The sequence below is a fragment of the Manihot esculenta genome, chromosome 18 (assembly GCF_001659605.2).
Source record: "Manihot esculenta cultivar AM560-2 chromosome 18, M.esculenta_v8, whole genome shotgun sequence".
Taxonomy (NCBI): Eukaryota; Viridiplantae; Streptophyta; class Magnoliopsida; order Malpighiales; family Euphorbiaceae; genus Manihot; species Manihot esculenta.
The window spans coordinates 1,719,213-1,861,008 of record NC_035178.2 but is presented as its reverse complement, the minus strand read 5'-3'; the positions used below and the strand labels follow the sequence as shown (position 1 = coordinate 1,861,008).

Here is a 141,796-nt window from a genome sequence, read left to right as displayed (position 1 = left end):
AATTGGAATGATCACTTGAACCAATTGCATAGACTCCGATCGTAGCAGATCCATCGTCGGCCAACACCTTTCCACCGCCATTTTTCATCAACTTCTGTAGATCAATAGACACAATGTGTGCCTCTGCGCGTTTACGTAGACGGAGCCAATACGGATGGTAGGGAAGTCGCCGGACGATCAATTTTCAGGCACCGACAAGACTAATCCAATTTAGTTTTTATAGTTGTTTCTTCTTTTTTTTTTTTTTTTTCGTCAAATTTATAGTTGTTACTTGTTAGGAATACCAACCCGTCGTTCTTGCTTCACTTTCACCGTCGGTTTCACGCGAATAAAATTGGAATTTTCTAAATTAGAAGAACGGCATCACCGCTAGTCCACTACGCGCCTGGGCTGAATTCTTTGACGCCTAAGGCACCCGTCTAAACGCACCGGTTCGGAAATTGTCTCTAGTCAACACTCTACAGCGTTGAAATTAAAAGGCCGCTTAAGCCTTACAAATTCTTGGGCTTATGAATTGAGCCCATAGCTAGCCTTGCTATATACCGTTATATGCTTAAAACCCTAGCCATCTTCTACATGATTTGCCGGGAGGTTTTTGTCAAATATGAGTTATAGAATTTTTTATTTGTGAATTTAGAATTTGAAAAAAATTATTTGAAATTTTAAGATTTGATTGTTGGATGATAGTGACAAAGTGTGTTGGCACTAAATCTTGATGCCTATTAAACAAGCGCAAGAACATGACGCTTCTCAAAAAAGCGTATAGATTTAATGCTTCTCAAAGAGGTTTGAGTAGTTGAAATTTTATTTTTTTAATATTAAATTTTTTATAAAAATAAAAATTTATTAAATTAGAATAATTTTCTACTTAAGATTTTATCCAACTAGTATCTGGACTTTTAAAATAACATAATCAAATTATCCCCATCAAAATATCAATCATTTATATATTCTGCATATTATAATCAGAATAAATTATTTTTTACAAATAATAATTGAACCATACAACTTGTTGAAATAAATTATTCTCACAATCTATTTTTAATTTATAGATTTCTTCATACAATTTTTTCACTCTATTTTTAATTAACTTATCTCTTAAAATATTTCGAACAACGTATGTATCATAAATATAAAATAACTTGCGTAGATTTTTGAAGGAAAAGAGAAAAAAAAATATAAAGACAGAAGCTAGAGTGGAAATGCTGGGACTGGATTTAAATAGCCAAACCTGACGCTTCTTTGATCCGCGATTCTAAATAATTTTCTCCACTCTAAATTCATAAATAAAAAATCCAATAGCCTCTATTGAACAAAAAGCCCTTATTTGCCCTTTTCACGTCCATCTATATCTGTTTTAAAATTTACACAGCAATCCCAAATTCTCAGTTCTTTCACTAGCAGAAGTATACACCATAATCAATTATTATTATTATTATTATTTACCATAAATGTTAATTTAAAAAATTTAAATCAAATTTAACTTAATTTATTGGTTAATGATGTATGTGATTTGCACTCAAACGTTGAATGCGGTGGTAAGTGTATCTGAATAATTTTTAAAATTTCAATCATACTTCTTTTATTTTTAATTTCCATTTCAAAAAAACAATATAAATATGTGATTCAATTTTAAACATAAATTTGAATGTCCATCCTATTATTTCTGATTTAAAAAAAAAAAAAAAAAAAAAAACCTTAAACTTGCAATTGTGAACTCTTCCTTTATCGCTGCGCTATCGTATTTGAAGTATAACTCAAATAAAAAGCCTATTTCTAATCTGTGTTAAAATATATATTTAATAAATTTGATTGGTAATTATTAAAATTTTAGATTATTAGACACGAGAAATTTTAGTATTACGTCAATAAATCACTCAATTTCAAAAATTAAGGTTAAATATGAAATCTAATACAATAAAAGAAAAACAGTGAAGAAAACAAATAATTTTATTTTTCACTATATCATGTTGTATTGATGATCAACAAGTTGATTATCATTTTGATAAGAATAAAGAGATTAAGGGATTTGATTTTACAGAAATAGTAAAAATAATGATTTAAAATGTACAATATAGTGCTAATATTGGAAAAGGAAATATATGTTTAAACTAATTGAAAAATTGAATTCTATCTAATAAAAACGAGAATTTTCATTATTATTAACATGATTTGAAAAAAAAAAAAAAGGACAGCTCAGAAGACGTTTAAATGGAAGCGAAAAACCTGGAAAGGAAAGATGGAAAAGGAGAGTAGCCTTCACCTTTTTCTTAATTTGTGGGTCTATGTTTTACATATAATAGAAGTAGAAATGTCTCATCAATCACCAAATTAGGTATCCACATTCTCTGAATGCATTTAACTTGGGGATGCCTATCTTGACCACGACTGCAATGGAATCCAATAAAATTACTTCTAACCTATTTTTATATCCTAAACTAAATATATTTTTTTATATAGTAAACAATTCAAATTTTATTAAAAAAATTATTTTCATATACATCAAAAATATTATACTCCATTTTCCATTACTATAGAATTACAAGTAAGAACCATTCTATTAATTATATATTTAAGTTTCTCATTTTCTTAGTATTTTAATTTAATTTAATTATCTATGGTAAGTTTAACCTTTGTTATCAATAAGAAACGATTGATATTTAAATTATATAATTTATAAAAAAACTAGAAATATAAGTTTATTCACCTTAACCTATTCATAACCACAAGCATTTAATTTTTTTATTAAACTTAGTTCAAAATTATAACTACAATCTTAAAAGTAACTAACATATCACTATTGTTAAATCAAAACTCATTGGTTTCAGAAATTTACATTAGAGTCCCAAAATAAAAGTAGACTCAAGTTAAGTGTGGCAATCCTTGAACCTATAAAAATTTATTTTTAAATAAAATAAATCATACTAAATGGAAAATTATTTTAGTGCAATTAATAATAATAATAATAATAACAATGCACTGTAAGTTCATATGATCTAATCAATGCACGGAAAACACATGCATGCTTGAGGAGGAAAGTCAAGCACACACCTCAAGTAATAAAAATGCGTTTGCCAATTCAAGTCCGTCTGGCAAGCATGCAATGCAATGCAATGCAAGTTTGAAGTTTGAATTGAAACAGATTAAAAGACCACTTTTATTTCTATTGCAATAGAACTTGCATTACAGCATTTACATGCGCTTGAGACGAAGACCAAGTCATGATCAAATGAACACCATCTACCTGACACGCATTCTTATATATGACTCAACTGTATCTTCATTCGCAGCTGTAAGCTGTTTGAATATCATGTTTTATAAAAACTGTCAATAAACCATTCCGAACCGAACATACAAGATTTGGGCTCTTGAGTCTTCTGATTTAAGACATTTTGATGTCATATCGAAAAAGAAAAATTCAGTTTAAATGTTCAAATTTATAAGTGAATATTAATAGTCTAATTCCATCTTTCACGCATTCTTCAGCGGCAAAGCCTGAAATAATAAATTATCTTTGAGACCAAAAAGTTTAAATAGTAAAATTTAAATATAATTAGGATTCAAGATATATTTCTCCCTGATATAATATAGGTTATTATATAGAAATCATTCTTGAATCTGATGGATAATGTTCTCCTGCTCAACCATCTTCGCTGCATGCGTAAACGATTGTATGCATTTTGCTTAGTGGCGGTAAGAGAGTTTACAGCTTTTGTTTTTTTTTTTTTTTCGGTTACTTTATATTAGCTCAGCAAGGAAACTAATTATATTTAATGTGTATAAAAAAGTTAAAAAGAAAAATAAATAGACCAAAACTGAATTTGCCATGTCTCATACAACAAAAATAGTCTAGTTGATCAAGAATGTAAACTCTCATTCTCATTCTTTATCGATTAGGGTTTGATTCCGTTAAGAACAATTCAATATCATGAATGAAAGGGCCAAATATACATTCAGAACTTAATCTCTAAAGCTTCATAAACCCTAACCATTGGCTATTTCTCGGTTTTCTTCTGTCAATTTAGTGTCATAAGCAAAAGAAACCTGTGAAACTCATTTCAGTTGCAAGATAAATTAAGCCAAAAATGCATTAGCTAAGAGATGAATTCAACTGCATTTAGATTATTATCATCTAGTAATGTCATTGTCTTTTTCAAATAAACAATGAACGCTCACGCATGGTTGGAAAAGAAATTCGAGACATTTCTACTTCTTGAACAAAGTATAATAAGCAGCAACAATTTTACACAAATATCAAAGATGTCCGGTCAACGGTTCTATAATAATTACTTACAGTAATAATAATTCTGTATAATATCGATAAATCCAACGAAAGATAAATCAAAGAAAACAATCTCATAAGGGAATATTAGAGTATACTTAATTATCTACTATTGTCGAGTGCAGGAGTCTTAATCCACAGGCCAATGAAAGCACATGTGATGTCAGATTAACATAAGTAGGGAAAATTTAAGACCCTTCTGTTTTATATTCTCATGTACCATATACGTAGAAAAGCTACAGAAACAAACAATAGTCCTATTTTATTAGTAGGGTATATAACTTAGTGGCCATATCATTTGCTAATAGCGTTTGCATTTGCATGCATCACATGCATATTCTTGCAGGAGCATTAATCCTTGTGATTCCTCAGCTAATAAGCAAACACACCATTAGGTCACAATTCATGCACGTCTTTTCTGCTAACTACTTGCATATAAGCATCTGTCTTACAGAGACAATGAAAGGGCTTTGGTTTCGCTTTTGAGTTTGGATAATTGACAAACTCTTATGATTTGCAATGAACGAAAGGCTTTTTTCCGAAGGTCGCCATTTATTGTTTTAATATTTTGTGCTCTGACTTGGAAAATATATGCATGTATATATAAAGGGTTTTAAACTCTTTGTTAAATCAAACACGAAACCTAATCCTTCCTATTCCCATTTTAAGCCGGCAAGCAAACTGATAAACGGGAAAAAAAGCAGCTTCGAGTTCATCACCAGCCAGAAAGCAAACTCAAGATCAACCACTTAAGCAATCTTAAATACGAAATTTCTTTTCTTTTTTCTTTTTCTTAAAAATAAAGAAGAGAAAGAAAGCACACACCGCACGCATCCATATGCTCCACAACTACACTTAAAACGAAAAAATGTGTCATCGATAAGCACAAAATACATATATAAACCATGAAAATCTGAATGGAAACTCGAAACAAAATCCAACACCCACATTTCTAATTCCTATGCTCGATCTTACTCCTCTTCAACTTCATTGGGTGCATGTTAAACTTGAAAAAAACTACAAGAATAACCCACAATAACAGTAGATAAAAAACCCAACATTTATAAACTAGGACAAATTGTTGACAAATGAAGGTTTGTTAAGATAATGCAAATACATAGAGCTTAGAGAGACCTTTTTAAACTAGCTAGGACCTTGGGGGTGGGAAGAATTGCGTACCAGCAATAAAAGCATTGAGTGGAGCTGGATATAGAGATGGGTCGAGCAAAGCTCCAGTACCTGGGTTGCTAGCGTTTGTTGTAGTTGCTGCAGGGCTAGTTGTGGCTGCTGTGATGAGATTTAGCTGCTGGACTCCTCCGGAGGAGCTCTCTCCTCCACTGGTGTAACGGCCATCAGGACCTTGATCATAGAGAACTCCCCTGAATACATGACCTCCAATGTTGACAGCCGTTTGATATGCATACTGCTCATCTGGTTCATCCATTGCGCTTACTCTAACGCAACGAAACACTGCTGTGGAATTCACTTCCGGAGGAAAATGCGCAACTTCTAAACCTAATTTGTCTCCAAATTTTAGAGAATCAGTGTGAACCAAGTAAGGGTGCATATACAAATGCAACTATGTATATATATATATATGCAAGTGAAAATAATAAGAAAAAAGAAAAGAATTATTGCAAACTCTTCTGAGTGATCTTTTTTCTTCGTCAGTTTTACTAACGAACAGTGATAAAATAGAAAGAAAAAAGAAAGAAAAAAGAGAAAGAAAAGCATGTGGTGGGTGGCTGACTATGGAGGTGGACTTGATGCTAACACACGCAAATGATACGGTCCATGTTGGGTACTAAGAACTGGGGATTCTAGAAATTCTTCAAGATCTAATCATTTTTCATAAGCACACAACTTTTCTGTAGCATTACAGTTTCTTGAAAATTCCATTGAAAGATTTGTCATTAAGGAAAAAAAAATAAAGAAAAAGAAATAATTCTGGGATGGTTATTTTGGTTTTATAACTACACCTTTACCTGAGGTGGTAGTGGCTAAACGAGTGCAGGCAAGAGAGGAAGCACCACCTTGATTCTCTCTCAGCCTTTTTGGATTCTCTCCTCGAAACTGTAGTTGCTGTTGTTCTTGATTGTGCTGCTGCTGCTGCTGTTCTTGTTGCAAAGCAGCTAGCTGTTGTTGCCTCTCACGCCTTTTAGCAGCAGGGACCCAAGTGCTCTTGACGTGGGTTTGGCACTGAAACCCTCGGCTTTTACAACAAGTTCTACATCTCAAATGGGCACAATCTTTTTTTGCTTGGTTCCCACAATCTTGACAGTTCATTCCTCCTCCTCCTATTCCACCTTGCCTCATCACCGTAAAGCCTGATCTCGACGACTCATCAGAGAAACTTCTTCGACTAGGACCCACTCCAAACGAGGAGTAGCTGTTCATGTTTTGCTGTTGCTGATAATACTGCGGCCATATCTCAAATCCTTTGTTGTAGATCTCCTCGTTTGATCTGTATAAAAAAAGGTTGTTATGTTGGTCTTTCTCTTCCTCTTGTTTACTTGTTGCTCCTTCTCTCCCGCTTAGATAGAACCACCCAGCCATATCTTGCACCCACAAGCTAAAACCAACCCCAATTTAGACCAAAAATCCATAGCAAAACTAAATACCGAGAAGTAGCTATTGAAATCTGCAAGATCAGTGGGCTTTGATTTCTGGGTTTATGTTGGGAGTTGAAAATTGGTGGCTGGGTTTATAACAGAGATTTTTAAGTGAGTGTTCACTGTGAGTCTGTGACTTGATCTTCCTCTTCTTCTTCTCTTTCTTCTGATTCTGACTCTCCCTGAATATCTGATCTTGCTGTTTGGGTTGCTTTTGCAGCTTTTTGAGGTAATTAAGAAAAAAAAAAAGAAATCGAAATTGAAATAATTTTGTTTAGGGTAAGAGACTATAGAAGATGGGTTTCCCTGACTAGGAGAGAGCCAGCTTTCTCCACTTCTCTTTCGTTGTTTAAAGCAATAATGGCACGGAATTAGACTTCTGCAACGCCGCCATGGTAACTGCACCCACTCTCTGCAACACTCTCCTCATTTAAGACAAACCTACTTTCTCCTTCTTCCTCTCTCTCTCTTTTCAATTACTCTCACTCACTGCTTCCAGCTTCTCTCTCCGTGGCGACTTTCTCTGAGAAGTGAGAAGGAGAGAGAGAGATTAATGTTTAAAAATAAAAAATAAAAGAGTGAGGAGAAGGAGGGAAAAAAAAAAAAAGTAAACAATAAAATCTCTCTCTGGGCACTTCTCTACAGTTCTCTTCCAGTTTCAATGAATTTAATCAAAGATGTCTTAAATCCTAGCCGTTTCCGCCTTTATCCTACGGTTCTTATTGTTCACACGTGGCAAAGCACCAGCTTTTCCTTATTCGTCCTTGCACCGGAAAACCCGCTTAGTACTTTTTCTGACCCTTGCCAGTAATTAAGATCGATCTTTCCTTCAATTTTTAATCTCCCTAAGCAATCTACCCAATATAGAACCTCTATCTGCGTGACAGCACTCCACTTTTTATTATCCATCACAGACGCGTCTTTGGCGATAAATATTTAAAATAGTCTCTATAATTTAATAAAATTATTTATTTAATTTATATATTTTTAAAATACATTAATTAGTAATTTTCTGTCAAAATGTTGACCATTTAATCTCTTTTTTAACTGCAATAGTAAACCAATTGTAATTTTAAAATTATAATGAATAAATATTTGAGAAAATGCTGTTAAAAAATATTTATGAGAAAATTAAACAGTTGTCATTTCAAAATTATACAGATTAAATAATTATTTTAAAATCGTATAATTAATTATAAAATACAACGCTTTAGTTTGTCTACATTAGTAACTGCTTAGATAAAAAAATATACTAAATAATTAATATTTTATAGATACGTATACTAAATGATTCATGATTTGAAAATATATTAATTAGATATATTTTTGAAAATACGCATGTTAAGTAATTAATTTTATCAAATTAAATATTTTTATCGTTCTATAATTTTATTTATTTATTATTTAAAATTATTATAATTTTTTATATTATAATTAATATATACATTGATTATTATTATTTTATTTTATTTTATTTTTAAAATAATTTCTCATTAAATATTAATTTTTTAAATAAAAACTAAATAAAATTTTAGTTAAAATATTTTTTTAATTTTTAGATAGTAATTTATTGGTTATTTTTTTGATATACTTTTATTTAGTATATATTTAAAAAATAAAATTTAATATCAATAATAATTTAATAATTAGGCAACATAAGTGATGATATATTAATAAAAAAAACAATGTAAAAATTGTATTATTTTTAACTATGTTAACCTTTGTTAATTTATGTGAAAAATAAATAGTAAATTTATTCTTCTATGATAAAGAGAATAGTAATTTAATCTTAATTTTTTTCAGATTGTCCGTGCGGAACGTCACTGTTGTGTTTAGTTATTTTAGAGACTGTATAGTTAAAATAAAATTCCGCTGATCATTCCATTGGTAATGATTTAAAGATTGACCAACCAATAAATAAATTATTTTGCAAATAATTGAATAATATGAATTGAGAAACGGGTTAATGTTTATAGGTCAACACCTTTGATTTGGAAGCCTAAGCAAGACTATGGGTAAATAAGGAAAATTATTTCAATACATATGTAGCACAGGTAGGGGTGAGGGTGAGCCGTATTCGGTTCAAATCGAAAAAATTGACCGAATCAAATTGATTTAAAAATTTGGTTTGATTTTTTATATATTTCGGTTCGGTTCGGTTTTTAATTTCAAAAATTTTGGTTATTTCGATTCGGTTCGTTTTGATAAAAAAAAACTGAAAAAACCGAACCGAATTGATTAGCGATAATAATATGTTTTTTCAATAATATAGAAAAATTAAATCATATTAAAATTAAAATATTTTAATTAAATTTTAAAATATTAAAAATAAAATGTAAAAAATAAAAAAATTATTAAAAATCGAAACCGATCAAATCGAACCGAATCGAACCGAATCAGACCGGTTCGATTCGGTTTCTGACCAAAATCGGTTCGGTTTTTATAAACATTAAAATTTCAGTTTTCGGTTTATTCGATTTGGTTTAATTTTAAACCGAACCGACCGAATGCTCACCCCTAAGCACAGGAGACTTAAAAGATGAAATTTTAAATTAGACTGTATAATCTAGTTTAAAGAATATTTAAATTTCAATTAAATTCTTAGTAAATTTCTCTTATAATAATAATAATAATAATTTATTTTATTAAATGTGTTATAGTCTATTTTTTATTACTGTACAAAAGAAAATTACAATTCTAATTAATAAATTTAAATAATTGAAATAAACATAAATAAATGAAATTGAAAAAAAATAATATTATTAAATTGGTACTAAGTTTTGATATCCTAAATTAATTTTTAGAAAAAAAAATTATTTTTCAATATTAAAAATAATTCCCAGACAGACTATAAGTGGTTGAATATATATTCTAATAATGGATTGATTGAATAATAAGAAATGCTGTAGTGACAGAGATTTCAAATCATACAGTGTGGCATGAAATTGGTGGTTATGTTATGTCTTCATCTGTGGTATGCCAAATCTCTAATTTTGACATTAATTTATGGTTATTCACTTAATATTCTTTGCCAATTTTGTGGTATACCGTAATTATACTTCCGTGCAAATCACTAGATTTTAATTTAATTAACAATTTTTCTATTTATATCTAATTAATTAATTAATATCAAACTAATGAACTATCTTATATTACGAACCCATTTATTATCTAAATTTTATCCACTTAAATTCATATCTTTTGGTTAATAATTTATTGTAAAGTACTTTTTATTAACAATTTACATTTAACATTTTAATATTGTAAGATGTTTTGATAATAATTATTTAATAAAATAAAAATTAAAACTAAATTATTTATTATTAAAATATATAAATTAAATTATGAATTTTGCTATATTGCATGAACTATACTGTAAAAATAGTAAAAAAATAATAGGAAAATCATAGACGGTGTCATTTGGATGCAAAATATTAGGAGAGAGTAAAAATTGACTTTATAAAAAAATTTGAATATTTAAAAGAACCACGTGTCCATTAATGTGTATAAAATATGGTAAGCAGCTTGACAACTGTGCACTAGAGGACTAATAAAGGAAGAAAACAGGGATCATCGGCGTAGACTTATCCGCAAAACCTTGTATAAGCTTTCTCTATCAAACAATCACGTGAACCGCAGAATGATTACCATCCTCTAATAATTGGATTTTGGTAAATAATTATATAATTCAATGTATAGGGGAGTAGGTACGGAGTCCGGCGGCCTTGCTTGTCCCCGCCGCACACGATCGGTCTCCCCCTCGGCCATCCCAATGTAACATCATCAAACTTCACTTTGATTCCTTTTTCTTTAAAAAAGAAAAGATTTTACTCAAATTTCATTTTAAATTAGTTTGATTCATAATTGATTCGAAGTTAGATTTTTGCTGTTTGAATTGCAGTAAAGAAAAATATAAATTTTAAATAAATTAATTAAATGGTATTAATCCCAACTCTTATTATCTTAGCGTGATTCAAGGTGGAATCAAGCTGCAGTAATGGCCTTTGTTTCTAGAAAAGTATTACATTCACCTTTCGAGGTACGATGATGAATTCTGTGTTCATCACTAAGTCGACAATTTCATATTATTTATAGCTGTAGCTACTTATTTAGGAATAGAAAATGTTTTTTTATGAAAAGTATTCTATATGAAAATTGCACTTCATAAAATTTTTTTTGACAAAATAATTTATTTTTTATTATTTAATTTTAATTTAAAAATTAAAATATATTAATAATTTTATATAGAAATATTAATAAGACTTTAAAATATATAAAAAAATTGATTTAAAAAACATTTTCTTTAAATTTTTTATTAAAAAATATTTTATCTTTACTAACATTCATGAGTGTTTTAAATGTTAAAAAAAATATTTTTAATAAAATAAAAGTTTAATATAAATAGAAAGTAAATAAGCGTTTTAATTAGGTAACTAAGAGTAGTTAACTAGGAATCAAACATATATGATCCAAAGATGTGGCTAACTAGGTTATACACAAAACAAACTCAGCACAAACACTTGCTTGTCGTTTTATCTGAATAAACCTAGGGATTGCTCTGATCGCTTCTCGAGCAATTCGTCTCTTTGCCTTCAAAACAATGGAAAACAAAAAGAAAATCATTCCGAAATATTTTTAAACAAAAAAAAAAAAAAGAGATTGGGACAAATAAGAAATGACAAGGTAACAACTTGAATCGATGTCGTATAATGATTAGCTGTGAGGTATATTTCTTAACAAAATAAATGGGGTCAAATTAAGAATATTATAATTAGGTTTAACTATTTCCCTTAATTACTGTTAAAAATTATAAATAAATTAATTAAAAATTATAAAACAGAATTTTTTAAAACTTGTTTAACTCAAAACCTTAGTACAAGAGGAGAGCCACCTTCTAAAATTTAGTGAAATCGAAAAAACTACAAAATAATTTTTAACGCGGCTAAATTAAAAACCTTTTTCTTTTCTTTTCTTTTTTAATTTTTTATTTTCGGCTGTGAAAAGTAAAATCTACGTTAAATGTTAGAGAGAGAGAGAGAGAGAGAGAGAGAGGGAGTGATGTGTGGGAGTCTCAATAATTGTGTCGCTGTCTTTCACTCTCGAGCCTTGTGCGTTTCTTTCTTTCTTTCTTTCTTTCTTTATTTCATACGGTTGATTCTTCCTCCTTTTACTCTCTGCTGTTCTTTGTTATTGTTCTTGCCTCTGCATTTTCATTCATAGAGCTGCCTGTATGTCCACAGTCTCTCCACTTCAACACCCAGGTTATAAGCTGAACTGAAGTGACCTTCAAGTGTCCATCATCATAATCATCATCATCATCAAAATCTTCTATTCAAATCTCAAATTTTGGACCTCCTTCTATTATCATACCAAATTCTCTTTCGGAAATCAAATCAAATCAAATCCTTCTTTATAAAAAGTTAAAATTAGCCAACTTTTAGTTTTGGCTTAATCACTTGAAATCATCTTAATATTATGCCCTAATTAATCACGATTTTCATGTGTAAATTATGGCATGAGTTGTATTGTTATAACCCATCATACATACATCGGCCAATGATCATTCATGCATCCGACAAAATAATATTATAACTGTGATCTGCCTACATCTTTTATCCGATCCACTTTTTTTTCTTTAAAAAAAAAAAGAAAAATCTCCATTTTTTTCTTGCTCTAAAGGAAAAATGATTGAAGTGCGTGCAAATGGCTGAAAAGTTACTAGAGCAAACATTGACTATTTTGTAAGGAAGGCTTGATTCGTTGTGAAGGAAGAAAGAAGAAAAATGTTGGTTTGTAATTTAAATATGTTCTTTTATGGATTTAATTTATGATATAATTTTAAAAAATTTTCGTTGTGATTTAAATAAAATTATTTATGTGAAAATAAAGTTCAAAGAGTTTTCATCTATTCTAAGTTGTTTTCTTTATTTAATTACAAAATTTCTCTCATATTTTGTCAATAAATAGAAGTTTTCCAGTCACATTAATCTGATATATATATTATCTTTTGCATGATTTCTTGTGTATTCTAACAACTTCAAAATATGTAAATATTCAAGTTTGCAAATTTCATATTCCCCTTATATTTCACAAGAATTAAATTAATTTTCTTATTTAAAATAAAAAAATCATTTTTTCAACTTATAAAATTTTCATATTTAAAAAAATAAAATTATACATAATTTTATAATAATTCATTTAAATTTTTTTATTATAAAATAAATCATATCAAATAGAGAGATTATAAATATTATATTAAATAAGAACCATCTTAAATTTTAAATTTACTGAGTACTAAAATGAAATATATATTTCACATGTGAATGGAAAAATTATTTTTCATAATATATATTAAAATTAAATCACTATTTCATCAAAAAATAAAAATAAAAATTTTTATGAAAAATAATGAAAATAAGACAAGATTTACCATAATGAGAATTATGATATTTAATAGAGGTCTTTCAAAAACCAGGGGAAAAATTAGTGTATAGCAGCAGCTTGTCAATATCTGAGTATTGGCAAGTCTCCTAAAAAGCCGAAACTTCTCATGCCAAGTGAAGGAATGGAAAACTTGGAGGTGTCCTATGGCATTAAAGATTTTTGTAGGGCTAAGGTCCTTCATTCCTTGTAAGGTCCAACATGAGCTTTTCAGGCAACTAAGGTTCTTTATTTTTGTCTAGTTAGGGCAGGGCCATACAAGTAGTTGGCTTTCTTATATGTTTCTTCAAATTTCACTAAGCTTTGTTATTTAACTCTTGTCACTTTGGGGCATATGCATATAGCATACTGTTTGTATAAAGCTCTTCAAAGACATATTCCAAAACACAAACATTATACTACTCTTCTCTGCAAAGTTGTAAGAAATCCTAACCCAACCCCACTTGCCCTAATTAACTCTCCCCAAACAATGGGAGAGTACAAGAGAATCCATATTAATTTATATATGTAAATTAAGTGATTTTTTAAAATTGACAGTCGAATAGAATAAATATTTACTATAATCAATTTACATCTTAATAAACAATTCAGTGTAAATAAAATAATACTTGTATTTATAAAAAAAGAAAAATCAATATAAAAACTATTCATAAAAATACACAATGATAAATCTTTATATATATATATATATTAAAAAACATCAATAAGATTTTTTTTTATTATTATTATATCTGATAGCATTTAAAGCTCATATAAACATGTTTCATCGGAGGAAAAACGAGAGCTCAATTAGAAAAAACTCGAAATCAAACATAATATTATTGGCTACCAAATTACGAGTCGGTGGGCCTTCTAAGGAAAATACATTTTGACGCTACAATTTGCAAGTAGTTAGTGAGCATAGGTGGAGCCCCATGAGGATAGAAGATATAATTAGGGCAAAATAGTGATGGTCCCCACAGATTCCGAATTGGGTATAATATAGAGTGGGTCCAAATGAAGAATAGAGTGGGGGCCCAGTGGGCTTGCATGTGAGGCGACATGATGAGGCGATATAGTTTTTCCTTTGATAGACTGAATTTATAGAGGCGTTAGGTTCCCCTTTAAGCATATTATTGGTGCATTGGCCGTTACATGTATATAATGTCTCAGGAAAGGTTACAGGACTTGGTGTCACGTGCCTACCTTCCACTTTTGACGACCCTATGGACTACCCAAGCAACAAGAGAGTACCTGTTTCATGATATTGAAGGCTTGGGTTCTGGACCCCTTGTCACTCTCCACCAATCCAAAGCTCGTATATTAATTTACTACTGCTACTTGATTTCTTTGTGAAAGGTCTCAAAAGTAAGCAATTGACGTTACAATTTGCTTGGGAGAAAGATACTAACACTTGACCAACAATGATTAAGAGTTGCACTCTCTGCTAATTACGATATTTAGGTCAATTAATACTATATTATAGATGTATTAAAAATGCTTCGTAGATAATGAGTTGGGTGTCCTTTGAAAGTTCAAATCTATCTGCTTAAGCTTTAAAGAAATTTTTGCAAAAAGGAAGCCCTTAAAGTCTAGGCTTAAACTATAGTCTTCCACTATTCCCTTTTGAGGTAGTAACACTTGTCTGAAAAATAGATTTAAGATAACTGGCCACTTCAGTTATTGGCTATGTCTAGGGTTGAATAAGCTGGTTGTTGAAATTTATAGTATAGCCCAGGCCCAGATCTCCCATGAAAAAGAGATGCACAAGTGTTAATGTAGCATTTAAAAAGAGAGGGGCACCTCACTGTCAATAATGTTAAGTTGATAAATAAAAGTGAGTCTGATGAATTTTAATCAAATATTTATTATAAAATTTATGTATTTAAGAGACATTGGATTTGTTTTTATATAAAATGGTAACGAAAATGAAAATGAAGAGTTTGTAGTTAAAAATAAGGTGTTTTTTTTATGCAAAATGCAAGTGGTGATCATTTATTTACTTGGGCATGATGAGCGGCGGAGCTTATATTACTGAATCCTGAGACTCTGAGAGAGAGCATTTACTTGCTGCTAATGGCTTATAAAATTTATCAAAATAACAACTGCAACTCTCAATTCAAGACTCGACTAGGGACAGTTACACGTGCATGCATGAAACCCATTATATATTAGTACTTTCTGATACAAAGAAAGGACAAATAATCCTGCCCAGCTAATTCAAAATTTCAAATAAATACATACTTTGGAATTAGTTTACCATCAGAACCTAAATTCTCCAGCTCACAAGTCATAAAAGTAGCCTAGGCCAAAATTCTCCCGTGGTTTATTACAGTGAAAAATCATAACCGTAACAATACAAATGGCGAAATCCGGCAATAAAACTAAAAAGAAATAGAGCAAACCTTGGTAGAATCCACTCTTGAAATGGAACTAGCAATCCTGCTATTGGAGAAAAGAATAAACAAGCACAAGCAAATTATGTTGCCAACAGTTGAATGCTGCTCCTAATTGCATAGCTCTTTATCTTATCTGGGAAGGAGAACAAAGCAACCCAGATGCATCTGATCCAACTATAGCAAGATCACAAACAGTACAAAGTTGCCCTTCCTGGGATGGAACAAAACGTGAACTGCAGTATGGGCATGATACATCCTTTTGTCCCCTGTATATAGGCACATAAGTTGCCCCACAAACTACAAATGGATTTCTAAAATCATAATTAAGCTGGGATTTGTCTGTCATATTCTTCTCAGCAGCTTGCAAGACTTGGCGTGCAGTTTTAGCTTGACTTTCAATGGTAGGATTGGTTTCCAGCAGTCGCCTAGCAAAGTTAGCAGCTGTGTTGAGATTGCCAGCTTTATAACAAACCGTCATTGCATTCAATAATGCAAGTCTCATGTGTGGTAGTTGAAGGTTACAGTGAGTGAAGTACGCAGCTAGCTCCTGCTGGTGAACTGGATTGCCTTTAATATCCCTCCTCTTGAGCTCCATCTGCAGACCTAGAACATACTCCTTTACAATCACAACTAGTTCCTTCACTTCATCAACCTCCCTCCTTGTCTCAACAACAATCAGAGGAATGGTATGAAGTATACTGAGGAAATGCCGTAAAGCCTCTGTAAATTTTCCTGCAGTTGTGGCTTTGTAGCCTGCCTTAAGCTTCTCTTCCAGCTGGGAGAAATCGAACACAAGAGCTGGTGGATGCCTCACATTAGGGCTGGCAGATTCATTCCATCCTCTCTCAATTGCAAGCTGAATCACAGGGGCCGAAGAGAAAGCACGGAGATAACTATGGCTGCCCATCTGCAAGTCAAGGAATAATGGTCTCAATGGAGCAAAGTTCCTTATTCCAAGCTGCCGGCTCAACAAGCGCATTGCCGTATCAAAATTGCCAGCTGCAGCATGCTCAGCAGCCAGAGATGACTTCTGGATCCAAATTTGATTAACAGGCATACCAGGAGTTGGGGCAACAAATACAGAAGAACGAGAGTTGTTTGCAGTTTTCAGAGTATCATTCTCAGGTGGAAGATCAAGATCCTCAAGATCCCATCCTCCCTCCTCATATTCTTCATGCTCGTCTCCACCCTCCAGTACTATGCTGGTATCTCCATTGGGCATATTTTCAACATCAACAATATCCGAATCATCACCCCAACCAGCATCCGCAGCATCTTCATACTCTTCCTGCACATGTTTGTCTGCATTATCAAGACCACCCCCAAAAATTCCTCTCATGACCCTCAGCAAGGGCCAATCTCCACCACATAAAATTGGACTTGGAGGCATCAAAAGAGATGGTGATTTCCCCTCGGGCAAGGAGGGGACATCATCCCCTAGTTCTGCAGCAAGACGTTCAGCAATATCATGGAGCCCGTGGGTAGCAGCTGTGGTGTATGCAAGGGGGAGATGTCCAGCATTCTCCAATATCTTTACACGTTCCCTAATGTCACCCAAATAAAGAGCGTTATGGAACTGACCCATCACATTATCCTTTACTTCAGCGATTTTTAGCATTTTGGACAACTTATCCATGTTTCCAGTTATAAGATAAAGGAATGACAGCCTCTCAAAATTCTTGGTTCTCTGGTATGCATATTCTACAATGCCTGCATTACCCTGACGAAGAGCCTCCACCCCCAACCTATACCAGTGATCTTTTTCATCAATTTCCTTAGCAGAAGCCACCGCAATCTGGATATTGCCACTCTCTAATGCCAAATTAAAACGTGTCCGCTCATCTTTCACAAAATGAAGGGCAACTTCTGGGAAACCTTTCTGCTGCAAATATGCAATCACTGCCTCCCCACAGAGCTCTGAGCTTCTAATCATGCTCATAACTTGGTCATATCTCTTCCTCAGGAGAGATAATTTGAAAATATATTCAGTCGCATCAATGACAATAGCACAGCTTTTTGCGTCTCGGTCCAGGAAATAAACGGTGTTTCCAGCCACTTTTGTGATGTACAGTGGGACATCAAGAGTCTTGATGATCCCATTGTCACCATTAGGAAGGCAGTACTTCATGTGGTTCAGGGTCGTATATATGAAAACACCATTGTCATCCCAAGCTCCACTCTTTATTCGGATCGTCTCATGAAGAGAACATTGATGCACAAGCTTCTTGTCGGCGATTATAATTGAATGTTTGCTCAGAAGTGCCACACTCTCCATGTCATTTGACCAAACAACATACCTAACAAAAGGAGTTTGGAGCTCCCCAAAAATAAGCCTCTGCTGGATATCAAAAATAAAGACTCTATCCTCTGCTCTGCACAACAAGTTTCCTGTTCCAGCATAAAATATTGCATCAGCAAGAAGAGGTAGGGCAGTTCTCTTGACAATCTCATTTTTAAGGTTCTTCACCAACACTTGGTTGCTGCTCTTTTCCAGCACAGCAAACCTATTTCTAGCCACAAAAACTGCTGACCCTCCAACACCTCTTTTTGCCTCCTGAACAGTCTCACCCCTGCCGCTGCTGCCTTTAGGTATAATGTAAAGTTCATGAGATCCTCCATCCAAATCTGAACAAATCAAAACAGCATTTTCTGTAGGGCTATAAGAAAGCGTTCTTGCTCCTTGATTCAAGCTGGAAGAACCAGGTCTTCGAATTGGCATCACCTGAGCTTCCTTTTGACTTGGGAACTCATAAAATCGCAGAAAACGATCTTTGACATAATACATTGTATTGCCACTCACAGAGAAAGCAGGGCGCTCTCTCTCTAATTTGAAAACAATCATGCCACTATCATGCCCAGCAGCCAAAAGATTCATCACAGGATGTGCTGCAAGAATCCAGAACCGGTCATGCTCCCTTCGAAATGTCTGAAGACCAGTCCGCTTTGTGGCATCCCACACACGAATGCTCCTATCCTCTGAATTGGAAACAATAGCATCCTGTCTTGCATGAAACAGAACACAGGACACATTATTCATGTGCCCCCTCAAAGTGTCCACCTCCCATGCTTTTGTATCTGAAATTAGAAGTGTGAGTACTTAATGTTAGATATTTCAACCCTTCAAGAGTTCAAAAACTATTATAAGCATAAGTTTAGCAAATTAGTAATTCATTTTCTCGGTTGAAATTGTGGGGAAAAAAATTTTATGCTGATATCTTGTTTGATATCAAAATAATATAAAATTTCACAATCAGAGTAGCTGAAGAAGTAAACCTTTGCTTGCCTTGTATACGTGTCTATTCTATATTGATCAACATATTTTGAAACTCCTGTGTTAATTGCTTGCCAAATAACCTCTGGTAAATTGTTTAAATGTCCATCAATCTATAGAGAAAGGTCACATAATCTTCCGCTACATGGTTTTCCCTTATCATGGTTTTACTTTAACATTAGTGGTTCATCCTTATCCAAACAATCAACCCTAGTGAACTTTCGCATAGGAAAGCATGAACTTATTTCTAGGTTTTTAATTGCAAACTTCAAACTTTAAAGTTAAGTGTTTTATTACTGAAAGAGCTCCATTTGGGTAATCAAAAGCCTAATAATTGGTAGCTAGAACTATGATATTACATAAACCATGTTTGCCAATATTCAGCTGTCATTTGAAAAAATATACATATAATATAAGAATAAATATATAAATTTTATACCAGAAAACAGAAACTCGAAAATTAATTTATCTGTTTTTCCTTTATGACACATTAGAGATCAAGAGGCCATGAAAAAACTAAAGAAGGTGAACATAGAAATACCATTCATCCGCCAAATTTTCACTTGCCGATCATCAGCTCCTGAGACAATAAGAGGTAGATTGGGATGGAATGAAGCCCAGTTAACGCCACGGTCATGACCCTCTAGAACATACTTAACGACAACATCAACTCCACCAAAAAAATCTGAGTTCACCTGACTAAACCGTAGGTTCTCATCTGCAGGGGCAACTGATTTCTTCTTCAAGGCACCAATATCCCATACACGGACAGTTTGATCCAAGGATGCCGACACAACCAGATCTTCCTTAGGATGGAAGGAGGCACACATGACATAATGGTTGTGTCCTGTTAATACTGAAATGCAAGTTCGTGATTGCCAATTCCAAATTCTAATAGTCTGGTCATCGCTAGCACTAACAATCCATGGATATTCATCATGGAACTGAACAGTACGGATATAATCAAGGTGCCCAAGAAGGGTAAACAGACACCTATGCAACTTGTAATTCCATACCTTGATCTTGTAATCATCCCCTGCAAAAATTCAGCATCCCCATAAACCAAAACTGTCTTCCTGTAGAATCCCCACATGGCCTATAATACATTCATAATTTTAAGATAAAAACATAGTTTCAAATATTCCAAGCATTGAAAATGGGCCGGCGATAACTTGATTTTTATGAAACCAGAAACAAAAAAAAAAAAAAACAAGACAATCTTATTAATTGGACAGCGCCAGAGAAATGAGCTGCACCAACCAATTCCACAATGAAATGCAACACGTATTTAATTTAAATACCAATCCTAGTACCTTATCCCAAAAAACCAAGCATTACTTACAATATTTCAAGGGGAAGATATTTTAAAACAGTAACGAATACTCGAGACGAATATAGTACTAAGCAATATACGGAAGTGGTGGCATTATACCTCCTGAGACAAAAAGCGGCTGAGACCCGTGAAAATGAACGCCACGGACGGGTCCATCATGCTCATCAAATCGATCAATGAGAGTCCCCATCCTGTAATCCCAAAGCTGGATTACACCACTATGTAGACTGGCCAAGATCCATGGTCTCCTGCTGTGAAAGCTCAGTCCCTTAACTCTATTACTTTTCGTCTCAAATTTCGTCAGCATCTTTCCCCGCTCAATATCCAAAACCTACCAAATAACCAAACATCAAATCATCCGAATCCAAATCGTGCATTGATACCAAAAAAAAAAAAAAACTGAATAAAACAATCGAATTCGTAGCTTTCGGGATATAGAAATTACCTAATTGAAGAAATAGTAATTGAGAGTAAGATCGTCCTGAAATCTAAGAGTGTGAATAGCAGATCAAGAACAAGCCCGCATTGAAGCAAACAAAAATAGACGAGTGAAGAGAATTAGAAGAAAAGAATTTGCCGCGTAGATCTGAACTGTTTGGTGTAAAGAACAGAAACAGGGAGATCTGATGTGAGTCTAACCACCGAGAGAAGCTTTTCTTGTGCTGTCCTCGCTCTAGATTGGATTGGACGCGCCTTTTTTCTGGGTAATTCTTTTAATACTTTTAAATTTTTCATATAGCTTCAAAGTAAAATGATAATAGTATTGAGATTAAAAAAATATTAATAACATTAATAAAAATATAAATTATTTTATTATTTGAAATTCATGATTTCAATATATAAAAAATAATATTTATAATTATAAAAATGAAATTCTTTGTATCAATTCTTTTAAAATTACACCATATAAAATATAATACAATTTAAATGCAATTAAATGTAAAAAGAATTGTAATACTACTCTCTCAATTTTTTAATAAATTAAGGTAATGATTAAAATAAATTAATAAAACTAATATTTTATTAAAATATTCTTTATAAAATGCTAAAAATTATGTAATTTATTAATTATATTAACTAATATTAATAAGTGTAATATTTTTTATAAAAATACTTTAATTTCATAAATAAACACTTAATTGGGAAAAAAATATCAAAACCAATACTCATTAAGGAATGGAGTAAATATGTAATGAAATTACTATTCAGTCAAATGTCAATACATGAGCACCCCTTCGCGACACGTAGCAAGCAAAAGTTCCTCACTTCCCTCCCCTGAAGAAAATCGCAGCAAGAGCGAAATTCCTTTTTAGTATGAATAATTCGCTATTAAGGAACTAATTATTTTATCTTTATATTTTGTAAAAGTATTAATTAATTTTCATCAATTTGTACGGTTAGCTATTTATTTTTGTTTTTTAAATTGATATTAAATAAAAATGATTTATTTCTAGTTAATCAGTAGAATTTCAATATATACCACTTTAATTTTAAAATTATAGTTATTTAATTTATATAGTTTTTAAAATCACACATTGATTAGGAGTTGTAAGTCATGAAAAAATGATATTAATTAATTAATTTTTAAAAAATAAATAATTAAGTAGTTAATTTACATTAAAATAGAAGGACTAAATAGTAATTTTGGTATCGCTTGAACTACGTGCCCTATCTCGGCAACGATTTCATAAAAAATCCGTGAAATCACCGGTCATGTCATCTTACCTTCTCGCCAGAGACGCCACCGAATCCTTCCTTGTCCACGTTTCACTCCAAACGGCTTCTCCTTCTCGGTGCGTGTCGCGCTATGTTTTTTCGCCCTTTCAGTATTTTGCTCTTAGTTAAACCCCACTTTTCTTCGAAACAGAGAACATTAGAACAATCATTCTGAGACTTTCACAAAGGGCAACTAGAGGGACTGAAGTTTGCTGGGTTAGTAGTCATGGGAGCTCTAGCTCCTGTCTCCCCTTGGATGCCAGAGGATGATCTTTTGTTGAAGAATGCTGTGGAGGTAAATTTCATTCGCAATTATTTATGTTTACTTTATCGTTCTTTTGTTAATTGCTTCTTCAATTTTAGTGCCTTGTTTAAATATTGGGGTTGTTTGTTATGGGACTGTAGTTTTACTCTCTTTTTTTTAGAAAAATATTTTTTTTCTAAAAAATTTTAATGTGGATAGATTTTTGGCGCATTCTTGGACTGATTCTGTCTTTCTGTGAGGCTAAATGAAGGGGGGTTTATTTTGTTAATTGTTACTTTTACTGCATTTCGTTCGCATTTGAATTTTTGGACATGCATACTATAATTATGTATTTATGCTTGCTCTATTTGTTTCTTTCGTTGTCTTGGTTATGGTGTTATAATGGGTTTCCTGTGTTGAAGCATCAGTCTTTGGATGTAGCATGTCCACAGCTTTTGCTTTACACAATGCATGAGAATGGGTTAGGAGGTTAAAGAGTGGAGCCTCTTAATGGAGTTAAAAGTTTACATCCGTTAATCCGCTAGCATCCATTGTCCTTATTCGAAAATGGGAGTTGAAGGGTGGAATTTATGTTTTAAAATGCTATTCCATCATTGTCCTCAAACTCCTTTTGAAATTCCCAGATAAGGTGAAGTTAATTAATGTTTCTTTACATTTAATTTCCTTCTTAATTTCTCTTTCCGCTTGTGCTTTAACTTCCATGCCTAAGTATATATACATCAGCTATGGCACGTTGCCTTGTAACTTCAGTCATATGATGATTGCTTCTGGAATTAAAGTCCTTCCTATTTAGGTTTCAAATGAAGGAACTTGATGCATGCTAGAGAGGTTTGTGTTGCTACCAATTGGTCAGTATATAACACATGCCAGTAAAAGATTCCTTACTAGTAGGTTTGGAATCTAGGAATTTTGACCCATTTTAGATACTTTGTGGCTAAGTGCAATATTATGTTTTGGCAATGTCAAAACTCAAAAAGGCATGGGATTTGGACAGCTGGTGTTGACTGATGGGCCTCTGTTATAAGGCATACTTGCATCACATCTTTTTTGCTGGGTTGGACAATGTGGATTTATGTGTGATTGTCGGGATACGGTGTCTAGTAAGTGTCAACTTCGTAATACACCCAGTTCAGGAGTGTCCATGATAATTATATTCACATATTTCTTTTTGCTACCTGTGCCCCTCTGACCTGGGAATATGACATAGCAGGGTGGTTTAGTCAAGGATCACAAAAATGAACATGGAGGTTAAGAGTTGAAGTCTTAATTTGGCATTAGAATCTGGAGAAATCTGATTGCTTGCATTTCTTTCAAGAAACATGGATACAGGCTAGGCATGTGCTTATATATCAACAATGTTGAGAAAAGATGTGTTGATCTATGTGTATTGTTCTGCACAAATTTGGGAATCCATTGGCTCAAGCTATCAGCACATTTTTTGAAAGATTTATTTATTTATTTATAATTATTATTATTATTATTATTACTATTATTATTATTATTTGTAGAAATCACATTATTCTGAAGAATTTATTATCTAATCGATAAGGTATATGTATTCGAGTTTTACAGTTTTCCTAATGCAGAGAAAGGGTCGAAATCCATTTTGTTCAGTTATGCCATAAAAATTAACATCGCAGGCTAATTGGAAAGTTTTTGAATTTAGTCATTAAAGCTGTGGAAACATGCACTACTTGTTATATTCTTTTTTCTTCTCTAGTTTGTTCAGGAAGCTTTAGTGTCCTGGATATCCTGTTAAGATAAGTGAAAAATCTATGATGAGGGGCATTGATAATCTTAGTACATAAAGCATCAGCTCTGAAAGTTGATAAGCTCTTTATGGTATGTGTGTCTTTTTATCTTATTATGCTAGTTTCTAATGTTATAATTTCTCATTGGCAAATAAAAAGCTAAAAAAGGTTGCAAAGGGTCACACGTATGACAAAATACAAATCCGTGGACAAAATAAGTGATGAGGTTCCCTTCAGCGATGTATTTTGTGTGAACTTGAGAAATTTGCTCCCATTATGATGTGGACAGTATGAAGGTTGAGATTGCTTGCTTATGGATATTTAAGTAGTTTTTATATGGCAATATTTGCTGTGGATCTGATTACCCACTTTTATGATATTTATTTATTGATTTAATATATGTTATGACTGGATTATTTGGGATAGTAACAAATGGGTTTTAACCTGTTTCCATACGTTATGCCATTGAGACTGAATTAGAAATCACAAATGACAGGAGACAGGGACATGCCAAATAGCTGCAAAATGTGTTTTCTCATATTTTGCTTTCCTTTTCTTTTAGTTGAGGGGTTGGAGATGGTTGCTTTCGTGATATTAAAATCAATTAATAAAGCTTGATCGCCATTCTGCATATCCTGTTAGTTTCTTTGGTATGCATGTTTTTTCCCTTCTTTTCTCTGTTGATTTCTTTCTTTCTTCTGTTTCAGGCTGGTGCTTCCTTGGAATCATTGGCTAAAGGTGCAGTGCAGTTTTCTCAGAAGTTCACTGTTCGAGAAATACAAGAACGGTGGCATTCTCTCCTTTATGATCCAATTGTTTCTGCGGAGGCAGCTTTTCACATGATTGAGTTTGAGCGTTCTGCATCAACTCTACCATCTAAATTCTGTAGAGTTGGGAATACAAAAAAAAGGAAGGCTGAAAGTGTTCGTAGTTGTTATTATGCTTTACGTAAAAGAATTCGCAATGAGCCATTTAACAGCATGGATCTTAGTTTTCTCATTGCACCCACAGATAGTAATTACATGGGAAATGAAGATGAGCCTTTCTCTGGGCATTGCATACTTGGAGATCCAGTTCCTAATCATTTTGTACTTCAGGAATCTAATTTGGATATCATGCAGCTTCCTTTTCCGCAAATTGTGGATGATACTGCCGCCCACAGTTTTCATGCGCAATTCCAGAACACAATCCAGGAAGATTTTCCAGTGGAGCAAGATAATGTGCATAAAGAGATTCCACAAATATGTGGAGAAAATATGTTGCACGCTAGAAATGGATCTGTGATTGAGGAATTTGGTGGACCAAAAGAATTGGCGGCAAACAGTGACCAGGTGCATGAATGCTCTAAGTTTGGTGGAGATCAAGCTTTTAGTTCTCCAATTCCAGAATGTGCTGTATCATTTCATAACTTGGATTACTCATCTCCTCTTCCTGAGATGCCAATATGGAAGACAGTTGAGGGAGGTTCTCCACCAAGTATTCCAGTCAGTATGCACACAGGAGACCCATTTTCACTTCCTGGTGATGATGATACAAAGAATACATGTCTATCAGAATACGGCTCCAACTTAAAACTGGAAATACCAAGTGAGGAAATGAAAAATGTAGCTGCCAGCACAGAAGGTTATCTGGCTGAACTTTCCAATTCCCTTTTGAATTTTACGAATGAGGAAGAACTTCTATTCACAGATGTTGATGGAAAAGATGCGATTGACAAGTCCTACTATGATGGTCTAAGTTCACTTTTGCTGAGTTCACCAAATGGTGCCAATCAAGATCACATGGCAAATATAACTGAACCAGAAGTGGCAAATGTAACTGAACTAGAATCTTCTGTAAATCCAGATTATCTTATAAATAAGTCTGGTGCAGGTCGTGAAGAACTGGATGAAGATAGAGGGTCTCACCACAGCAGTGATGCTGTTGGAGATTCAGATGTTCATTATCATACATCTGCATCTAGTTCAAACCCTCAATTTCCTGAAATGGGTATTGGAGTTATTATCTGCACATTGAACACTGAGGATCCAGATATCCCATGCAACGATGATGTTGTCTTCACCAAACACTTGCGTCCAAAATCATTTTCCTCTATAGCACGGCAGAACGTTCATGATGTTTATAAACCAAATCCTTCAACAAAGGAATTCTCAGTCAATACAAAAACTAGTGAAGGAGGTTCAGTATTGATTCAGGGAGATATAAAAAATCCTGGTCAATCTCATGCGTGTTCTCAGGTGATAAGATCACGGGTAGTGCCAGAAATCAGCTCTCTTCATCCAGTTGGTGATGGTGGTGTTAAGTTTGACTTGCCTAGTAGCAGTTCTACTCACAAGAATGTGAGTGTTGGTTATGGTGGTTCATCTCTAGTTCATTCAGCAAATGCTAGTGCAGAAACTGTTTTACCTGCTAAACTGAAGAAAGAAGCACCTGAAGCTGTTCCGGTGAAGCATTTTAGTCATGACACAGCTGATGCTTCAATGGAGAAGACAAATGCAAGTGATGTCAAACTGGACCTAGATGCCCCACCAAGATTTCAAACTCATCAGGCATCACATGCTAAATTGGGGTCCACAGAGATTGCACCCTTGGAACATGGAGTAAACCACACTCCAGATCCAGAAGAACCACCTATAGAAAGTGATGATGATGTGCCTTATTTTTCAGATATTGAAGCAATGGTAAACTTTATTCTATCCTTTCAAGTTTCAACAGATGAGCTTTTTTCTTTTTGTTAATTTGTTTCTTCAGTTTCTGTCATATGCTATTTTCTTCCTCCCTCCTTTAAGAGATTTTCCCACTTTCTACATTATCAGATACTTGGTATGGATTTAGATCCAGAAGAAAAGGATTTGTATTCCAGCGAGGAAGGTAATAGAAAATCTTCATATGTTCGTATATATCAATAAGAGAAGGAAAATACCTTAGTATGTTGGCATTTACGTACAAATTTAAGTCATTGTTCTGCAGTCTCGAGATATCAGCATGAGGACATGAAGAGGGTAATCATCAGGCTGGAGCAGGGTGCTCATTCTTACGTGCAAAGAGCCATTGCATCTCAAGGAGCAATTGCTGTTTTATATGGCCGCTATTCAAAGCACTATATTAAGAAACCTGAGGTATCCAAAAGAAATGACTTGCTTGATTGCTTGACTGTTTTGTTATTGGTTGTAAAGAATCATAATTTGTGTCCCTTCCAAATAATTATCTCCACCTGCAAGGCCATAAGCGGAGCCTGACTCATATTTGGATCTATCTAGCTGGAGGCCCACTAAAATTTTAAAAACAAAGTATTTGGATAATAATAACCATGTGTAGTGCATTTTCATTGTGTGATAATCTGTTTTCTGCAAGTTATATTTGATACTGCAACTTGAATATGGTGCCATTTTCTTTCCATTTCACCCTCCTCTTTTCTTTCCATGCTTAATTTCTGAAGTTACTTGTCTGGACTACACAGGTTTTACTTGGTAGAGCAACAGAAGATGTTATTGTTGATATCGACTTGGGGAGGGAAGGGCGTGCAAATAAAATATCTCGTCGGCAGGTGATATTTGCATTAGCTATGTTTCTTTGCTTGTAATTTGCTTTTATGACATGTATCATATTTGTGATTTTCTTCCCCCCAACATTCTCTCTCCTCTGGATGCTTTCATGATTCAGTAGTCATTTTCATATTTCTTTTTGTGTTTCCTATTTATATTCATCCTTTTTCTCCTTTTGGGACAAACTTCTGTACTTATTTTGTTGTGCTATAACAATATATAAATTCATCAGCGGTCATGCATGAAAAAACTATAACTCAGCAGTCACGCATGAAAAAGACTAAATCAGGAAGAAAGTTGGGAACTTTTTCCCTGGAGAGAAAGCTCCTGTTTACGGAATGTCCTATTAGTGATGTTTATCCTATGATCTATATTTTAAGGACGCAGCATTGTAAGCCAAAGTGCCTATGTTGATAGTGAACTAAGCGCCACATCTTGATTCAACTATGACATGACTGTGCTTATTGTTTTAATTTTCTTCTTCCTTCTTTTTCTAGGCAACTATATATTTGGACAAAGGTGGATCTTTTCATCTGAAAAATCTTGGCAAATGTTCTATCTCAGTAAATGACAAGGAAATAGCCCCTGGGCAGAGCCTAAACCTTACTTCCAGTTGTTTGATTGAGGTTTGTTGTTGTAGGCCTGTCTTAAGCAATATTATTCTTCAGCATGATGCATCAAGTAGAATCTCAAGTCAACTTCTATTCAATCTTCTTGTCATCGAACCATTTTCTGTTAAATATTGCTGTTCTGTAACCTTTTAGTATAATTGGTTCTCGAGAACAGGCCTTATCATGGTTGCTTTGTTTGAATTTTGGTGTGAAAAAAACCAACCAAGCTCCTTTTTCTTTTATTTAACCTAAAAATCTAAGGTTCTTAGGAATGCATGGCAAAGCACTACATCAGGAAGTGCTGTCACCTTTAGAAAAGGGGAAAATTTTTAATGTATTTTGTTTCACTAGCCTCGTACAATTAGCATGTTTGTCATATTGTCTTAATGGATAGGGAGTGTTTCTTCAAAATTTATTATTGCAGTAGACATCCATTTCTGAGCCAACTGTAATGGAATTGAATTGGTGAACATGCAGATAAGGGGTATGCCGTTCATATTTGAGACAAACCAAAGTTGTGTGAAGCAGTATCTGGATAGCGTAACCCAGAAGAACCAAAAAGAAGAGCACTGACTTTGACGCCGTCGATGAAATATCATTGAATCGGAGTGTCATCAGAAGGTGCTAATTTTTTTCCCCTGCACTTTCTGGGTCTTTTTTGCGAACTGTGTTCAACCTGTTGTATGTAGGAGTATGACTAGTGGCTAGCGCTGTTGAAAATGAAAAAGGACTGTCGTTTTCATGTGAGGGAGCATTTTCCATATACTTTAGGTACTCTCTCCTCCTCCTCTTCTTCTTCTTCTTCTTCTTCTTCCTTTCTATATTATATATATATTTTTATTAAATGGGCTTAATGGATGCAATTGCCTCATCATCCACGGCAACCGACGAATCTCTTGCCTCTTCATGGAATTCAATTGGACGAATAAATTATGAAGTTACTTACAAGGATAAGAAAAATATTTAAAATGACGAAATTATTGTATGATTAAAGAATTTTATATTAGTTTCTTATTTTTATATCTGTCCTTATTATATTATGCAATCTTCATTAAAGTTTGAGATAATAAATTCAATTTATATAAAATATAATAAAAGAGGATATGTGGTAGTTGCTAAAAATTAAAAAAATATTTATTTTTGTATATTAAAATTAAAAATTAAACACAAACTTTTTATTTATTAAAAAATTAAGAATAATTACTTAGTTTAAAATGGGAAGTTTCTTGTACGTATATGTATATATACATATATGTTGCACTTTTATAATATAATATAGTCTATAGAATATAACCTAATTAATTTTCTGAGTAGATAGTCGGATTGCTTTTCATCTGTAGATCAATTATCCAAGCCCACTGAACTTGAGTTGGCTGGCTTTGCCTTCGCTTTGATTAAACGCGGTATACAATTAATCCATTGGAGCAAAATGATAGATAAATATCTAATATTTATCATTTTAGTGACAAAAATATATAATAATTAATAATTAATTTTAATAAGATGGAAAAGTCTAATTATTTTAAAAGTGATTGTAGTTAATATTTTTCAAAATTCTTCTTTTTTCTTCCTTTCATGAACGATTAGCAGCGTCATCTTAGTTGTCTATTCATTAATGCAGAAAATATAGAACATAAAATTCATAAAACTGACATTTACGTGTCTTTCAATATAAAAAATAATAAAAAATGAAAGATAAAAGGAAAAAACATTGGCGTCGGTCCATTATTAGGGATTAGGAGTGAGTTGGAAATTGAAGCATATTGCACACAGCAAGCCCAAAGCAAAGGAACAAATGGTTATTAAATTTATATAAGAATTATATACATAAGTCTTAATATATATAGTTATTAAATTTGTTTCATTGCATATTTATATTAAATGCTTGTTAAAAAATTTCCAAACCTAAATTTATCAAAGTCCACAATTAAGGGAAAAAATGATTATAATTAGGGAAAGATCGTCATAACGTATATAAAACCACGAGTTTCTATAATGATTTGGTTTTTATAAAGTAAATATTTACTACATGAATTATTAAATTATGTAAAGTATAAATAAAATGAATTAAAACCAAAATAATCCGAGGAAATACATCGAAATTATTTAAATACTATTAAATAATTAAAAAATAAAGGGCCATTGTGTTAATTTTACATAATTAAGGGATTATCCATTCTTACTATAGATGTCACCATTTTGAATATGCAGCAGAGGATCTGCTGTAGCACAAAAGCTAAGGAATCAATGAGGATTGATAAAATTCCGGGTTCGATTCCCGGCAGCAGAAAATTATTTTTGGATTTTTTAAATAATGAATACATTAACCCAAATTAAAAAACCCATTATTTCCTCTCCCATCTCTTTGTTATTAACTGCTAAGATGGCAACTTCACCTTCAATGGTTTCAATTGATTTCTTAAAATTCAATTAAAGTGCCGAAGAAAATGGGATGGTATAGAGATTTCTTCAGCTCCAAGCTTCTTTAACGTTTCTACATGGTAGAAATGGGAAGTGAGATTTGCTAATCCAAGCAAAGTCAATTTGCTTCATTTCCAGACTCATATGCCGATTGCTCTATTTAAAACAAAATAAAATTATATCAAAAATAAGTGATAGCACAACAAATCAATAGAATCTTACTGTGGAGGTGCAATAGAAGTGGAATCTACATCTATAGCATGTGGAAACTGCTATTTCTAAATTAGTTTCAGCGGATAATCGGTTTTCAACACTCCCTCTTCAAATGTGCCCTACCATTTTAACTACACCTAACAATTTTGGTCTCTGCTTCAGTATCCTCACCACACAATTCATTCCTATTTGTAACATCTCTACCATTCCTCCCTTACCACAGAATGCATCCACCTCACTAAGTGATGAACAACCTCATCAAACACCTGTAGAATCGCTAGGGGATTTTCCAGTCAGAAGCTCTAGAACTGATATTTGCTAATACAAGCAGATTCAATTTGCTTCATCTCCAAATCCACATTCATTTCTCAAAGAATAAAGCAAAATGGTGGCAAATTTTATCCTACCAAAAGTGAGATAAGGAGTCGAATAAATATTTCAGAGGATTATCAATCAATATTCGGAGGATTATTATTGTTCATCTTTTAAATCTCTAAACCTTATTTTCAACTGAAAGTGGTTCCCTTGAATCGATCTCCAACCTCAAATAGATCACAAAGTGAAGAGTAAGAGAAAGACCATAGCAAAAGCCAAAGAGAGAATTATGTCAATTGGCAGTTTTTGTCTCAACTTTCCTTAGTTAACATAATCGACTCAGAATGCCTCTTGTTATATACTATAAGACTACTTCAAATGGAAGGAGAATAACATCTCTTTGATCTAATAAGGCTTGCGAGCTCTTTATTTTAGTTTTATGGTAGAGATCTCTTTTATGGTAAAGCTCTCTATTTTAGTTTTATGGTAGAGATCTCTTTTATGGTAGAGATCTCTCACACCAAAGAATCAAATCACAGTGAATTAAAATTAAATCTGAAAAGTTTACCCTTATTTAATGAATAACAAGTCGGTATAACATTATTTTTGTTTAATTATAAGCCCTAAGAAACTTGCCCCATCCTTACTTCTCTCTCTGGTTTCTTGCTAGAAAGAGAAGCTTCTTTTTTCTTTTTCTTCGGTCTTTATTTCTTCTTAGGACTCTTTGTTTCTTTCTAAGACTTTGCCACCTTTAGTTTGGACATTCTATGCTCCTTCTCAATGGAGGACAATGGAGGACACTCTTTACTAGTGAGTTTATTCCCCTTCACCTTTTTAAATTGAATTGTCTGAATAAAATTTTTTATTTTATTTAAAAATTTGTGATTTTTATGAGGGATTTTCTTTGATTTGCTAATCTTAAAGTATTTGTTGATTGCTTTATGCAGAGATATCTTTTGCATACAACAGAAAACGAAATATCACTCTTGTCATCTGTCATACTCCAACATATTATAAATTTATTTTGACTGTTAAAAATTATACTTTTAGTTTAGGCGGAGAATTTTGGAGTTTTAACGGTCAATTTTCATGACATGAGTTTTGCCGATAAGTTCTTTTCTACCTCCTTTTTGTAGCTTATGTGGCAATTTGGCCTTTAAAGTTTATTTTAGCTTATATTGCTTATGTGTATGCTTTAGAGTTTAATAGGCTTAATTGGCTTTGTTATCGAAAGTTTAATATTTCTATATGTTTTCTCTTCTTCCGCGACCTATCATTGGTCCATGTTCAATGCGATTTATGCGGCAGGGACAAATTAAATCTCATCTATCTCCAACAAGTTAGGATTTTTTGTGCTTGATTGGACTTGAGTTCTCATGGGCTTCAACTTTGCTTTTTTAATTTCTATGCAGTTTGAACTTTAGACTTATAAATAATTATTACGCTTGGACGTGTACTTTGAATTTAAAGCCTATTAATCTTTTGACCCCAAAAAAAAAGCTCGGTGAAAGCTATCTTTAATCGAGTGAGCGCTCATCTGTCTCTTACACTGGTAGAAGACAATATAAATGTTTTCTTGTAATAATTATTAAAAGCTCCGCTGTAGCACAAAGGCTAAGCAATCAAGAAACTGATAAAATCCGGGTTCGACTCCCGGCAGCGGAAAACAATTTTTATTTTTCATTTTCTTTTTGAAAAAACCATAACACCTTTATTAAAGCATTTAAGCCTGTAGCTAGGGGTGAGCATTCGGTCGGTTCGGTTCAAAATCGAACAGAACCGAATAAACTGAAAACCGAAATTTTAGTTTTTATGAAAACCGAACCGAACTGATTTTGGTCAGAAACCGAATCGAATCGAACCGGTCTGATTCGGTTCGGTTTAATCGGTTTCGATTTTTAATATTTTTTTAATTTTTTACACTTTATTTTTAGTATTTTAAAATTTAATTAAAATATTTTAATTTTAATATAATTTAATTTCTCTATATTATTGAAAAAACATATTATTATCCCTAATCGGTTCGGTTCGGTTTTTTCGGTTTTTTTTCTGATCAAAACCGAACCAAACCGAAATAACCAAAATTTTTGAAATTTAAAACCGAACCGAACCGAAATGTATAAAAAACCGAACCAAATTTTCAAATCGATTCAGTTCGGTCGGTTTTTTCGGTTTGAACCGGATTCTGCTCAGCCCTACCTGTAGCCCAACTCAGCAACCCCACTTTCAGCTCACATAACTAAGCAACCCCACTTTCAGCTCAAGGGATGTCAGGGGATTTTTACGGGTACCCGATCCGCTTAAACCCTATTAAGACGGATTTTGGTTTTTATAAAATGGATTTGGACGGATTCAGATTTAAAAAATTTTACCCATTTCGGATTCGGGTAACCCCACTTTCAGCTCACATCTAGGGATGTCAGGTGGGCGGGTTTTTATGGGTACCCAATCCACCCAAACCCTATTATGACAGATTTGGATTTTTATAAAACGGATTTGGGCGGATTCAGATTTAAAAAATTTTACCCGTTTCGGATTCGGGTAGGGTTCGAGGTTAGGTGATCGGATACCCGTTACCCGAACCCGATTTCTTATATTAACAAAACTAACCCTAATTTTCTTTTTCATTTTACTCTTTACTCTCTCAGTCGACGCCTCTCTCCCTCGCTTCCCTTTCCTCTCTTCGTCGACACCTCTCCCCCACTTCATGACGACTGCCGGCAGCCCAGTCGGCACCGGCGACGTCTCCTTTCTCTCCCCGATAAATCTTCTCTCTCCACAGTGCGATATCTCCTTCTCTCTCTCTAGTCAGCTACATCTCCCACTTCTCAGTCAAGGCCTCTCTCCCCCACTTCACTGAGGAGTGCCGACAGTCGGCACCGACGACGTATCATTTCTCTCCCCAGTCGACGACGACGATAAATCTTCTCTCTCCCCAGTTAGCGATATCTCCTTCTCTCTCTCCAGCGGCCGTATCTCCTACTTCCCAGTCGGAGACAACTCTTCCCTCTCCCCGGTCGGTATCGGCGATATCTCCTTCTCTCTTCCAGTCGGTGACATCTACTCTTCTCAATTGACGCTTCTCTTCCCCACTTCACTGATGCTGGACCCTTGCCTCTCCCCAATCGTTGTCGGCGACATTTCCTTTGACTGGAACTTTCTTCAGGTTTGCAATCAAATTTTTTGACTGGAACTTTCTACTGCTGGGTTTGCTGTTTCTTGTCATTGAACATTTCTCCTTCTAGTTTATTTTGTAATTTTTGTCATTGAATTGATTATTTAGATACTTTTAAAAAATTTAATTATTTGCTATTTGATTAATGTAACACTGTTGATTTTTAGAATTTATGAACAATTAATTTGATTATCTAGTTATAAATCATTATTTGCTGGGTTGCGGAGTTGCTGTTCTTGTTATTGAACATTTCTCCTTTTACTGCTGGGTTTGCTGGGTTGTGTAAATGTTAAGTAGTTTATTTGCTAGTTTTTGTCATTGAATTGAATTTAAAAAATCGGGTTCAGGTATTATACGGGTATTGTTAAACGGGTTTGGGAGGGGTTCGGATAATAAAATCAAAATATTAAACAGATTTAGGACGGATTCGGAAATTGTATATATAATCGGGTAGAAAACCGATTATAAATATTTTCTTGTAGTAACGATCAAAAGATCCGCTGTAGCACAAAGGCTAAGCAATCAAGAAACTGATAAAATCCGGGTTCGACTCCCGGCAGCGGAAAATAATTTTTATTTTTCATTTTTTTTGAAAAAAACCATAACGCCTTTATTAAAGCATTAAAGCCTGTAGCCCAACTCAGCAACCCACTTTCAGCTCACATCATTACACAGTAAAACAAATCCAAGCAAGTACACCCCGTATATCTATTTAGTTGTTTTTTACTTCATCATTGGTTTGCTTCGTTTTAAATATTTCATTATTTTTTAATCAGAATTCATACTCAACTCAATAAATTGATAATTTAACAAATATTTCCTCGCTTTTAAAGTATACTAAATGAACAACTATATTTTAAAATTATAAATACTAATTAAAAAAGGCATTTTAGTTATTTTATATATAAACAATTTACATAGATATAAAGATGAAATAGTTTATTATTTAAAATGAAATGGATTAAATAATAAATAACTTAGAAAAAGATTATTTAATTTTAAACTTTAATATTTGTTATATTACGTTATATTTAGCTATACTGTAATAAAAATATTAATATTTTATAATATTATTATTATTAGAATTGATTGAAAATTTTTCTTATTTAACATTAAAAATCACAACAAAAAAATTATACATAAAAAAAACAATTTAAAGAAATCAAACTATATAATTTAGCACCGAAAAAAAATCCTTCAATTTTACATTTATTTTCAAGAGAGAAGTCGAGTATTTGGACATTTTAATATTTTTATATTTACAGGCAAGTGATATGTTAAAGTAATTTTTTTTAAAAAATACTAGTTAAAACACCTTGTCACTTCTAATTAAATCAAGTTATCGGTGGTGTTTTTACGAGTACTTATGTAAAAAAAAGTACTCCTTTTTAAGTGAATGTTTCTTTAAAAATAATTCAGTCCCTATAATTTTAAAAGAATAATTATATAATCTTATAATTTTAAAATAATAATTATTTTGTCCCTATATTAAGAGTAACAATTATTTAATCCATATAATTAATTAGAAAACTGAATAATTAATAATTTGAAACAATATAGAGCGTTCAATGTATTTTTAATTATAAAAAAGTTGATGAATTAATTTTACTAAATTATATGAATTAAATAGTAATTTTTTTCGAATAGTATTTATTTTTGAAAATATCAGTTAAAGTGGCATGTTTTAAAAGTATTTGATTGCTTCTAAAACACCACTTTCATTAGCGTTTTTAGAAGTACTATATCACGTTAAGCCAAATCAAATCTAAAAATAATGGCGTTTTTAAGAGTGTTTAAGAGTATTGAATGGTGTTTTCAATACTAATTTTTTAAATTATTTTAAAATCATATTAATTTATAAAAATTTTTTAGTTCATATTATTTTAATAATAAACCCCAATAAAATCATCAAACCCTTAAACTGAAACCCTATAGGATTTGAAACAGTCATAAAAAATCTTCAAAAGTGAGGACTATACAACGGCAAATTGCGAGACAAAAATTTGAAGGCTTCACATTTCAAGACTGCAAGCTTGTCGATCACCATTTAGCGCATAAACCGAGTATACCACTAACATAAATTACGAGAATAAGAGCAACTATTAGAGGAGATAGTGACAGCGCCCATGACACTCTCTTAATCTTTTGGGAGTCAATTTGCTCACCATCGCAAATTCGAGTATTCACATGGATACCACTAGTAGCTGGTTCTCCCAACCAAAACACCCAAAGGAGCCATCATCACAATCCAGGTCTCAAGTGAAAACCTTCACTATTTTTCTGTAGACCTGCAAAACGTGTCGACACTAAAACATGATTGGAGATGACTCTTCTCACACTGGAGAAAAAAAGCGACTTCTTCTCCCTTAAAAGGAAAAATTAGACCGAGAGATAACCATGTCATGACTACTATGTCATAACCATGAAATTATTTTTTCCATTGAAATTTTTTAATGCATACACCTTCTTCGACGGAGATAACCATGACAATGGTATCTAATTGTCACTGGTAACGATCCTACTTCCATCTCCATCGATGCGCTTTGATCATTCTGACTGCGGCGGAGATGATAATGATAGAGCTTTCGGCAGTTTGACGAAGTTTGGGGAGGGATCTGGTGGAGCTTCCGTAGCGGAGAAAGGAAATTTTGGAGCTAGGGTTTCCTCCTGATGGCTATAATTATTTGCTTAAAGGAGATTAAGAACGCTGGTGGTGACTTATTTTTATCAAAATCCCAAAGCTACTGCTTATCAGCTTCCTCGCGATGTCAAGGCTGGTCATTTTTTTCCAGTTTTAAGAATGAAATATTTTCTTTTTTAAATTCTACTTATCTAGAGGAGTATACTGAAAAATGATTGCGCACTGTAACTTGTTTTGGAGTGCGAATATCCGAAGTGAAAACTGCAGCCTCTAAGACTAGTGGTGCCAGAGTACAGAAAGTATTTGATCATGAAGTAGCTGCATTACTTGATGACTCTGATTATCGAGGTTTGGTTCTGATGTTGAGAATATTGAGGAGGTTCTGTAGTTCGTCCAAATTTTCCTGATGGAGTGGATGAGCAATTTGATTTGGCAAGACTCTTCTCTTCGAGCAATTATTTTAATGGTTATTACTTTTCTTCACATGTATTAACCTCTTCTATATCCCAAAGTAAGAAGCTTATTTACATAACCTGTCATCTTTGGAGGTTTCCTTGACCTTTAGAGGATTTTTTGTCTGGAAGATGATTAGAATCAGGCCGTGGTATTCTTGCTAATTCTCCAATAGTAGATATTTCAGTTAGTTTGTGAAGCATGGTTAAGTCTGAAGCCTGTGGATATCTTGGGTGAAACATTGCATATATTCAATCGTGGGGAACTGGTGAGGCCTGGCCTCCGCCAGATGGAGGTGGAGGATCTACAGGGCTATAGTCTTCTACCACAACTATCGGGTGGACTGGACCTTGAGCGGCTTGAGGGAAAGAGAAGGTGATGATGATGGCGAAGATGCCAGTAATGACGATTCAGAGGCTAATATCACCACCAGTATCATTGGAACAGTAGATATCACGCAGGAAATGTGCACAACTGACCTCCTATTCAAGAAAAATTATAGAATAAAATTATAGCAGTTAGGATGCTTACATGCTTTTTTGACGGAAGGATGAAGTATCAGGGATTGGGAGATTGAATATGAAATTTTTCAGGGTTTAATTTAATACATATATCGTCCAATCAAATCGTGAATATATAACATTTATATATTATAATAAATAAATAAATGCGAGACATTTGTTAAAAAATAATTATATTTTTTTTAAAAAAAATGTACTGATTATTTATCATATTTTTAAAATTATCAATTCACTAATTATTTATTTATTTTATTATTTTTATTGATATATTATATCATGTAATTGATTCTACATAGTATAAGTTTCATTTTATAATTTCTACCATTTAAAACTTATTATGCTTGTCACACGCCTCATACATTTATATTCTTATACTTTGTATTCGTGCGCACATATATTACTTAAAAAAAATTAATAAATATAAAATTAATTAAAATTTTAATTATATGTTAAATTTTAAAAATAATTAATCCATAAAATGAAATTTAGTGTTAAATTTACTAAAATACATGAAACTATAAATGTTCTTAGTTCTTACTATTTTATTATCCACATTTTTTTTCATTAATTGTATTTTTATATTTTCTTACTCATATTTTCTACATATATATTTGAATTATTATATTTCGATGTCATATTTGTTTTGTTTCTATTTTAGTTGAAATTAATGGTATTTTAATTTGGAACAAATTGATAATTATTATTATTAATGTTGAATGTTAGCGTGGAAAATGATGACAACAGATGGAACAATGATGATTGCTATATCTTCTCGTTATTCACATATATAACGTTGTTAGCTAATAATTATATTCAAAGGTTGATGTTACAAGTTTTTTCTCAAACATTTTAGTTGCAATAATTCATGCAAAATCATCGTATACGATAAATGAAATATCTTAAAAAACCAAAAGAAATACCATAATCATAGATGTTAACAAGTAAACCAGACAATATGGCCGCTACTATTACCTCAGATTTTGCTTTTACAAAGAAACCAGGTAGACTTAATCCTTCCACTTATTTAAACAGCAATAACTATGAAAATTTATTAGTAAACTTTAGCATGATAATACAATTAAGATAATGAGAATTTAGGTTCCAGTGGTAGGAACTAATTCATGAAACTTCTCCATGGGGAATGGGTGAGTAGTTTCCTCCACCGGAGCCCGGTGAAGGATCCCAGGGACCGTAGTCTTCTACTACCTCTGCTGGGTGGTGGACGCCGTACTGTTTTCCATAGCCCTGCTTCTTCTGGACCTTGATTGGCTTGAAGTGAAGAGGAGGAGATTTAGGGGAAGACTCCAGTGATGAAGATTCAGAGGTTAATATCAGCAGCAGTGTCATTATAATAATAGTTATCATGTATGAAATATGCCTAACTGACCTCTTATTCAAGCTTGTCATATCCGTAATATGATCTTTTTGTTCTCCTTGAACCCTGTACTTTGAGTTTTGCAAAAATGCAGGAGATCCTAATTAGATCTGCTTTGTCTATGCTTCCCATGTCAACTAGTTGTTCAACTAAATGTAATTAATACCTGAATTTAGTGGTAAACTCTGGAGATAAAGCTGTGTTGCATTTGCTAGAAGTTGTACTTAAATTAAACTTGTACTTGGTTCACACTCAATGTATGACATGCACATATCTCTTGCATGCATTTCAATATAATGACGGAAAACCTGGTCACTAGTGTTGTAACAAAATGGAATAATTCCTTCATAGCAACCACTTATATCAAAGTTGATCCTACTGAATCTCAAAATAAAATATAACTATTTTACTTCTAATTGGTTAAACGTAGAGAATAATTAAGAATTTTTTAGCCAACTTCAACTAAATTTTATTGCATAATAATTAAGTCTTATTTTCGAACTAATTAAAGTTAATTATTATGAATATTTGAAATCTTTTATTATCCACGCAGTAAACGTAAGTCTCTCACATGATGATGTCAACGCCAAAGGCAAACAATTGATTTTCAATGTTGGTGTTGAAAATGATGGCATTGGAACAATGATGATCACTACTCTCTTCCATTATTCACCTATGTAATATTGACTCGAATTTCCAAACTTGTGTTAGTAGTTGATCAATGATGAAACCGTGAGTATCTTTTATTAAACTTTTTTTACTTTATATATTAAATGCATTACAATAATTAAATAATAAAAAAAAGTTTCCGTTGCCGGGAATCAAAAACCCGGAGCTCTCACAACACGAGTCTCTCGGGTTAGAGTAAGTATCCTGACCAACTAGACTACAATGGAAAGATGTTTGTGAAAACCGAATATAATATTATTGTGTTAGGCTCCGCAGAGAACAACCGACTAAAAAGTGGCCACCTGTTTAATGATATAATCCCAACTTTAACCAACTGAGCAAATCTTAAATGAGCATATCAAGATCCTACATGATTTTATTCTAAAACACTATACAAACAGACAATGACAGTTATAAGGCTAACCTCTATCACCATGAACAACACAATTACGAGTCCCATAAAGCAGAACGGCAACTTTAACTGCCGGAGGCTAACTTATAAAGATGTTATTCGTTTATTGCCCTGTATTCCACAGTACAGCAACTAAATATTCCACCCAAATTTTTTACCACCATAGTTTACAAGAAAAGTAAATCCTTTCCCGGCACTAAAATTCTATTCAATAAAAAGTGACATTTATTCATCTTTACTGTTATTGTTTGATAAATAATTCAATTGTAGCAGGAAAATTTTCAGAAACCTTTGAAATATTTTGCAATTTGCTGGCTTCAGTTTCGCCATTAAAATCCTTCAGGCAGGTTTTGTGAATTTCCTCCATTGCCTCAGTTTGGAAGTTCAATATTGAGAATGTTGTTTAAAATATCAGACACACTTCCCAGAGCTAAAGCTTACAAGCTATAGTAAGATCTAGTCGAAGTCACTACAGCAATTTCCGACCATCCACAGTCATCAATATAGTCTACTCAACCCACTACAACACAAAGTATACCTTTTACAGTAAAAGTTCCAATTTAGAGAACGTCAAAAACACTTCTGTATTTATACTACATAATGAAATCAAAGTCATTCTCCAGAAAATTGATACCGTTCAAAAATAAAAATAAAATAAAATAAAATAACAAGATCTGCACCTTCATAACTATAAACGCTTTTTCATATATCGGAATGTACGAAATTTCACTTCCAATCATCTGTGAGATTGGTCACTAGAAATTCATTCCTCCATTTGACAATGTTGGTTTCAATCACAGTTCAAGCTATTAACAAATGGGGCTGAGACTTGAGATACTAGGTCAGTATATAAGCAAAAACCACATGTTCATGCACACACCATTACATTTTCACAAGGACCATGCCAAAAGGTACCAATAAACAGAAAAGGTAATATACACAATTTCAGCAAATATATTTTGAAACAGTAGGCAAAGAAAAGAGAAAGATCTACAACCTAATGGGAATCAGGATCTTAGATATTACTCAAAATTACTTAATTGTACAAAGGGTGTGATGCCCACTGAACATGTTAACGAGCTATGTAATTCACAAGATACTAGAATATGGTGACAGAATAATACAAAATCAACAATAAAGATTTGAGTGAATGTGCTATCAATCACTATGCCCATGCAAAGTAAAACACATGCACTTATCTTTCATTGCTTCAGCCTCACTTCCATACTCTTTGAATTTGTATTCTTCCTGCTTAAAAGCAGGAGGCACCTTTCCTTCACTGTAGCACTGATTACATAGACTAAAAAGAGATTTGGACTCCTTGAAGCGGGACCCAATAATTGGGTAGCGGCAGACTGAGCAAACATATTTTCCATGGCGATTCCTATCTCCAGTTTCCAGCTTTACTAGAGTCGACATGATACCAAAACCCCAATCAGGATCATCAAACATCACAAGAAAATCATTGAAAGATACCATTGAAGAATCTGTTTCTCCATGAACTTCTAACATTTCACTAACTCCATGAGAAGGGATGTAAATAGCCCTCAGCAACTTTATATAGCCAACAGCATCTACTTTTCTGATCTGAGAACCACCTTCGCTCACAGGACGCCACAAAAGTGCATCAAAAGCAATTCGTTTTCGCTTGTTGGGGCTGCCACTGCAAATAGGGGCAAGAACAGCATAAAACATGCCCAAGTCCACCCTCCCTGAGCCTGTCTCATCCAAAAGAGACAGAATCCTCTCATTTATTGCCTTGACAGCCCCCTGAAATGTTTCAGGCTTCAGGAAATTAAGTAACCTCTGAAGGATTTCCTCCAAGTTAGGTTTGCGTATGGATTTCTCTGGAACACCACTGCCAGAATAAGACAATGGCACATCATTTTCAGTCATTTCCTTCTTCAAAAGCTCCACATCACAACGACCCAACCTGGTAATCCTTTGAAAAGCCCTAATTTGAAGAGCATTGGCTAAATCCAGCCTCAATGTAGTTTTTTCACCGATTGTCTTAAATTTTGAGGGTTCCACAATAATGAAAGCTCCCTCTCCATTTGCACCTCCGTTAGGCTTGACTTTTTTCTTCTGCAGCTGTTTTAAATGTGATATTGCATCATGCAATTCAACCCTATTAGTCATTTTCAACGCTTCCTTCAAAGCTTTCTTAGCTTCCTCAGTTTCACCAGCCCCCAACAATGAGACAGCCTTATTGAGCTGCGCCCGCCAATGGTTTGGCCACACAGCTAATACGCGGGTATACATCTCCGAAGCTCTCTGGAACCTACCCAAGTCCATATAAAGTCCACCCAAATTATACAAAGCATCCACATGACTGGGTTTTAAATCAATAGCCTTTTGAAACACCTCTATGGCCTTCTCATCCTCACCCATGGCATGCAAAGCAGAAGCCAGATCACAGTGGGCATCTGCATAATCTGGTTTCATAAAGATGGCCTCTTCCAAGGCCTTAACAGCCGCCATATATTCCCCTACCCCGAACAGAGCGCTACCCAGAAGTTTCAGAGCTCTAAAATGCGTAGGACAAAGAATAGCAGCTTCTCTATAATATTCACAGGCACTTAAAACCATACCTTCACCTTCCAACGCAATACCGAGATTGACATATATTTGAGGAAGCAAGTAAGCCCACTGATTCCCACCTGCCTCAGCTGCCTCCAGCGCCAACAAGAACTCCTCCTTAGATTCCTTATACCTCCCAAGAACATACAAGCAATTCCCGGCTCTAAAATGTGGCCTAACATCCACAGGCTGCAACTCACAAGCTCTCTTAAAACTCACCAATGCCTCCTTGAACAATTGGTGCTCATATAAAACCCTCCCAATCGCCATATGCCCATCAAACGCCTCTTCTCTGGATCTCGCCCCGTCAGCCCGGTTCCTCAAAACACCCAATTCTTTCACGAAAACAGCATAATCATGCCCCGACTCTTCCCAAAATATCCTCTTATCGGAGATCTCCGAGGATGGGCCCAATTCCCTCGACCACCCAGCATCAGAATAAGCATCAAAATTGTCTCCTTTCAATTTCCCATCTTTCGCTTGCTTGGCTTTTAATCTCTTGATCAAAATCTCCAAATCATCGACCATTTTCCATGTATCATCAAAAACAATCCCATGGTTAGGAGAAACCGCCCACGCAGCAGTCCTCTGCTTTTTGTGCGATTCCATAGCCCTCTCGTCCAAAATTGACGAGGATGACGCCTCAGATGCGATCGATATCCCTTTGTTATCGTCCAAATTGAGCTCGAGCTCAAGCGCATCGAAGTCTCGGTCGACATCACCAGCTCCGTCATCATAAGTACGCAATAAACCTTCGTAGGTCAAACCTTTCTCACCGTCGATGAACTCGCCGTAAGTACGAAACACTTCATCTAGAATGGCGTTGATTTGCTCGTCGCTGAATCTGACCCTAGGGTTCACGGAGACCACCAGAGCCGCCATTTCTTCTCGGTTGAGACCTCCATCGCGGTTGGAATCAAATTTCTGGAAAATTCGCTTCACCTTCTCTGATCTGCTCCCTCTGGTTGTCATTTTGCGGTATAGTTGTGCGGTTTGAGAGCTGGAGTATACAACGGGAATTCCAGAGCATAGCAACTCTGTTGAAGTCTCAATTCATTAAACTTAGGGTTAAATTTTGTGGATTATCGTTCTCCAATCTTCATTGCAAATTCCTGTAAGCAGGAAGGGAAAGGCGAAAAAGGGCAGGAGAAGCACAGGAGTTGAGTTGTTTTCTCTTTTCTTTGTTTAACACTCACTTTTGTTTAATTTTGTCCTTGTATATAGGGGTGGCTATCGGGTCCGGTTTTACTTCGCTAAAGTTAAATGGTTTTGAATATTATTTGTTTTACATTCAACGAAAAATTACTTGTTAGTTTATATGATGTGATAAAATGTATTAGTTATTTTTTTAATTTTAAAAATATATTAAAATATTTTTAGTATTTTTAAAAAAATTATTATTAATTTATTAAATATTTTATTATTTAATTTTTATAATTTTAAAAAATTTATTAATTAATCTCTTATAATTTTTTAAAATTTTATTAATTAGTTCATCTTTTTATTTTATATTTTTTGAAATTTTATTAATTAGCCCATTTATATATTTTAATTTTTTATTTTATATTTTTAAAATTTTATTAATTAATATATTCATATCAGGAATATTTTAAAATTTTTTTATAATAGTTAGTGAATTTATTGATATTATAAGAATTAATTTTTAAAATTTAATTTAATTCTATTTTATTTTTTATCTATTTTTTTCTGTTTTTAAAAATTAAATACTTTTATTTATATCCATAAATCTATTTTTAGTAAATAGTTAATATATTATTCTAGCATTTTCTTTTATTATAAATAACAGTCATTACTATAAATACCTTATTCAGCAATCCTCTAGCCACGTTATTAGCTCACAACCTTTCTCTTTGATTTGTCTTCTAAAATCTGTTTGGCAATAGACTTGAGTTCTTCCTGTTCAACCTAAAATCAAGTTTTTTATTTGACATTTACTATATAATACAATTTTTGTTTTACATAATTTAGTATTGCATGGGTTAAAGTTTCTCTCATGTGCTCATTTGCTTTGCATAAGTAGAAAATACTAAGCACATTGTCACACTACAAGACCTTTCAACTTGTCAACATGCGGTACTTGTGAGATTATTCTTTCCAAAACCCACAAATTCATAAAGCAATGAGCCGCAATGGACGAATTTGGAACAATCACACTTGTAAAGAAAAAGAGATTTTCTCAAAAAGAAAGTGTATTTCACTATAGTGACTGTACAGATTACAAGAACTCTCTTAAAGCCAATAAATTCTAATAATTTATCTATATCTTTACAAACTCGTGGGACTCCTATTTATAGACTAAGATAAGGCAGCATTTAATGCTTCTTGGAGACTCCCCTACCAATTATGGCATGTTGGTTCAACTTCCTTCAGGTCTAGATTCTTCCCCCCTGGCATGTTGGTTCAACTTCCTTCGGGTCTAGATTCTTCCTCCTTGCAGAATTTTTGTGGAGCGAAATTTGGAGGTTGACAATCTCCCCCACCAAAGTCCTTGACGCCCTCGTCAAGCTTCCTTTGCCTTGTAGGCATCGATCTTCTGCTTGAACTGCCACAATTCAGCCTCCTTCTCCCAACTCATTTCAGTTTCTGGTAGTTCTCTCCATTTGATTATAAATTCGGTGTAATTTGGAATCCCTCGTCGTCTAATTACCCGATCTGCCAGTATTTTCTCTACTTCACGATCAAATGAGGTTACCATCGTTGGTAGTGCTCTATGCGATTGACCCCTGATTGGATCCTCCTGGTCTTCATGGTAAGGTTTGAGAGAACTTACATGAAAAACTGGATGAATCTTTAGTTGTGGCGGCAATTCGACTTGATAGGACACATTCCCTACCTTTTTTGTGATAGGAAAAGGCCCCTCATACTTCCTTACCAACCCCTTGTGCACCTTTCTATAAGCCTTGAATTGTTGGGGTGGTAGTTTTACCATGACAAGATCACCAATTTGGAACTCTAATGGTCTCCTCTTCTTGTCTGCCCACTTTTTCATCTTCTTGGCAGCCTTGTCAAGATGTACCTTAGCGATGTCAAGTTGTTCCTGCCAACCTTTAGCCCATTTATAAGCTGAAGGACTTATCTTGGTGTAGCCCGAAGCAATAGCATTGGGAGTCAATGGTTGCTGCCCAGTAGCTAGTTCAAATGCACTTTGCTGTGTGGACTCACTCCTTTGTAAGTTATAGGAGAACTGAGCAACGTCCAACAGCTTTACCTAATTCTTCTGATTGGCACTCACAAAGTGTCTTAAATAGAGCTCCAGCAACGCATTTACCCGTTCAGTTTGCCCATCCGTCTGTGGATGAAAGGAGGTTGAAAAATGCAGATCTGAACCCATCATCTTAAACAGCTCCCGCCAGAATTTCCTTGTGAACCGTGGGTCTCGGTCACTGATGATGCTTCTAGGAAGGCCCCAATACTTCACTACATGCTTGAAGAACAAGCGGGCTGCCTCATCAGCTGTACAGTCTCGTGGGGCTGGAATGAAAGTTCCATATTTGGACAGCTTGTCTACGATCACAATGATGGAGCCGCACCCCTCAGACTTTGGCAAAGCTGAGATGAAGTCCATTGTGACACATTCCCATGGTCTCTCCAAAATAGGAAGGGGCTCCAGCAAACCCACAGGCTGTCTTTGCTCGATCTTGTCCTGTTGGCACACCAGACAGGTCCTCACGTATCCTTCTATGTCATCTTCCATCCTAGGCCAGTAGTATGATCTCTCTAGTAAGGCTAGAGTCCGCTGCATGCCAGGATGGCCAGCCCACAAGGAGTCGTGACACTCCTTCATCAACTCCCTCCGAAGATTTCCCCATCGAGGAATGAAAACTCGATTCCCAACAGTATAGATCAGCCCATCATGTTCCCAAAATCTTCTAGTTTTTCCTTCCTTAGCCAAAATAAGAAGGTGTTTGGCAAAAGCATCATGGGACATACCTTCTCTTATGCGCTCCAATAGGCTGCTCTCCATGCTGCTTATCGAGGAAAATTCTGCCTTTCGACTTAGTGCATCAGCCACTACGTTGGCCTTACTAGGTTTATACTCCAAGGCGTAATCAAATTCTGCCAAGAAGTCCTGCCACTTTGCTTGCTTGGAGGTCAGCTTCTTCTGCTTCTGGAAGTAGCTGGTTGCAACATTGTCGGTCAGGATCATGAACCGACTTCCCAGCAAGTAGTGCCTCCACACCCTTAGGCAGTGTATGATGGTAGTCATCTCTTTGTCATGCACCGGATATCGCCTTTCAGTCTCATTCAGCTTGCGACTTTCAAAGATAATGGGATGTCTTTCCTGCATCAACACCCCACCAATAGCAAAATCAGATGCATCAGTCTGTACCTCAAATGGCTTGGAGTAATCTGGCAGTGCCAACATGGGTTCCTCTGCCACAGCATGCTTGAGCTCATCAAATGCCTTTTGACGTTTCTCATCTCAGTCCCACGGGATGTTCTTTTTCAGCAAGTCAGTCAAGGGGGCTGCCCTCTTAGAATACCCTTGAATGAATCTGCGGTAGTAGTTCACCAACCCAAGGAATGACCGCAACCCAGACATAGTCATTGGTGGTTCCCACTCTATGATTGCCTTTACTTTAGACGAGTCCATGCTGATCTGGCCACCAGCAATCTTGTGCCCCAGAAACATTACTTTTGGTTGTGCAAATAAACATTTTTCCGGTTTCACATACAGTTCATTTTCTCGTAGGATTTGGAACACAAGCTTAAGATGCTGAATATGGTCTTGTAAAGACTCACTATAAACAACAATATCTACCAAGTAGACTACTACGAACTTATCCATATATGGGTGAAATATTTTATTCATTAATGTACAGAAAGTGGCTGGTGCGTTGGTTCGGCCAAACGACATTACAAGAAATTCATAAGAACCGTACCTTGTAACGCAAGTGGTCTTCTCCTCATCTCCTTCAGCAATCCGTACTTGCCAATATCCAGAACGCAAGTCCAGCTTAGAGAACCACTGAGCTTTGCCTAATTTGTCAAACAAATCATCCACCAATGGTATGGGATACTTGTTTTTTATTATTACCTTGTTTAAGGCCCGGTAATCAATGCACATGCGCAAGCTCCCATCATGCTTCTTTTAAAATAGTATCGGGGCACCATAGGGTACCTTTGATGGCCGAATGTACCCCGCATCCAGCAGCTCCTTTAGTTGTTTCTTCAATTCATCAAGCTCCGGGGGTGCCATTCGATAAGGGACCATGGCAGGAGGCTTAGCACCAGGCTCCAGTTCAATTGCATGGTCCACTCCTCTCCTTGGTGGTAACTTTTTGGGCAGCTCAGGTGGCATTACATCCATAAACTCATCCAAAATTGCCACAATTTCATTAGGGACAAAAAGTGAATTGGAAACCACACCTTCATCTTTGCAAGTCACAAGGTATGTCTCCTCCCCTCTCTTCACTCCTTTTGAAACTTGCATTGCCGACAGGATTCTTGCACCAACATGAATTCGTTCAACAGCAACTTCCTTCAGGTCTAGATTCTTCCCTCCTGGCATGTTGGTTCAACTTCCTTCGGGTCTAGATTCTTCTTCCTTGCAGAATTTTTGTGGAGCGAAATTTGGAGGTTGATAACATGCTCTTTTCTTTTGTCCTCATGCCAGTCACTTAGTTTCTTAACTCTAGCTCTTATAAGCCCAGCAATATTGGTTTTCCGAGCTTTGAAGTACAGTGGAGATCTCTCTGAGATTATTTTCAGCAATAATCTGACTGTGCATCTATTATGTAGTTTATTTCTCTTACTCTTTAAAATATATGGAAGGCACGTAATAAAAGGAGTATTTGAATTTATTCCTCATAATTCCTTTGCTACTTCATCTAGTATTTCTCTTAGTTATATGAAACTTTTGCAATATAGTGTTTTTATTGCTCTTTCCTCATGTAGTCATCGACGTCAATCTAGACAGGAGGTATAGTTAACTCTTTTTTATGGAACTTTGAAATTCAACATTGATGCTGCTTGGAAGGATTAGTGTTCTCTAACTATTGTTGCTGTCGTGGTTCAAAATGATAATGGTATTCTATTAGATGAGGTGGTTAAGCATATTTAGAGTTATTATCTTTTAGCTACAAAAACTTGTACAGTATTTGAGACTCTTCGGTTAACTTTGGCTTGAGACTTCCTAATTTTTTTGTCTCCTTCAGACATAGTGGATATTATTGCTGCTAGTGTGACTCTATGATTACAACTACATGATCTTTCCTTTGAACTTATGAGTCGACAAGGGAACAAAGTTGTTGATATGGTAGCCAAGTTTTGTTTGAATAATTTGCCTTTTGATTGGATCATAGCTAGTTTTCTATAACTCACGTCTATTTTATAACTTTTGCTTCTTTTTTAAATAGTCATGTAATGCAATACTTTGCAGATCAAAATAGATTTATTGATTCTAATTAATAAAATTTTTATAAGTAAAAGTGTTTCTAAAATATTAAGGCCTTATTTGATTGAGAGTGATGATGGTCGGACTCCAGAAACCCAGGACTAGATGAAACTCAAGCTAGAATGACTGAGCCTAGATCCAATTAGAGCTCGAGGCACGGTCCTATGTCTTATAAAGGCCCAGGCATGGTCTAGATAGGCCGGACTGGGCCAAAACCCATTTGAGAGGGCTCTTGCCCCATATACTAGTTGGCCCATATGAAACAACAGACTCCATAACGTTCGAGATTGTGTCCCAATGACGCCGTATGGAATTAAATGGCCGCTTGACAAAAGAAAAGGATAGAGTAGCTTCATACGTATGGCCAGCGTGAATGTGACAGGAAGGTACTAGCGTCAGACAACAGTTACACATCACTAAAAGACAAAAAGAGAAGGGAATAAAAGAATACACAAGGAAAATAAAAAATTAAGCTTACTAAGATATACTGTGAACCTGACCCTTGATTGGATCTTAGACATCAATTGGCGCCGTCTGTGGGAACGAAGGAAATTTTATCGTCACCGAAATTCTCATTCTCATTTCACCCACTCAAATCCACATGGTCAACCACGGCGAAAACTATATTGAAAACACTCTAAACGACTTGAGCTCAACCCAGAAGGTCCATAGTTCTCGTTCTCTAGCCCAACCATCCCAGTAAATCAGCCACCCATGTTATTTAACCCTTCACTAAGGTCAGCCAATACCATGCCCCGAACCACCCTATCTGACTAAGAACTGCAAAGTATGACTCTCTAGTTACAGAACAATGCCCACTGGCTCAGCCATATGTTACAGCAGAGAGGATTCGATATCCCGTTAAGCATACCACCTATAGCCGAGGGGCTCAACACCAATGAGTCCTAACTCACGTTGAACTATCAAATCTCCCAATAGAGCTGTAGGAGGACAGACGATGGAAACGGAGAGGCTAGTTGGAGAAATGAGCCGATAGCTTGAGCTAGAAGCAGGATAGTGAGGAAACTTATTGAGAACAATGAGACTGAGAGCTACTCTTCTAACCCAGCAGAAAGGTTGAAGAGTGAAGAGTGAAGAGTGAAGAGATGAAAATAAATTACTGCATGGAAAAAAGGTCTAGAAGGGTAGACGCAGATGTAGACTGAAAATTAGAAAGATTGAAATAGCAACTATTAACAAAGTTGGGAGTATAAGACAACAACAATCTTCTGTTGTCGACTTCATTACCATTTGTAAAACGGATTTAATAGGAAACCATATCAAAAAAGATAATGATGCCAGTTATGACAGTTTATGATGGAACGGAAAGCACTTGAAAACATATATTAAATAATAAGATATTCATAAAGTTACAGACTCATTTAGACACTTGATGTATAAAATCTTTTCAACCACTTTAATATAAATACGTAAAAAAATATGATAATTTTAAAAATATTTTAAATAAATTATTATAAGTTTTTTAAAATTACAATTATTATTTAATTTTATTAATTTGAATGAATAAATTAATTTGAGTGAATATATCTCAGACAATACAGGGAAGAATAATCGATAAGGATCGTATCAGTTGGAGATTTGGCCTTTCGTGCCGGCGGTCTGCCGCCTGCAACTGGAAAACAAAGGTCCATGGATTGACAGCTGGCATACCGGGGGGTGGGGGTGCTTCTTTTACTGCATATAACAAATATATGATGCTAATGCCATTCGATCCGAATAGTTAAAAGCATCTCTCAAATCACCCCATGATCAAATTAGATTTCACGTTTCTGGGTTCCAGACCCTTCTTCTGAGATTAGTCTCGCCGCCTCTGTTCCGTTTTTGGGATCCTTTTTCTATCGTTTTTCTTTCCTTCTTCTGTTTTCCTTTCTCTTCTCACTTGCACCTGTTCTATCTCTTTGTTTTCTTTCTTTACTGCTTTACCTAACCCTCCCTTGTCTTTATGTCGACCTCTGTTGAGCATTTAAATGAATTGATGGCTCTTACAGAGAACCTTAATTGCAATGAACCTTTCTTATCTCTTAAAGAAGATAATGATATGAGCAAGATATTACAGAAGAAATGTTTAGTTGGAAAACTTATCACTGCAAGACCGTTCAGTGCCACCACAATCAAAACAGTTCTAACCAAATCGTGGTCTTTGAAGAATGACTTCTCAGTTGTCTCCAAACGAAACAACATTTTTCTTTTCTCATTTGAGGATGAAGGAGATGTCCAGTATGTCTTGCAATTTCGACCATGGTCGATCCGGAACATCTTGCTGGTTATCAACGAATGGCCCCATCAGATAGCATTTGATGAAATCAAATTCCATGAGTCTCCTTTTTAGGTACAGGTTTCAGGCCTCTCTCCTAACAAGCTCACAACTCAAAATGGTCGTTCTATTGGAAATTTCCTGGGTCAATTTTTAGATCTGGATACTGACTTCATGGACAAACCCGATATGGCTGTTCAGATGCGTATTAGAGTTCTGGTATCTATTCAGAAGCCCTTTATAACTGACTTTCATTCCAAAAGCTCAGATGGATCTGTTCAATGGGTTTCTATAAAATATGAGCGATTGCCGGATATCTGTTTTAATTGTGGGATAGTGGGGCATTTCAGCATTAACTGTAGCAATCCCAGGAAGCAGCCGTTACTTCTCTCAGCCGGGAAAAGCATAGCCTTCGGTCCTTGGATGAAAGCATCTTCGCCCAAGAAAAGAACACCAACTCCCATCTCAATCTTGCAATCAAGGAATCTCAACAAAGAGCATATTACTTCTGGAGATTCTATAAGTAAGGAAGATAAAGCTTACACAGGGGCTTCATCTAGCCATTCAAAGGTCATATCTGATCATAGTTCTCAGCTCCCACCATCAAGGCCGATTAGCCGATGCTTACCGGACCACCACCTCGAGCAAATCAGTCAAATCTCCCTTTCTCAGCATTTATTGCCAAGCATCGGAAGTAGTGAAGGGAAGGACACAAGCCAAAAGGAACTCGGTGTTGTTATAAATTCTGTCGCACATCCACAAGTCTCGAGCCATGAGCCATCTTTAAATATGACAAAAGAATGCAACGATGTCCCCTCCAGATCAGAAATCCCACAATTGTTCAAAGATTATTTCTCTTCAGTCCACAACAAGGAGATCAATTCTGAGATGCTTTTTGAGAAGTTTCCGTTTTTTATTGAACAGGTACAGTTGGGTATTATTAATGCTCTGGATACCCTACGACAAGCAGAGATGAAGAGACAACAACAAACGGGAAATGAGTCTGATATAGTGAGTCCAAGTTTAATGAAATGTGGGCCCAAGTGTGCAACATGCCAAACTCAACTTATGGGCTTAAATTCCACACTTGAGATAGATCCACAACAAGCCCATCAGATCTTATTACCACTTTTGGATGGGGCTTTAGTAAATCCAGGTAAGGAACTTGATCTTGGTTCTACCTCTTCTTCTCTGGACCCAAAAGTCTTAGACCCAACTTCCTTTTATCCTACCCTAAAAACTCAAACCTCATCTCCATCCTTAAACCCAGGAAACAAAAAACAACCTTTTCCCCAGTTCTCATCCCAGCTATCCTTTGAATCTTCCCCGCCCTCTTGGAGTAACCGAAAATTGAAGCTGAAAGCTCATCTCCCAGCTCTCCAAATTGAACGGAAGACTCTTGGTCCAGAGGAAATGCTCTCCATGGAAGATTTAATCGAGATAGCGAGCATCATGACCAACAAATATGAAGAACTCAATGAAGCAAAAAGTACAGTGCAGGAAACTGGGCCTCAACAAGTGCAACATACTTCATGTCGTACTTGGAAGCGTCTGACTCGATCCTTAGCTCCTTTGCAGCATCATGTCATCATTCAGGAATTAGTTGAGCCAGAAACAGATACAACGAAGGGCTTGAGTGTTTCAAATAGCCTTCGTAAAAGACAGTTCCAAGCTCTTCCAGATGACAACTCTCAAGGAAAAAAATTCTGTCAGTACTCAAGGGACAATTCTGAGGTGGGGGTGGCCAGCCGGGAATGGCCCCAAAGTGGACCATGAAGCTTCTTAGCTGGAATTGTCAAGGGTTGGGGAATCCCCTGACAATTCGACACCTGAGAGGGATGTGTGCATCCCATTCCCCTGATCCTCTTTTTGTTATGGAGACTCAAAATTATGATCATTTTGTAAGAAAGAAGCTTCAACTGTGTGGTTTTGTGAACATGCTTTTTGTTAGTCCAATAGGACGTTCAGGAGGGCTAGTAGTGGCTTGGAGAGATCATCTCAATGTTACTATTGAAAAGTACACCTCCTTCTTTGTACATGTAACAATCTCTGATCAGCTTATTAATAAAACTTGGTCTGCTCTTTTCTGTTATTTGAGTTGTTTGGATATCATTCGTTTTGAGCAATTTAAGTTCCTCCTAGACTATCGTCACAATCTTCTTGAAGCTACCCTATTAGTTGGTGATTTTAACTGTGTGTTGAATTCTTGGGAGAAGAAGGGAGGCAATGCTGTTAACTGGAATGTTGCGGATTCTTTTCGTTTTCTCATTAACTCTCTGGGACTTACTGATTTGGGCTTTAGAGGTCCCATTTTCACTTGGAATAACCGTCGTGATGGCTCACTTAATATTCAAGAGAGGCTGGATCGCTCACTAGCATCAATCAATTGGATTCATCTCTATCCTAGTGCAGCTGTTGAACATTTAGAGGATAGGGGATCTGATCATCGTCCCTTGTTGGTTAATATCTCTCCATCTATGCCAAAAGCAAAAAGATTATTCTCTTTTGATGCTCGTTGGCTATCCAAGCCAGAGATCTCTGGAATCATTGAGCAAGCCTGGGCTTCATCCTTTAGAGGCTCTGCTATGTTTAATGCATACTCAAAATTGAAAGCTTGTAGACAGGCCTTAAGTGCTTGGAGTAAGAAGAACCCATCCAATTCTAAGGCTCGGATTGAATCTCTCCAACAGAACCTTGAAAGCTTGAAAGTTAACATGCACATATGGGATTCAGCTTGCATCAAAGCCATTGAAAAAGAGCTGATTGTTGAAATAAAAAATGAAGAGAAATACTGGGAACAGAAAGCAAGGATCAACTGGCTAAAATCAGGGGACAAAAATACATCTTTCTTTCATACAAGGGTGATCCAGAGACGTAAAAGGAACTTCATAGCGGGGATTGAAGATGAACAGGGAGTTTGGAAATCGAAGCTGGAGGATATTCAAAGGATTGTTACCGGTTATTTTCAGAACATTTACACATCCTGCAATCCAAGAAATTTTCATTATATTACTGCAGGATTTACTCCACGGGTCTCGGAGGAAATGAATGCTTCCTTAATTTCCCCTTTCACATTCGAAGAAGTTACAAAGGCGGTTTTTTCCATTAACCCATCAAAAGCTCCAGGGGAAGATGGTTTATCTGCCTTATTCTTTCAGAAATACTGGAACCTCATTGGTAGGGATATTTTTCAAGGGGTTATGGAGTTTTTTACTAGTGGTCGAATGCTGAAGAATGCCAACCACACGGTTATTTCTCTTATTCCCAAGGTCAAGTCAGTTAAAACCATGAAAGATCTTCGGCCAATCGGCCTTTGCAATGTTTTCTACAAGATTATTGCTAAATTGCTTACTTTAAGGCTTCAACCTTTGATGGACTCTATTGTGGGTTCGGAACAGAATGCCTTCATTAAAGGCCGCCTGATTTCGGACAATGTTCTTATCTGCCATGAGATCATGCATAACCTTAAATTAAAAAAACATGGCAAGTCTGCTGGAATGGCAATCAAGCTAGATGTGAGTAAAGCATATGAATGCGTGGAATGGTCTTTTTTACAGCATATGCTCTATTGCTTTGGCTTTCATGAGAAGTGGATATCCTGGATTATGCAATGTGTCTCTTCAGTAACCTTCTCTCTTCAAGTTAATGGCCATCGCTTTGGGTATCTAACTCCAACAAGAGGTATTCGTCAGGGAGACCCCCTATCCCCTTACCTCTTTCTCTTAGTAGCGGAAGGTTTTTCTCATGCTTTAAACAATTCGGCCATTAGAGGGTTATCTGCTTCTCGACATGGCCCATCTATATCACATTTGTTGTTCGCAGATGACTCCATCTTATTCACACAAGCAACTATGGAGCAAGCAAATATAATCCAATCCATTTTGCATAACTATTCAAGAGCAAGTGGGCAATCAGTTAACTTGGCTAAATCAACTATCATCTTCAGTCCCAATACTTCTCCAATATTGAAGCAACAAATCTGTTCTTCTCTGAATATTCATAACTTGGAGGTCAATGATCGTTTTCTAGGTTTACCTGCTCATCTTTACAGATCTAAAACTCAAACATTTGTGTAACAGCCCTGTAACGACCCGGAAATCCGACCCATTACCGGCGCTAGGATCCAGATCGGCTTAAGGCCGCCGGGACCCGTAGCAAGCCAACATACCTCCTGTAAACCTGTGGAATCCCATACATAACAACAAATACATGATCTGTAAAAATTTTTCTTTTCTCTTATCCAAGCAAAACCTGTGCATGCACAAATCATACATAAACCCCACACTGGAGTCCTCATCAAATACTCCAATGGGGTATCATCATCATACATATCAGCTTGGATAATCATGGTCATTAACATCATTACTCATTAAACACTCTGTACATAATGGGGATTCACACACCTCTAGGTCAAGCACTACTATAATCCTCAATACATCATCAAATCATTCATTACATTACATGGTCATAAATACTTATTACATCATGTTCATGTCCACTACTATCTATTACAACATACAGGACTTGACTTCACTCTAGCCGACTTCTCGATCTACCCTGTACCTGCAACTCTGGGGATAAAGGGAGTGGGGTGAGCTACTAGAGCCCAGTGAGCAGAAACTAAAAACATTTGTTTTAATTCCTCCATTTTTAGGTACATTATTATTCATTTTATTATTATTATTATCATCAATTAACTTTTTCTTTCTTTTTCTTATTCATGCTTTCATGTATGCGCCATAACACAAACATTTCACAACAAGGATGAACTTGTCACCATTTAGCCCCAATCTTTCTTACTTATACATGCCGGGGGCGTAGAGCCGTAGCAGGCACACCCGGACTTCCATAATCTGTCATAGTGCCAGGGGCGTAGAGCCGTAGCAGGCACACCTGGACTCACATAGGCTATCATGACATACAAGGGCTAATGGATCATTCAACATTCATCCACATCAACAACAAAGTATGCAATGCAACATATTCGTGAATTCTAATGCAAACAACCTAATATTGCATGGCATAATGATGCATGGGCAATGCTTTATGATTCATTCATTTATTCGTTTACTTTAAAGCTTAAGGGGTTGTTCCACTCACCTGGTAACTGAAGCTTTAACAACGAACTCTGAACGACTATCTCACAACCGGGGGTCTCGGTTCCTCGGGTCCGAACCTACACAGGTGGACTCAAATGAGGCACCAAACATACATGAACAAGACTCCAAAATACTCCCCAAAGACCCCTAAAACATCCTGAAACATCACATGAAATCATGCAAGAAACGGCTAAACAGGGCACTTTCGGCGGCAGGTTCGGCGGCCGAAAGTCCCTGTGCAGCCGAAAGTCATGCAGGTTCGGCGGCACTTTCGGCGGCCGAACCTCCCAGACAGAGACGAAACTTGAGTTTCGGGGGCAGGCTTCGGCAGCCGAAACTGCCTCCACAAGGGGGTTCGGCGGCCGAAAGTCACTTCGGCGGCCGAACCTGAGTTTCTGCCGAAGGGCAGAAACTCGGCTCCCTTGTGTCCACAGCCTCCAAAACACCTCAAAACATGCATAAACTTGTTTCAACACATGCATACACATCATACATCACACCTAGGGGTCTCAAACTATAATATACCCCATCTACAACACTTCAAACACACAAACATCAACATACATTGTTCATCAAAGCATACATTATACCCATAAACATACACATAACCTAAACATGCATTCTACCCCATCAACTTGCATAAAACTTTCATAAAACATAAAAGAAGCATAGATCGAGGCTTACCTCTTGAAGATCTAGAGGAAGAACGACCCTAGCTCGGAAAATGGAGGGATTTAGCTCCAAGACTTCCAAGCTCCAAACTTGCTTAAAAACACTCAAAAACTTTTGTGGAACCTTAAAACTCAAAGAAAATGGTGGGGATTGAAGGAAAAACACAAGATTTGGGAGAGGGAGGTCGGAAGCTCGCTGAGGTCGAAAATGGGAGAAAACTCTCCCATTTCGGCTAAGTGCCCCTTTTATAGGTGGCTGGCCAGGCCACGTTCGGGGGCCGAAAGTGCCTCCGCATGCATGCAAGGTTCGGCGGCCGAACTTGGAGTTCGGCGGCCGAACCTGCATTTCCCTCACTCAAAACTTTCGGGCGCCTAAAGTCCCTCCGAAAGCATGCATGTTCGGCGGCCGAACTTCGGAGTTCGGCGGCCGAACCTGAGTTTTCCTCCAAAGAATTTCATGCAAAATCTCATTAAATTTTCATACTTAAAAACATGAAATACATGAAAACATTTCAGAAAAACATCATTTTACCCTTCTAGGGGCCTCCGACATCCGAAATCCCACCGGACGGTAGGGATTCCGATACCGGTGTCTAGCCGGGTATTACATTCTCCCCCCCTTAAGAACATTCGTCCCCGAATGTTCCTCAACTAACATACAAAGCATGGCGTCAATCATAACATACAACATAGCATACAATATATCATACATGCAACACATAGAACAACTAACACTCACCTCAAAACAGATGGGGGTATTGCTGGACCATGGACTCCCGTGTCTCCCAGGTGCATTCTTCAATATTGTGGTGGTTCCAAAGGACTTTCACCATCGGGATTTCCTTGTTCCTCAGCTTTCTGATCTGAGTGTTTAGGATCCGCACTGGCTGTTCTACATAGGTGAGATCCTCTTGGATCTCTACATCAGGCTCACTAAGAACCTTGCTCGGATCTGACACGTACTTCCGTAACAGAGAAACATGGAAAACCGGATGGATTCTCTCCATCGAAGCAGGCAAGTCTAGCTTGTACGACACATTACCGACCCTCTTAAGCACCTCGAAAGGACCGATGTACCGTGGAGCTAACTTACCCTTCTTCCCGAACCGAACCACTCCTTTCATAGGAGACACCTTGAGCAAAACCAAATCCCCCTCCTGAAACTCTAGCTGTCTTCTGCGGGTATCTGCATAACTCTTCTGCCGACTAGCAGCAGTCTTGATCCTTTCTCTGATTATGGGTACCACCCTGCTGGTAAGCTCTACTAACTCCGGACCCGCAAGAGTCCTCTCTCCTACTTCCTCCCAGCAGATAGGTGATCGGCACTTCCTCCCATACAAAGCTTCATATGGAGCCATCCCTATGCTAGCATGATAGCTGTTATTGTAGGCAAACTCCACCAAAGGTAGATGCTGCCTCCAAGAACCGCCAAAATCTAGCACACACATTCTGAGCATATCCTCTATTGTCTGGATGGTCCTCTCTGACTGTCCGTCTGTCTGTGGGTGGAAGGCAGTACTGAAGTCTAATCTGGTACCCATAGCGTTCTGCAGACTCCGCCAAAACCTGGAGGTGAACTGGGGCCCTCTATCTGACACTATAGATACCGGGACCCCATGCAGTCTGACAATCTCATCCACGTACACCTGCGCCAACTTGTCCACAGAGTAACCACTCCTGACAGGGATGAAGTGAGCAGATTTGGTGAGTCTGTCCACAATCACCCATATGGAGTCCAATCTGTTGGACGTCGCCGGTAACCCCACTACGAAGTCCATAGCTATATTCTCCCATTTCCACTCTGGAATCGGTAGTGGATTCAACATTCCAGCCGGCTTCTGATGCTCTAGTTTCACCCTCTGACACACATCGCAGGCTGACACGAACAGTGCCACGTCCTTCTTCATAGCTGGCCACCAATACACTCTCTTCAGATCCTGATACATCTTGGTGGCTCCAGGGTGAACACTATACCTGGTATTATGGGCTTCCCCCATAATGTCTCCCTTCAGACCAATGTCATCCGGCACACATAATCTGTTCCCGTAGCGGAGGATCCCCTTATCATCAAACCTGTACTCATTACTCTGGCCTGACTGAACCGTTCTGGCAATCCTGACCAACTCTGGGTCCTCATGCTGTTTCTGAGCTACCTGCTCCAGAAACACGGGTGTCACTCTCATCTGAGCCACTAAGGCACCTGTGCCAGACAACTCCAACTGTAATCCCTCATTCATAAGTCTGTGGAACTCCTTCACCACCGGCCTCCTCTCTGCTGAAATGTGGGATAGACTGCCGAGTGATTTCCGGCTTAGGGCGTCTGCCACAACATTCGCCTTACCCGGATGGTACTGAATCTTGCAATCATAGTCACTCAACAGCTCTACCCATCTCCTCTGCCTCATGTTCAGTTCTCTCTGACTCAAGATGTACTGCAGGCTCTTATGATCAGTAAAGATCTCACACTTTACCCCATAAAGGTAATGCCTCCACATCTTGAGTGCAAAGATCACTGCTGCCATCTCTAGGTCATGTGTGGGGTAATTCAGCTCATGCTTCTTCAGCTGCCTAGAAGCATAAGCGATCACCCTCTCATTTTGCATTAGCACACAACCCAGTCCCACACGGGACGCATCACAATATACTGAGAAGTCATCATCACTTTTTGGCAGAGCTAACACCGGTGCTGAAGTCAACCTCCTCTTAAGCTCCTCAAAGCTTTCCTCACACTGATCGGTCCATACGAACTTCTGATTCTTCTTTGTCAATTTGGTCATAGGAGCAGCAATCTTTGAGAAGTCCTGAACGAACCTCCTGTAGTAACCTGCTAAACCCAGAAAACTCTTGATCTCGGTCACAGTGGTGGGTCTAGGCCAGTTAGCTACAGCCTCTACCTTCTTGGGGTCTACTTCAATACCCTGTTCTGACACAATGTGCCCCAAGAATGAAATGCTCCTAAGCCAAAACTCACACTTGGAGAACTTGGCATACAAGCCATGCTCTCTCAAGGTCTGCAAAACTGTCCTCAGGTGATGGGCATGCTCCTCTGCATTTCTGGAATACACTAAGATATCGTCTATGAAGACAATAACGAAGTGATCCAGATACTGACTGAATATTCTGTTCATGAGGTCCATGAATGCTGCAGGGGCGTTGGTCAACCCAAACGGCATCACCAGGAACTCATAGTGCCCATACCTGGTCCTGAAAGCTGTTTTCGGTACATCTTCATTCCTTATCCTCAACTGATGGTACCCTGATCTCAGATCTATTTTGGAGAAACAACCTGCTCCTGCTAGCTGGTCGAATAGATCGTCGATCCTCGGCAAAGGGTATTTGTTCTTGGTAGTGACCTTGTTCAACTGTCTGTAGTCGATACAAAGTCTGAGGGATCCATCCTTCTTCCTCACAAACAAAACCGGAGCACCCCAAGGTGAAGTACTCGGTCGGATGAAACCCTTATCTACCAGTTCTTGCAACTGTTCCTTCAGTTCTTTCAATTCAGCTGGTGCCATCCTGTAGGGAGGGATAGAGATCGGTCTGGTACCAGGCATTAACTCAATCTCGAACTCTATCTCCCTAGCAGGTGGTAACCCTGGCAGCTCGTCTGGGAAAACATCTAAGAACTCACTCACCACAGGCAATGAGGCGGGCTCTCTGACATGACTATCTAACTCCCTCACATGAGCTAGAAACCCCTGACATCCCCTCCTAAGCAACCTACGAGCCTGAAGAGCTGAGATCAGACCTCTAGGTGTACCCCTCTTGTCTCCTCTGAAGACGACCTCTGACCCATCCTGATCTCTGAATCTAACTACCTTGTCTCTACAGTCCAAGGTAGCACCATGGGTCGATAACCAATCCATCCCTAGAATGACGTCAAAATCTGTCAAATCTAGAACCACGAGGTCGGCGGAAAGGCATCTTCCCTCTATGAAAACTGGACTACATTGGCAGACTGCCTCTGCCACTGACGGGTCACACTTGGGTCCACTGACCCATAGGGGACACTCTAACCCAGAGACCATCAATCCTACCCTCTCCACGACTCTCGGAGCAATAAAAGAATGAGATGCACCCGGGTCCATTAAGGCATACACATCAGAACAACCAATGATGAGATTACCTGCCACCACGGTGTTAGATGTGCTGGCCTCCTGCTGAGTCATAGTGAAGATCCGTGCCGGAGCTGATGGACCTTCACCTCTGAATCCTGCTGATGAAGAGGCTGACCCTCTCCCCCTGCCTCTGCCACTGGCCTGTGTTGCGGCTGGAGCTACTGGCTGCACCACACTGTCGGAGGCTGTCTGCTGAGACGGTGCTGCAAAGGCTGCTCTAGGACAATCTCGAGCCAAATGACCCGCCTGTCCGCACCTGAAACATGTGTTTGTCCCTGCCAGACATACTCCCTTGTGTGGTCTCCCACATCTCATACATGCTGTAACCTCTGCGCCAGAGCTTGAGCCACTGCCTAAACCCAGACCTGACTTGATCTTGTTCCAGAACTTATTCTTCTTAGATTTTCTGTGGCCTCTGTCCCACTTCTTACTGCCTGCAACTGCTGTACTCAGAGAAGAAGAGTCTAACCTTTCCCCACCTGGGGTCTTGGAACCAGAAGACTGTGCCACTGACTGTTTTACCTTCCCCTCAACGATAGCACTAGCCTCCATTCTCCTAGCCATATCCACTATGGCGTGGAAACTCTCCCTCTCTGCTGACTGTACCAAAGAGGAATACCTGGAGTGCAGCCTCATAATATATCTCCTTGACTTCTTTTGATCTGTGTCCAAATTCAGCCCAGCATATGGCAACAACTCCAGGAACCTGTCTGTGTACTCCTCCACACTCATCTGATCAGTCTGCCTCAACTGCTCGAATTCTATCATCTTCTGCTCTCTAGAGCTCTCAGGGAAAGCCCATCCTGCAAACTCATTTGCGAACTCCTCCCAGGACATACTGTCCGCTCTCGGGTTCACATAGTTCTTAAACCAACTACGTGCCTTCTTGCACTCTAGTGTGAACCCAGCCATCTGAATGGCTCTACTGTCATCAGCCCCTATCTCATCTGTAATCGTCTTGACCCTGTTCAGATACTCAAATGGGTCATCGCCTGCTCGGTACTGAGGAGCACCTAACTTCATGTAATCGGTCATCTTGACCTTGCTCCCTCCAGATGAGGTAGGTTTGGGTACTTGCGTTTCTGGGACAGTAGGTACTGGTGGTGGTGGAGGTGCAACATCCCCTGGGATAGGGTTTGCTGTACTGGTATAGGGAGGTGGAGGTGGGTACATGGGGTACTGAGAGTATGGCGGGTAGTAAGGTGGGTATGGCATATGTGGAGGATAAGGGCTAACACTGGGGTAATCCGATGTACCTCCCATCGAATACCCTGGATGGTGTGAATAGGGTGGGTAGTGATGTGGCTGGACATAACTCGAGGCCTGAGTGCCTCCTTCTGATTCTCCCATGCCCTCTTCCGGCATGCTCACACCGAGACTGCCATCCCTCCTCTGATCTACTTCCATATCCTCAGACATTCCTCCCTGCACTGTTCCCCTTACTGATCTGCTTCTACCCAGATCCAAAGACCTTCTAGGGTCTCTTGCTACTCTGTCTCTGTTGGACCTACTGGACATTGCCCTAGGCAAAGCTGAAGGACGGGCATCGGCGCCCTCGTCCTGAGGTGGCACTCCAGTCAATCGTGCAGATCGACGAGTTCCTCTCATTCTATCTTCTGAAAAACAGCACACAGTATAAACAATCATTAGCATCATATGGTTCATGTGGAAACACATGAACCCTCATCACATACATAGCATCACATCATAGCATTTATGCACATGCATATCATCATGGCATATCATATCATCATATAGACAGGACTCTACATCCTATCCTAGTGGACATGATTTTCCTAGTGTGCTTGACCTTCTAGAACATCTATGAGCCCGACACTCTAGGTCCGACCATATGAACCTAGGGCTCTGATACCACTCTGTAACGACCCGGAAATCCGACCCATTACCGGCGCTAGGATCCAGATCGGCTTAAGGCCGCCGGGACCCGTAGCAAGCCAACATACCTCCTGTAAACCTGTGGAATCCCATACATAACAACAAATACATGATCTGTAAAAATTTTTCTTTTCTCTTATCCAAGCAAAACCTGTGCATGCACAAATCATACATAAACCCCACACTGGAGTCCTCATCAAATACTCCAATGGGGTATCATCATCATACATATCAGCTTGGATAATCATGGTCATTAACATCATTACTCATTAAACACTCTGTACATAATGGGGATTCACACACCTCTAGGTCAAGCACTACTATAATCCTCAATACATCATCAAATCATTCATTACATTACATGGTCATAAATACTTATTACATCATGTTCATGTCCACTACTATCTATTACAACATACAGGACTTGACTTCACTCTAGCCGACTTCTCGATCTACCCTGTACCTGCAACTCTGGGGATAAAGGGAGTGGGGTGAGCTACTAGAGCCCAGTGAGCAGAAACTAAAAACATTTGTTTTAATTCCTCCATTTTTAGGTACATTATTATTCATTTTATTATTATTATTATCATCAATTAACTTTTTCTTTCTTTTTCTTATTCATGCTTTCATGTATGCGCCATAACACAAACATTTCACAACAAGGATGAACTTGTCACCATTTAGCCCCAATCTTTCTTACTTATACATGCCGGGGGCGTAGAGCCGTAGCAGGCACACCCGGACTTCCATAATCTGTCATAGTGCCAGGGGCGTAGAGCCGTAGCAGGCACACCTGGACTCACATAGGCTATCATGACATACAAGGGCTAATGGATCATTCAACATTCATCCACATCAACAACAAAGTATGCAATGCAACATATTCGTGAATTCTAATGCAAACAACCTAATATTGCATGGCATAATGATGCATGGGCAATGCTTTATGATTCATTCATTTATTCGTTTACTTTAAAGCTTAAGGGGTTGTTCCACTCACCTGGTAACTGAAGCTTTAACAACGAACTCTGAACGACTATCTCACAACCGGGGGTCTCGGTTCCTCGGGTCCGAACCTACACAGGTGGACTCAAATGAGGCACCAAACATACATGAACAAGACTCCAAAATACTCCCCAAAGACCCCCTAAAACATCCTGAAACATCACATGAAATCATGCAAGAAACGGCTAAACAGGGCACTTTCGGCGGCAGGTTCGGCGGCCGAAAGTCCCTGTGCAGCCGAAAGTCATGCAGGTTCGGCGGCACTTTCGGCGGCCGAACCTCCCAGACAGAGACGAAACTTGAGTTTCGGGGGCAGGCTTCGGCAGCCGAAACTGCCTCCACAAGGGGGTTCGGCGGCCGAAAGTCACTTCGGCGGCCGAACCTGAGTTTCTGCCGAAGGGCAGAAACTCGGCTCCCTTGTGTCCACAGCCTCCAAAACACCTCAAAACATGCATAAACTTGTTTCAACACATGCATACACATCATACATCACACCTAGGGGTCTCAAACTATAATATACCCCATCTACAACACTTCAAACACACAAACATCAACATACATTGTTCATCAAAGCATACATTATACCCATAAACATACACATAACCTAAACATGCATTCTACCCCATCAACTTGCATAAAACTTTCATAAAACATAAAAGAAGCATAGATCGAGGCTTACCTCTTGAAGATCTAGAGGAAGAACGACCCTAGCTCGGAAAATGGAGGGATTTAGCTCCAAGACTTCCAAGCTCCAAACTTGCTTAAAAACACTCAAAAACTTTTGTGGAACCTTAAAACTCAAAGAAAATGGTGGGGATTGAAGGAAAAACACAAGATTTGGGAGAGGGAGGTCGGAAGCTCGCTGAGGTCGAAAATGGGAGAAAACTCTCCCATTTCGACTAAGTGCCCCTTTTATAGGTGGCTGGCCAGGCCACGTTCGGGGGCCGAAAGTGCCTCCGCATGCATGCAAGGTTCGGCGGCCGAACTTGGAGTTCGGCGGCCGAACCTGCATTTCCCTCACTCAAAACTTTCGGGCGCCTAAAGTCCCTCCGAAAGCATGCATGTTCGGCGGCCGAACCTGAGTTTTCCTCCAAAGAATTTCATGCAAAATCTCATTAAATTTTCATACTTAAAAACATGAAATACATGAAAACATTTCAGAAAAACATCATTTTACCCTTCTAGGGGCCTCCGACATCCGAAATCCCACCGGACGGTAGGGATTCCGATACCGGTGTCTAGCCGGGTATTACAAGCCCGGACGTGATCCCCGGCACTGTTACCGTTCACGGCCCGGACGTGATCCCCGGCCCCGTGAACAGCTCTTAACATCCCTTCACCCTCACGGGTTCCGGGCAGGATTTGTCCCCTTGGGTTCTCGTCAAACGCATCCTTCCCCAAGTGGATTTGGCCCAAATTTCCCTTGGGAAATTAGGTCGCCTCCCCCACTGCTCGAACCCTTGACCTCCCACTTTAAGGGAATAGTCTGGTGAGAGTGAGTACCAATTGTTCCAAGGGAAATTAGGTCGCCTCCCCCACTGCTCGAACCCTTGACCTCCCACTTTAAGGGAATAGTCTGGTGAGAGTGAGTACCAATTGTTCCATTTGGAACAATTGGTACTCACTCTCACCAGACTATTCCCTTAAAGTGGGAGGTCAAGGGTTCGAGCAGTGGGGGAGGCGACCTAATTTCCCAAGGGAAATTTGGGCCAAATCCACTTGGGGAAGGATGCGTTTGACGAGAACCCAAGGGGACAAATCCTGCCCGGAACCCGTGAGGGTGAAGGGATGTTAAGAGCTGTTCACGGGGCCGGGGATCACGTCCGGGCCGTGAACGGTAACAGTGCCGGGGATCACGTCCGGGCTGTTACATAAAAAGGCGCGGAATAATTGGTACTCACTCTCACCAGACTATTCCCTTAAAGTGGGAGGTCAAGGGTTCGAGCAGTGGGGGAGGCGACCTAATTTCCCAAGGGAAATTTGGGCCAAATCCACTTGGGGAAGGATGCGTTTGACGAGAACCCAAGGGGACAAATCCTGCCCGGAACCCGTGAGGGTGAAGGGATGTTAAGAGCTGTTCACGGGGCCGGGGATCACGTCCGGGCCGTGAACGGTAACAGTGCCGGGGATCACGTCCGGGCTGTTACATAAAAAGGCGCGGAACAATTGGTACTCACTCTCACCAGACTATTCCCTTAAAGTGGGAGGTCAAGGGTTCGAGCAGTGGGGGAGGCGACCTAATTTCCCAAGGGAAATTTGGGCCAAATCCACTTGGGGAAGGATGCGTTTGACGAGAACCCAAGGGGACAAATCCTGCCCGGAACCCGTGAGGGTGAAGGGATGTTAAGAGCTGTTCACGGGGCCGGGGATCACGTCCGGGCCGTGAACGGTAACAGTGCCGGGGATCACGTCCGGGCTGTTACAATTTGGTTACCTCAGAGAACGTATTGAGAAGACGTGTGCGGGGTGGAAGGAAAAGCTTCTATCCAAAGGCGGGAAAGAGGTGTTGATCAAAGCAGTATCTTCGGCTATCCCTGTTTATACCATGTCTTGTTTTCGACTTCCCACTGCCTTATGCGATAAAATTAATAGCATTGTGAGCAATTTTTGGTGGGGTCAACAGCAAAATGAAAGGAAGATCCATTGGGTTGCCTGGTCCAAACTCTGTGAGTCGAAGGGTGAAGGAGGTTTAGGTTTCAGAGAAATGGAAAGCTTCAATAGGGCCTTAATTGCTAAACAAGGTTGGAGAATTCTCTCTAATCCTAACTCTCTTTTGGCTAGAGTCTTAAAAGGTAAATATTATCCACATTCATCCTTCCTTCAAGCAACCCAAGGAAACAAGGCATCATGGGGATGGAGGAGTGTTTTATGGGGAAGAGAAATTCTCAATCAAGGCATTCGCTGGCATGTCGGTAATGGAGAGAACATCTTCTGCAAAGAAGACGTATGGGTTCCACTCCTTTTCCCAGACAAGCCACATCTTAAAGAAGGACATGATACAGATATAACTCGGGTGGTTCAACTTATCAATCCATCTACCAAGCTTTGGGATGCTATTATCTTGTCCCGAAACTTTGAGCCAGCAGATGTTGAGAAAATTAGAGCCATTCCTCTCAGTATTTTTGCTAGGGAAGATCGGTTGGTATGGCACTTTGAGAAAAGCGGCATTTATTCAGTCAGGTCTGGTTATTGGAAAGCTAAAGATTTGAGTAGACGGGCAGCTATAGAACCTAATGGTAATCCGAGTCCAAGTTCCTCAGCTCATAATTCTTGCTTCTGGAAGTCTCTTTGGAAGATTAATGTTCCAAGTAAACTTCGGATTTTCCTATGGCTTTTTTGCTTGGAGCGGCTACCTTGTAAAGACCTCCTTCATCATCGGATCCAACATATAGACCCGGCCTGTTCTTATTGCGGAGGGAAGGAATCTATTGATCACATTTTTTTCTCATGCCCTCATGCTATCTCAGTTTGGTTTAATTCTCCATTGCAGCTTCGTTCTTCTTATCTTTCGAGCTCAACAATGATGGACAAATGGACAGAAGTTTGTAATGCTCTTTCCCAGGAATCAGACTCAGATAGTCTAATACAACTTTTTGCCTTCCTTCTTTGGCAAATATGGAAAGATAGGAATGCTTTCACATTCAATCATATGTCTAAACCGGCTGAAGAGTCTGTTAGCTTGGCAATCAAAAGTCGAGATTGTAACAGCCCGGACGTGATCCCCGGCACTGTTACCGCTCACGGCCCAGGGCTATCCCTCGCCTGGCCTCTTTGCCACCTCGGGCTTTCCACTGGCGTCGTGAGCAGCTCTTAACATCCCTTCACCCTCACGGGTTCCAGGCAGGATTTGTCCCTCGGGGGAGCCATTACGGCCCGCCCTAGCCCGAGTGGATTTGGCCCAATTCCTTCCTCTGGGAATTAGGTCGCCTCCCCCACTGCTCGAACCCTAGCAGGAGCGGGTTGTTTCTCCAAAATAGATCTAAGATCGGGGTACCATCAGCTAAGGATAAGGGATGAAGACGTGCCGAAGACAGCTTTCAGGACCAGATATGGGCATTTTGAGTTCCTTGTGATGCCGTTCGGGTTAACCAACGCCCCTGCAGCATTCATGGATCTCATGAACAGAGTGTTTAGCCAGTACCTGGATCACTTTGTTATTGTCTTCATAGATGATATCTTGGTGTATTCCAGGAATGCAGAGGAGCATGCCCATCATCTGCGGTTGGTCTTGCAGACTTTGAGGGACTATGTTATGTATATGATCAGAGTTTGCACAGGTTGAGTTAGTTGATGACAGTATGTATGAAGAAAAGTTCTAATTTTTATGCATGTTGTTGATCATGTATGGGATTATACAGGTTTACAGGTTTTATGTCAGGCTTGCTACGGGTCCCGGCGGCCTTAAGTCGACCCGGATCCTAGCGCCGGTAGCGGTCCGGTTTTCCGGGGCGTTACAGAGATGATTTTAGAGAAGCCACCTCCAACCATCCTCTCCCCTCGCATCAATCAGAAATGGATCAACAGCTGTTAGTTCATCAATCTCAACTCTCTTGGCAACCCCCTCCTCTCGGTTTCATAAAGCTTAATTTCGATGCAGCTTGGGACAAGAATTCGAATTCAGGAGCCACTGCCGTTATTGCTCGTGATCCTTCTGGAAGTGTTATTGACTGGTGCTGTCGTTCGTGGGTCTCTATCTCAGACCCCTTACAATTAGAGAGTATTGCTTGTCGAGAAGCACTTCTTTTTGCCAAAAGCAGAGGATTCTCTTGCTCTATTATAGAAGGAGATTCTCTTATCACAGTTCAAGCCTGTAAGGGTAATCCAGCTCCCCTTAGTATTCAAGATATTATCTCTGACTCGTTAGATATCGCTAAATCCTTTCAGTCTATCTCTTTTTCTTGGGTACGTCGGACTCACAATCAGGCTTCACATCTCCTTTGCAAAAAGTTCATCACAGATAGTTCGTTCAGAGTTAATCCCCTGTATCAGATGAACTTTGTATTCTCCTTGCCACTTGATGGCTTTTAGCAATCAACTATATCTTATGACAAAAAAAAAAAAAACATCTCTCAAACCTATTTTTTCAATTTCTTTTTTATGATTATTTTTTAATGGACCTTGAAAAATATTGCAAGTATTATTAAAAAAATAATAAAACAATTTATAAGAAAGTCTCTAAAATTTATTAAATTTATAATTTAATTTTATTATTTTAATAATAAATAATATTATTTTTTAATTTTTTTATTAATAAAATAGTTATTTTATTAAAATTTACCATTAAACTATGATAATTTAATATTTTAAAATTTATTTTTTTTATCATAGTTTAATTTTTATATTTTTAATAATTTATAATAATTTAATTTTAAAGTTTTAATACTTATAATAATTTAATCATTTAATTTAAATTAATTTCTTTAATTAACAATTGATTAATAATAAAATTAATAAAAAACTATTTTATTAATAAAATAAAAATTTATAGATTGAATTATTAATAAAATAAAAAATTTACAAATAATAAAACAATTTATAAGAAAGTATCTAAAGTTTATTAAATTCATAATTTAATTTTTTATCATTTTAACAATAAAGAATATAAGTTTTGAATTTTTTTAATAAAATAGTCATTTATAAAATTTACAGTTAAATTATAAAAATTTAATATTTTAAATTATATTTTTTACTATTATTTAATCTTTATAATTTTAATAATTTAATTTTTAAAATTTTAATAGTTATAATAATTTAGCCATTTAATTTGAATTGATTTTCTTAATTAACCACTGACTAGTAATAAAATTAATAAAAAGATTATTTTATTAATAAAATAAAAATTATAAATTAAATTATTTAATATTAAATAAAAAAATTAAATTATGAATTTTATTAAATCTTAACGTAAATTATCTTAAATAATATTTTTTAAAAAAATAAATAATATTAATTCCATTGAAAAATACGCATTAGACCTTCATTTAGGGGCCATGCAGTTCTGTTTATAGGGACAATATTGATAATTACTTTTATAATTTTCCCTATTAATAGTTCTTATATATATATATATATCTCACCATAGCCTTTTTAAAGCATTCTCAAAAATCCCTAGAGAGACACCATTACATAGGAGAGAGCTTGATTCTCGAACCCAAAGATCAAGCTAAGATACCATGACTAATCCAACTAGAAGCTGTTGGCATCAATACTTCTTTTATAACTATGTAGATAGAGCTACTTTTGGTATTTAAAATACATAATTAATATTCCAATATTCTCAGCGTATATAATTTTATTAAAAATGTCATTAAATTTTCAGAATTTATGATTTTTTTAGTATATAATAAATAGAAGTATATTATAAATCAATTACTAAATAGTTATCTTAAATAAATATTGATAATTTAAGATGAAAAAAAAAATTATATAAACAACTAGATCAGGATAAGATGCATAGCAATTCCTCAAAGGGCAGTAAGAAACACACAGATATGTGAAATGAGAAGAAGGAACCCACACACTTAGAGCCTGAGAGATGAAACAAAAACTTCTTGCAAATGCTACTCCAAATACAAGAAAAATTATACCATATAATTGTTGTTTGTATAATAATTGTATGTTAACCATTAAGATCCATATGAACTTATTATAATTATAATTATAATTATAATACAATTCAATTGATTGAATTGTATTATATATATATATTTTTATTAAGGAAATAGAACTAAAATATTAAATTTAAATTTTTTCAAAATTTAATTATATATTTATCACAAAATCAAGTCTGAGAATGTAATCGTTATTTTATATTGGGTTTAGATTGAAGGAGAAAAAATAATGAAAGCAAAGTATACATATATAATTAAAAGAAACAATGTTGTTATATTTGAATAAAATGAAAAAAAATATTAGAGAAAAGTTGTTTTTAAATAATAAAATTACAAATTTATTCCTAACTATTCGAAAAACCTATAAAGTGTAAAGATTTAATTGTAATTTTAAAAAAAAAAAAATCATCTCACTTTTCTTTCCAATTTTGGAAAGAAAATACAAATGAAGTATAGATATTATTTTTCTCTTGAAATTTTATTTTCTCATCCAAAAATAAGCTTAATAATGATTACAACACCAAGAAATGTTGAGACCAATTTGATTTTTTAGATGAGAGAAAAAAGATATAGCATATAATAATTAGAAATGTAATATACATCTGGTTGCCAAAGCTGTTTATTTATGCTTAAAATTGTTAAGTTAAATTTAATAAAAACAATTAAATTACAGGTGCATGAAGCTGAAATGAATCCTAAAACAACATTGCTTTAGTCAAATAACATAAAGAAAAAGAAGCCACCAAATTTTAATATAATAAAGAATATTACAAAAAAATATAATCAAGAATTAACATTTATAAATAGAATTGTCATTGAATTTTTTTTTATTAATAATAATTTAAAATTAAAATTTACATATTTTAGCTAAAAAATATATATATATATATTTTTTTTTAAAAGCACGGGAAACCGGTTAAGACCCGTCCGAGAAAGATCCAGTGTAGGCGTTAACGCGCGGGAAAATCGTGAAAGGATAAAAGGGTAAGTTGGAGCTTATTTTTAGTCAGAGGTGTGAGCTAATTCAAGCGAGAGAGAAAAGAGGAGGAGGTGAAGGAGGGGGAGACTCAGATCAACGGTTCTGTTTGTTTCTTTGCAATATACTGTTTTAGCCATTTCTTCTCCTCTCTGTCTTTCCCTCGTCTTCTCCTCCCATGAACAGAGAGAACGAGAGACAGAGAGAGAACCGACAACGTTTCTGCCAAGGCTTTTCCTCTTTGTTTAGCTGGTTCGTTTCTTCTCTTCCTCTCTTTGTTTCATTATAAGAAAGAGTGAAAATAAGGGAGGTTGTCTTGCATCTGTTCATTGAATATTAGAATTCTCTGCGATGTTTTTGTAGGAGAGGAAAAGGAGCTTTTAGAGGATCTTGCTTGTTTGTCTGCTAAGAAAATGACCATGAGGAGACGAGAGGAAAGGTGGTCATCGTTGGGAGGTGACGAGTTAATGTTAGGGGATTTACAGGGATCAAGTGGCCAAGACGAAAGAATTTTTGTATCGATTAGAATGAGGCCTTTGAACGAGAAAGAAATTGCGAGAAACGAAGTCTGCGATTGGGAATGCATTAACAGTACCACCATTATATTCAAAAGCAACATGCCTGACCGCTCCATGGTCCCTTCTGCTTATAATTTTGGTAGACCAAATGCTTGTCGTTCCATGCGTTTGTTTTCTTCATTTTTATCATTTTAGATCACAAAGAAATTTCCCCTTTAATTTTTTCATATCTGGTATAGACAAAGTATTTGGGACCGAATGCCACACGAAGCAGGTATACGAAGAAGGAGCCAAAGAAATTGCTCTTGCAGCAGTCAGTGGCATTAACTGTGAGTTTATCTTCTTCTTCTTCTTCTGCTTCTTCTGATTTCCTGTATTATTCGATTTCTGCATGATCTTATCCAAATTTTCACAAAGTTTAAATGTATTTCCAGCTAGTATTTTTGCATATGGGCAAACAAGCAGCGGGAAGACATATACTATGTGCGGAATAACTGGATATGCAACGGCAGATATATATGAATACGTGGACCAGGTTTGTAAAAATGGCCTTTTTTTATACATATACTGCGTACAGTAATGTTTACGGAGTTTTTTCTTCATCATCTTCTTCTTCTTTCTCTTTTTTTTTTTTTTTTTTTTTTTTTTTTGTTTGGTATACATATAGCATGAAGAAAGAGAATTCGTATTAAAGTTCTCAGCCATGGAGATTTACAATGAAGCTATCAGAGACCTCCTTAGCACAGATAGTACTCCACTTAGAGTCTTAGATGATCCAGAGGTAAATATTGTGTTCTTTTTTTATTAAAAAAAACTTGAATATACATTGTTTGCACATAAAGAATCTAGTAACAATATTTCACATCAACAGAAAGGCACTGTAGTCGATAAGCTTATAGAGGAGACTTTAATAGATAGGAACCACCTTCAGGAGCTCCTCTCTATATGTGAAGGTAATGGTATCAAGAATTGACGCCCGCTGTTTTCTTCACCTATTGAGACTAATGACTTTAGCCTTCGTGTTCCTTGTAGCTCAAAGGCAAGTAGGAGAGACCTCTCTGAATGAGTGCAGCTCTAGATCTCATCAAATCATAAGACTAGTAAGCTTCTTAGTTCTTGTTTACTTGTTTGGATATTAATCAGTGGCCAAACCCTATTTTTATATATTTATTACCTCTAACCAAATGGTGGAATTTCTCAGACAGTAGAAAGCTCCGTTCGTGAGTATACACGTGGCGGAAGTTCAAGCACTCTCACAGCTCAAGTGGTATGCAGTAACTTTTCTGATAAATTGGAATTTCTTCTCAAGCATCTGAAATTTCTTTTCCTCAATACCTAGAAGGAAACTTAAAGTTGCTTATGTTCCGCAGAATTTTGTCGATCTTGCGGGAAGTGAGCGTGCTTCTCAGACATTGTCAGCTGGTACGAGATTAAAAGAAGGTTCCCACATAAATCGCAGTTTACTGACCCTGGGAACTGTAATTCGAAAATTGAGGTGAGGCATTATGTTTTTGTTAGCAGTTAAATTTTTTCTAATTTTCATTTTGTGGGCTGTTGGGAAATTCTAAAGCAAGAGCGATTATTAATATGAAACTATGAAAGTAATCCAAAAGGGTAATTTATATGATGAATTTGTTGATCCGAAAGTTTCTATATGCATGCCGGTAACCTAAAACTTTTTGCAATTAAATCCCGTCCTTAGAGGTAGAGAGAGCCCTATGGGCCGCAGTATGTAGATAAATAGCTAGGATATATATCCCATAATGTTTTAATGCTTCCATGGTCCTCATGTTTAACTAAGTTCAGGTTTCTCCATTTTCAATTTGACCATCCCTAAATTTTGATCAAGAGACTAGACCAGTTTTGCTTATATTCAGTGTTGCTTTCATCCCGCTTGATGTATTGCTTATCTATTTTTACATATTTTTCTATTTTGATATCCCTTGTTGGCCTAAAAGCTGTTTTCTACTCTAATTTTGTTTGGGGTCTAGGTGATGGCTGGTATGACCCTTACTCTTCTGAAATTCTTTTGACGTATTTCCTTATTGCGATTTCTTCGCTCTTCAGTTGTGATATAGCTTAGTTCCATGATTGATGCAGCAAGGGAAGAAATGGACACATACCTTACAGAGACTCTAAGCTAACGCGCATACTGCATAACTCCTTGGGAGGCAATGCCAGAACTGCGATGATCTGCACTATAAGCCCTTCACGCAATCATGTTGAGCAGTCAAGAAACACCCTCTTGTTTGCAAGTTGTGCTAAGCAGGTCACCATTAATGCACAGGTCAATGTAGTGATGTCAGAGAAGGCATTGGTAAAGCAATTGCAAAAAGAACTAGGTAGGCTAGAGGGTCGGTTAAAGAGCATGGGATCAAGTTCTGCCAAAGGTGAAACTGCTGCATTACTGAGAGAGAAGGAACTCCTGATTGAACAGGTGAATATTTATGCAGTCATGCTTTGCATTTGAAAAAAAAATCCACATCTTTTGGAAGGAGAAAAGCAACTCGCATTCAATAATCAATAATAAACAATGATTTTGCTGTGTAGTCACTGTAGATACATATTGGATGCAAAACTTCCAGTGCTACTTGTGGTTCATAACATGAAACATCAAAGGGTCCAGTAATCGTCCTACACCTGATTGATGTTCACAAGTTATTATCGAATATGCATCATTGTGATTCTGGCTGGATAATTTAAGTAAAAGTGAAATTAAGAATTATTTCCCTCTGGCAGAGCATTCGGATTTCTGTGCTGAGGGCGTAATTCTTTTATACAACATGAGATTAAAAAAAAGGAGAGAATAATCGTTGCTGTCAAACACTTGTCAAATTTTGTTCACATGCTTTCTTGAAAAAATTGCAGATGGAAAAAGAGATTAAAGAACTAACTTGGCAACGTGATCTTGCTCAATCTCGAGTTGAGGGTTTGATAAGATCAACCGGAGAAGACAGAATTTCAAGATTTGATGAAAACTCAGTATCAGAATCCTCAGAAGTGATCAATCCTATCATTCTTGCAAAAAACAACATAGATTTTGAAGAGGCCAGTTTGTTTACTCCTACCGCGCAAATTCTGCAGATTCCAGATCTTGAAGACAATTTTCTGCTGGATGATAGCACTCCAAAGTTTTTTGAGCCTGATCCATGTCAAGGTTGGGAGATGATTTCTCAACGAAACAATGAGGAAACTGAAGATATGTGCAAGGACGTTCGATGCATTGAAAAAACAGAGGAAGCCAGCATGAACAGGAAAACAGAAGGTGATGCTTTGTCACTTGGTTGTGAAGAACAAGAAGAAAAATTAGCCGCAAAAGAAGTTTGTAATGGAAGTGCAGTACCAAGAATGCAGGAAGAAGATAAGGAGTTGAACCACGTTGATTCTTACAACTCTAGTGATGCTCTGAAGCAAAAAATTCAGGAATTGTATGAGACTATCAACCGTTTAGAACAATCTGTTTCCATTGATGCAGCCGCTTCTAGCTCTAAAGGCTTGACATGGACTCGAAGCAAAAGTAGGAGAACAATTCATATGACTATTCCATCTGAAGTGTGGTATGAAAAGGAACAAGAGAATGAGAAGACACCTCATACTGAGGACTCAATCGAGAAGACACCTCTTTCTGAGGACTCAATCGAGAAGACACCTCATGCTGAGGAATCTATCGAAAAACCATTAGACATTGAACCCAAGCTCCCTGAATTAGAGCAGGTTGACAAAACTATGAATATGTCTAGGAAAGATTCTCATAATTCCATCAGTAGTGCTTCCACAGAAGAAGAAAGCATCAAGGAGATAGATGTAGATATAGATGTAGATATATATGTAAATGACACTACTAGTGTCCTTGATTTTGTTGCAGGAGTAAGCAAATCACAGATACCTCAGTCAGAGGTGGAAGATAATGATGTTCCGGTGAGAATGCAAGCCACCCCCCCCCCCCCCCCTCCTCTCTCTCCCTCACACACACACACGCACGCATGCACGCGCATGCACACACAAAAGGAAAAAAAAAAAAAAGTTTCCTGTCACGTTCGTTCCTTCATTCTTATGGTTCCCATGCATCTCGTACTCTTCTTTTGATATCTAACCTGATCCTTGCCAATTTCATTCAAATTGAGTAATACCATGATGAAGTATAGATTTTTGTATCCATTTTAGGGTGCTAAAACGGAAAACAAAAATACCACTATTATTAAATATTCATGTTTCTATAAATAATGCTTTCCATATCCATGTATGCAAGCAATTCTAATGTGATTAAGAATGAGGATTATGTTACAGTTAGGATTATCTTTGAGTTATGAATGTGTTTGATTATTTTCTTTTATAGTTTTACACCCACATCAGATAGTGTTCGTTTTGCCCTCTGTTGTAGCGGGACGAATGAGAGCTGCAGGGGCTGGCACTTTTGACCCTGCAGCACCATATAGCAGACCTTACAAAAGAATCTATTTCAATGACCATAGGATGTTGTTCTTTTGTAGGCTCTGGGAGCATCAACTAGGATTGGGGAGTCAGGTAACAGCATAGATGCAGGTGCAGAGAGAGGCTATGGTGCTAGGCAGCATCTTAACTGGCCCAAAAAATTCCAAAAGTACCGGAGAAAGATAATTGATCTATGGACCAAATGCAATGTACCATTGGTCCACAGAAGCTATTTCTTTTTGCTCTTCAAAGGCGATCCCTCAGACAATGTGTACATGGAGGTTGAGCTAAGAAGATTGTACTTTCTGAAGGACACATTTGCCCGTGGAACTAACGTAATGATAGATACTCAGATCGTCTCACAATCTTCAAGGTATCTTTACTATCCATCTAGGATTTTTCGCACATGTTACATGCAATGTCATAAGCAACATGCACATAGGAAATACATATCAACGCATACCTAGTGAAACTTGAAAGCAATCTCGTGTTTATAAATTTGAATATAATGTGTTCAAGAAGATAGATAATTATCAAAACCTATAGAATCATGATATGTCATGGATCTTCTTTTGAGGAGACGGGTCTAATTTATGGATTACATATGAAATACGAAGATTTAATTGTTTCCATCACCTAAGAATAATTGCTTTCAAGTAATTTTTCCAACATATAGTATCTACTCCAAATAAATACTAACAAATATCTTCAAACTAATTTTTCTATGTCCTCAAGTTGTCAAATCTACTACACACGTATTCAAAATCTGTCATCTGGTTTTGTTGGGCTCTCAAAGCTTTCTCATGTCTGAATTTGGTAAGGGAGTCAAAATCACCGGTTTGCAACATAAAAAAATTTATGAATATTGATGTTGCCTTTTACCAGTTCAATTCAAACCATTTAATACTTGTCTTTGAATTTGCTTTGATTCTTGTTTGTTGATGATAGTTTGAAGGCTCTCAATCGTGAAAAGGAATTTTTAGCGAAGCAATTGCAGAAAAAGTTCACGAGAAGGGAGAGGGAAGAACTTTACCTGAGGTGGGGCATTGACTTAGACACAAAGCAGAGGAGTCTACAATTGACACGCCGTTTATGGACAGACACAACAGACTTGAAACATATGAGGGAGAGTTCTGTGCTTGTTGCCAAGTTGGTTGGGTTTGTAGAGCCACGCTATGCCCCTAAGGAGATGTTCGGACTCAGCTTCTTAACCCCGTCATCATTAAGTCAGAAATCCCACAGCTGGAGAGACAACATGTCTTCACTATCGCTATTATAAGCTTGTGAGAGGTGGAAAAGTTTATTCGTCTCATGGCTCTTCATTGCACTTTAACTTGCATAGTTGAACCTTCGAGTTCTCTCCATTGTAAATTTAACACGGCCTGCGAGCTGATTTTAGTTGCAGATTTTCTTTCGTTCATTAATTCTGCTGCTTAAAAGCATTCCTATGTACATCCTTCTCTCTATATAAATACGTGTAATCTTCTCAGAGAATGTTTAACAGAAGCAAATGAGAATCATTAATACATTTCAGGCGAGATTAGGAGTTCTACTTCTATGATGCATGTCTTGATTGAACATTTACATCCAAAGTTTATCATGTTGAAGATGCAGAGAGTTATTAAATGTAATATTTCAATATGTTAAAACACAGAAATTTGTTTTAGCTACCATTTGCACCATTCAAGAGATCTCATTCTGTTTTCTACAGTTTCCGTCAGCAACGGGATGCCCGCACCAATGTAAGAAACCAGCAGTTTGGCGGCAGACACGTATATAGGGAGTACTATATCTTACCGGGCTGGCGGTGTCATTCGGAAGAGTTTTGTTGGAACAGCAATAACAATAAAAATAAAAATGAAAATAAAACTAGGTTGTGAAAAAGTTGATTCTGATGGAATTTACAATCAAATGATGTCTCCTTTTACATCATTATTGCTCCTTTGGTGATTTTCCATCCTGAATTTGAGCATGACATCTCGTATCTCGTTGTGTAAGTTGTGATGTTCGAGGCATTGTTCTCTGCGTGAACTTCATCAATCAAGGATGCCGACTCTTTGAGAGTTGCTTCCACTACCGCATGTTGCCCATCTAAAGACACGGTCACGCTGTCAATGGTCAGATCCAACAGCTGATATTCATATACCCAACCAAGCTGTGCTATTTCAGCCGCACGATTAGTCCATGTTTTTAACATCTGACCATCCAACACCTAGAAGTTGTTCTCGAGAGTCAGATGTATCTAAAGCAGTTTCTCACCTAAGTTTTAGAAGTAACGATCTTTTATTCCTTACCTCGGGCAGCTTTCCTAAATAGTGGTCAGGCCCAAAAGCCTGAGATTTGATGTTCTGCCACTTGCGAACCATATCCTCTGCAAACCTTGTATCCATTCTGGGCATTTCCTCAACAGATTTGTCATCTAGAGAGAACCCTGCACAATTGAAGCTAAATTAGAAATAATCTATATTGATGCCATGTCAAATCTCAGGAGTAGCTCCAATATGTTGAAGCACAATCAAGAAGTTCAACATGTTTGGGGAATGAAAATTAGGAGCAAAATGGAAAATCAAAAATTGAGATCTTTTCCACTACACAAGAGAAGTACACCACTCGCAAACAATGAAAGATCTGCCAGGACAAATATTCAATTACAACCGGTATCATATGATTTAGCAGGATCATTTCATGCACACAATTTTCTATCTGAGCATTTGGAGATAAAATGGCCCCTTAATTAAGTTGAACAGGGACAACAATCTAAAACATCAATCACATGGATGAAGCTAAGCAATTGCAAACAAGGTTTGATAGGTGGTACTATTTCAAATATATCATTATATCGTACCCACATTGATGGTGTTGGAGGCCATCGCCGAACCAATTTCACTACGACGAACGAATGAGCCATTCCTAGCAGGCAAATATTTCAAGCCAGCTAAAGTCATCAATCCAATTGCCACCCCAGCACACATGATCTTCATACTAGCATCTTTTATTCTCTCAACAATCAAATCTTCTTCAGGCACTTCATTATGACTATCCTTTCCAGAAGTTTCACCCTTTATGGCAGGATCATTAGCATCAAGTTCTTGTGAAGGCGCTTCACCCTCTACAGAAGGAAGAGGATAATCAAAACCTCTATTTTCTTCTAATCCTGTATTCGCACCCTTCTGACTGACAGGAAAGACCTTCTGCAATGCCTGAATTGCACTAGCCTTCACATGATCAATAACAGCAGTAGCCTCAGCACCAATCCTCACTATGGCTGCAGCTGCAGCCAAGGGTGAATGACCAAGTCCCTCCTGCCTCTCTAAATATCTTAAGATGGTAGGATCATCATAATAGTCTCGAAGCTTGAACTGTATATCTTTGGTGTCTCTAAATCTAGGAAAAACCACTTCCATCAACCAGGTCTCCAGTAGTTTGCAAAGCCCAGGAAGATCATTGTCATCATCACCCTGTGAATTTTGCATCACAAAATCTACAATGGGTGGATTCCTGTAAGGTGAACTCTCACTGTCCAAGCCAAACCATACGCGACAGTCATCAAGCTCCCCTACAAGAAGTGAACAAAGACCCCTCTCAAGAGCAAAATCTATCTCATGGTTTTGTTCAGCACTGTAGACAGAGACAGCACTCCCTTGATTTGATACCTTCATCTGTTGAAGTTGTTGGAATTGGCTATCAGCATCCGGGATAAGATGAGGCTTTTTGCCAGCAACAGCTTGAGCAACAAGGGCAAGTGCCACTCCATAAACTTCAAACCTTTCTGCAGGGATATTATTTGGTGTGGCTACAAACAGATCAACCTTTTATGTGGAAAAATGAAAGTGCAAAAGAAAAGTGAAAAATTAATACTTTTTAACACAATTAAACATCAAGCATAGTAAGTCAAAGATATGCAGATTGATCAACATAACCTGCTCAGCAGCTGTCATGTGCAAGAAGGCCTCAATCATGAAATCTTCACGGGTGAATCCTCCAGCAACAGGTGCAGCTCCCCCTCCTCCAACAGCCCATAGTATATTGCGCACTCCATGGAGACCCTCTGCCCGTTTCATCCAGTATTCATCACCAAGAGGCAAGGCTAGAAGTTCAAGGACAACTCGAGGCGAGATCTCCTCCAATGTCTCATCAATTTGTGCTTGTAAATCCGGTGCAAGGCTGCTAGCCCCTTCCTCCTATATAGGCACCCCAAAAAAAAAATGAAAAGCTCCTATATCGGCCCAAAAAAAGAGGCAAAGCAGTAGCTCACTGGTATCAACAACAACAGCAATATATAAGAGATGAGCCTAGAAAGATTCTTAAAATGACTTTTCATTAATTGATATAGTGCTTCTAAATGCTACACTCATTCTGCATGCAAATTTTAAATCCATTTTCCAATTATTTCAAAGTGATGAGAAATTCTCCAAATAATTATAAATTTATTGCATTACAGATCATTCCGCACATTTGCACATCAATGCAGCATTATATTGTTCCTTTGGCTCTGATTACGTGACAGGGTAACAAAGCCCGGCAACAGAAATAAACTATTCTATCATTTCTAGTAACACCATATGCAAAAACAATTCAGCTAGAAGAATCCGCCCATTCCTTTTTCATTGTCTTTCAGTTTCTTGTATGTTTCTTCCTCTCCTTTACTGCTTTCACCATTTTTATAAATACAAATAAAACAAAAATAACTCATTACTGCATCAAAAAATAAAAATGAAGTGTTAAAATTAATGTAGTTAAATACCTGCAAGAGCTTCAATGCTCTCTCCAGCATCTCACAACCTCGGATAAAGTCTGGGGGATTCAATGCCATAGCATCCCTCGACATGTCCACATAAGCAAGCGCCATAGCAAGCACAACGTCTTGCTTGAATGACTTAGGCAGTCTCTCTCGAAGCAGTTTGTCTCCAATTTCAAGAACAACCTCAATCTCCCCTGCTTCTTGCAACACGCATAGAGCCCCAGGAACCTAGAATTCCCAACCATTTTCACCTCGCAATCAGCTGAATTTTCTCCCCTTTTTTATCTGTAACTCAAGGGTGGCACAACAGAATTCACTAAACAAAGGAGAATGATTTACCTTGTCCCATGGGACTTCAGTGATGATAGTATCCTGCTCGTCATCGATCAACCGTTGATTATATTCTATTCTTGATTTGGAATCCGCTAGGGTTTCACATGCGGCTTGGAGAATCTGCCTACGACTGATCAATGCATCTTGACTGAAGCCGTACTGAGGCTGTTTAGAAACCCTAGCTTCATAAGCTCTCTTTATACCATCTCCAAGGAAATGTGTCTCAGCTCCTAACACCTTTTCAATAGCTGCCGTTTTAGTTGATTAAAACCCAAATTCCAGAGAGAAAGAGAGAAGTAGAGGGAATTGAATTACCTGATAGAAGTGGAGAGGAATGGGCACGTGGCGCTCAGGAGGGGCGAGATTGGCTGGGGAAGGAGGAGCGAGGATGGCAGTGGAAGAGGAGAGGGAATGATGAAGGTCGGAGGAGGTATCGGCGGTGGCGCTCAAGAACTGGAAGTCGCTGAAGAGACGATCGGCCCATTTGCTGGCGGAGCAGGTGGTGGTGTAAGTGAGTTTGGAGGATTTTCTTTGGGGTGGATGGGGGAATATTGGCGGAGTAAGCAATCTTGGATTCCCAATGCCTGTGGATCTCACGCTCTCCATTCGACCTGCTGTTGCTTAAACCCTTCGCTGTTGGACACTCACAGCTCATCCCCCGCTTCTCGCCGATAAAAAGACCATACTTTTCAATAATGATACTAATATGATTTATTTATTATAATTATTATTAAAATAACTACTATTTAATTTATATAATATGTAAAAAAATTTTAATTAATTTTTTAATTTTTTAAAAAATGTATTAATCAATTATTAATTATTAATTATTATAAAAAAATCAAATACTCTTTATATAAAATTATTAATTAATTAATAAATTTTTTAAAATTTAAAAGATTAATTAATAAAATTTTTTAAAATTATGAAAATTAAATAATAAAATATTTAACGATTAAGTTAATAAAAAAAATAATTAATAAATAGTAAATTTTTATTATTATTAAGGTAAAAGAGTTGGCGAAAGTTTAGGTAAAATTATTGTATTTTTCAATTTAAAATAATTTAATTTTGTTTCCTCCATGCAAGTTGAAATGAAATTGTCGGTATCCATCGAAGTGATAAATATCACTCTCTCCGTGCTTTTCTTCTTCCTCTAGTCAAAGGGTGAAACCGAAACTGCATTTTTTTTTTTAACATCATTTCCAATCTCACTATTTAGCAAAACTAAATAACGAATTTTTTAAATTTTAAAGAAAATTTATTATAAAATCTCTAAATTTTAATAAAACTAATAAGTCAATTTTTATAATTTTTAAATATAATTAAAATATAACTATTTAATCATTCTATTAATAATTTTTAAAAGATTTCTGTTAGTCTTGCTTGAAAAATTTATAACTACTCTTTTAATTTTTATAACTTTTCTTTCTACCGTAACATTACATCCACCTATAGGAGATTGGACCCTCACTTTTATCAACCTTCAATGTATTATGTATGCGGGTTAGGAGTAGAATTTCCAAGTCCATCTAATTCTAGATTCCTTATCAATTTCTACCTTCAAAGCATGAGGGTTGGCAGCAGAATTTCAAAGTCCCTCTAATTTTTTTTCTTTTCTTACCCATAGTATCATCAATCAGATAGCATTTCTGTTGAATGCATAAAAAAGTGAAAATGGAGGATGCGAAATCGAGTGAAATACTGAAATTCATTGGTGTGGCAGAGAATATAAAATTGAGATTTTAATAAATAAAAAATTTCATGCCTGCCGATTAAATATGATCGAAAGTAAAATTAATGGCTAAAAGACTTTTCATTATCGCAATCTATAGATTTGAGATAAAATGTATATCGATTTCATCTCCATCTCATCTGAGTGGCCACCATTTAATCGTTCTTCAACACATTATAGTTTAGGTTATATTGGTTTCTCAAGATCTGAATTTGAGGAATGCTAGATTTATAGAATACAGTTGCACTGTATACGATAAATAAAATGTTGAGAATACTGAATTTACTTGGATTTCATAGATGAAAGGCATGCTGATTGAATATGATTAAAAGTAAAATTAAGGAATACCACAATCCATTATTAATGCAAATTGATTTGAAATATGATGTTGCAGCCATATATATATATTTTATCTCCATCTTAGCCAATATTTAATATTTAATTATTTTTCATAGCATTAGAGTTTGGGTTCTACGAAATTTTTTAAAATTTAAATTTCGAGAATGTATATTATATATACAATTATGATAATTGAAAATAATGGCTTCAAAAGCTTCGGATTTTGAAAATGTTGAGTATAGTGAATTTGGAATTCATATTTTTTTTTTAACATGAATTTAAATTTTATAGATGAATGAATTTTGCATTTGATTATTTTCTTAATAAAAAAATATAGATTTGATGAATGAATGAAGCTGGATATAGTAAATTTGGATACTAAAGTTAATTTTATAAAAATATTAAGATTAATTTTGTTATTTCAAAATACCCTCTCTCATTAGAGAATTTATCCTTTGACTAACAGAATTTTTACCGAATGAATATAATAGTTGTATTTGAAAAATTGAGGGACATTTTAATTGGAATTAAAAATTATAAAAATTGAGTAATTAATTCCTTTAAAATTTAGAGACTTCACGGTAACTTTTTAAAATTTTAAAACTAATTTCCATGATTTTTAAATATTTAAAATTTTCAAAATAAAATAACAAATCCATTGTAGTTTAGTTGATTAGTATATTTGGTTTTCACCTGAAAGACCCCAGGGTTCGATTCTCGGCAACGGAAAATAACTCTTTTTCAGTCTTTATTTATTTTTATTTGTAAAAAATTTAAATAAAATGCTATTGGATTTTTTGAGATCAATTTTTTTTTTAATTTCTTTTATAAATATTTTAGCTTCGAATATTAATTATAATTTAATCATTATAATTTATATAACGAATATACATATGAAAAATTAAAAATGAATAAGTATTCAACAATTTTATAGTGGAATATTTTATTTTAAAAATGTTTTCTTCAACTTATTAAAAGATACTAAAAAAACAAAGACTTAGCTATTATTTCATGAAATATCAAAAACGAAAATTTACATACTATACATCTAAGTTTGCGAATTTCTTTCTGCTTGCTTTATTCAAAATTATAAAATAAAATTGTTATGTGATCATTTATGCTATTGTCTGTTATCTTCTCTATTATTCTTCACTTAACCTTTTTCCCTCTGAGTATTATTTATTTCCAAGATCAAGATAAGGATAATCAACTTTTATTTCTTTATTATTCTTCACTTAACCTTTTTCCCTAACGCTATGATGAAAAAGAGATACTGACGATAAGTTTTTTCCTTTAAATTGTCTATTAAAATAATGTGTCAAAGATCCATATAAGCATTCACTCAAAGAAAGACACAGATAGATGTGGCTAGCTTCTAATTTTGTTTAGGACCTTCAATATCAAAATTTAATAACAATTGAATAAATAAAAAAACCTTTAATTTAATTAAAGTAGAAAAATTGGCCCATGGTTAATTTGGGAGTAGTGTGCAGTTCTAAGAAGTCGTCTTATATCCAGACACGTTAGTGGTCTAGCCGGCTCTCACCCTTCTACTCCTGGCTCGAATGTTTAATTTTTTCAAATGCCTTTATTTCATTGTCATATGGGCTTTTGTTTTTTTTTTTTTTTAAAAAAAAAACCTCTAGTAGCCCCATTTCATAATCGTGTATTTTGACATTTTTTTATTCTATAGTAGCCACTAAAGCCTCACCCTTAAAACTTGTCATTGATTAAAAAAAAAACTCAACATTTTCTTCTACTAACACGTTTTTTTTTCCTGCATTCCCTTCGCTTGCAGGTAGAAGACATTATAGTGAAAGCATGTAACACAACTTATTTTTAGAGCATGACAAAGAAGTGAATTTCATAGGTTAGCCTAACTAATCTTGGTTGGTGAACGAGCTCAAATTATCAATTTATTTGGCAGATTTGTTGCTTGACTATTGATTTAATGTGAGGCCATAAACTACTTCTATTGACGTTCAACAAATATTAAAAGTACATGTACACATGGAAAGAATGTTTTCTTAATGCAAAATTTACGTAAAATTTCTGATTGTGTTGTATTGGAAACCCTAATATAAACTATACACAAATGGGCTTAAAAAAAATTATAACTTTCTTCCTACGCAGATACCAGACCCTCAGGAAGAGATTCACTGTGAGGATTAGGTGAGAGAAACCTCCGGCAAGCGTATAATACAGCTGAATGAAACCCGTTTGGATTATCTATGAAGACAAAGTGCCCACCCTGCACCAGGCAAAAAATTTCAATAAGCCTTAAAGCAAATAATATTTGCTATACCTTCACTCCTGGGGAGAGAAAGAGAGACAGACCGACCTGGGGAACCCTAATGATTTCACAAGGGACATTCATGTGCTTGCGAGCTTCCTGGGCCCCTTGATAGTTCATCCAATCTTGAAAACCATATATGAAAGTAGTTGGCACTTTCCACTCTGATGCACTGTAAACAAAAGTTTGGAATACTGAGAACTTCCTTGTATTAATCTCATCCCCTAATAGTAAAGAAAGAACGAGCCCTATGCTTGTAATAGAATCCAGTTTGAGTAAATATTTCAAGTCATGAAAGTCATTTCATCAATCATCATACAGGTCTTTCGGGTATATACTTCTAGAAGACATGCGTGAGTTGATTCAAGATGATGAAGCTCAATAAAATTGGATCAGGAACAAAGAAAATATATTGTATAACAACTAAGTAGACAATATAATTTCAAATATAAAAAGATAAACAGCATTTCTGAGTAAAATACACTTCCACTTAACTACTCTGGTTTCTGCATAAAAATACATTTCCACTGAATTACTCTGGTTTCCCCCCTCCGTCATTTATGCACATAGGTTCATGTGCCTGCATTCTTTTAGGGCATCAAGAGAGAGGAATTTCTATTTTAGATTAGTTCCTAAGCTCTAGTGGAGTTTAGTTGAGATAGCCACAAAAGATTGTTGTAGTAGGAAAATATCTTTCTGATTAAACTTATCAGTAACCAATAATCTTGCATCTAACATTCTCAGTCCAGACAACCGGTCAATCAACATAGCCTTAAGCATACTGGATCCATCCATGGAGAGAACCTTCCAACCATAATGGTTCCCTAGACTCTCAAATAAGGTAGCTTCCTAGCAATCTAATTGATTTATCATATGCTACAACTTGATCAAATCCATATGAACATTTAGAAAACCATAACAAAAGGCCTGAGTGTGTTCTAAATACCTAAAGCAAGGAATGGAGTGTTCACACAGCAGTATGTAGCACTAGGTGTGGGTTCACATGGATGAGTTTCAAATACCAAAATCAAGCCCAACAACTCAAACTAAGGCTTCAAAATGGATCCAAAGCTTGGGAGAAAAAAGAATAGGCAAACAAAAAACTACCACGGAAAGTTATTTTTGGCAGGCTAGTTTTAGGAAATAGCTTTAAAACAAATATTCATCAAACCTCTGTAGAAGGGGCATCCGAGCGAATGCTCCAAAAGAAAATATATATTTCAAGCATAGCTCCCCACTAGCTTTGGCTGCTAAAGTGTGATACACATAGTCTGCAAATAAAAAATAACCATCAGATACTATCAATTTGAGTGTGCTCATACTCCTAAAAAAAAATCCTACACTACCTGTTAGCAATTTCGCCTCCTCTTCAGTTAATACCTCTCCACTTGAATATGCACCAAATCTAGCAGTTGTGTACCTATGCACAAGGCCTGGACCCCAAGGACCTAAGCCTCTGGATAAAAAAATTAGCCAGATAATCAGAAACCGAAAGGTAAAGGCAGCTGATGCAATGCAAGATTCAGTACATCATAGTAAAAGATCTACCCTGAGTGAACATACAATGCCAGATGCCTAGATATGTCACAAAACCAAAAGAAGGAAAGAGGAATCTTCTCTGTATATAGTTATGCATTAGACATATCCTATGCTAAAGCAGTTATCAGAAACCCTTTTATTTCTAAATAATTAAAAACCTCAACCTGAACTGTTTAATTGAAAATATACCAAATATTTGATCTTACCCATTATTACAAACATTATAATATACACACTAGATTGATTACACTAATACTATCCATGGAGAAAAATGTGATTTGACCTTTTAAAAGTGCCAACAAAAATCTCGAAAAACAAAAGAATGTACGTCATGCATCTATCAAGAGTAAACACAATGCAATCATTAAATGGCAAATCTGAAATGATAGGAAGGAGGCATAAAGCAATGTTTATAAGATCCTAATCATATAAAAATTGTTTCCTTTTTTTTTTTTTGGGTGGGGGAGGGGGGAGTGGGATTTTTGGTTGCATACCGAATAACCTTCTGAGGAGTAAAATTTGACTCCCACAAATGATTTAAAATTGCTCCTTTCCATGTTGCTCTGAATCGAGTAAGCCACTCAGACTTAGCTTCTGATTCTGATGAAAATCCAGCAGATCCCACTAAAATCAAATGCTGAACGTGCTCTGGATGCTGTACATAAATATAACCAACATCAAGAATAACCTAATGCCATTTTATTGCCCTCAAAATTCTAAAATGCAAGGGAAAAAAAATTACCTTGAGTGCATATTTAGCTGCAACATACCCTCCAAAAGAATGCCCAAGTAATATGAAGTTGTTGAGGCCTTTTGCTTTTCGCCATTCCTCAAAGGAGTCAATGAACCATGCCTCAGTTTCTATAAATAACAAATAATAATAGAATTATTCAACTGTAATTTTTGTTATGAAAAACAGGAACTACTTTGGGCATCTTCCAAACTACTCTTGAATTTGAAACAATATGAACTTGATCTAACCTTCAGTGCTTTTGCATGTAAAATCAGGTCTACTTGATCCACCCCAGCTGCATTTAAAATAACAAAAAAGAAAAGCACGATAAATATCTTTAAGTAAAATAGACACCAAACTTTGCTCCCACCACCACCACACACACACAGACAGAACAAAGGTAACATGAAAAAATAATCTCTGCAGAATTGAAATTTTTGGAAAGGAAGTGGATGTTAAGGTTTAGATGAAAAATTTTTACCAAAAAGGGCGGGAGGAGACTGATTGTATTGTTTGTTGGTCCTATTATTTATCCAATGCGCTACTTAACATTTTTACATACATAAGCTTGGACCAGAGAAAAACAACTAGCCTGCTAGAGAAAAACTTCATCTTTATATTAGTTAGTTGAGATCTAAAATAAATGATGAAATTCAGAGACAACTAGACAAATAAAGATGATTTCATTCTCTTTGGGCCAAGATCAACCGACTATAAGCATGGACCGAAACATCTAAGACCAAGTTGCTAACTATAGATTTTGAAACTAGCACTATCACTCAGTTGTCCATTTAAGGTATATAGTTAAAAAAGCACAGGACAGATTAAATATAGATAATTATAAAGACATACCCAAGCTGATCAACAGCAATGACCTTGAAACGACTAGCGAGAGCATCAAAATTCCGAAAGAAAAAGCCTTGAGAAGCTGCATATCCATGGACCATTACGAGTGTGGGCGAGTCCTCTTTGCTGTCGAAGGTAACCGTGTTAATGAACCGGGGCTCATTACTCGCAGAACGAAACCACCTCACTTTGGACCCCGGAGGACCTGAACCTATATTAACTTGTTCTTGAACATAAGGAGTCCTGGAATTACCCGCAATTCACCATCAACATCAGAATATAGAATCCAAGCAATTACAAAAGAACTCTTCCTTATGCGAAGCTCTTGGTTTCGATTTTGATCACAAAATTGAATTCAATTGGGTTCCATACATTAAAATGAGCATTAAAAAAAGAGGGGAAATTACTTGACAAGAGAGAGGAGGCGTTTCTCGGCAGCAATGATGCGATCGGTGGAAGTGGGAATCCAACGAAGAATAGATGGCCACAGAGATCTTGTTTTGGCCCATGACGATGATGTTGATGAGGTTGATGTTGCGGTGGTAGCAGCAGCAGATGATCCTAGCTCTTCGGCCATTTTCGAAATTGAGCTAGTTACCCGCAGGCGAAGCAAGTTCATGTAAACGATTTTATCGCTTTTTGATGTAAAATGAAGGCTGCTCCAAAGAAAGCAGAGTTATTTATGTATCACCACAAATTGACCACAGGAGGATTCGTAGTCGCTTCTATTCCGATACACGTGTTGGACGTGGAAGATGTGACTGATTGACGAGAAGCGCGAGCGAAGCAACCTCAGATTACACAGGAGGAGAGAGAACACCAAGGCTTTCCTTTTGATTGGGCTTTTGAGAATCTTAACTTCGGGTTTAACTGACCATGACAAGTCTCATTGGCTTAACTTGCTTATTTTCCATGGTCTCGAGGATACCAGAATATTATTCCTGTTCGTCCGCACTGGCGTCATATACTTAAATTACGTAGGCGGTGACGTAATACAAAAAAAAAGCCGTCAGGCGTCAGCTTGTGTCAACATCTCTTTGGTAACCCTTGCTCAATCTTTCCCGCTGAAGAAAAGGGGTAAGTTTTTGGATGGCGAGGACAACCTTTGGTGACTAATCTTTCTTCACGGGCCAGTTTTCGACCCCGAATTTGAGCCGGCCTGGTTGGTTCCGGGCCTACTTCGATGCGAAACTGGTGTTGCGTTTGCTAGCAGTGACTTGGAAAGCTATAAACCGAATCTAGTTTGGCAGAGATCATAGCATCTAGCACCGTTCAAATGGACTCGAACCCTTTTTTTTTTTTTTAATCTCTTTTACCGTTAAAATTTTAATAAGCAAAAAAAAATTTCTAAAATTCTAAATTACACTCTACCTAAAGAATCCTCTGTACCTCACTTTTCTCAAATCATTTCATCTCACATAAGGGATAAAATCAATGAGGTGGGTTGTTTCGATTGGTTAAAGCAAGATTTGCATATACACAGAAGGGAATGAAAATCATTGAACCTTGGAATCAAAATACACGGAAGGGGCAACATCAATGAGGTCATAGATCCATAATTGTTTCGGAAGTCGGGGGATTTCTTGCAGATGTTGCAGGTTTTAGACGATTTACCAGTTTTCTCACGCCTTTTCTTCTCATTTTCCAGTCCAAATTCAGAATTCAAGAATTTCCTCCATGACCATGTTGTTTCCTTTTCTATTTCCATGGGTTCTTCTTCGAACTCCAATTTCTTCAGGTGTTGGAGTCTGTCTTTCTAATTAATTTTTTAATGCACTTTGCTTGGTAATAATCTAAATGTACGATTGGACCATCTTTCTGCGTGGTCAGAATCTCCTCCAATTCATCCACTGTGATCTGCCATGGATAAAGCATCAGTAAGCTGAAACCAACCAAGTTTAAGGTACCTGGAAAGCAGTACCCATTCCCAAGCTTTCAGATCGATCAATGCAGCAAACGGCATGAAGTCTCTGTCCTTCTCCTGTGTTTACCAAGTAGAATGTTGAACCAGCTGGGATTCGATAGATATCCCCACTCTTCAATCGCCTCTCTCCCAATTCATCTCTGTAGATCAATCCAAGCTTTGCTTCCCCTGCAGTCCAATCAATCATGTTTCATATTAATCATAATCTAGCTTTTGCAAGAACCCCACAAAAGTTCCATAGCAGCTTCTTTCTCATATTCACTGTAATTTTACAGTTGATCATATGTTTAATGGTGTCTTAGCGACATGCCTTCTTACTGCAATTTTGACAGAAATCTGGGAGTGACAAGGGATGATGGCGATGGGCGATGGGGCCGACAAGGGATGATGATTGTGGTGATGCTGCCAAGGGATGATGTTGGCTATGGATTCATGCATACATCAACAAGAATGGAATTCAAGTAGACCCAATTGTGGGCTGTGTTCTTATAAATATGTATGCAAATGGTGGTAGTGTGAAAGAAGCTCTAGAAGTGTTTAAGAAAATAGGGGAGAAGAGTTTCTGTGTGGACTGCAATAATTTGTAGTTTTGCAACTCACGGAAGGAGAAGAAGAATAGAAGAAAGAAAAAAAAATTGGTTTTTGATATATTTTTTAACTGCAGAAATAAAGAGAATAGGATGAGAACACTATTTTTATTTTATTGATAGAAAAAAAAAATTTTTTTAATAGGTTTCTTATAATAAAAAAATTTACTTATTAAAAATATAACATCCATAAATTAAATAATAAATTTTTTTAACTACATGTTAAGTTTATTTTTTTATTTGAAAATTTTAAATTATAATAATCGTTAAAATTTATAATTTTTTATATTAATTTCTATCCATATGTGATGTATGGTAAATAATTATAATTTTTAAAAAAATATAGAGTTAAAATTTATTTAAAAATTATAGTGTTTTTTTATTTATTGATTATAATCGGTATAATATGAGATTTCTATCATTTTAATTAATAGCATAAATTTAATTAATTTTTTTAAAAGTTTCAACTTTCTTTTAAGGACATCTGTACCATCGAATATAAATATTAAATGCTTGTATTTTAACAAATTTTTTGAGTTTGATCCATTTTGAGATAAGTCCGTGCGGGCGAACAATTCATTTTGACAATGCTAATAATGTCTGTCAATCTGTAGTGTTAAGGATCAAAATGAGTAAATCTTGTTATGTATTGAAGAATAAGATTAGTATATATTTTTAAAAATTTACTTGCTAAAAAATATAATATAAATATATTTAACGTATAAATAAACTTTTTAGAAATGTAAAATTATTTACAATATAATTTGAAATATGAAAAAATAAAGTATAAATTAAAAAAATTCATAAAACTTAACTATAAAGTACAACATACCGAATTTCACCTAAATTAGGTCCCTTAAGAGAAATAAAATGTTTTACTTCTAAAGAAGGTAATTTAAAAATGTAAATTAAACAAGAGCACTTTTTGAGAAGTATTATTTCTTTAATTTACTTATCCCAATCAAATAAGGGCTACATGTTTTAGCCCTACATGGCCGTACTACCACGAAGAGAAATAATTTGCCTTTGCATGGATGATCTTTTTAAGGAAATTTATTAAATAAAATTCATGCGAGCCTTTGTTTATTTAACCGTCCAGCAAATAATTAACAGGCAATACTAGACTGCACTGTACTTACCACCAACTAATTGAGAGTTTACAGAAGGCCCTCTACTTCATAGTTTTATCTCATGCAAAATGCAGTAGGAAGATAATTCCGAAGATCTTCCTAAATAAATCCACAAAATACAACACGAACAATGAAACAATCACAACTTTAGTTAGAGAGAAGAACTAACAACTAACCATGCAATTCACTACAATCTACAGCAATAGCGCTGAACCAATCCATTTGGCAGAATCTCACACTGGAGGCCTCAGTAAAAACACTTCCTACTCTCACCAATATTATGATATTCCTTAATGAATCAAAAGATTCAAGAGAGGAGCACCCCTCCTCTTTTACTCAGCTCTTGATTGACCAGCTCGGGAGGAGAGGATGATGCCAACAATGAGGCCATAGAGGGCCAGTGCTTCAGCAAAAATGAGAATGAGGATCATTCCAACAAAAAGCTTTGGCTGTTGTGCATTAGCTCTGCAAAATGCAAATCAATGCTTAAATTAAACTCTGGTAAATTGAATAGCCAACAACTCTAGCAGGTAAACTATCAATCAAAAAGCAAGACCATCTACAGTGAGCTTACAAATGTAAAGCTAATCATGGAAACAATCATAAATGACCGTGAAGAAGGAAACAAGCACCAAAAGAAGCAGAAAAGAAAAGAAAAGGAAAATCAATGGACTGCAATGGCAATTCACCTACGCTAAATAAATGTGGAAGAAATCATTATAGAATTTCAGGAAACAGCAGATTCAGGGAGCTATTTCCCCAATTTAATCAGTTCCACTCCTAGTACTTATATACATCTCTAAAGTTTGGATGGAAGGACTTTGAGAAGCCTAACCAGCAAACACAATCACAAGCATCAAGAAGCAAGAGCAAAACTCACACTCCTTAACTGACCCACACCCACAGAAATACAGATCCTCATTTGATGAGTAAGGTAAACAGCAACCCAAATAGCTCCACTGCAACTAATACAATTCATCCGGAGGTATAAATCAAATGAGCAAGCTTTAAGCAACAATTTAGACTCAACAAGTTCATAGAGCTGCTTGAATCAATTAATCTATATACATATACAAATTGATAAATTCGGTTTATATAGCAGATTACTGGCAGGAGGAACGCAAAAAGTGTATTCTCAATAATGCTGGACATTATACTATTCAACTGATATACATATTGCAAATTACAATTGCAATTTTAACCAAACTCATCTTCATTCTTTCTCAAGTATCAATAAGCCAAACTTTAAATATACCATAAAAGCAATGTAGCTCAATTTACTAAACTTACAGGCAAAAACACCAATTTATCCTTATTATTTCTCAAAGCGCATATAATTAGAGAAAAAAGAAATTGTACAAACAGATCAGGCAGTCTGCAAACAAGGGGAATCACTCCTTGCTCCTTCATAAGCACAGAATGAATTAAATAATAATGATAAATAATAATAATAATAATAATAATAATAATAAAAACTGCCTGCTTGGCGGAATTGCTGCAACTGACCGTCACACATCGGATTGAAAGAAAATTGATTTGTATATAATAGCTAGCATAGCTAGCACAGAACTACTAAATAACTTGGTCTTGGGTTAACCATTTTGGGCTAAGTGGAGAAATGGGTTCAAAAGTTCTTTGGGCCTGTTCGGGCACGGCTGTTTCAAAAACTAACGCAGAAAAGTTCAGAGATTACCTAACACCTGCATCCCCTACGATGCCAATTGCCATACCAGCAGAGAGACCAGCAAGGCCACAGGCGAGACCAGAAGAGAGGTGAGCGTATCCATCGAAGAGATAATACGACTTGGCCTTGGGATTGATTCCGGTACTGATAATCACAGCAATAATCAAACCGTATATACCCAAAACTCCAGCCATAACCACAGGCACAATCGATTTCATCACCAGCTCGGGTCTCATGACACCCATGGACGCCACACCAACCCCGCTCTTCGCGGTTCCATACGCAGCTCCCATGCCTGCGAAAGACCAGATCAGATCCACCTCAACAAAAGCCAATAACAAATATATAACAGCGATCAAAGTTGGAAAAAAAAAATTATATTGGGATAGGATTACAGGAGAAAACAAGCGCGGCAGCAGCGCCAAGGAAGCCAAAGAAAGGAGCAGTCTCATCGCCGCTGAATGTCGAAGGCATTGATCTCCGATTTTCAGTTTCCTCCTGATTTAGATCAAAAAAATATGGAGTTTGATGCTTCTAGCTAATCTCCAATCTGAATCAAACAACGGGAGTCGGGTGGAAACTAAAATATTTAGAGGTCAGAAAGCAATTGGGCTTTGACGCAGACTTGATTTACGCAGAAAATGGGCTGTGTCTTTTCAAATCCTCATTAGAAAGCCCATTAATTAGGCCTCACTTCTCAGTATCCTTCATTTCATCTTACAGTTTATTAACCCTTTGGTTGGATGAAGGTTTTTTAAGATAATAAATTTTTTATTATCTTAAAAAATTTAAAAATCTTTAACTGTGTTTAAAAAGGAGTGTGGTTTTAGAAATTTTAAAAAAAATTTATTTCTATCCACTAAATTAATAGATTGAAAGTTTTTTTTTGAACTTTTAAATACTTTAAAAAAAATTTCCTTTTTCTAAACAATAGAATATTAATCAAATTAAAAAATCATATCTTATTGAGTCATACTTTACAAAACTTTACTCTAAATGTAAATATGAAACTAGTCACATAAATTTTAATTTTTAATTTAATTTAATACTTAAAAACTACGAATTTTCAATATTATTTTCCTTTTAATATAATATCACTAATTTCTTTTTCACATATTCTCATATTAATATTTTTTTTTAATTTCAAATTGATAAATATTTTCCTCTTCCTGGTCCATGATAGATCTGGTTTTCTTCTGGGTCCCTTCTTGCTGGGCTCCCTGGTGGATCTCTCCATGTTCTTCCTGGTGAAGGGACCTGTAAAATAAGAAAGAATGGTCAGGGGCCTACCGGGTGTGCCCCGACAGAGACCCTCCGACGCTCAAGTCAGATTTTATGGCTCAGAGTAGTATATTTAGGCAAGGGTTACAGTAAGAATAAAAATGGTGTCCAGGAAGGAGAAGAAGAGAGTCTCCTCTGCGTGGCCTCTATCGTGATATATATATCTGTCTCTCTGCCACAATGCTAGCTGTCTTCTGTCGCCTAGCTCCGTATGTACGGATGTGTCAGGCGCCTGCTCCATGCGTAACGGCCATTAATTTTCCTCTGATACGTATGATTCTCCTCTGATACGCATGCGGAAGGACCTACCAGCGGGGCATCTTGGTCATTTTCCCCTTTCCAGGCTGGGTTGAAAGGTAGGGCTGAAGTTGAGCCTGGTGAGGGCCTGATTACTGGGCCGAGAGGTTTGGGCCGGTTTGATTGAGGAGTCTAGGCGGAGTCCGGCCCTGTGACTGAGCGGGCTGGACCTGGCTCTTGAGGGGAATATTGAAGCCTTCGGATCATGGACTGTTTTCATGGGCCTGGCCTTTATACCGGGGTGAAGAAATCCAGCGATCATCAATTGCCCCTTTATCTCCTCAGCAGTTATTCCATGACTGGTGAGGGGATAAATCTTTAAACTCTATTCATGACCGTGTGGTCTGAGAACTGCTCCTGTCGAAAGTATCCCTTTCTTGCCTTTTTATTATTTTTGCCTGAGCGTTGGACTCTTGTGTATGTTTTTTGCCCCTGAGTATTTATGGGCTGTCTTCTTTCGAGCGTTTTGCGGGCTCTTTGTTGCTTAGACCTTTCTCTAGGTCAGCTGAGTTGGTTTAGTGTGAGCGGTCAATTCTCGAGGTCGTTGCCTCTCATGATTACCCCTGATTCTCTGTTTGGCTTTGTATTTTGGTATGCAGTTTGCTTAGGAATCGCCTTGCCTTAATTCGGTCTGTCTTATCGGGTTTACCAGTACGGTGCTCGTTTTCTTGAGATCGGCATAATGCTTTGGTACTTTTGGCTGTTGTGTGAGATTAAAGTCTCTCTACCTGATGACTTGAGCTCCTTTGGGAGGTCGGAGTTTAGCTTTTTCATTTATGGTCCCGTGCCCCAATCTTTTATGTGAGATCAGAACTATGTTCTTTATGAGTTGTTTTTGCTTGTTGCACCGGATGATCTTGGGGATTCTGGCTATTTTTGCTCCGAGAGATCTTTGAGATCTTTGCCGGTCTTCTACCTCAGTGAGGTCTTCTGCCTCATTGAGGTCTTCTGCCTCAGTGAGGTTTTCTGCCTCTTTGAGGTCTTCTGCCTCTTTTAGGTCTTCTGCCTCTTTGAGGTCTTCTGCCTTATTGAGGTCTTCTGCCTCTTTGAGGTCTTCTGCCTCTTTGAGGTCTTCTGCCTCATTGAGGTCTTCTGCCTCATTGAGGTCTTCTGCCTCTTTGAGGTCTTCTGCCTCATTGAGGTCTTCTGCCTCATTGAGGTCTTCTGCCTCTTTGAGGTCTTCTGTCTCATTGAGGTCTTCTGCCTCATTGAGGTCTTCTGCCTCTTTGAGGTCTTCTGCCTCTTTGAGGTCTTCTGCCTCATTGAGGTCTTCTGCCTCTTTGAGGTCTTCTGTCTCATTGAGGTCTTCTGCCTCATTGAGGTCTTCTGCCTCTTTGAGGTCTTCTGCCTCTTTGAGGTCTTCTGCCTCTTTGAGGTCTTCTGCCTCATTGAGGTCTTCTGCCTCTTTGAGGTCTTCTGCCTCTTTGAGGTCTTCTGCCTCATTGAGGTCTTCTGCCTCATTGAGGTCTTCTGCCTCTTTGAGGTCTTCTGCCTCTTTGAGGTCTTCTGCCTCTTTTGAGGTCTTCTGCCTCTTTTGAGGTCTTTTGCCTCATTGAGGTCTTCTGCCTCTTTGAGGTCTTCTGCCTCTTTGAGGTCTTCTGCCTCTTTTGAGGTCTTCTGCCTCTTTGAGGTCTTCTGCCTCTTTGAGGTCTTCCTTTGCTAGGACCTCAGTGAGGTCTTCTTTTGTCAAGACCTTATTGAGGTCTTCTCTTGTCAAGACCTTATTGAGGTCTTCTTTTGCTAGGAGATCTTGGGGACCCTGGTCTTCATGCTCCGGGAGGTCTTTTAAGATCCTCACCGACCGTTTTTATTTTGTTTTCCCGGGAGTTCTAGGGGATCCCGGTCTTCTTTGTTTTCCCGGGAGTTCTAGGGGATCCCGGTCTTCATGCTCCGGGAGGCATCTTTAAGATCCTCACCGGCTGTTTTTATTTTTTTTTTCCGGGAGTTCTAGGGGATCCCGGTCTTCTTTGTTTTCCCGGGAGTTCTAGGGGATCCCGGTCTTGTTTGGTTACCCGGGAGTTCTTAGGGGATCCCGGTCTTGTTTGGTTACCCGGGAGTTCTTAGGGGATCCCGGTCTTGTTTGTTTTCCCGGGAGTTCTTAGGGGATCCCGGTCTTGTTTGGTTACCCGGGAGTTCTTAGGGGATCCCAGTCTTGTTTGTTTACCCGGGAGTTCTTAGGGGATCCCGGAGTCTTCTTTGGTTACCCGGGAGTTCTTAGGGGATCCCGGTCTTGTTTGGTTACCCGGGAGTTCTTAGGGGATCCCGGAGTCTTCTTTGGTTACCCGGGAGTTCTTAGGGGATCCCGGTCTTGTTTGGTTACCCGGGAGTTCTTAGGGGATCCCGGAGTCTTCTTTGTAATTCGGGCTCTATGGCCTTACTGTCGCTTCGTCATCTCAGCTGGTTTTGTGCCTAACTGAGGTCTTGGATAAGATTCAGGCTCATTGGCCTTACTGTCGCTTCGTCATCTCAGCTGGTTTTGTGCCTAACTGAGGTCTTGTTCATTTTTTTGAATTTTTCTGCAAAATAAGAGTTTGCACAAAGCGTATATAACGAGAATGTTCGTTGTTAATTTAATAATATTCATCAATAAAAAATGTGTCGCACATGTCACTTAGTTTCATACTTCAGATGAACAATTTATAAAATACTATGCTTGAACATATAAAATATTGTGAAAAGTGTAAGTATTATTTACACTGTATAATTCTGAAATCAATAATAGCTGCAAAACTATAAAGCGAAGGTAGCATAAAAGACTCTTGATTTTGAGGTTTGTCTGGTGGTGATGATGATAAATAATTAATTGCTTGCAGTAGTTGTGGATCGTGCGTAAGCTAATAAATCATTTATGATGGCATCGTTGTAATATTTGTAAAGAATTTGGGTACTTACCTCCTAGTAATTAAGAGTCACGTCGACCACTTTTGTATGAGTTGCGTTGACATGTCACTTTACTGCAATTCCCTCAAACTCAATCTTGAAAAATTAATAATTTCGATATTTGGCCGACCTGCTGCAGTCCGAGCTCCTTTCGGTCTTGCTACTCCGACTGGCCGATTGACCTCCATATTTACATACGGACGAAATGTTAAATCATGATTCTTATTGGAATTCACAGCAATTTGCGGATAGAGCAAAGAAAATGCTGAAGAAAGTGATGTGCTTGATTACTTCATCCTTGGAAAGTGTGCGTTATTGGAATTCAAGAGTACCCTTATTGTTGTAAAATCCAGCCATTTGTCAACTCTCTTCAACATGTGCGCTAGGCATGCCCATACCAAATCTTTCCCTATATAAGCATGGATTCAAGAGTACCCTTATTGTTGTAAAATCCAGCCATTTGTCAACTCTCTTCAACATGTGCGCTAGGCATGCCCATACCAAATCTTTCCCTATATAAGCAATCCATGCTAAAGTTGTTAGACCGTCCGCAGCAGATTTCAAATGGCTTGAGAAATTCAGCCAATCCCGCAAAATCAAGTTTCTGAGTTTGCTTAGCCTTAATGAGAAGCTCCTTCTGAACACTAAAAGCTTCTTGCGCAATCTTTGTAACCTCCAACACCTGTCCACCAATCTTCTCATCCGCAGCCAAAACCTTACCAAAGAACTGTCCCAATAGATCGTCAAATGCCACAATTGATGGATCGATGGTCACATCAGCTCCACTAAAGTCCGAAACTCCATGGTCCCTGAACGCCGACGTAGACAGCGCCTCTAGCCGCGCCACCGCCGATTCGAGCCTGTCAATTAGCTTCTCCTTCATGAAGCAAAGCGACATCTTGCCTACTTCCTTCCTCTGTATATAAATGAGCTTTGTTTCCTTCCTTCTCTGTGGAAGCTTTCGATGGAGACAAAGAGCAGATCTGGGAGGACTCGTTGCGCCGACCTCACTTGCTGGAGCTCGACCAGACCAGCACTTCCTCCTCAGGTTGACGCGTCTGTGGCACCATCACGTCTGTCTATCCGGTCCATTTCTGCGTCGCGCCGACCTCATGCATTTTGCCGTCTTCAAGCTGGCCAACACGTATGACCCGAATCTCTTCTTCAATTAGTTTGGGCATTTGATAATTTTGTATTGTCTCCCTGTCGCCCGATGCTTTCCATCTGTCTTGACATGCGAGTCCAATCTCAAACATGGCTCCGACCTCGACCACATTCAAGCTCGCGCACGGGTCCGACCTCAATGTGCAATCTATCGCTGTGGCGGTCGGATTTGTCAAGTTCTTTTTTGCTTTGCTAAACACGGCTCCGACCTCCGACATTACGCGAACCAGAAACAGAGAGCGGCAACTGGACGCGACAATCATTTTTATCCGACCCGAAATGTGAGCCCGATCTCCCCCACGGCTCCGACCTCGATCACAGGTCTAAGCTCGAGCACGGATCCGACCTCATCGAGTAATTTCGTGCGGTGGTCGTTGGATTTGCTGAGCTCCTTTCTGTTCTGCTACTCTTGTCTTTGAGCTGGACGGCATACCACGTCCGAGCTTATCCACCTTGCCTGCTGGATATTTGATTATTTCCTATTATCTCCAGGCCGCTCTGATACTTGAGGGGCGTTGCTCTGCAACAGAGTTGGATGGCTGTGAATAGTGTATCCTCTGACCTCATGTCCTATCCGACCTGAAATGTTAGTCCGGCCTCGCAATTTCCACAAATATATATATACTTCTCATTCTTTTTTCCTTTTACAGAAAAGATTAAAATCTACACTCACTCAGAGACAAGCATTTCGATTTGAAGTTTCACCTCGTCAGATCTCAAAGAAAAAGTTAGTAGTAATAAAATTCAATAAATGTTAAAATAAACAACTAGGGTAGGAAAATGAAGATTAAAAGACTGTCAAGATATTCTTACACCAGCTGGGTCTTTCTTTTCAGCTGGGTTACTGTAAATCTCCAGCTTTCTTTTTCGTGTAAGCTTTCTTTTTTGTATTGTCTCCCTGTCGCCCCGATGCTTTCCATCTGTCCTGAAATGCGACTCCAACCTCGACCACGAATCTATTTTCGAACATGGATCCGACCTCAACGAGCAATCTATCGCTGTGGTCGTCGGATTTGCTGAGTTCCTTTCTGTCTTGCTAAACACGGCTCCGACCTCCTTTTTTCTCACGGACTCCTCTTCTCTTTCTCTCACCTTCTTCTTCTCTTTTTTTTTATTTTTTATTTTTATATATACAGCGGACCTCAGAATTTCAACAATACATATATTCCTCACCCTTTTTTTCTTTTACAGAAAATATTCACCAGACTTCAAAGAAAAAATCAGCCGTAATAAAATCTAATAAATATTAAAATAAATTATCTGAAAGACCATCAAAATATTCTTTAGCACAATGAACCTTTCTTTTCAGCTGGGTTATCTACTCAAACTTTCGTACCTTATGTGGATCTCAATGGGTGGATCTGAAAACTTTTGAGATAGTAAAATCTCTTTCGTGGAGGGCACATTCCCGGCCAAGCTCGGCGAGGGGTTAAAAGGAATGGGTGGTTGGTTGTTTGGAGTTGTAGGACTGGAAAATAAGAACCGCTGCCCCTCTTGGGCAGAGCTCAGATTATTTGGAATGACGTTAAGGTTATTTTCTTGGTGGTTTGCCATTGTGGATCTCAGTGGGTTTTGAAAGTGAAAACTCCGGTGATGAAAAGATCTCCTTCGTTTCCCACAGACGGCGCCATTTGATAAATATTTTCCTCTTCCTGGTCCATGATAGATCTGGTTTTCTTCTGGGTCCCTTCTTGCTGGGCTCCCTGGTGGATCTCTCCATGTTCTTCCTGGTGAAGGGACCTGTAAAATAAGAAAGAATGGTCAGGGGCCTACCGGGTGTGCCCCGGCAGAGGCCCTCCGACGCTCAAGTCAGATTTTATGGCTCAGAGTAGTATATTTAGGCAAGGGTTACAGTAAGAATAAAAATGGTGTCCAGGAAGGAGAAGGAAGAAGAAGAGAGTCTCCTCTGCGTGGCCTCTATCGTGATATATATATCTGTCTCTCTGCCACAATGCTAGCTGTCTTCTATCGCCTAGCTCCGTATGTACGGATGTGTCAGGCGCCTGCTCCATGCGTAACGGCCATTAATTTTCCTCTGATACGTATGATTCTCCTCTGATACGCATGCGGAAGGACCTACCAGCGGGGCATCTTGGTCATTTTCCCCTTTCCAGGCTGGGTTGAATGGTAGGGCTGAAGTTGAGCCTAGTGAGGGCCTGATTACTGGGCCGAGAGGTTTGGGCCGGTTTGATTGAGGAGTCTAGACGGAGTCCGGCCCTGTGACTGAGCGGGCTGGACCTGGCTCTTGAGGGGAATATTGAAGCTTTCGGATCATGGACTGTTTTCATGGGCCTGGCCTTTATACCGGGGTGAAGAAATCCAGCGATCATCACAAATATTCACATTTCATTTGTTTACACTGATATTTTCATAAATGCACACTAAAATGAAGTAGCTAAGTTTTTACGACAAATTCAATAACTCTTATAACTGATACAATTACCAGTTACCGCTCTAAAAAATTCAAATTAATTTATTTTAAATTTTATTAGTTAAATCAATTGTGCAGTATATATAAAATTTAAATTCTTAATTTTTTCTGTTTAAATTCTTATAATAATTTTTATTATAATTCAAATTTAAAAATAAACATAATTTTAATCGATTAAAATTATAGTGGTTTCTTAGAAAATTTTTTAAATTTTATTTCTCTTTTTAATTAAACAAGTTTTGTAAAAAGTATTAAAATATTTATATTTTTTAATAGATTACATTTAAAATAAAATAAAAAATCATTTAATTAAATTTTTACCTACGATATATTATGATCATTATAATAAAAATATATAATTTTATATTATATTTGAAAATGATTTAATGAATATAAAAACACTATTTCTAAATTTTTTAAAGGAACAAAAAAAACTTTGAAAAGCATAAATAAATCTTAAAAAATATGCTTCACAATTTTGTAATATTTAAATTGGCTTTCACATTTTTAACAACTTCTCTTTGTATTAATTGCCACATATTAGATGGCAAAAAATATTAGCCGTTTAAATAAGCATTCCCATTAGAATATCTTTCAAAAAATACTTAAATCTATCTTTCTATAAAAGCAAGCAGGGCTAGAATTGTCATCTAGCATTCCTAAAAGCGAGTAAGCAAATTTTCTTATAATGACATTACTTACGTATTGATGATGCCGGACCTTCTAATTTAGGGCAAGATGAATTCAAAATTCACTAAATCCTTGTTAAAGTGAATCCACCCAAATTATGTATTTCGGTTCAGATTACGTGTTTTAACTCAGTTAGAGAATCAAGTTGGACTGTCTTTTCATGCGAGTCCTTCCGAAAAAGACCCAACCGAGTGATATAATCAGAGAAACGAGAGCAGACCCAGTCACTTCGCAACCCTACCTGCATGCGTATCCAAAAAAATTAAATGATCGTGTTACGTGGAGAGAGACTCTAACACATCCGTACGTACAAATCTGAGTGACAAAAACAGGTGACACTGTAATAGATAAGCGGTTAGACGTTATTAGCGAATAAAAGAGAAAGGATAAAAGGAGAAAGACGGCTTTCTCTCTATTTAAACTCACATAACTATAAAATAAATTTTATTTTTTGAATGTCAAAACATACATATAACGGTGCTATAATGTGTCCCTCATTAATATTAGTTAATATAATTTATTTAAATTATTAATATTCTAAATACATATTTGACAGAATAAAAATAATCAGAATCAGTTAACTTGCAATATATTAACATATTTTTATTTTATATACCTATAAATATATACAATTTTAATTTTGTTTTTTTATGCATTTCAGATTATTAATATTAATACTATTTTTTAAAAAATAGTATTAATTCTACTACATAAATACAATTTTTTATTTTAAAATAATCATATAATTTAGCCAAATTCTTATTTGAAAAAATTCCCCCAATTCCAAGAACTCCATTCAAAATTGTGATTAAAAGACAAAATAAGTATTTTGACAAAGTCATTTTAAACGCTATTAAAGAAATTTTATAATTAAAATATAACAATTTTAACATTTAACTAATTTTTACTAATTAAAATATAACTAACATTTAACATTTATAATTAATATATATATATATATATATATTTATTAAATTAATGATCATAGTTATTTTAGTCCTTTTACTCTGTATAAAAATGTAATTTTCATATATTTATTATATATAAAATTTATTAGCATAATCTTCGTTTCATTCTATGTAATTCTTTCACACAATTTTATCTCCACTAGTTTTTAAATGGCTTAGATTTTAAATTTTTTTTATATTAATTTTTTAACATTAAATATGAGATATATGACCGTATAATTCTTTTCGGTCAATCCAACTCTAGATAAAAATTGAACGAGAATTTAAAAATTTCGATTCAAATGATCCTCCTGCGACTGCTATCCACCAATATTACAATTTAGTAAATTTTATTTTTTAAAAATATAATTATTTAAATAAAATTTATTATTGAATATTAATAATATATAATAATAATTATTAAAAATTTTAATTTATTTGATGCAATGAAATGCATAAATTAATATTTGAAGTCTTTATAATTAAAAATTATGCATATTAATTAAATTTTTAATTATTTTATAATTATTTTCTGTATTTTATAGCAATAAATTATATAAAAAATAAAATAATATATTATGATATATTCTCTATCCATCAATAATTTTAAGTTCAGAAATGTTCTCAATGAAGGAAATTCATATAAAAAAAATATTATTTTATAAAATAATATTCTAATATTTGCCCGTAGTTGTTTCCTATGCTATGTCGTGTAGATATGGGTACAGTAGGACAAAATAAAGAGCCGAACTATCAAAGTTTTACTATAATTACATTGTTTCAAAGAACATATCAGAGTCCATACCTTACTCTAGCTGTCCTAACATTATCACCAGTTTAAAAAGGAAAACTCTGGAGCTCATGATATGAGAACCAACTTTGCATTTAGCATCCATGCCATGAAGCAACAATGGTATTTTGGCATAGCATGCCATGCCATGCCACCGCTTGATAATCACATCAAGTAGAAGTTGACATTCTCTTTTTCCATCTCAATATCAGATTTCATTAGACACTGCCAGACGATTAAAGGCAAACGAGATTAGAAGACCACAATCAGCATCCGCAAACAAGAAGTGCTGAAAGCCATGTTGATGTTCCCCCAACTAATAAACGGGAAGCATGGTTTCCTTCATCACTGAATAAAGCAAAAGTCATCTGAACTCACTGTGAGGAGCGGAACTCACTTCCAGGAATGAGACCGATAAAGACTAAGCTCGTCTCCAATCCCTTGATATTGATAAAAGTTAACCAGCTACGTTGCACGGAATTAAATTAGCAAGGTAAATTTGAACAAGATTACATTGAAATATCTGCAGAACTGTAATCAACTTGCTGGAAGAGGGAAAAAGGATTTAGCAACAGGCATACCTCATTGAAATGTCACCTACAATATTTTTCCGACCTGACACAAGCAGAAAAAACTGAGAGCATAAAAATACAAGCCAAAAGATAATAGGTTTTTTCTCCAGGTTTTGAACTAGTAAAATACTAGTCTACGGTAGTGCAACATGCACACCAACTTAAACAACTAAGATTCCTCAAATTCAAATCAAAATTTTTAGAGCAATTACTCGTGAAATAAAGACCTTACCGTGTAAATCCAAGTGCTATTCATCTAAGCATATAAATACCTTGTATTATGTGTCTTATCAAATAAAGATGCAAAGCAATAAATGTCAATCTTAGTACATAAATAACATGCAAGCATATGCACACAAATGCAGAGAGAGAGAGAGAGAAAGCAAATGGACGCCACAGCCCTAACAAAGGCTTCCATAAATACCACAAAGGTTACTTGGATTAATCTTTGCATAACAGAAAAAGGTTAGTAATCGATGTTCACTTAGAAAAATCATGACAGTACTTTTGGGGGAACAGAAAAATGTTCTGTATCTTGTCACCATGAAACAATCCTAGGCTGTACACATAACAGATCAGAAACAAGTAGTGTTTTCTATTGGGAATTTGGGATCCCTGAATTAAAAAGCAAGAATTGGGTATTAACTCTCCACACCTTCAAATACAATGCTGATGGACGATGAATTGATTGCTCATCTGCTTCACAATATGTTAATGCTCACAATATGGACAAGTGGAGCTACAACCCTTTTCTTGTGCTCCTTTGACAACTCAGATCATATTTTCAAGAGTGCCACATAATTGCTTCAACAGGCCAAACAAAGTGATCTTCACTAGAGGCCCCTCAATGATCCATCAAGGCTATAAGAAATCATCTCTGTCTTCCTTGGCATTCTGGATCATTTACAGCATATTGGCAGTTTGAATTGAGCATTTACATGGTGAACCCAATCAAGGAAATACAGCCACCACCATGGCACCATCTTATGCTGTGGATTTAAGCCAAATAAAAAGTAACACATTTCCACAATTGCTTTTGAAGTGCACCCATGAAACAAGCTAGTTAATCTTGAAGATCGTGCTGTGGATTTAAGCCGAATAAAAAGTAACACATTTCCACAATTGCTTTTGAGGTCACCCATGAAACAAGCTAGTCAATCTTGAAGATTGAGCTAGTTAATCTTGAAGATTGAGCTAGTTAATCTTGAAGATCGTGACGTGGATTTAAGCCGAATAAAAAGTAACACATTTCCACAATTGCTTTTGAGGTCACCCATGAAACAAGCTAGTCAATCTTGAAGATGGTCAAGACTTCACAGCTGGCTTCATTGCCATGTGCCTCTCAATCAATTTATCCACAAATGCACGAATCTGCACATTTATACGTCCAAGAATCTAATTAGGGGAAGATGTGATTTACTCTAATGAGAATGTTCAACCTGATAATGGAAAAAAAAATCTCATGTTAATGCTATATATTGGACTGCACACCTTATTCTTGCGTTTGAAATCAAGAAACTCAGAAACAGCCATTTGTTTTTCTCTGTCAGTAGCCTGTTCCATGACCTGATGATAATTAATATAAATGTCAAACTATTGTAGAAGGAAAAGGCTATTTCAACATCCTGGATAACCAAATTCTAGTAGCCAATATGAAAATTAAAACCAAAAACAACACAAAGGAAGGAGGACAACGAAATCAATGAGACCTTGGTTGCAGTTTTCTTCATTATTGATTTGTATCCTTCTCTATCAATTTTCCTTGCCTTATAAACAGGCATCAGCAGTGATGCAACAAAATCTACAACAGCCTGCTTAAGACGATCTGCACCTCCGAGATTACCTTTTCGTGGTTCCTTGTTTGACGTAACCTGTGATATTGAGCTCTCATTTGCTCGGCCATCATTCTTCCAGGTCAGTGGTTTTGAACTTGTGTTTGAATCCTCTTTGTCCTTTATATGCATATCTGGGCAGAAAAGTTCAGAATCAGCAGCAGCTGCTTGAGATTGCCATCTCTCAATGGCATGATAGTCCTTTATCCCCTCGTTACCAGCAGTATCAACCCATGCTCTAGTAAAAAGACTGCTGTCTGCAGCTGCACTTTCTCCAGACAGCTCTCTGAAGTTCATATGACATGCAATCTCATTTGAATGGCTCCGCTGAGATAAGTTATCAACTGATATCCTTGAACTACTAAGGTTAACACAAGTCGCAGAGAAATCAACAGACCAGTCTCTGACCCTACAGTTCCTCGAGTCTATTTCTGAAATACAATCTTGTCTTCCCTGGATACCAGCAGCCCACCTTTTTCTAAGATCAACATCCTCCATTTGTGCATACTGTTCCCGCCTTGCAAATTTGTGAAATGAGGGTATCTTTGGGAGCTGCAAAACTGTGTTGCACTTGGCTTCTGTTGATGCATATGCCTGCAGTTTACAACATCTGTTCAATTCCTTATTAAACATGCAATAACAAGAAAAGAAAAAAGATGCAACCACAAAAAATGGGAGGGAACAAAAGTGAAGTCCATGGACAATCAAGCTGCAGAAAACAACTTATGACAGGCCAAAGTCAAAAGCAACTTTATTTACAAAAAGCTGTCACTTGAGAAATCAATAATAGAAGGAAAATTTCATTAAAATCTCATGACCCCACTGCTTGCTTTTATACTTTTAGGCTACCGTCATGAAACTTGGTCATTAGAGTATGAAAAATTTTAATAACCCAACCAAATAAAAGATTGCATTGAGTTTAACCATGTAACCACAAACTGCACAATTTCTAAGATGGGACTGTAGAAATGGCAGTAAAATTACACCACTACTCATTGAGAGAAACAAACCTCAGCAGCTGCACAAGCAGCAGCATGGGCTGCCTCAGCTGCAGCTAAGGAAGCCAGTTCTTCTTCAGACATAGCATAGTTGCTTTCCTCCTGTACGTCAGCGTCCTGTCTGCCTAGGGAAGCACGGGATGATGATTCCTTTAAGGTTTCTACCTTGACCAGTTTTCCATTCACTTTCTTCATATTTGCATTCGAAGGTAAATGGCTTCCACTGGATTGGGGAACTTCTAAGCTACCTCCTGTCTCCAAACCACCATGATGAGTGCGCAGGGGCGGCTTCCCTGAGGCTAGATTGTTCACAGATTTTCTCTTTAAAGAATCAACTGCAGTTGCTTGCCTCAACAGTTTTAGCCCACCATTTGTAGCTTTTTCTCTGCGGAAGACTTCAAGCCACACGCTAACCAACTGACTTGCTATGGCACGTATGTCACGGCTAGTATGCACACAAACTTTTTCTTTCACAGTTTTTCCTATGCCTACAACAGCAAATTAGATATCCAGAAGTAAACAACAGTGAATACGTTATGATAATATGAGAGAAAGCAGACCAGACAGTCTAATTAGGGAAACAGATATAAAAACCCTTATGATAAACAAATAGGTGAAGTAGCTAAATCTAAAAAAATGTATTTCAATGACAGTTTTATCTTTGAAGATATGTAGCTGAAATACGCACTTTTGCTACACCTATCAGCGACCATTAGAAAATATGGCTTCTTACACAGCATATGCAAAGTCGCAAACAGACTAAATATGGAACTAGAAATAATACCTGACAAACGCACTGCAAGTAAATCAGTTGAAACAAGCACAAGAAGACGAGCACAGTGACGCAAGAGTTGAGTTCCATCCTTCCCCATTGAATCCTGTCATGTTTAAATATATTGATCAGAATCTTCAGCCCATGTACGGTTTACTGTAGATAACATTATCAACTGGAGGACTAATAATTAATGTGCAAAAGCTTAAAATGTTTGATTCAGTAAAGAATATCAGTTGTGAATTACAATGTACCAGAATCCATGAATTAAGTGTGGTAAGCCCTTTTCTGGTTCCAGCAAAGGACTTCAAGGTCTCAACAGGAAGATTCAACAACTTCTTGGCCAGATGCAATCGTCCTGCAGTAGTTTTTGCACTAAAGAACATATCTCGTAACAATGCTTCCCTGGTTAAAATTTGGGCTCCATCCAAAGAATTCTTGTACAGGACATTTGAAAGCTCAACTGCCTCAAGTCTCTTTGTTATGTCCCTAACTTCATCCCTTTCACATTCTGAGTGTCTCTGAGCAGCTTCCATTGCCTCTACTTCTGCAGTAAAATCATTTCCAGTATTTAGAATGTCAATTATTCGCACTGCCTTCCGAAGCCCACTCATCATAGCACCACCAACAGTGTCAGGATGCTCCTTGCAGGTAGCTTCACCAGCAAAAAATAAACAGTTCTCAACAGGCCTGCCCAATATATCATAGTCTTCCCCAGATGATCCAATTGCAACATAGGAGTAAGCACCATAGCTGAATGGATCCCTACCCCAATCAGTCACTACTGATGCAACTGGATCAGGTACTCCAATCTCCCCAAAAAGCTTACGAAGAACCATTAATGCATGGCTTACATGATCTGATGAGCTCATATTTTGCCCATCTACAGCTGCTTTACCAACCACTAACGCTATAAGAACAGGAGCTCCAACAGTTTTCCTGACATTCCAGAACATAAAGCAATGGCCCCTCTGATCAGTCTCCTCAGCAGTAGCTCCAAAGTAATCCACAGAATCATCCCAAAATACCTCTGGAAATTCCAATACTACTTTATTAAGAACTCCAAAACCAAGTCGCTGGATGGAAGAGAGTTTACATTGGGGCAATGGAGGGTTAAAGTTTATGGTTTCTGCTTTCAAACACCCAAGTGGCACTGTGATCAAAACAGCATCTCCAAAAAACTCACTACCATTTGATGCAGAAACTTTAACTTTGTGATGATGATTTTCGTTTAATCTAATTTCCTTTGTGCTATAAGAAATATCAGTGACCACATGGTTCAACTGAATGCATAGCCCTTTGCTAAGAGACTCAACAACATTACTGTAACCCTCTTTAATCATACAATGAGCTCCTCCAAATCCACCATATACGTCATCTTGATTCCAGTAGGGAAGAGATACTTCCTTCAATAAAGCAGCACAACCATACTCCAAATGGGCAAAATGCCAATCCATGACTCTCCTCTCAAGCGGACTCAAAATATCCTCTCTAGAACAACTTTTTTCAGGAACTCCACCATCAAAACTACAAGTTTTTGAAACATATAAATTGTCCATTGCTTTTTGCAATTCAGTTTCATCAGTAATTGTTCCTGGTTGGGCCATACGTCGACTCCTAAGGGCATATTCTAAACCATCCTCAAGAGACATTTTCATTGCATGTTCCCCCTTCTGTGCAATAAGTAATACCATGTCATCAAGAAGGCTGTTGTACTCTGCTTCCAATGCTTCATCCAGATCGGTTGGAACTTTTTCTCTGGTCACAATATCATAAAGAGGGCAATCACTATTCAGGACTGTCAACTTAAGGCCTAACTGGGCACAAATCAATGAGGAAGGGTCCGGTCTTCTTTCAGTAGCTACATCAGCCTCAACACCAGTGATAATGCTAGCTCCAAGATCTACAGGAACTGAAAGAGATGAGTGATCTGTATAAACACGGCCCCCTATCCTATTCCTAGCCTCAAGCAAAGTCACAGAAAAACCCTGACGTTGCAAGTGGCGAGCAGCAGTTAAGCCAGCAGGACCAGCTCCTACTACAATGATTTTCTTTCTGTCTTCAGAATCACCCTGAAAATTATGGCTTCTCCCAGTATCATGACAGGAGGAAGAGTGAACACTCTGCAAGTCATTCCTTAGCTCTGGATTTGTGATACCAATCCTGCTGTCCAGCATCGCACAAAATGGATCACAACTCACATCATCCAAGTTGGCAAATCCATTGGCTAATTTCGTATTGGTTGTACCATTTTGCTGAATATCACCAACTGGGTGTTCTCGAAATTCTGTTAAGTTGGATACTTCCACATTGGCTTGAGGAACAAGCTCCCAACTTTTTTCAGCTTTTGACATAGGGTTTTCATTATCATTTGTACATCTATTATTTGCCTCCAAGGAAGTTTCAGAATTTTTAAATTGACCAAGGATATAAGAGACACCATCCTCCAAATCTGCAACTGAAGTCCCAGGATTTACCTCAAAATTTTTTTCAACAAATCTATAATTATGCTTCACCCTAGGTTCTGCTTTCTTCTCCTTCTTGGAAGCAATTCCAATATTTATATAGCCCTGTCATGATATCATTACCATTTAAATTATGAACAGTAGAAAAACTGAATGCAAAGATAGTCGAGCTTTTTTTCATTTCATGCAGAGTTGAAGAAAATTTTATAAAATAACGTGGGATCCGAAAATATTTTCGGATCCCCGTGGTCAGACCAGCGTGTTCGGCAGTCATACTGCCGAACACGCGAGTTCGACACCCACGGTGTCGAACTCAGCAAAGTTCGACACCATGGGTGTCGAACTCAGGAAGTTCGACACCAAGGGTGTCGAACTCCGCTTGTTCGACACCCACGGTGTCGAACAAGAGAATTTGGCTGCCACGGGAGCAGCTTCTGCTCCCGTGGCAGCCTGCGTGGCGTGTTCGGCACCCAAGGTGCCGAACACGCACAGAAATTTAAGCTTCGTCAGGGAATCCCTGACGAAGCTTGACTAAGGACAGGGTTCGGCACTATCAGTGCCGAACCCTGTCCTTAGTGCAGGTCCGTGAAGCGGTCCTCTTAAATTTGAATTAAAGCCTCCCACTTCTTCTCATTTTTAAAATATATAAATTTAAATTAATTTATATATTAATATCAATACATTTAATTTAATTTAATTTATTTTAACTTTTTATTAATTTTTATAATTTTTAAATTTTTTTTTTTAAATTATGCTGCCGAACAAATATTTCTTGACGTGCATGCATGGCCAGCAACAAGTTCGCAGTGGGAGGCTTTAATTCAAATTTAAGAGGACCGCTTCACGGACCTGCACTAAGGACAGGGTTCGGCACTGATAGTGCCGAACCCTGTCCTTAGTCAAGCTTCGTCAGGGATTCCCTGACGAAGCTTAAATTTCTGTGCGTGTTCGGCACCTTGGGTGCCGAACACGCCACGCAGGCTGCCACGGGAGCAGAAGCTGCTCCCGTGGCAGCCAAATTCTCTTGTTCGACACCGTGGGTGTCGAACAAGCGGAGTTCGACACCCTTGGTGTCAAACTTCCTGAGTTCGACACCCATGGTGTCGAACTTTGCTGAGTTCGACACCGTGGGTGTCGAACTCGCGTGTTCGGCAGTATGACTGCCGAACACGCTGGTCTGACCACGGGGATCCGAAAATATTTTCGGATCCCACGTTATTTTATAAAATTTTCTTCAACTCTGCATGAAATGAAAAAAAGCTCAAGATAGTCCATACTTTGAGGATATGTACAAAATAGCAACCAATACTGTCAATGAAAAGGGTTAAAAATTCAAAAGTAATATTATGCAAAAAATAAACTTACACTCTGATCGAGAAATGCATAGATTTCCCTAATTAGAGAATCGCGAGATGATTCCTCCTCAGATGGAGTGTCTGGGACACCACAGTCATCAAGAGGCAAAATACAGCTGACATCTTTACTCCAGATACCTAAGATCTGATTCCTGCATTGCACCAAGCAATTTTATTGGATTCCAAGATCAGGAAGAACTAGTTAAATACACCCAAAAGGAAATAGAGAAGATAAACACAAGATATAGCTGTTCACCACTGACCACCCATACGATATCCGGCCTATTCAAATTTAAAGAGTAAGGAATTTTGCAAGGCACATGCCACAAAATGCAATAATGTACAATGTTTTCCAAAGATAAACATGTATAATGGCCAATCGAGTTGCATAGAATGTTAGAAGCAATAATTGAAACTTGATCTTAAAGAAGACAAAAACAACTGCACAAAAAAATTTCAAGAAAATGCAGATCCAAATAAATCTTATCTAAAAACAAAGAACAGGCAAAACATCTACAACCTAATCTGTCATTAGACAAAAGTTGCAAAAATAAAAATCTCAATGGTAAAAGGTAGGAATCAGAAAAAGGGGAAGCCTCACTGCTAATAACCATGTAAGCAGCATATCTTCAGAAGAGAATACAAACTAGCGAAATAAGATAGAAGTCGCCAATTCTAGTTTCTGAGAAGGAAGAACCTAAAGAATGCTACATTTAAGTGGATTTACGCAATGAGGCCTAAGGACTTGAAACACAAGCTTTACAAAAGTCAAAAAATTAGGCAAGAGTGAATTCAAAGACAAATAAAGCATTGGGCAAAGCTTCACAAAGAATGTATCAGTAACAAACAGATGCATTGTATCAACTGGCTGACAAACAACAAATAATGAAGAAAGTATTAAAACTGCAATACTTGAAATTGACACAAGAAAAGATACTAGCACTCCAGACAGCTGATTGCCTAAGTAATGACTAACCTGCATTCCAAATATTCTTGAAGCCCACCTTTGTGTTTTAAGACCTCCTTAAATTTTATCTTCTCAACTGGACCAGCAGCATGGGCTTTCAATCCAACTAAAACTGCTGCTGCAGCACCACTTTCAGCCTCTGTAACACTAACTGAAGAGGAATCAGATTTCTCTCTCATTCTAAAAGATCTATCACCATCCACAAACTGGTCAGTCTCCTGATAACGTCGATCATTTATCAAGATTTCCCAATCAGGATCCCCTTCATAAGCCATGTCCCCAAGTCTATGCATTTTGGCCTTCCGTGCACCACGCTGAACAGATGATAACTTCCTATCTTTGACCTCAGAGTCAAGAATGGATGCTGCGTCTTCTGGATAACTTTCATTTTCCTCTGGAGTTATAGACAGAGAAGAGGCTCCACTAGTCTCCTCATTGATGGAAAGATAATCATGATTGGGAATACAGTTCCCTTTCGTGGCATCCTCTGAAGGTATAATTAGATGCAAAATAGGGCTGTGCTTTTGAATGGAGATGGAGGATTGATTTGGATGAGCGAGACATTCTGAGTTTGCTTGGTCATTCATCTGGAAACTACATGCAGTTTTCTGTACTTCACCAGACACTGCAGTGATTGACGGTAACTTGCCATCAGATGTTGCAACATTTGCCCTTTTGGAAGCAACTAAATCAGAATATGACTTCTCACCATAACCATTCGGACCATCGCACTCGCTGAAAGTTTCTTCAATCTTTGATGAAGAAATAATAGAGTCAATCAAGTGAGGTTTAGCATGCAAGGAAGCTTTTGGGCGCTGATCAAAATCAAGTCCAGTGTCAGTTTTATCAGCTATATCCATCCCCACATGATTTGGAGAAGAGTTAGAAACAATTCTCAAGGAACCATAAAAAATTCCTTCATAATCTGGCTCATGAATCCTGTTAGATGAACTTCGACATGACTTGTGTGATATCTCATCAACCACAGAAGGTGGTGATATTTCTGTTTGAAACAAAATGTGGTTTTCTCCATTTGAAATGCATACAGGTGAAACATCCTTAGATTGTCGATTCCATGAATCTCTTAAATCTTTGTTGGACTTGTGCTCACTGAACCGATCAATGGCTTCAAACTGCACTGATACAGCACGAGTAGGCACTTTCACAACATCATAGACCAAAGTGTTTGCCTTTCCAATAGAACAAAGCTTTAAACCATTTTTCAAAGACTGAGTGTCCAAGCTAACCACTTGACCATAAATTGAACAATTTTCATCATGAAGTCTATTTAAAGTACAAGGATCCACCATAAGTTCTGCTTTAACATTTGAGAGACCAGGATCTGGCATTATATTATCTTGATCCCCACTACAGTGAAATACTGAAGGTGGGGCATTAATTTCTACAGACCTAGCATGTCTTTTGCAACTGGACTCCGTATTTTCATCAGAACTCCCTTTTATACAATTAGAAGATTGACAAAAACCATTATCAAGTCTGTTTTGTTTCATTGTCTTACTCTGTTCAGAGACAAAATCTGATGGACTCAAATGAGTAACTACAATGCAACCATCTTCTGCTTTCAGATCTATGCAGAGTAAGTTTGAGGTGGAAGCGGTTCTAGGTATCGTTGCAGCCATGGGCTTGGAGAACTCTGAAATACATTCAGATGACCGGTTCAATGCACCCTCCACATTCTGAACCTTGCTTTTTTGTTTTGAACATGAATTCATGTAAGACTTCTGTATTGAACCAGATTGCATCTTATGAAAAATAGTTGATAATGAGTCTTCCAACTTCTCATCCAAAGAATGACTTGAACCCTCACTAGGCAAATAACCTTCGTCCTTCTGATCTTCTACCCGAGATCCAAAAGTTTCTGTCCCATAAGCTTCAGCATCGCTCCCAGTTCTCTCTCTCTTAGAGTCGATTTTTGTTTTCTTCATCTTTTCTTTATTTTTGGGTTCAGTTACCCCTTTATTCACAACTAACCCCAGTAAATCATCTCCACTGCAGCCTTTATCTGCATTATCCTCCAAAGGCCTCACACTAACAGATCGAATATCCTTCTTAGGACCCTTCAACCTCTTCCTAAAACTGGCTAGTGTGTCATCCATGCCCCCAGAGTCATCATCCTCGGCCACCAATTTTTCTTCCCTAGCTTCAACCTTGTCTGGAACTGCCTTAACCTTTTTGGGATTTCTATGTCTCTTCAACTTGAATAGAGACCCAATGGGCTCATCATCATCAGAATCAAGACCAATCTCAATAGCCTTTGATCTACCCCTAGCCCCAGATTTCTTCTCTTCCCCTCCCATTTTCTTAGCCCTAGGCTTCAAGGAATTCTGAAACAAACCCTTTAGCAACCCTAACTTAACCTGAGAAATCTTAGAACTCGACAAATCATCACTTTCTATTTCTCTATCATCAAGAAATTAAAGCTCATATTTCAAGCAAGGCCTCTCTTTCAACAATTAAAAGCCATGTCCAGCACAATTGTAGCTACAACAAGCGTCCCGGCACCTATACACGCCCAATTATCCACAAACAAAAACAAATGAAAACCAAAGAAACAAGAAAAAGAATCACTAAGACGCCGAAATAGAATCTCTCAATCAGTAAGCTCTAATGCAAGTATCAGCAATCGCTCTCCTCTACCTTAGCAAGGAATTTTAACAACAGATACAGGGTAAGAAATAAATAAACAAAAATCAAGGTTTCAAACAGAGTTTCAAAGCCCTGGGCTTGAGCAATAGAGAAAAGATTGATCAGACCTGGGGAATAGAGCTGCAACCGGAATGTGGCATTAACGGATTTGTGGATGGACAGTGAGATGCGCACGTTAGCCTGTTAGCGCCTAGTTTCTGTAATCGGAGGGACCTGGCCTGTATTATGCTGTGTCGCAATACAGTTTAGAGCAGGGGGGGAAAAAGTTCATTGAAAAACGAGAAATTGAAAAATAGAAATAGTACGAGGACCTTTTTATTTGAGAAAATAGTTTAAACTTATATTCAAGAATTTCAGATAATTTTTTTTAAGTACATGTGTTATTGAATTTGAAAATTATTTTATTATTTTGATACGTTTATAATTACAAATATACAATTTAATTTTTATATTCTTTAATTGACACACTTTCTTTTTTTAAAATCAATGCTTAGTGATGCTAATTTGAAAATTTTGAAAGCTTAATACAACATTTTTCATATTGATAATTTGGGGTTAAAGTATATTATTTTGTATTGCTATAAATATTACTTTTTTTTTTCCCTTGCACATTTTTTCATCTTATTTTTTAAAAAAAATCTTAAAATATTTAATAAAATTTAATATATATAAAATGTGTATAATTAAAAATTAATAAAAAATTATATTTTTTAATATATTTAAAAAAGTAAAATGAACTAAAATTGAGGATTCATTTAAAAAATAATAATTGAATGTGAATGGGCGAAGAAAAATTGCTTTTACGAGTAGGCTCCCTTGCATGGGCCTCAATATTCCTACCCATTAACACTGAAAATATCGATATTTTCTCTGTTGAGAGATAGAATAATTTAAAGACATTTTTATAATTTTTTATGATTAAAATGTGTTAAATTCAATAAAATTATTACAATTTAAAATATTCTTTTGGTAAGTAATTAAAAAACCAATAATAAATATTTTTTTTAATTTTAAATTCTAAGATTAGTGCTGATTATGCATATTCTATAATTTCATGTGGAGACGTTTTAGTAGTTTAACAATGTCAAAAGTTCATTATATGCAAACAGAAGTGAATTGTTTCCTTTTCTTGTTGTTTTCCTTTTCTTGTTGTTCTAGTGACGATGCGATGACAGAAATTTGAGCAAAGATTCTATATTAAAGACTATGTGATTCTATTCTTTAATATTTTATGATGACTGTTGAATTTTTTACATTCTGAGATGATATCGAATTTTGGAGAAAAACACAGATTTAAAATCCAAACTCATCAAGTCATTTTCCAACGGTTTAGCTAATATTGCGTGCCTCGGTCCGGTGACATAAAACAAGTCAGATTGATTATACACACAAATTCATAGAAAATAGTTTAATCTGGTGACGTGACAAGAGATAAGAGAGTAGATACAGTTACCTCACAACCCTACTAGTATGCGCGTCGAAAGAATTAAATGGTCGTCTGACAGAAAGTAGTAGACTGACACATCTGTACGTACAAAATTAGTGACAGAAACAGATGGCGCTGTAGTAGCATGGCGGTTATGCGTCACTAAAAAATAAAGAAAAAAAAATAAAAAGAAAGAGACGTACTTTTTCCAAACTAAATTTACACTCACACTGTAAACTCTATTTTTTAAATTTTATAACGTTATTTTATAATTAAAACATGTTATTTAATTTTAAACTAATTTTTAATACCTTTATTAATTTCAAGAACGTGTATTAATATTTACAAATGTACTTAATTTTGCATTTGATATAAAGTTTTTTTTTTAAATATGTACATGTTCGGACAGTCTTCAGGAGAGGATCTGATTCTGTACTTTTTGGGCAGGTGGTGGTGTCCAAAATCCATGAAATAGGGACAACGCATGAACCTCTTTTACTGCTCTAACATGGCTCGAACTATTAATAATCCCCAATAGCCCCATAGTGTTAGGGTTCTAGAATATTAGAGGGACTAAAATGTAATTTTCTCAACATGGAATTTTTGAGAAACAAGAAGATGAGTAGAAATTAGTATAAAATAGTAGTGTCAAAAGTGTTATGTCAATTTCTTGTAATTCATTTTCATGTATTTATTAAGGGTGTCACCTCAGATATATTGATGTCTCCTCCTGCCACAGCTCAACTTGTCCTAAATGCTCTTTAGGGAGGAGTGACTAGTTGGCCACCAGTGAGGACTGGGTCCAGCTGGCCACCGTAGGCCTATCGAGTTCCTGTGCTGTGCCTCTACCCTTGTAGGCGTTCCCCCTGTCTGCAAGTGGTGTGAGAACCTTTGTGTTGAATTGTGTAATGATTGTTTTGCCCCTGTAATGAAATGAGTAGTCCTTTTATCAAATATATGTGCCTACATGTGATATTTTGGTTGCTTATACCTTTATTGTTGTTGGATGTGGATATTTGCTCGATATGTATTTATCTTGCTCGCTATAATAACATTCTAGCCTCTGGCTAACTAACATGCTTCATTGTGCAGATTAACGTGTAGACAGATCGGCTGACTTACCTTAATAGTGTTTACGTCAAATGGCATACGGTTCCAACTAAATGCCAAAGTCTGGAGCCGTGACACATAATAGCCTGCTGTGCATTATACTTTCCTGACATCCACCTCTATGAAAATACAAAGAAATTAATGCTACTGTAATCAAGTTTTTTTTTTTTTTTAATGAAAAAGGAATGCAAATATATATATATATATATATATATATATAATCCTCCTCCTTCTTATTACTATTTTATAAATAATTTTTTCACCATTTTCATCTACGAATCAACCGTATGGTATTTACCTATAATTTTTTTTAATAATTATATGTGTCTATAATTGTTTTTAATAACTACATGTGTTCATAAATATTCTATTTATTTTCTTTTTTAGTGGTTGAGATGTCTAATGCTTTTATTAAATTTTATTTTCTTTAAGATTTAGTGGGTGTTTTATAAATTAATAGGCTATTATAGTGAGATTTTTTTTTTTACTTTCATCATATATTTTAAATTCATGAGAAATTAATTTGAAGTCAGTTGAGAAATGTTATTTGTGTAACAATAATAAAATTCTTTTCAGATTGTTTAGAGCTCTAAACATATTAACTTCTTTTTAAATTTTTATACTTTTTATATAATTTTATTTAAGTCTGTGTTAATGTGTCATATTATATATATAGAGAAAGAGAGAGAGTGAGAGACGTTTATCCTTTTTTCTCATCGTGTATGAAATTTATCAATTGAAAGAAAAAAAATACATTCTCACACATTCGTAAATATTTATTATTTTTTATTTTCTTTGATACTGCAAATAATATTAAAGAGGATGCTTCTCAATAAGCTCCAATCTTAAAATTGAAATCTATTAAAAAAAAATAATAAATTTGATTAAAATGAGTTGTAATGTAAATTGATTGTAATTATGTGATCAATATAAATAATCCATATAGCTCAATTTTAATTTTTTTTTATCAAAAGTATATATTCATTGATTAGAATTAAAAAAATACCTTAGTATAAAAGGCTTAAAAAGGCCTAATAGAAATATTACATATGAAGCCCAAAACAGAAACAGCTACGAAGCTAAAGAACCAACAATTAATTGAGCCACAAACTAAAATCACCATTTCCAATTAAAATATCGCCCTAAGTAAGATAGATTGAGATGTTGATTACGGAAGCATTGGCAGCCCAATTGGATTTGGCTGTGATCCCAAATAGCCAAAACTATCAGGCTGTATAATTGACAATCTATGGAGTGCAGTAGTAGAGAGCATGACATAGATCAGTTGCTTCAAAGCCACAAACTAGTGTCTTCTGGAGTTGGTAATAAAGAATCTATATTAGGTTGGTCAAATCAGATCGGAATTTGATTATTTTTTTTTTACTAATATCAAAATTTAAATTAAAATAATAAGATATTTCAATCCGATTTTCGAACTCCATGGACTCCAAATCCCAAACTCTCCTCAGATTATGGGATTTATAAATCATTTACCTAATGGTCGGAATATAAACGGTACAGATACTGAGTCCAATTTAGACTTCCCATGTCACTATAGTGAATTAGTTAAGTATTTTAATTCCAAGATAAACCAAACTCAATTGCTGTTATGGGTTAATCATGCAAATCTAATCATGAACTTCTCAAGCTCAAGCTCTTTTGGATTTTGTCCCCTCTTTGATTTGGTGGGGAAAAGGATAAGAGAAAAATTAACAGTTAAGGAATCTTTATCTAAATTATTAATTTTCAATCGCTTTCATCACAATTAGGGGATTCATATAAGGAATGTAACGTGACCAATATTTTTCATGCAATGCATTAATTAATGCAAGATTATGAAGCAATCTTCATGGCGTATCAAATTTTTTGCTGTTAGGTATGAATGGAAAATTCTTAGAATTTGTTATTACTTATTCCAATGAAAATTAAATATATAATTTTATAAGAATGCCATTTGAATTATATTTTTACAAAATTAGTAATTTTATAAATAAGATCAATAATGTTTTTAATAGCAAACATCAAAGGATGGCGACTTGAAATCAAAAAATGACATCCATTTCTTATTTATTTATCATTAAATTTATTAATAAAGATTTGAACGAGTATGGAGCCGAGGTAGACAATGACTTGGTTCTGTGAATTTTGAATGCCGACTAAATTGTTTGGTTTACTAATTTTATGTGAAGCTAACCAATTAGCTTTATACGATTGCGTTTTGTCCATACATATCAATGGATTAATTGAGACAATATAAAGAAACAAATAAATTAAACTTTTCCTTTTGGGTAATGAGAAAGAAATTTCGCTAGCTAAGAGATAATCGAATCAATTAAAACTTTATTATGATAAGGATGCAAAGGCATCATGCCACGCCATTGATATGAAATTTTGAAGCAAATTACTTTTGAAATCCATTCATTTAAGTCACGGCATTGAAATTTGATTCATTATTGGACTTATCAATGAGAGTGATGTATGTGATCACAACCATTTTTTATATTATTTTAAAATTATAATTTATCATTTATATTTTTTAAAATATTACCAAAAACAATTGTGAAAGTTGGGAATTTTGAAGGAAACAACATAATCAAGCATATTGCTATCTATTCATAATATATTTTGAGATTCTCCTTTCTGAATTAAAAGTGAAATTCAAAAATCACTTTAAGGATATGGTGATTTGATGCTTGGTTATGTACACGCTGAGAAAATTATACATAGTCAATCATGATTCATGCTATAAGAAAAAAATGTAAATAAATATTTATTATAAAATTATATACAATTTTTTTAAAAAATAAATTATTTTATTTTAAATAAAAAATTAAATTAATGAAAATAATTAGGCGTATTATTCCTACATCAACATTTAATTTTTTTTTCTAAATGCAGAAGAAATAAAAGAAAAAGGGAAACAAAAATCCTGAAAGACTGTCTCTTTACAGTTTGTCAAATATAACAAGCTAGGTAAGCAAGAGGCAAAGGCATGCACCGAAAGGGCTTGAAACCAGCCTTTGATAAATTAGCAGCACTGACTACTGGATACATTAACAAGGAATAATTCCCAGCCAAGCCATGTATCTTAATTTCTTCACATACAAGTTTTTGTTCCATTTGGGCAATGAAATGTTTTTTAGGAACATATGGCCACATGTTTCATTTTATCAAAAACTGGAATCATACAGTTACAAGACAAAGGCAACTAAGCCTGCAGTTGTTCCTCAGTTAGCTAGAATCTCTTGGAGAACCTTGCCATTTTTTTCACAAATGAAATAACACCCATATAAAATTAAATAAAATCCATATTTTAAATTTATAAACTGGGTATCAGCAAATAATTATCTGCAATGGATGTTCATAAAGAATTATGTGGCTCACCGACTTTATTAGTCCCATCGCTGCCAGTAACATTAGGCAATATATATATAGAGAGAGAGAATTAATTAATTTCTTACGAAATATATTATGTTTATTTTTCTTTGCAGTGAAGAGGTATCTTCTGACTTTAAACGTTGGACTTTAATTTCTATAAAAAAATGATATTCTTCAAAATGTTAAAGACTTCAGCAAATCTACTTTATAAAAGTGTTTTTTATTATTTTTTTTTCAGGAAAAAAAAAAAGAGATTAAGTGCTTTTATGCATTGTTCTGCTTGGTTAAAAATCTGGCATTTGAGGTTGGAAAGAATAATCAAAAGATCACTTGGGTCCATTTGGACTGCCAGTTTGATGGAAGGAAGATTAGTTTCAAGATCAAGCTCTGTAAAATTTCCTGATTGTGCTACTAGAAATCTCTTCCTTGACAATGATAATGTTAGGTTTAGAATTTTTCTGTTGAATCACGCAATAAATATATTATGATTATTATATAAAACTATGCTAAAGTTGCATGTTGATTAATTGACTATTCATCATTGAAATGGAATGGCCAACAAATGATGGGTATGGGTTAAATTTAGTGAACATGAAAAGAATCTAATCATATCAATCAACGAGTAAATTAATACAAGTAAATCCATAGCTACCAACAAAGAACTACAATATTCTACTCTTTTAAAAAAAGATAATTCAATTAACCTGTCGTTTTTATAGAATCTTAGCGTAATTAATTTGAAAATTAATGAAATAATAATTAAGCAAAATAAACGATTTGAAAAAAGCACAAAGAACAATTCCTGCACCGACGAAGACGTGAGGAGGGGCCAGGCCGAGGTGGCCAAATTGAAAGGTATTTAAACGATTTGAGAATGCCAGTTCCGGCTCACACCGCCTTTCTTGCACGTGTTGCAAAGCTTCTTTAAAATCACAGATGCGTGTGGGAGTTGCCATCCGACGTCCCCTCCTGCTAAGCAGTATTTAGAGGGCAGACAAAGCTTATGACATCCACTTCTAACTCCAACCAAAATCCGAGCCCATGAAAAAAACATACAAAGCTCCTCTCATCAATGCCTCTTAATTCTTTATTTATCTTCTTCCTTCTCCTTATATCATGTCACTGGATCGGAACCGAGGCTGCCGGTGGCCGGTGGCAACTTCTGCAGAAAAGTATTGGCATAACAGCTATGCACATGCAGCTCCTCAACAATGACCGTGTAGTAATCTATGATCGAACAGACTTTGGCCCCTCAAATCTGTCTCTACCAGATGGGAAGTGCCGGAATGATTCTTACGACCTCGCACTCCAAAATGACTGTACTGCTCACTCAGCGGAGTATGATGTTTTGACAAACACATTTCGGCCTCTTATGGTCCTCACTGACGTTTGGTGCTCTTCCGGGGCTGTAATGTCCGATGGCCGCCTGATTCAAACCGGTGGATTCAATGATGGCGAACGTAGAATCAGGATTTTCACACCATGCAGCGACTGCGATTGGGTAGAGGTGGGGAATGAACTTGTCGCAAGAAGATGGTATGCCACCAACCACATATTGCCAGATGACAAACAAATTATTATCGGTGGGAGAAGGCAATTCAACTATGAGTTTTATCCAAAAAATGGAGCTTCAAATGTGTACAGTTTACCGTTTCTTGTTCAGACAAATGATCGTGGCGTCGAGAACAATCTCTACCCATTTGTTTTTCTTAATATTGATGGTAATTTGTTCATTTTCGCAAATAATCGAGCGATATTGTTCCATTATGCGGGAGGAAAGGTGGTGAAAACTTACCCAGCAATCCCTGGAGGTGACCCACGGAGCTATCCAAGCACGGGTTCTGCAGTCTTGCTTCCATTGAAGAACTTACAAGGAACGGCACTTGAAGCTGAAGTTTTAGTTTGTGGTGGTGCACCAAAAGGTTCCTATATCCAGGCAACAAAAGGTATCTTCGTTAAAGCATTAGATACATGTGGGCGAATGAAGATAACCGATCCAAATCCACAATGGACAATGGAGACCATGCCTCAAGCAAGAGTCATGGGTGACATGACATTGCTTCCAAACGGCAACGTCTTAATCATCAACGGTGCTGGAGCTGGTACTGCTGGATGGGAATACGGACGGGACCCAGTATTAACCCCAGTCATATACGGACCCGAACTGGGAATTGGCTCACGGTTCGAGTCACAAAACCCAAACACCATTCCAAGAATGTATCACTCCACAGCAATTTTGCTGAGGGATGGAAGAGTTCTTGTAGGTGGCAGCAACCCTCACATAAACTACAACTTCACAACACCTTTATTTCCTACTGAATTAAGCTTAGAGGCATTTTCTCCTCCATATTTGGATATAGACAATAACAGTTTGAGGCCAAAAATCGTGTCTCCGGCATCCGAAGCTGCAATTGGATACGCTCAAAAACTAGTGATACGGTTCCAGGTGGGAAGAAGCCCAGTAGATGCAAAACTGGTGTCTGTGACAATGGTGTCACCTTCATTTACAACACATTCCTTCTCTATGAACCAGAGATTGTTACATCTTGGGAATGAGAAAGTGACACTTGTCGGAACGGCGACGTACGACGTTCAGGTGACCACTCCACCTTCGAAAAATCTTGCGCCGTCGGGATATTACCTGTTATTTGTTGTTCATCAGGATATTCCCAGCGAAGGCATTTGGATTCAAATAAAGTAATTTTTTTTAGACTCCCATATGTTACATATAACTAATGCAATAAATATTATTGCATTAGATAGAATTATAATTTAAAAGGAAATGTTTATTTATTAGTTTTTTTTTTTTTTCTTTCATGGAATGTGTTACATGGTACCATCAAAGGAAGACCTGCATGCTTTATACATATAAATTTTTTTGTACGTACGTGTTGATAATTAGTATAATTATTCATAATATTGGGTTATGAAGATTGTAAAATTTTTGGCTTTTGATATCTAGTGCATAAATGAAATATTTTTGTTCTGTTATCAATGAGAGGCATGTATGACATTAGTTGATTAGTAAAAGCTAGCTGTTAAAACATGGAAAGAAACAAGCAAATGATTGGCATGGACGACCAACTTCTTTGCCCAAAAAACAAAGCAGGACACGGTTGCAGCCCAAAACGTAATTCTTTCCAATGGAGAAAATCTATTCTGATGCAGAAGCATTCTTCAGAAAGATATAATTGGTATATGATAAATAGACCAACTACCCCAGGTAATTATGGACCACTACATATGCAATGGCAGTATAAGTAGCATATATACAAAAAACTAATGCTTCTTACCTACATTTGGATGCATACACATAAATAATTAATAACTCTCGTTTAAGTTATATATACATATATTGAAGTTATTGATTAGTTGGATATTTATACAGTTTGGTGTAGACAAATTCTTCTAAAAACAATGCATAAAAAGCAGATGTAGACATAAAAATGGAGATGTTTTCCCTTTTTTGACTTTACCTTTTTTATTACTATTATTTATCCTTTTCCTTAACTTCCCACTCAAATGCAGCTGTTTTTGGATTTTATTCTTAAATTTTCTGGTTCCAATAGTGAACATAAGTGAGCTGTCCTCATTACCCAAGTTGCAGTTGGCAGCTTTCATTTTCAATGTGCTATCGGAGCCAGAACACCATATTCAGACGCTAGGATTTGGCGCTAAGCAGGCCTTAAATTGGTGGAGGACAATTTATTTTGTGCAGATGCGTTCACGGCCTAATTAAGAGGACGTTTGTTTCAGCATCTCATAAATGTTTATAATTAGTCAATAAGTAATTAATTATTTAATAAAAATTTATTTACAAATATATTCATTATTGAAGTTACTAAATTATGAGCGTATTTGACAAGAATTAGTTTGTTTGTTTAATTGATAAACTCAAATCATAAGCTTAAAAGCGTATTGGAAATCAAATAGAATAAAGGTTTTAATATAGGTTCCATTAAAAGGGAATGAATGCTATGCCATTAATTCCGGCCAAAAGATGAATTAATCCAAAAAAGAATATTAAAAGGTAAAATGGGGCAAAAGAGAGCTAATGGGCAATAGCTTCCGCAGATTGCCACGTGCGAGGATGCAGTTAATGTGTCACGGGTTATTGAATCTTGATTTCAAAGTTCACGGGAGTGCTGGCTGCATGGGCATCTTCTTCACACGAATATAAAAAGGTAAAATGGGGCAAACTTGTGTCCAAAAGAGAGCTCATAGGCAATAGCTTTCGCAGATTGCCATACTCGGTGATGGCAGTTAGTATGTCACGGGTGTGCTGGCTGCATGTGCATCTCCTTCACGCGAAGCGGGCTTTGCCAATTAGAAACAACCTATCATATTCTCTATTGTTATATGGGCCAGCAGCAACAAACAGTTAGTAGCCTCAACTGGGCTTTGTCAGAAGTGATAGATCAATGCTCACGAGTCCACCATACCCTGTCAAAAACAAACAATTTGGAACTTCATCTGGATCCCGGAATACAGCTCTCACCAAAGGCCCATTCATATGCAGATTACTGTGCTCTGCGTTGCTTCATTAGGCACCTTCGAAAGCCCATTTGCATAGCAGCTGCCGTATGTTGAATGCAACCCACGAACAACCCAACTCCAGATCCCTGATTAATACACATGTTGGACTCTACACTTCAACATACTATGCCCAGTTCAAACAAAATAAATAAAGATGAAAATCCCATGCCAATGTAACGAGTAACGAGCCAGTCCACTAGCTTTGTGCGAGAAAAACTGATTGCCAAAAAACAAAAGGGTTTGCGCCAGAAACTTGAGAACTTCCCAACGAATTAAACAGGATAATGCACCGCATGGCTCTGATAGACTGTAACGACAAATCAGTCTAATGAATTCCCCCAAAGTTATTAAACTGCAATTTAATAGGTCTAGAGAACCAACTTTCATACCTTGAGCAACTTTTAAAATTAGCTACCACCAACTCCAGATCATTAGAAGAGAATCACGAAACTCTCGAAAGAAATAATTAATAGAATCCACCGATTTAAACGAGTGAAAAAAACATTCATCCCATAAAGTTCCCCAAGCGTTGGAGAGGAAAACACCTTAGCATAATTAATTTTAAATGCAATAGAATTCATATGCTAAACTAAAATTCATATTATATTTTCTTGACATCAATAACTTGTATTCAATTATATAAATTGCCGACAACAATTATAACTTAAAACAAATAACCAGCTCTTTCGTTTTAATTGAAACCAATCACATCTATTTCACACGGAAAAAAGATTAAGCGCACACTAAACTTCTGCCTAAAGTTAAAGAACCACCCAAATTATCTAACAAACATCACAGAAACTGGGCAAGAAACATGTCCTAAAACTTCTAGGACTCCCCCATCTTCCTCGACAACTGTCACAAGGCATACCCTAAAACTAACGATCACACCATCAATGCAAAAAGGCAACCGAGTAGCCGACGCTTTTTATTCAAACGATAATAAAGAGATTTCATTATCACAAAGCCAACAGTAAATATTCAATCCTGTCTACATAAAGTTTGAAACTACTCTTCATCAACAAAAACAAACAATACTAAAATTAACATTACATGAAAACACTACCAACATGAATGGAATTAGAGGATTTGGGTTTTCCATAGTTTCTCAAATTTGTAACTTCTTCCAGCTAAGGGGCCAAAAGGCAAACCAAATTAAGCACGTTCACCACGGATCCGCCTAGCTAGTTGAATGTCCTTGGGCATAATTGTAACCCTCTTAGCATGGATGGCGCAGAGATTGGTGTCCTCAAACAGACCCACCAGATAAGCCTCCGCAGCCTCCTGAAGTGCAAGAACTGCGTGACTCTGGAACCTCAAATCCGTCTAGCAGAAACACAAACAATCACCCAATCAATAGTTATAAAAAATACAAATTGGTCTTTCACCCTTCAAGGGGCCAAACCTAAAAATCTCGATAATGAGCAACACTAATACCTTGAAATCTTGTGCAATTTCACGAACAAGACGTTGGAAGGGCAACTTGCGGATCAATAGCTCAGTACTCTTCTGATACTTGCGTATTTCACTGTTAGTTCCGCAAAAAGATCTAAATTAGACAAAATTTCATAATACAAAAAACAGGAATAAAACCTAGGTCAAATTCTTTACCGAAGAGCTACAGTTCCAGGTCGGTAACGATGAGGTTTCTTGACACCACCAGTTGTAGGAGCAGATTTCCTAGCGGCCTAAACGAAATTAATTAACACAATCAGAATATATAATCTCTCTGATTGAGCATAGAGGTTGATGAAAAGCATGAAAAGTTTGAAGAAAATCCTAAACCCTAATTTAGACAACTAAAACCCATTTGAAATAATCTATCAAATTCAAAATAATTTGACCAATTGAACCCCTACAATCATAATTTCAAAAGAAGAATTTCGAAAGGAGGCAAAACTAAAGAAACAACACCACAAAAAACACATACCTTTGTGGCAAGCTGCTTCCTCGGTGCCTTTCCACCAGTTGATTTACGAGCAGTTTGCTTCGTACGTGCCATTGCGCCCAGCAAACGAAAGAAACTTCTTCAAACTCTGCAAAACCATAAACCAAACGATCTCAATCAGACAAAGCACTCGACTCAATAATTATCGGGCCCAACACCTTAAAATCCAAGCGATTGCTCTTACTTTCGAAAGATAGCACGAGAACAAAAAAGAACAACAACCTTCACAGATTCTTCAGAATCAAATTTAAAAAAGAACGAAATTTGGATGTTGAAGTCTTATATATAGAGAGAGGGAAAAAGTCCGGGATCGGTATATTGTTAGATGGATTAAATAGGCGATAATGATTGGCCGAGTTGTGTTTCTTTCCAGAGAGCAAAACCCGGATGAGTTAAACTCAGTCGTCGGTCTCTGATTGGCTGCTTTTTTGTATGGTAGGATTGCCAGCATGGACGATTGCGTTCTTTTGTTTGCAAGCTTTTCTCTTATTGGTTACTTTTCTGTCAGAGCAGATCTCCAGCGTGGGCAATTTGTGTTTCTTTTGTGAGACGATGGAAACCGCCATACCACGAAACTCGGCCGAGTCAACACGTAAACAGAAGACTAAAACGACGCCGTAAGGTTCATAAAATGTGCCTCCATCCACTGGTGGCCATTCGGAAGGGGCCTTCCACGGAGCACAGAGATGGGCAAAAAGGAGGAAGGATATGGATGGGCAATATCAGCTGGAATGAACGCTGCTCTCGCCGCCATAGCTGCGAAGTTCTTTTACAATCAGGTATCGCAATCATTCAACTCTACTAATTATCCTTCAATTGTAGATGAAAACGCTTGAATGATTTGAATTTATCTATTTTAATGCTTCTGATTTTTATCGGTTGTAAATTACTAAAAAAAGTTCGGAAAATAAATTTTTTCTGCTATGATCATTGATTAGGAAATTTTATGGTGTTCTTCGCAGTTTGTTAGATATAGTATGGTTGTGATATGTAACGTGATAATGTGGGGATGTTACGTTAACAGCCTTAAAGTTCTTTCATCTCTGCAAGCTACAGTGACGAACTTTGCCACGAATTTCCTCTCCTCTGGTCTAGCTGGATTTTTATTGTTTAAGGAAGCATTATCAGCTCAGGTAAATCATTTGGAAGTAGCAGATATGAAATCTGTCTCTTTGCTTGTCTGTGTATTTGGTATCTGGAAGCTCTGGTTTTGATGTTGGTTAGTTTAACCACAATGACAATAGGTGAGAACTAGTTTAAACCTCATGAAATGTAATAGAAATTTTAGAAAGAAAAAATGTTTTATCTTCCTTCCGTTAACTACCCTAATCTCTTGCCCTTCATGGTTATTGTAACATAATTGAAGTGAACCTTCCTATGTTATACCCTCTAAAATTCATTGTTTGTCCTTTCAATTCTGTCTTTGTTCCTTTCAATAGCCACTTAGAACCACCAATGTTGCAGTTTATTATGAATATCTGCCTATTTGTTTCCCTCTAATTTGTTGTTATAATGATCATCTGATTTCAAAATTAATTTGTGTTATAGCTAGAGGATTTTATGTGGGATGTTTGTGGGTCGAAATACTCAGGCACTTGTTTATCATCTTATCATCAACATGTGGAACTCTAATGATAAAACTTGTACTGCAGTGGTTTGCAGGTGCCTTGCTCATTGTAATTGGCGTAGTGATACTTAGCAAATCAAGTGTAGAACCAAAGGCAAACATCGATTAGAAGTTTCAGTGGTGTAGTATACCTACTTCTTTAATTAGGTTAAACATTCAATATGCCTTCCGATTTATTGAAGCAAGATTTAACATGATATTTCTGAGAGGCCTCATATGCTGTTGCAGAGTTCATGTGTGCTTATTTGGGCCATTGTCCATCAATGTAGGTTCAAATATGTTTTCCAACTTTTTAGTACAGTAGTGGATGTGCTAACATCTATATGTTGTCAAGGATTGTTTGATAAATCTATCATATTATACAATGAATTGGAAAAAAAAATGTTGATAATCACTGTATAGTAGATGTTGAAGCCCTTTTGTCCTGTATTGTTCTTTTGATAATTTCAGTTCTAAATCAGTGTATTTGGCCCAAATTTGAATTCTTGGTCAGTTGATTACATGTGAATTTAACTAGAATTTTGCTAGTAATTGCAAAAATGCAGTCATCATGAGCAAGAGAATTCATGCAAATCGATCTTTGGGTTTATTTGCCATGATGCTTGCTTGAAGAAGAGGTAGCCCTAACTGCACTGAAATGAGGTGAAGGTAATTAATGGAAAGTTATGTGTGGAATATATATTAGAAAAAATAATATCAAATTTTATCATTTTAACTATAATAAATGTATTTCTTTACTCCATATGAAATAATTATAGGACTATATTTATGAAATGAAGATGAAAGTACTTTTCTTTTAAAATAGCATTTGATTTTTCTTTGGAGTTCCTTACTGAACTTTTTCTTATTTTTTGAAATCTTACCAGTGTGTATGAATGGGTGGAAGAAGGTTTTATAAAATAAGGTGAAGTGAGATAGTGGGAGGTAAGGTTTTAAAACTTTTCAATACATCAAGTTGAAAAACTGAGAGTTTTAAACGGTAAAAATTCATACTATTCTTAAACTAATTTCCTCACTTCCTCTAACTAAAGTATTAATTAAACCCTTTTATCAATTTCAAAGAAAATCTAAGATATGTTCAGGGAGTTAGCAGTATCTGAGTTTACTTGCTTCAATGGTGGCTGGCATCCTGAAAAGGAGCATGTGGAGGTACATATAGTGGCGAAGCCTCCATAAATTGCAACTTCAGTACTCAAAATGAGAATCATGAGTGCTTTTTTTGTCTCTCCTTTATGTGGAAAGATACGTATGCCTCTTTTTTAATAAATGGGTGTGAAATTTTGGTGTTGAGCCCGAAGCCTCTCAAACTATAACTACCCAAATTTAACATTAATGTTAACGAGCTTTTTTTTTTTTATCTAAAAGATATGTTGTATATATAGGCAAGCTAAAGGCTTGCTAGAGAATTCAGTAAAAAAAAAAAAGCCCTGGAAAGTAGGATTAGAGCAAAAAATTACATCCTAAGAAATTTGTCCTAGAGCATGGGTGGATACATTTGCCTCACCTTACAAAACTAGGCTTTTCAAAGACCAATTGATTAGTTAACTAAACAATATCAGAAATCACATCTTGAATGCATAGTAAAATATTTTTTGAAGGACCCTCTTAACAAAAATTAATATCAATAGAAGAATCTCCTTTGATAATAACCTGATGTCATTCTTTGTTTCTTGCCGATGAGACAGCTCCAGAATGGAAAAATCCAAGATTTCTTCCAACAGCTTCCCTACAAACTAAACTCCCCGGGATGGAAAGAAATCTTAATATGACCTCTATCATTTCTAGCTATAATTGTTGTTGAACCATATTTAACTTTAGAGTCCACACCGGCGTTGAAATTATCCTTAATGTAGGGAGCCTTAGGTTCCAAGCCAAAAAAACAAATAGTTATAAAATATATGTTACAATGTTGTTCCTTTTACTTTTCTAACTCAACAAGCAATAACAAATAAACTAATAATAAGTAACATAGCATGGTCACTACCGTTTGAACAGAAACCAACTACTCTGATCAAGTTATTTACAACCTAAACATTTAGGAGATTCAACAAAATCCGTAAAATCAATTAACTTTTTTGGGTTTCTTAATCACTACATAGCCTTATTTGTTTACATAATCAGCTTACTTAATTGATATTTTCTTAAAAAATTAAGAAATTATTTATGAAAATAAGTGCACTCAAAGAACTTTGAGTTCAAAGAAGTAACTTGGTTACCTCTCTAAAACAAAAAATTTGCAAAAAATTAGAAAATTTGAATCTAAAAAAGCCTTTGAAACTTACTTGCCTCTAAATAGATTGCTTTGAATCTAACAAGTTCTTAGTATTTGAATTCAAATTAAACTCTGCTGAATCAAATACTCATAACCTATGAGGGAGAAAAGGGGGGAGGACAACTACTATCAAGAGCTTATAATTAAAACCAACAGTGATTGTGTCAACCAACTGTGATAATTTATATTTCTCATCATGCACAACACTGTTAATAAGCATCTCAATATCTGAAACTTAAAGAATAATAATAATGAACATGAAAAAGCCTCAGACCGTTCTGGTTCATAAAATTGTTTCAACCTCTTGTGCAAGATTGTAGAGTTGCATTTCTGTTGAAATCCCAACAGTCATCAACGGCTTCAGTACTAAAGTTACGACTAAATTAGGAAACAGAACTTAGTTTGCACAAAATTTCCACATCAGTATGCCATAATGCAGGTTTCGCATTCCAATTTCAAGAGCTAAAGTTAACATCCACTGCAATAACCTTCAAACTACAGATACGGCTTCATATCAGCATACAGAATTCGCATTCCATATTCCCAAAACCAATAATCACACGAAGAATAAAGATTACACAAGGGATACATTCTCCCACAAAATTGCCATACATATTACTGATATAGAACCCAGACATCCAATCTTTCGACTCCGGAGAACGTCACAAATTCAGTCTGCAACATTTCTGCAAACAGACATCAAAAAGAATTTTACCTCCTCTTTCAGAAGAGAAAAACAAACAAAAAACATTTTAGATATGATCTGAAACAATAGGTTGAAAAGAAGATTCGAATTTCTTATGACTAAATGTTCAGATGTTATCCATTTTACTATTCCAACTCAACAAGCAATAACAAATAAACGGTAGCGTAGCATGATCACAGGCTCACAGCCGTTCGAACAGAAACCAACTACTCTAATTAAGTTGTAAGTTTTTTGGGTTTCTTGATGACCGCATTTTAGGCCTTCTTCGATTAAGATCAAGTAATTAAAGTTTACATATTCAAGTTGTTTGATTGAAAGAAACACATTTGATTGACATTTTCTTACAGTAACATAAGAAGTTAAGATTTTGATTGGGAGCAAGTGAACTCAAATAACTTCAATGTTTAGTCAGACATTTTCTCACTTCAAAGAAGTAATTTGCTTACCTCTCAAAATAAAGAATTTGAAAAATATAGAGAATTTGAATCTATCAAGGCCTTTGCAACTTACTTGTCTCTAAGTAAGTTTCTTTAAACAAAACAAGGCCTTAGTATTGAATTCAAATTAAACTCTGCTGAATCAAGAACCCGTAACCTATGAGGGAGAATAGGGGAGAGGAGAACTACTATCAAGAGCTTATAATTAAAACAAACAGTGCTTGTGTCAGAATACATATAATCAGCACAAATATGCATCAGACAGGGATAACTGTGATAATTTATATTTCTCATCATGCACAACACTGTTAATAAGCATCTCAATATTTGAAAATTATCAAAATTAACTACTATCATATATTTTAATCAAATATTTTTAGTTCACTAAATAGTATCATCAATTAAAATGGTTTAATTACAACAAAAATAAATAATTAATTAAAAATAAAACAATTTTAGTTAATGTTATAATTAAAAATGAGAAGAGAAATGTTATGGACAACAAAAATGGGAAAGCTTAGCATTTACTATTCTAACTCAACAAGCAATAACAAATAAACGGTAGCTTAGCATGGTCACAGCCGTTTGATCATAAAACGGCTACTCTGATTAAGTTGTTATTTACAACCTACACTATCAAGAGATTTAACAAAATCCGAAAAATCAATTGAAGCTTTTTGGGTTTCTTAATCACCGCATCTTAGGCCTCATGCGATTGGAATTAAGTAACTAAAGTTTACATCATCTTGTTTGATTGAAAGAAACATATTTGATTGACATTTTCTTCCAGTAACTTAAGAAGTTACTTAGGCCTTAGGCCTTGTTTGGTTGGGAGTGAGTGAACTCAAATAACTAAATGTTTAGTCAGACATTTTCTCCCAACTTGAGATGAAGTTAAAGAAACTATTTTCACTTCAAAGAAGTAACTTAGTTACCTCTCTAAAATAAAGAATTTGAAAAATATAGAGAATTTGAATCTATCAAGGCCTTTGCAACTTACTTGCCTCTAAGTAGGTTGCTTTGAACAAAACAAGGCCTTAGTATTGAATTCGAATTAAACTCTGCTGAATCAAATACCCATAACCTATGAGGGAGAAAAGGGGGGAAGACAACTACTATCAAGAGCTTATAATTAAAACCAACAGTGGTTGTGTCAGAACACATATAATCAGCACAAATATGCATCAGACAGGGATAACTGTGATAATTTATGTTTCTCATCATGCACAACACTGTTAATAAGCATCTCAATATTTGAAAGTTAAAATATATATATATATATATTTAAATACGAAAAAGCCTCAGACCGTCCTAGTTCATAAAATTGTTTCAGCATCTTGTGCAAGTATGTAGACTTGCATTTCTGTTGAAATCCCAATAGTCATCAATGGCTTCAGTACTGAAATTACGACTAAATGAAGTAACTGAAAAACAAAGGAATAAAAGATTAAACGCGAGGCATCAGATCTTCCTATTAAAAAGTAAGAATCATAATACCCAAATCAAATGACTGAGCATTCAACGATTTGGCGTATGATTCGTCATATGCCTTAATGACAGAAATAGGAGCCCTTTACGGACAAGAAATGACGGCAGTTTTGAACTAGGGTTTTAACACGATGGAGAGCAAAGAGCGGAGGTCTCATTTATAAGGGTGTATAAGGGCCTGATCGCTGTTGAAATTGTTGATCCGACGGCTGGGATTTTTCATTTGCAATGTTATTTTTTTTTCTGAGCCGTACCCATATTCCCTTAAATGGGCTTGACCGGGGCCTCGTCAAGCCCAACTAGACGGATGCTATTTAAACATAATCACTGGGCGGAGCAGGTCGAACTCGGGTTGTATCTCGATCCCAAAGACTATAGCCTAGTTTATTATTAAAGATTCTATAATTAATATCATAATTAAATTAATTTAATTTAGTTAAATTCTCTAATTTTTAAATATAATTTAATTAAGAAGTTTCATTTTGAGTTTTTGAACATTTAGATCATTTTATTTAAATTTTATTTTTAAATTATATTTAAATCATTAATTAAAATTTAAGATTAATTATTAATAAATTTTTAGTTATTTAATTGTCTATATATATATATTAAATTTGAGATGAAATATATCATATACTATTTTTTATAGTACTAATGATTAAACATATTAGGTTTCATATATTAGTAATATACTCTATAATCAATCTGTTAGTTGTAGTTTTATATTGTTATTCATGTATTTTAAGTATTTTTTTTTTGAAGTTAATGTATTTTAAATATTTAAATATAATTTTATAAAAACAGTTATTTATTATTAATTTAATTGAATTTCGAATAAAAATAAAATTTATAGACTATATTATTATATAAATAAAATTATAAAAAATTATAATAAAATTATAATTGTGATATTCCTATTTCATTTAATTAATGTTTTTAAATATTTATAATCGATATTCAAATAATGAATAGAGGACTAATACATATTATATTTTTTCTTTTTAAATGAAATAATTGATAGAGAAGTTGAGATTAATATATATTATGTTTTTTTCGTTTTAAATGAAATAACTGATTTCATATGTTGATATATATAAGATATCTAAACGTACATAGTCTATTTTATGAATAAGTATACTAAATAGACCCGCTTGAAAAAATCATATGAAAAAATAACTTGTATCTATGAGTTGTTTGGTTCATGAGTAACAATTGATATATTAGAAACTGAATAAATGTGTTTATGTAATTGAGGTAGGAATATTCATCTTAAATTAAATTAGAGGATATCCCATTTCTAATATTGATCATTAAATGATTGCGCAAGGTGGAATATAATTAGAAAATTATATTTAAAATTTTATTTAATAGATCAATAGCTAATAAATGAGAATTAGTATGCTTTAATATTACATACACATCAAATGTTAAATAGAGACATTTGTAAAAGAATATTAATTATACTAATAAATTATATACTAAAAAGTTAAATTAAATCATTTTTGATATTTTAAATATTTGAATAATTTTGATATATTGCTAGATAATATTACTGATTTTCAAATTAAATATTTAGTTAATTATATTTGTTACTAATATATTTGAATTTAATGGGTCACATAGATAAATAATTGAATGAAAAAATAAAACAATAAATTAAATTAAATAGTAATTGATTATATATAAATTAACAGTAGAATAAAATTATAATTTAAAAAAATTACGATTTTGATTTAATTAATTAAATAGAAATTTAATTAAAATTATTTAAAATTTTTATAACTTGTTGATTAAAGTTTTAAATTACGATTTTGATTTAATTAATTAAATAAAAATTAATTAAAATTATCTAAAATTTATATGACTAGTTGATTAAAGTTTGAGACCATAACTATAATTTATTTATTTAATTAAATAAATAAATATTGTTATACTCAAACGTATGATTTTATTATAAAAGGTATCTTAGTGGATTGCTGAAAAAATTATTTCGAGAGTTTTCATAATTTGTAGGAAAGATATAGAGTTAGCATTCAAAATATTTTTCCTTCAATATCTTTAAAACAGTTCAATATTTTTTATTATTATTATTTCGTGTGGATATAATTAAAAATTAGATATTTGAATGATTTGTAATTTGTGAAAATGCAATAAAAAAACAATTTCATATTTTGGTACAAGAAAAATAAAATATATTTTATCTCTTTAAATATTATTATTTATTTTATTTAAACGTGATTTATGTTGATAAAAAATTTTAATTTTTTATTTTTTTCGCTGCATTAAATTCAATTGAAATCTAACAAATTCGTATGATATATATCTCATAATTATTATATAAAATTATGTTTTTTATTATCTTAAAATATAAATAAACGAGCTCAATTAATATATGTGATTAATGCTCATATCGATAAAATTAACTCAAACTATATGATTCTTACTTCAAGGAAGTGAGTCGAATTGATTATAGGCATCTCCATCTTAATTCATTAGAAATAGCATTATGGTTTATAATTTGTGTGATTTTCAGATTTTTATTTATTCAATTTGTTCAAAGATTCACATCTATAGTTATAATTGGTTAAACTAACAAGGGTTATGTTTTTTTTTTATCTAATCAACTTGAAATTGATAATTCAATTCCTTTATTTAACTTTGGTTAAAAAAAACAATTTATTTAAATTATAACTGATGATCTGAGATCCAATAGAATAGGGTTTTACCTGGGTTTTTGTATTAGAGAATAAAGCATAAACATTCTGAGGAGGGGACTCCCCTTTTATCCATTTCGTCTTGCTTGCTGGTGACGTGTAAAGGTCTCTCCAGGATTGGGCCACGCGTCTCTGCCATACAGATTCGGGCGTACGAGGGTATCAAGCGCCTGCCCCATGCGTAACGGCCTCTGATTCTCTTTGTGCGTACGTTCAAACGGATCTGCCAGGCTGTCTGGTGAGTATCATTCTGGATACTGGGTCAGGCCGAGAGTTGGGCCAGGGAGTAAAGGGCCTGTTTTGCGCGGACTGAGTCCACCTGGGTGAGGAGGCTTGGTCGAGCCCGGCCTTGGAAGTTGGATGAGCCGGACCTGCTTTTGGTGCCAAGTACGTGGGCCTTTACTTTGTGGGCTTTAGATTGTGGTCGAGGCCCTGGACCGGGATGAAGGAATCCAGCGGTCATCAATTGCCCCTTCACCTTCTCGGTAGTTATTGCTCTGACTGCCGAGGGGGTGAATATCGAGAACCATTATGACAGCGTCTGTTCGCGTACAGATGCCTTCATAACTCCCTTTCATCTTTTTGTCATTCCTCATTTCTTGAATTCTATCTGCCTCTTTCCTTTTCTGGCCTTTCCTTACCTCTCAAATACTCTGCTCTTCTTTACTTTCTTGTCATTATTGCCTGGACGCGCTTCTTTTTCCTTTTCCATGAATATCTGTTAAAGATCCTGACATTGTGGTCTTGGAGTCTAGAGTTACTTTGCGCTAAGACTTCAGATTTCGAGTATATATCAGTGTGGACTCTTCTTCACTTCTAGGCCCTTTGTCGGAGAAAAGGAGTCTTTCCTTCCAGCGAAATTCTCCTGTTTTTTCCGCAAAGGATGTATTTGACGTTTTCTTCACACAGATTAAGGTGAGCCGGAGGCTTCATTGCTTTGCTGCCCCAGGGATTTGCTTTAACCTTGCTTTCTTTATTTTAACAAAAAATTATCCTGACTTCTCTGTTTGGAACTTTTTGCAGTACCCGAGATAAAGATGGATCAGTCCAAAACTCTTGAAAATCTGATATTACCTCGAGGGAGTCTGAATGTTGCTTCTGAGGTCCTTCTAGCAGGGCGGTTGGTGGGTGGAGTCATTCGGCAGGTCGTTGAAACTGTTTTACCCAGGTCGTCTGGCTGGCCTCCCCCTTTGGTTGTTGTTCGGGCTCCAAAGAGGCTATGGGCTGCTGAGAGGTCTGTTTTGACTTTATCTTCCTTCAAGAAGGAAATTTCCCCGATGTCCATGTTGTCCGCTTTTGATATAAATGGAAGTGGCGAAAATGATCAATTTATTACCCCCTCTGGTATGAAGTACCCGTATTATGAAAGGCTGAGATCTGCTGCACTCAGTCAAGCTTTTGGCGATGCCTTCGAATATATGCTCTGTGATCTTCTTGAGGCCGTAACTCGAAGACTTATGTTTTTCTTGCTCGACATCCGGACAACATATAATATCTGAGCTTGTTCGAATGTACCGCGCATCACATTTGGGCAACCGAATGTTTGTCCATAGGGGAACAATGAGAAATGCTTATGGGAATCAACTTGTTCAGTTCTCCTATAACGACGCAGGGTTCTGCCGACCTACTGAGCTCGTTTCCCGTATTCAAGAGTTCCTCTGTGTCGAAGACTAGGATAGTGATAGGTGATAGTGATGTAAACGTAGACGATGTATCTGGTCATGTAAATCCTTTAAGGATAGCTTTTTGTTCTGTAATGTGGGTATTTGTAACGCGCTGTAATGAAACTTTCATTTTTTCGTTCATATCCGATCTGCTCTTTATTATGCATGAGATGAATTTTTTCTTCGTGGTTTTCTCTGATCCTACCTGGAATCTATTTAGCCAGTCTGAGTTCTTAGTTTGCTCTTTCCGAGCTGTACCGACCGACCTGCGAGCTTACTTTCGGTTTACTTTGTCCAAGCGAGACTAATCTGACCTCTGAGCTCTATCTGTGTTCACTGATCCGAGCTCTAAGTTTCCTTAACTTTCGATTTTACTTTTTCCGAGCTGATCTGACTGACCTATGAGCTTTGTTTTTAATCAAAGAGGTTGAGCTTCTGACCCCTAACTTTGTAAGATTCCGAGACGTCTTCATCGCGTCTTTCTGGGCTCCTGGCCTTTGCTTAATGATGATCCTTCTTAGGTGATGGGCTGGTCTGACCTTTATCATGCTTCCTCTTGTTTGTCTCCTTGGGCTTTTCTATGACGTATTCTTTTTCCTTGGTTTTTACTGCCTGAGCGGTGATGATGTGCATTTTGCGCGTCAGGTTGTCCTGAGGGAGAGATTCGACTGGAGCTCGGTTTTGAGGTTTTGACAACTTGTTTGTCTTATGCGAATAGCGTGCGGGCCTTCAGCTGGTGGGCCATTGTCGTGGGCCTAGCCCTTTGTAGAGGTGGAGAAGCCCAGCGGTCATCTCCATGCCCCTTTACCTTCTCGCTGGTTACTATCTAACCGTTGAGAGGGTAAACTTCGAGAGCAATTAATGATCGCGCTGCTCCAAGACAAAACTGCTCAGAACAACGTTTCATCTCATTATTGCCTTTCCCTTCGAATTCTCCCTGTCTTCTGAAGAAACTCGCTCTCTTCTGCTCTCTGTTTTCCTGCAACTTCTTCTGCTTTTTTCATCCTATTGCATTTTCAGGTACGCTTTTGTTCTTCCATGGAAGGTCCAAAGCTCCCCGATGTCGTTAATCTTAGGTCGCATATTACTTCTTCCAACATAACTAAGCACATTTCCCAGAGGCTCTTAGATACTCCTCTGTATCTTATTCGAGCACCTTTTCAAAATGAAAGGATAGTCCTTCCTAACCCTCCTCCTCCTGGTTTGACGGATCCCCAAAGGGGTCGTTGTATAGTGTTCTTTCTCAAACAGAGGGATTTTGGTCTACCGTTTCCTTTTACCCCTTTCTTTATTGAGGTTTTCAAGTACTTTGGGGTAACCCCTCGAATGTTATCCCCAAATTCGATTTTGTTTCTGTCCTGTTTTGAGTCTATCTACCTGAGTTGGGGTTTTATCCCCACAGCGTGTCTGTTTGTCACTTTTTTCCGTCTGGTTAGGGCGGTTCAGAATTTTTATTACTTTTCCCCCCGTAGTGGGTTGTCTCTTTTCACGGGCTACAAG

The 141,796-nt window shown here is 36.4% G+C and overlaps 13 protein-coding genes, 1 long non-coding RNA gene and 5 other non-coding genes across 26 annotated transcripts in view; 4 read left to right on the top strand and 15 right to left on the bottom strand.

Moving 5' to 3' along the window:
* LOC110605957 (V-type proton ATPase subunit a2) overlaps window positions 1–390 on the bottom strand; it is an 8,989-nt gene extending 8,599 nt beyond the window's left edge. The window contains exon 1 of the mRNA XM_021744651.2: window positions 1–390. This exon is cut by the window's left edge and continues 60 nt beyond it. Within this exon, the coding sequence (XP_021600343.2) occupies window positions 1–81 (81 nt within the window). The 5' untranslated portion in view covers window positions 82–390.
* Window positions 391–4,862: 4,472 nt separating this feature from the next.
* On the bottom strand, window positions 4,863–7,510 carry LOC110606347 (protein SHI RELATED SEQUENCE 5). 4 transcript variants are annotated; one of them, XM_021745108.2, is made up of 4 exons: window positions 6,268–7,510; window positions 5,462–5,797; window positions 5,231–5,299; window positions 4,863–5,131 (listed from the first exon to the last, which is right to left on the bottom strand). In XM_021745108.2, exons 1-3 carry the CDS (start codon window positions 6,836–6,838, stop codon window positions 5,235–5,237), a joined length of 972 nt encoding a protein of 323 aa, XP_021600800.2. In that variant the 5' UTR covers window positions 6,839–7,510; the 3' UTR covers window positions 4,863–5,131; window positions 5,231–5,234. The 4 variants fall into 4 exon arrangements, 3 of the variants coding, with proteins under 3 accessions (XP_021600800.2, XP_021600799.2, XP_021600802.2); XR_006349353.1 differs by having other exon boundaries at window positions 5,231–5,797; window positions 6,268–7,506; XM_021745107.2 differs by lacking the exon at window positions 4,863–5,131 and having other exon boundaries at window positions 5,141–5,299.
* Window positions 7,511–15,461: 7,951 nt separating this feature from the next.
* On the bottom strand, window positions 15,462–21,024 carry LOC110606569 (coatomer subunit alpha-1). The gene is made up of 4 exons (XM_021745434.2): window positions 20,763–21,024; window positions 20,417–20,648; window positions 19,526–20,020; window positions 15,462–18,788 (listed from the first exon to the last, which is right to left on the bottom strand). Exons 2-4 carry the CDS (start codon window positions 20,622–20,624, stop codon window positions 15,838–15,840), a joined length of 3,654 nt encoding a protein of 1,217 aa, XP_021601126.1. The 5' UTR covers window positions 20,625–20,648; window positions 20,763–21,024; the 3' UTR covers window positions 15,462–15,837.
* A 960-nt stretch (window positions 21,025–21,984) lies between these two features.
* LOC110606935 lies at window positions 21,985–28,947 on the top strand. Its single transcript, XM_021745950.2, has 8 exons — window positions 21,985–22,110; window positions 22,185–22,328; window positions 24,757–26,730; window positions 26,866–26,920; window positions 27,020–27,168; window positions 27,510–27,596; window positions 28,092–28,220; window positions 28,683–28,947. The coding sequence occupies exons 2-8, from the start codon at window positions 22,260–22,262 to the stop codon at window positions 28,776–28,778; spliced, it is 2,559 nt and encodes an 852-aa protein (XP_021601642.2). The 5' UTR covers window positions 21,985–22,110; window positions 22,185–22,259; the 3' UTR covers window positions 28,779–28,947.
* Window positions 28,948–41,318: 12,371 nt separating this feature from the next.
* Window positions 41,319–44,185, bottom strand: LOC110606655 (uncharacterized TPR repeat-containing protein At1g05150). Its single transcript, XM_021745567.2, has one exon. It carries the CDS (start codon window positions 43,950–43,952, stop codon window positions 41,559–41,561), a length of 2,394 nt encoding a protein of 797 aa, XP_021601259.1. The 5' UTR covers window positions 43,953–44,185; the 3' UTR covers window positions 41,319–41,558.
* Window positions 44,186–72,017: 27,832 nt separating this feature from the next.
* On the top strand, window positions 72,018–78,536 carry LOC110606126 (kinesin-like protein KIN-7G). The gene is made up of 13 exons (XM_043953327.1): window positions 72,018–72,301; window positions 72,413–72,706; window positions 72,807–72,896; window positions 73,002–73,102; window positions 73,235–73,348; window positions 73,439–73,520; window positions 73,600–73,667; window positions 73,769–73,834; window positions 73,938–74,062; window positions 74,668–75,004; window positions 75,436–76,485; window positions 77,058–77,371; window positions 77,947–78,536. Exons 2-13 carry the CDS (start codon window positions 72,463–72,465, stop codon window positions 78,275–78,277), a joined length of 2,922 nt encoding a protein of 973 aa, XP_043809262.1. The 5' UTR covers window positions 72,018–72,301; window positions 72,413–72,462; the 3' UTR covers window positions 78,278–78,536.
* A 302-nt stretch (window positions 78,537–78,838) lies between these two features.
* On the bottom strand, window positions 78,839–82,760 carry LOC110606125 (protein ACCUMULATION AND REPLICATION OF CHLOROPLASTS 6, chloroplastic). Of its 2 annotated transcripts, none has more exons than XR_002486489.2 (7): window positions 82,388–82,760; window positions 82,079–82,309; window positions 81,743–81,967; window positions 80,919–81,179; window positions 79,848–80,807; window positions 79,293–79,429; window positions 78,839–79,210 (listed from the first exon to the last, which is right to left on the bottom strand). XR_002486489.2 is itself a non-coding variant. In XM_021744887.2 (7 exons), exons 1-7 carry the CDS (start codon window positions 82,676–82,678, stop codon window positions 78,923–78,925), a joined length of 2,397 nt encoding a protein of 798 aa, XP_021600579.1. In that variant the 5' UTR covers window positions 82,679–82,760; the 3' UTR covers window positions 78,839–78,922. The 2 variants fall into 2 exon arrangements, 1 of the variants encoding a protein (XP_021600579.1); XM_021744887.2 differs by having other exon boundaries at window positions 79,844–80,807.
* Window positions 82,761–86,089: 3,329 nt separating this feature from the next.
* On the bottom strand, window positions 86,090–90,394 carry LOC110606999 (1-acylglycerol-3-phosphate O-acyltransferase). Its single transcript, XM_021746040.2, has 9 exons — window positions 89,965–90,394; window positions 89,564–89,800; window positions 88,960–89,006; window positions 88,721–88,839; window positions 88,473–88,633; window positions 87,786–87,895; window positions 87,611–87,710; window positions 86,488–86,611; window positions 86,090–86,397 (listed from the first exon to the last, which is right to left on the bottom strand). Exons 1-9 carry the CDS (start codon window positions 90,174–90,176, stop codon window positions 86,272–86,274), a joined length of 1,236 nt encoding a protein of 411 aa, XP_021601732.1. The 5' UTR covers window positions 90,177–90,394; the 3' UTR covers window positions 86,090–86,271.
* A 2,777-nt stretch (window positions 90,395–93,171) lies between these two features.
* LOC110606632 (V-type proton ATPase 16 kDa proteolipid subunit) lies at window positions 93,172–95,449 on the bottom strand. The gene is made up of 3 exons (XM_021745527.2): window positions 95,278–95,449; window positions 94,892–95,177; window positions 93,172–93,663 (listed from the first exon to the last, which is right to left on the bottom strand). Exons 1-3 carry the CDS (start codon window positions 95,354–95,356, stop codon window positions 93,531–93,533), a joined length of 498 nt encoding a protein of 165 aa, XP_021601219.1. The 5' UTR covers window positions 95,357–95,449; the 3' UTR covers window positions 93,172–93,530.
* Window positions 95,450–105,302: 9,853 nt separating this feature from the next.
* LOC110606803 (lysine-specific histone demethylase 1 homolog 3) lies at window positions 105,303–116,756 on the bottom strand. Of its 3 annotated transcripts, XR_006349326.1 has the most exons (11): window positions 114,333–116,756; window positions 113,367–113,508; window positions 109,791–112,106; window positions 109,549–109,642; window positions 108,777–109,252; window positions 107,644–108,360; window positions 107,426–107,500; window positions 106,590–107,305; window positions 105,944–105,977; window positions 105,741–105,827; window positions 105,303–105,587 (listed from the first exon to the last, which is right to left on the bottom strand). XR_006349326.1 is itself a non-coding variant. In XM_043952911.1 (8 exons), the coding sequence occupies exons 1-8, from the start codon at window positions 116,639–116,641 to the stop codon at window positions 107,240–107,242; spliced, it is 6,195 nt and encodes a 2,064-aa protein (XP_043808846.1). In that variant the 5' UTR covers window positions 116,642–116,756; the 3' UTR covers window positions 106,322–107,239. The 3 variants fall into 3 exon arrangements, 1 of the variants encoding a protein (XP_043808846.1); XR_006349325.1 differs by having other exon boundaries at window positions 105,303–105,827; XM_043952911.1 differs by lacking the exons at window positions 105,303–105,587; window positions 105,741–105,827; window positions 105,944–105,977 and having other exon boundaries at window positions 106,322–107,305.
* A 7,049-nt stretch (window positions 116,757–123,805) lies between these two features.
* On the top strand, window positions 123,806–125,715 carry LOC110606631 (aldehyde oxidase GLOX). The gene has a single exon (XM_021745526.2). The coding sequence runs from the start codon at window positions 123,977–123,979 to the stop codon at window positions 125,603–125,605; it is 1,629 nt and encodes a 542-aa protein (XP_021601218.1). The 5' UTR covers window positions 123,806–123,976; the 3' UTR covers window positions 125,606–125,715.
* Window positions 125,716–128,337: 2,622 nt separating this feature from the next.
* Window positions 128,338–129,733, bottom strand: LOC110606801 (histone H3.3). Of its 2 annotated transcripts, none has more exons than XM_043953072.1 (5): window positions 129,573–129,733; window positions 129,371–129,476; window positions 129,052–129,128; window positions 128,878–128,968; window positions 128,338–128,766 (listed from the first exon to the last, which is right to left on the bottom strand). In XM_043953072.1, the coding sequence occupies exons 2-5, from the start codon at window positions 129,440–129,442 to the stop codon at window positions 128,596–128,598; spliced, it is 411 nt and encodes a 136-aa protein (XP_043809007.1). In that variant the 5' UTR covers window positions 129,443–129,476; window positions 129,573–129,733; the 3' UTR covers window positions 128,338–128,595. The 2 variants fall into 2 exon arrangements, with proteins under 2 accessions (XP_043809007.1, XP_043809008.1); XM_043953073.1 differs by having other exon boundaries at window positions 129,611–129,663.
* Window positions 129,734–129,976: 243 nt separating this feature from the next.
* On the top strand, window positions 129,977–131,409 carry LOC122722384. The gene is made up of 3 exons (XM_043953074.1): window positions 129,977–130,167; window positions 130,351–130,521; window positions 131,041–131,409. Exons 1-3 carry the CDS (start codon window positions 130,075–130,077, stop codon window positions 131,122–131,124), a joined length of 348 nt encoding a protein of 115 aa, XP_043809009.1. The 5' UTR covers window positions 129,977–130,074; the 3' UTR covers window positions 131,125–131,409.
* A 2,018-nt stretch (window positions 131,410–133,427) lies between these two features.
* Window positions 133,428–136,045, bottom strand: LOC122722385. Its single transcript, XR_006349370.1, has 2 exons — window positions 135,431–136,045; window positions 133,428–133,973 (listed from the first exon to the last, which is right to left on the bottom strand). It is a non-coding gene; the product is annotated as an uncharacterized LOC122722385 (long non-coding RNA).
* Window positions 133,553–133,646, bottom strand: LOC122722564. The gene has a single exon (XR_006349504.1). It is a non-coding gene; the product is annotated as a small nucleolar RNA snoR20a (small nucleolar RNA).
* On the bottom strand, window positions 134,650–134,735 carry LOC122722557. The gene has a single exon (XR_006349497.1). It is a non-coding gene; the product is annotated as a small nucleolar RNA R38 (small nucleolar RNA).
* LOC122722556 lies at window positions 135,577–135,662 on the bottom strand. Its single transcript, XR_006349496.1, has one exon. It is a non-coding gene; the product is annotated as a small nucleolar RNA R38 (small nucleolar RNA).
* Window positions 135,729–135,822, bottom strand: LOC122722562. The gene has a single exon (XR_006349502.1). It is a non-coding gene; the product is annotated as a small nucleolar RNA snoR20a (small nucleolar RNA).
* Window positions 135,889–135,968, bottom strand: LOC122722561. Its single transcript, XR_006349501.1, has one exon. It is a non-coding gene; the product is annotated as a small nucleolar RNA snoR64a (small nucleolar RNA).
* Window positions 136,046–141,796: the final 5,751 nt, after the last annotated feature.

Bases quoted from the DNA above. Each gene is read 5' to 3' on its own strand.
- LOC110606347 (XM_021745108.2), bottom strand. From the start codon at position 6,838: ATGGCTGGGTGGTTCTATCTAAGCGGGAGAGAAGGAGCAACAAGTAAA. The intron at 5,798-6,267 runs GTAAAGGTGTAG...GAGACAAATTAG, and splicing joins TTTAGCCACTACCACCTCAG to GTTTAGAAGTTGCGCATTTT. The intron at 5,300-5,461 runs GTACGCAATTCT...TTATTCTTGTAG, and splicing joins ACTCAATGCTTTTATTGCTG to TTTTTTTCAAGTTTAACATG.
- LOC110606569 (XM_021745434.2), bottom strand. From the start codon at position 20,624: ATGCTGACGAAATTTGAGACGAAAAGTAATAGAGTTAAGGGACTGAGC. The intron at 20,021-20,416 runs GTATAATGCCAC...GAATTTTTGCAG, and splicing joins GCCGCTTTTTGTCTCAGGAG to GGGATGATTACAAGATCAAG. The intron at 18,789-19,525 runs GTATTTCTATGT...TTCTAATTTCAG, and splicing joins GAAAATTTGGCGGATGAATG to ATACAAAAGCATGGGAGGTG.
- LOC110606935 (XM_021745950.2), top strand. From the start codon at position 22,260: ATGGGAGCTCTAGCTCCTGTCTCCCCTTGGATGCCAGAGGATGATCTT. The intron at 27,597-28,091 runs GTGATATTTGCA...TTCTTTTTCTAG, and splicing joins ATAAAATATCTCGTCGGCAG to GCAACTATATATTTGGACAA. The intron at 28,221-28,682 runs GTTTGTTGTTGT...GTGAACATGCAG, and splicing joins CTTCCAGTTGTTTGATTGAG to ATAAGGGGTATGCCGTTCAT.
- LOC110606655 (XM_021745567.2), bottom strand. From the start codon at position 43,952: ATGACAACCAGAGGGAGCAGATCAGAGAAGGTGAAGCGAATTTTCCAG.
- LOC110606126 (XM_043953327.1), top strand. From the start codon at position 72,463: ATGACCATGAGGAGACGAGAGGAAAGGTGGTCATCGTTGGGAGGTGAC. The intron at 72,707-72,806 runs GTAGACCAAATG...TATCTGGTATAG, and splicing joins CCCTTCTGCTTATAATTTTG to ACAAAGTATTTGGGACCGAA. The intron at 75,005-75,435 runs GTGAATATTTAT...AAAAAATTGCAG, and splicing joins AGGAACTCCTGATTGAACAG to ATGGAAAAAGAGATTAAAGA.
- LOC110606125 (XM_021744887.2), bottom strand. From the start codon at position 82,678: ATGGAGAGCGTGAGATCCACAGGCATTGGGAATCCAAGATTGCTTACT. The intron at 81,968-82,078 runs GTAAATCATTCT...TGGGAATTCTAG, and splicing joins CTGAAGTCCCATGGGACAAG to GTTCCTGGGGCTCTATGCGT. The intron at 81,180-81,742 runs GTATTTAACTAC...GTGCCTATATAG, and splicing joins GAGCATTGAAGCTCTTGCAG to GAGGAAGGGGCTAGCAGCCT.
- LOC110606999 (XM_021746040.2), bottom strand. From the start codon at position 90,176: ATGAACTTGCTTCGCCTGCGGGTAACTAGCTCAATTTCGAAAATGGCC. The intron at 88,634-88,720 runs GTAATTTTTTTT...ATTTATGTACAG, and splicing joins CAGCTAAATATGCACTCAAG to CATCCAGAGCACGTTCAGCA. The intron at 87,711-87,785 runs GTAGTGTAGGAT...TTTTATTTGCAG, and splicing joins GGAGGCGAAATTGCTAACAG to ACTATGTGTATCACACTTTA.
- LOC110606632 (XM_021745527.2), bottom strand. From the start codon at position 95,356: ATGCCTTCGACATTCAGCGGCGATGAGACTGCTCCTTTCTTTGGCTTC. The intron at 95,178-95,277 runs GTAATCCTATCC...GGTCTTTCGCAG, and splicing joins TGCCGCGCTTGTTTTCTCCT to GCATGGGAGCTGCGTATGGA. The intron at 93,664-94,891 runs GTAATCTCTGAA...TGCATTTTGCAG, and splicing joins GTAGGGGATGCAGGTGTTAG to AGCTAATGCACAACAGCCAA.
- LOC110606803 (XM_043952911.1), bottom strand. From the start codon at position 116,641: ATGGGAGGGGAAGAGAAGAAATCTGGGGCTAGGGGTAGATCAAAGGCT. The intron at 109,643-109,790 runs GTACATTGTAAT...TAAACATGACAG, and splicing joins CACTTAATTCATGGATTCTG to GATTCAATGGGGAAGGATGG. The intron at 109,253-109,548 runs GTATTATTTCTA...TTGCTGTTGTAG, and splicing joins ACTTGCAGTGCGTTTGTCAG to GCATAGGAAAAACTGTGAAA.
- LOC110606631 (XM_021745526.2), top strand. From the start codon at position 123,977: ATGCCTCTTAATTCTTTATTTATCTTCTTCCTTCTCCTTATATCATGT.
- LOC110606801 (XM_043953072.1), bottom strand. From the start codon at position 129,442: ATGGCACGTACGAAGCAAACTGCTCGTAAATCAACTGGTGGAAAGGCA. The intron at 129,129-129,370 runs GTATGTGTTTTT...AATTTCGTTTAG, and splicing joins GGAAGCAGCTTGCCACAAAG to GCCGCTAGGAAATCTGCTCC. The intron at 128,767-128,877 runs GTATTAGTGTTG...TGTTTCTGCTAG, and splicing joins AAATTGCACAAGATTTCAAG to ACGGATTTGAGGTTCCAGAG.
- LOC122722384 (XM_043953074.1), top strand. From the start codon at position 130,075: ATGGGCAAAAAGGAGGAAGGATATGGATGGGCAATATCAGCTGGAATG. The intron at 130,168-130,350 runs GTATCGCAATCA...TGTTCTTCGCAG, and splicing joins CGAAGTTCTTTTACAATCAG to TTTGTTAGATATAGTATGGT. The intron at 130,522-131,040 runs GTAAATCATTTG...CTTGTACTGCAG, and splicing joins AGGAAGCATTATCAGCTCAG to TGGTTTGCAGGTGCCTTGCT.